We start from the raw sequence: 132,945 nt of genomic DNA, 5'->3' as shown, positions 1-132,945 counted from the left end.
ATTGGGAAACAGAAAGATAGTAAATGATGAAGATAAAACTAACAATGCAAATGCAAGCATCAACACTGAAAAAAGACACTGACATTAACAACTAACAACCAATAAGATGTTAAAAAAAAAACAACTATCATCTAAAATCTCTACGTGAATTTACGGGTGGAAACAGGCGGGCGGCCTATTCAGGGACTTATGGCTGACCTTTATTTGGTCTAGCCTAGCTCAGGCCTGTTTAACTTAACAGGCCAAGCTTAGACTCTCTAAAAGACCTATTAAGCCTATTAGGCCAACCTGGGCTGTTAGAAATTTATAATTATAGTATAATAAAAAATTAGTTAATGGTATTGTTAATGTGCTCTTTTAATTTATTTTTTAATTTAATTTATAGTTAATAGCTTAGTTCTTCCTTAGATTTTGAAGTTTAGTTAACAAGTGAAGATAAAATATAATTTAAAATAAAATATCAAGAAATAATATGATCTTTAAATCTTAAAAATATAAATAAAATAGGAAAGAAAAATTATGTTCCAAGAATGATATATTAATTAACTTATGTATTATGTTAATTAAATTATGATACTCTCTTATTTATTGTAAAATTATAGTTTTTCTCTTTATTTATTTGTTTTTTTTTTGTACTTAAAACAAGTCTTGTCCCAAATTTCAACATACAACTAAATTAGTTTTCAATAATTCCTTGTAAATTGTAATTAGATTAAAATAGTACTTATGATGCTAAAAGTTAAATAAAAGACAAGACTAAAAAATTAATTATTATGCACACTTCCTTTAATTTTCGCCTTTTTCTAAAAAATATCATTGTAATCTGAATTTTTTTTAAAATACAGGTTTTAACAGGTTTCAAGTCAAGTCAGGCCTTTATAAGACTAGGCTCAAGCTGAAGGATAAGCCTGTAACAGGCCATAGGTCAGGTGCAGGCCTATAGGTTACAAAACAAGCCTCGCCTGTTAAGAGTAAGACCAGGCCTGTTTCCACCTTTTTACGTGAACTAATCACTAGACCGCTATAAGGTTTAAAGAATATATAGATATATGATCATTCTTCAATTTTGTTAATTATTTTCAAAATCTCCTTTTAATACTCTATACTTTTTCATATTGTAAGAATGGATTGAAAAATATTTTAATTTTTTCTGAATAATTAAATTTATAACTTTATAATGTAAGTTTTATTATCTTCATCTCTAATTGAAAAAAGTATTTAAATAATAAGGGAGAAAGACATTTTAAGATCTACCAAATATGATAATTTCGAAATGATTTTTGTTAATGACTTATTTCATTGAAGTTTTTAGAGAATATCTAGAATTAATATTTTTGTGAATAATCTAATTATTCTTTGTGAAATTAGTTATTATTATGGGAAAATGACAAGAAAATGACTGTTGAATTCTAAATGACAAAATGGGCATGTAAATTACTGAAATGACAAAATGGGCATGGGGTATCAATCTGGAATTTGGATAATTCGCCAAAAAGACTGAAATGCCCTCAATTTTTTCGGGAATCAAGGGCGGGATATTGTGCAACGGAACTGGAGTTTGGTTGGCGGTTCTCCACTCGGCGAAACTGCATAGACCATAGGGTTCTCCGAACTCTCACATTGCACTCGGCGAAACTGCATATGGTTGTCGCAAGTCTCACATTGCCATGGTTGAGGAACTGTGAACGAGGAATGTGAATAGCGTCCGGCTTCTTCGTCTTTTGTGGGTCGTAGTGAGAAGCAATAAACCAGTGACAAGCTTCAATCTTCAGAAGGGAGAGGGGGTGGCTAGAGAGAGAGATTCTGAGGGAGAGCACCTGTAAGGTCGTCACCGGTTGAGGAAGAAGTCGATATTCGTTCCGACCCCGGTAAGCCACCTAAATCTCTCCGTCTTGTGCTTGTCTGATTGGAGTGTTTTGATTTGGGGAAAACGGTGAATGTTGGTTGTAAAGTGGGGGAAGCAATGGTAAAGGCTTAAAATGGAATGTAAAGGTAGATTAGATTAAAAGTCGGTGCTTCTGTGTGTGACGGAATTACAGAAGTTGTTTGCTTGCTCTGATTCATATAACTCGGTCCATGTTTGACGAGATATCTCTCTGATTGTTGTTGTCTGATTGCTGTGTTGCTGTAATGTTGGAAGGCATAATATACGTGTGTGTTTATGATTGCTACACTACTTTTTAGAAGCCCATAAATTGAGACCACTGTCGCACATGAGCCAGTGGATGCTTCCTGTTTCCGCCCCCTTGTTTGGTCTGTTCGTGTAATGGACATTGCACATTTTTAGCATTGTGTATGGGACTAAAATGAGTTCAACTATATCCCCATATTGGTTATGCAAATTTAACATTGTAAAATAAATTGAAAGGGGTGACTCTTCATGGGTAAGAACTCTGTTTTGAAGATATAGCTACCTAATGGGCATAACCTCAGTCATTTAGCGGTGCAATTTACCTGGGGATGAACATGCATATTCATTTAGTATGTACCAAGTGAGAATAACCTTTGTGGCCTTCTTATGTATTGCTATTATTACTTGGTCATCTGTGGCACTGTGTAGTAGTAATTTCCATAATATAAGTTACTTGAAGATGCAAATTTTGTAACATTTCATCGAGAGAAAGAATCACTTTTGATGCATATTCATTTATTTTTTAATCTGTTGGTCTAAGGATTGAAGAGGTAGAGATTAATCTGCTGGTTTGAGGATTGAAGAGGTAGAGGTCGCTGAAGTGCTGAGAAGCATCAATCGCATTGCTGTCATGGAGGAGGTTGGCGAAGTAACTGTGACTGTGACAAACGGTAATATGCAGTTGTAATAGGAATTGAGTGGTTGAGTTATATAGGTTTGGTAAGATTAGATTGTTTTTAGTTTGTTGTTAAAGTATTATGTTGTTAGTCTCTATTTTCTGCTCTGTTATGTGAAGTGAGAAAGAAGCAATAACATTCATTACGTGATCAGCAAATTTAGTTATCTGAGTAGTAAATAGTCGAGGTTCATTTTGTGGCTAAATAACAACACCTATAATGTGAATGACTACACTGGAAATGGTAATGACAACTTTTTTGAAATGCAAAGAAAGTTGAGCTGTTCAACTGACCAGATTTAGTTATTTATGCTTGTTGTAAAGGAGGGCCAAGTGAAGAAGTGAAGAATGGCTACATGTTGTTTAGACGAGAATTTCTTAAGGGTGGGGAGAAGTTTAAGAATATGTCTGAACAAGTGAAAAAGGCATCAAAGGCATGGAAGCAGTTGACACCAGAGGAGCAGAAGAAATACAGTGATAGGGTGAAGCAATCAAGAAAGGAAGGGATGAAGAAGAAGAGGAAGAAAAAAGTGGCTTTTAGCACTCGTTGCTCGGTTCGGCAATTTAAGTCATTAGTGGACTTCATAAAAGATGATGAAGATTTGAAAGTGAGGGTACAAAATTTAGGCTTTGGCCATTTACTTGACATTGGATGTGAGAGACTCCCTCGTGACCTCATAGTATGTGTTCTCTGAGCATATGATCCGCCTACCCATCAATTTCTAATAAGAGGGATAATAAAGAAAATAGAAGCAAATGATGTTGCAAACTTGTTGGGTGTACCCCACACAGGGGAAGAAGTAAAAATGGACGTATGTGATGATGATGAGACATACCAGAGGTTGAAAGAGGAATTTGGTAAAGTCCCTTATACGAAGATACTCAATGACATTAAATCTGGGCAGAAGAAAGATGAGTTTGAGTTCTTGTTTATGCTGTACACACTTGGGAGTTTTTTAACTCCTACTTCACAAACAACTGTGAGCGACAAGCTAATAAGAGTCATGTGCTGTACCATGAAGGGATTTCACCAATTTGATTGGGCCACGTACATTGTGAAGCACTTGTGGAAAGAGATGAGAGATTATGTGAAAGTGTACATAAAAGCAAAGAAAGACGAAGATGGAGATGAAGGAAGCTGCAATGTGGGAGGATGCATCTACCTCCTGTTGGTATGTATTTCTGACTTATGCTTCTAAGTTATTTTTTTCTTTATTTGTGGAATTAATTGGCAAGTTAATGATTTACTGTTGTAGTTATATTTTGCTGAGCACTTCCCACTATCCAAAACTGTTGAGAGAGGGTCCCTAAATGCCATTCAATTTTGGACTGATGAGAGGATAAGGAAGCTGGAAAAGAAGGAGAGGGAAAGCAAGAGGGGTTTACTGTATAAGGGCAAGGGAAGTATGGATAGAAGTGGGAAGGATGAAGGAAAACGCAGAAGTGTGGGTCATTTACACCTGATATGTGCTTTCGTTACTAATTTTCATTCTCATTAGCAAATAATCTCATGAAAAAAGTGTTTACTCATTTTAAATTGTTTGCTGTAGGAGTTATAGAAGTTGCACGGACGATTGATGGCTCAGATTGAATTAAGCACTAGGAGGCTTATAAGTGCAATGGAAGATGAGCTGGATAAAGTGCAGATAAGGATAGGGGAAAATAATGTGACCACAGATGATGAGGACCCTATTGACGTCCCAGATGATGATAAGGGAGATGATGATGCATTTGGCGATGAGGACCCCCATGATCATGATGGACATGAGTCTGATCACGAAGGTGATGATAGAGATGAGTTCCACGGGGGAGATGATCAGGGAGACGATGATGTAACTGGCTCAGATAGGGGTGATGACATCGGTGTTGCAGCAAAAGGTGCAGACAAAGAAATTATGGAGTCTCCCCTGCCCTTTTCCCCCATGGACAAGGGATGTCAACTCCGGAGGTCGCAAAGGGAGATGAAATCCGCTATCAATTCTCCATGGATTTTGACAAAGCCAATTAAGAGGTGAAAGAGGCCCATGGATGATAAGGACCGGTTTTATGACATAGTTTCCCGTATGTGTTCAAGTAAGGAGGGTGACATGTATGTACATATCCACTACCCACGTAATCATATTCATTACAGTTTTGTGCTAATTGATTACATGCATAATGATATTGACAACATATTTTTAGGCCTTTGGTGAAAATCTCTGATGAAGATATCACTCGGGATCAGCTAAGGACACTTGGTGGAATTGAGAAAATAGGTAACCGGGTAAGTAGAATATTTGTGAAGTCATTTAATTGTTTAGTAGATGTTGTGTTTTGGGTTCATCAAAACAATCATCTCTTTGCGTGCAGTTGATGTCAACTGTGTGCAAGATCTAATGGCTGATATGGAGAAGGAAGGGCAGGTGAAGCGGCACATTTTTTATGCTGACTTTATGGTAAGCTTGCTAAGATGTTAGTTTTTTGTCGATTGATGTTGATAAATGACTAAAATGTTCATGTTTTAGGCAATAATGGCAGCTAACCCAAAGCTGTGGGGTGCTACAAAACGGAAGAAACAATTTTTACCTGAAAATCTAGGCTACAACATAGGAGAATGTGATTTGATCTTTGGACCCACACTTGTTGGCACTCACTGGTTCTGTGTTGTGCTTGAGCCTAGCACAATGAATTTCTATGTGCTGGACTCAATGAAGCCAAATTTAGAGGGTAAGAAGAAGAGCAAGAAGAAGGGTGTAATTATTGATGACATGACGACCGTGGTCACTGAATGTGTAAGGATAATGCAACTCATCTTTTATGATTAACATTTCATTTACCTTTTATTTACAATTGCGTAATGATATTGTGCAGAGAAATAGATTTTATGATATTATTGAGATAGTTAAGCCTAATGCCACTGGGAAGAAGAAAATGAGTGATATCATTTGGGCTCCTATTCCGCAACAAAACAATCTGTGAGTGGTTTATGTTGTTGATATTATTACATCTCAAAGCAGCCCAATGTGTTATTTTCATTCTTTTACATCGTTGAGATGTTTTCATGTGCAGGCGAGACTGCGGCGTTCATGTATTAATATGGTTGAGTAAATGGAAGCCCGGTGAGATACTTCACTATACAGATGAACAAGTGGTTGAATTCCGACGAAACCTCATGTGGTGGCTAGTGAATCATGAGCTTAATTCAAGACGTGATGAAGCATTAAGCTTGCTTTCATCAACCCAAGCCACCATACTGACCAAAAGACGGCATTTGTGATAGGAGGAGACATTATGTAGGTTAGGCATATAGTACTTATAAAAGCAGTGCTAATTTGAAGTCTTAATATTTGACTTATGGTTGGAGGAACTAAGTGGCTGCCAGTTGTTGGCCTCATTGCAATCCTTTTTGGGATAATTTGAGTAAAAAAGTTATGGTATTTACAACATGCCATGTGACTTCCGTGATAATAATCACAAGTTGATTATTTGTGCCCCAAATTACATCTACTTGGACCCAGGTTCACTACACAAGTAATAGGATTAACAACTTTCGGATTGAGAATTGCAACCTCTGTAATGATAGTTACCACATCGCTGTTGCCATTTGCATCTAAAGTCTTTCAAGCCCAAATCACGTTTTTTGAATCCATTTTTGCTACCCAGTAATAATAATGACAATGTTATACTGATAATTGCAACCTATGTAATGATAGTTACAATCTTCCTATTGCCTTTTTCAACTCTGCATGTTCATACCCAAGTAACACTTTTTTTAACGGAAATCCACTACCCCGGTAATGATAATCACAACATTCATAATGAACATTGCAACTTTTTTAATGATTGTTACCACCTCGCTATTGCTTTTTGCAACTGTATTTTCGTCCCCACGTATAAATTGTTATAGAATTTCACAACCTGGGCAATGAAAATCACAACATTGTTAAGAGAAATTGCAACTATAGTAATGAGATCTACCACTATGGTTTCCCCATTTGCATCCCCATGTTCAGGAAATTGTCCCATTTCCGGTTCCTTTAAGTCAAACCCACGCATCAAATTGTTCAGGAAATTTTACTACCCCCGTAATGATAATGACAACATTAGAAACGTTAATTGCAACTTCAGTAACGAGATTTACCAGTCTGCTTTTCCCATTTCCGGTTCCCTTAACTCGAACCTACGCATCAAATTGTTCAGGGAATATCACTACCCACGTAATCATAATGACAACATTTGAAGTCTTAATTGCAACTTCACTAATGCGATTTACCAATATGCTTTTCCCATTTCCGGTTCCTTTAACTCAAACCCACGCATCAAATTGTTCAGGAAATTTTACTACCCCCGTAATGATAATGACAACATTGGTAATGTTAATTGCAACTTCAGTAATGAGATTACCAGTATGCTTTTCCCATTTCCGGTTCCCTTAACTCAAACCCACGCATCAAATTGTTCAGGAAATTTTACTACCCCTGTAATGATAATGACAACATTGGAAATGTTAATTGCAACTTCAGTAACGAGATTTACTAGTCTGCTTTTCCCATTTCCGGTTCCCTTAACTCAAACCTACGCATCAAATTGTTTAGGGAATATCACTACCCACGTAATTATAATGACAACATTTGAAGTCTTAATTGCAACTTCACTAATGCGATTTACCAGTCTGCTTTTTCCATTTCCGGTTCCTTTGATTCAAACCCACACATCAAATTGTTCACGAAATTTCACTACCCCCGTAATGATAATGACAACATTGAAAATCTTAAACGCAACTTTAGTGATGATATTTACCACTCTGCTTTTTCCATTTCTACTTCCTTTATTTCAAAGTCAAGTAACATATTTTCAGGGAGTTTCACTAGCCCGGAAATGATAATAACAACATTAGTAATGTGAACAACAACATCGTTGATGACATTAACCACTCCAGTCATACCCATTGGCAACTTCCACCATCTCCCTCGAGGGCATTAAACAAAAGGTCATCTGTGTTGACAAAATAGCATAGAAGTACACCTGAAGAGCATCATAGGATGTCTACATTAATATTCAGACTTTACTACATGTGTAATGGAATTGACCACTGAAGTGACAATATTTACCAAAAACCAGTAGGCCCATCACAGAAGCTACATAACTTATATTCAAATGACAAGTTAACAGTAAGATTAACCCACCACCTAATGTTTCCTCGTCATTCACATTACAAAACATATCCTACCCAGTGAATATCATTTACAAAAAGGATAGCCTACCCATCATACGATTTTTACATTAACATTCAGACTTTACTATATCTATAAAGGAATTGACCACTGAAGTGATAATATTTACCAAAAACCAGTAGGCCCATCACAGAAGCTACATAACTGATATCCAAATGACAAGTTAGCATTAGGATTAACCCACCACCTAATGTTTTCTTGTCATTCAGATTACAGAACATCTCCTACCCAGTTAACATCATTAACAAAAAAGATAACCTACCTATCAACCCTTCTCCCAAAAAAATTAAAAAGGGTTCAAGAGTCATTCCATTCCTGTAAAAAAAAAATACCCCTGTTGGTATTGACATGAAACCTTAAGTTGGGTTTGGATTCTTGCATGTTCTTCTTGTGTGGCCAACTTGCTGGCATGCACTATAATGGTACACCTTCTTGTTTTGAAACTGCGACTCTTACCTATTTATCCTAGGCCTTCTAGGCGGTCGACTAGTCAAAGGTGGTGCCAAAAACACTTGACCTGCTATATCTTGCAGTCGATAGTTATTAGGATTTGGCATGTCGATTGTCACTACTGGAGTCATCGTCCTACCATAAATCTTTTGTTGGGACGTAATCTTGTAGCATTCTTCAACAAAATCATACACATTGCAATTTAAGGCCTTGATAGCTGCACATACATTTGGGCATGGGATGCCTGACATTTGCCAAGCTGCACAGCTACGTTCACCTTTTTCAAGATCAACATTAATGGCTCCTTTTGCTGTATGGACACACACCCTACCCCTTCCGTAAGGAACACTTAACATTTGTGCAGATCTTGCCACATTTTCCATCAATGTTGCATTTGTATTTGGGCCTACACCATTCTTCCATTTGCTCATTGCCATGCTTGCTGCATACATCTTCTTGGCTACTTTTTCACGATGCTCATGTATAAGTTGGGCAACATTATATCTTCTCTCCTTCAGCATCCACGCATTGAATGACTCTGTAAGGTTTGTTGTTATGTTGTCCCATCATTTAAAAGGGAACTTGCTTAAGGCCCACTTATGAATATCACCATGATTGACAAGCCATTCAAATAATTGGGAATTGAAGTGTCTCATGTTATCCATTGCTTGATCAAACTCTGTGTCAAGCCTTGCATATGCAATGACATCTAGGAAATGCAGTCCATCCTCCCTTGTGTTACCACTTGTCTTCCTTTTCCTCTATTTAACTTGATCATTTGTGTACTGAAATTCTCCTTAATATGTCTGTAACAGTACGCATGTCGCTCACCTCCGAATATTGCTTGCACAGCACCTATAATTGCATCGTGTCGGTCTGAAATGATTGTTAATTGCATTGACCCAATTATCTCCTTAATCATATGTAAGAATCATGTCCAATCCTCAAGCGTCTCTCCCTTCACAATCGCAATGGCAAAAGGTAATAATTCGTTATCCACATCATAAGCCGACGCTGAAAGTAGTGTCCCCTTATACGGTCCACTTAAATGACTTCCATCAATATACACTACATGTCTAGCACCAGCAATAAAACCCTCTATGTAACAACGAAACTACTACACTTATAAATTAATCAATATTGAAAAGTTAACCATGATAGAAAAGAAACTTTGTAAAAATGTTTAGAAATACTATCATGGTTATATAAACATCCTAAATCATATGAGATTAACCATGTTAGAAAAAGAGTTAAACCAATCCATAAATATGTCTATCATGGTTAAAAGAACTTTTCTAAATTAACTGTGTGCAAAAAGATATTCATAATGGATAGGGCTTTGGGTATTATAAATCTAGAATATCATTTTCAACCATAAGCCCATAACACGATTTTACTAAATAGTACTTTTCATAACTTTCAACAAAATCAAAAGTCATTTGATGTCAAAGATCACTGTGGATTCACCACTCATATCAAACAAAAGAAATCACATGCAAATGCCTAAAGACCTCCGGCCTTCTACCAGCATACAATCCAGTAACAATTCTCAAAAGTACACTGTCAAAATAATCAATCTCAAACATATCAGAGTATGTGGAATGGGCCATATCATGGCAATATACATCTATCCAACACAATCAAAAAAGTGGAAGCGCTATAATTTTGCAATAGCAGCTCAAGCTTCCGGAGCCTTCCTTGACTGACCCGAACGGGAACTATCACCTGGAAAAGTGTTAAATCAACGGGGTGAGACAAAAGTCTCAGTAACCAGCAATCCTACCTATCAAGCATTCAAGTAAGTGCTCGTGACGTGTCAAGTGAGACAATTGCAAATTCATAGTATTCCAACAAATTTCATATTGTCAAAGCATATAAAAAGTACAATCAATAATCTTTTCACCTCCTTTATATCCACCCACCTTATATCCTCTGACTAAACCCATGGGCTAAATCCTCATCCATGTGACTGGTAATTAGACAAGCTCACCGATCAAGTGATATGGACCGGCCAAAATCCACAGAGCACAAGACCGGACCATGGGTTCCCCCTCTAGTCTACTAGTGGGGTGTCAATGCCCTATAATGAATAATTGGGCCAAAAGACCAATTAGTGTACACCTGATGGCCCTACCACCTTATATCCTCAAATGTACATAATTCACCCCCTTATATCCTCTTTGTTACAATACCCATCATCAACATCCGCCACCCCTCATATATCAACACTCAAAATATTGCATTCATAAAAAAAATCATCATGTAAAAGTCAATTGGGATTTTCCATTTTTCAATTAACTCATAATACCTGAGATCATCATAATAGTAAACATATATCTTTTGCAACAAAAGTCTCACAAGACAATTTCAATAACAACATACTTTCATAGCTCACATCATAATTCAATAATATTTCATAAATTCCTTATAATTCAAAATTAATCACAAACAACCTACGAGCATGAATAATAAGTGGAAAGTGGTTACCTCTTGTCTAGAACAAGTATTACCACAAGTTTAACCCCATGCTCATACCAATAGCCCAATAATTTAATCTACACAACCAATACATTTACATATCAATACACAAGCTATTTAATTAATTACTTAAACTAAAACGTATATATATAAGTTAAAATTTCTAATTCTATGCTAAACCCAAACCTCTCATAACCCATAATTAAGTCTTTTAGCACAAAATTTATATATCCTCACAATCCAAAATTTTCATTTAAACCTTTCAAAGTATTTACTTTAATACAGATTTTTCTCAAATTTTTAAATCTGAAATTATCATATTAAAATTCAAAAATCCTTTTTTAACTTTAAATCTCAAAAACCAACCATTAGAAATTCAATATACATCAAATGCATCTAAGTAAATAATTTAATCAACAATTTCATGGTATAAATATCATATTTTTCATAAATAAATATCTGTTTAACTAAAATAATTCATTTAAAAATATCAGGTCAGTCAATAAATAAAACTAAACTGATAGAAATGATCTACTAAAATAGCTCTACAATACTATGCTTACCTATCATCAAAACTCAACACTTGCTTCAAACCCTAAACCCAAAAATTATCTCTAAACAGTATAAAACTACCATCATTAGATAGATTTAGATGAGTGGAAAAACTTTCATGAAGAGAGTTTAATGAAAAGAAGTCATTTGGCTTACCAAAATGATCTGCAAAGTTGAAACCCTACTGGAAAAATGAGAGAAGGCGCCGGAGAAGTTGAAAAAGAAAGACGTTGAAATGTTTCTCTCCCTGGCCCCCCAAACGGTTAAAATAATATTTTGGCATAAATTCCAGTTAAAGACCCCATATTAAAATGGGACAAAATTATAGTTTGGTACCCCTTTTTTCCCTTTTTTTTAATCCGTTTTATTATTATTATTATTCAGTAGTATACATATTTTATAAATCTAATTTTCAATCATTCTCTTTTCTTAAATAAATAGAGAATAAAACTCATTTATCAAGCATTAAACTCCTTCTAAACTTAACTAAACACTAGGAATAATAATAATAATAATAATAATAAAAATTGGGATGTTACACTCTATACAACACCCATAGGCTATGAACACACGCTCAAATCTGTTGTTCCTTGCAACCACCCATTTTGCTACTGTTTTGTCATCGGTTTCCTTCAACCGGTCACATATCCATGGAATAAGCATGTAAGTTTGATCAGGTTTGCCATGTATGTCCTCCAACGCTTTTTCCTTGGCCCTGTATGCTTGCTTGTATGTTAACTTCACACCATAATCTCTTTCCAACCTCTTTTTTATATCATTTGGATGCATGTCTATATGATCCCTAACCTCTTCAATTATAATTGATGATGTCAAGCTAGCTGATCCACCATGTGTCACGTGAAGATTGTCTTGGGCATTATGAACATGCTCATTTTTAAATGTCATTATACGTAAAAATGCTGGAGTACTCTTTCCAGCTGCTCTTGCACTGATCCTTCATGGACAACCTTCAACATTGCATTTGACATACATATGGGCATTAGAATTGTTCACATATTTATACTCAAATTTGTTTGCAATGCTGAATTTGTGTAGTTTCTTCTTGAAATCATCCGCATCTGGAAAAGTTTGCCTCAATCCTAACAATACTGTCTTCCATTTCAGGGAATTCATTCCTGGTAAAGGAGTTGGTGCACTTTCTACTGCACATGGCAGGCTAAGAACATTTTCAGCTGCTATGTAATTCACACATTCGACAGCATCCTCAATCATTGGCTCATCATTTTGCTGTGACAGTCCCGACAATTTTGACATACTGCATGTATAATCACAACATTTGTTATGATATTAACAACAACATTATCGCAAGTAACAACTTCCATAATCAGAAACTTGTGACTTACCTATTTCGATCAGCCACTTCTTCCTCCGTATTCTCATTACCTTTAGCTGCTACGTAAACATGTGCATTACTATCATTATCCTCAAATAGGTTGTCAACTTCATCATCATCAATAAGATCTATTAATATCCAATCATTCAAGCCCAATGTGTATTTAATGTCGCAACCATTACTATCTACACCAAACCATTCTCCTATCATAACCCTTAAATCTTCAAGCCTTATACCCTCCTTGATCACTCTTACCCTGACAGTTCCACCATAGTACTTAACTTCACCATCACCATTTTCTGCAAACTTCCCACCCACATGAAAGTAACAAGCAAGACGCTTTAAAGATGTTGACCCAATGTTAGATGTCATCAAAGCTACCTAACCTACACCAGAGAAGCATAAATCAATATTTTAGTTCCCTAATAATCAATTTCATTTATCAGGATTTCAAAACTTTTCTTACAATTTCACAAAAAATGCAACACCCAAAAAACGCGCGCACACACTTGCTGCATTGACAACTTAAATATGGGATTTTACAATTCCAATAATGAATTTGACAACATTGACCAACTCATGCTTGCTGTTAGCCCTCAAACTTCATGCCCACGTTATCAGTTCTCACCATTTTTCCATTTCCGATGTATCACTCTCTCATCCTGGTCAGATTCTTCATTTAAACCATATACACTCATAAACTCATCCCCATTAGACCATGTACCAATAAACCGACTTGAAAACCCAAACCCATCATTAAGCTCCACTTTCTTATGTAATACCCAAGTTCAACCCCTTCTCACTACAAACCAAGTTACCCACAAAGCAATTCCACCGTAATAAATCATATTTGTAGAATGGTGAAAGTTGGAGGAGTAGATAAGAGCATTTTAGGAGAAATTTTCCTTACCTTTTTCGTCTTCTCAGCGTTCGACTCTGCTCCACCTCCGTTTTCAGCTTCTGAGCTCTCCCTCTTGTTATGTGTCATGTCTTTATTCTTCATGTGTTCAGACTGATTCAGGGGCATTTCAGTCTTTGGCGAATTATCTAAATTCCAGATTGATACCCCATGCCCATTTTGTCATTTCAGTGATTTACATGCCCATTTTGTCATTTCAGAATTCAACAGTCATTTTCTTGTCATTTTCCCATTATTATTCTAGTTGTTGTCATTTTATAAGGTATAGTTATTATTTGTTAAACTATTTTTGTCGTTAATATGTAATAAAAAATTATAATAAAATTCGTTATAACACTACAAAAAAATATGTTAATTCTAGCGGTTAGAGTATTACATTTCTAGCGGTTTTAACCGCAACAAATCAAATTTGTAGCGGTTAAGGAAATCGCTAGAAAAACAGGTGCAAGAAAAAATTTCTAGCGGTTATCGCAACCGCTACACATCATGGTCAAAACGATAGAAAATTTCTAGCCGTTTCTAACCGCTAGAAAATATCTGAAGGAGAAACATTCCTAGCGGTTATAAAACCGCTAGAAAAGTTCCCGGAAAAAAATTTCTAGCGGTTTTATAACCGCTAGAAACCTGCAAAACGAAATCCATTTTACCGGGAATTAAATAATTTCAGTAGCCCGCGAAAATTACTAGCGGTTACAGAACCGCTAGAAATGTTTGGAATAACCGCTAGAAATGTTTGGGAAATTAAATTTTCCCGCCAATTGAATTTTAGGAATGGCGGGGAAAAATTTTCTAGCGGTTTGAACCGCTAGAAATTTTGGCGCAAAATTTAAATTTGACGAAATATTTCTAGCGGTTCGGAACTGCTAGAAATGTTTACCGTGCCAGAAAAAAAAATTTATGGTTTTTCATATTATAATTTTAAAAACCATTAAATAAATTATGTTGAAGAATTTTTGTTAATTTGTATAATTAGTTATATGTTACATTTTATATATTCAAATTTTGTAATAAAAAATATGTAATTAAATGATGAATGTGTCAAAAGAAGTGAATTTAATTTAATAAGATAATTTAATTGAATATTTAATAAGATAGTTGAATTGAAGATGATATATTTTGTAATATTGAACCTATAGTATTAGGTTGATGAGTATTTGAATCAGTTGAGGAGGGCATGACAAGTGTGGAGAAGAAAAATCTGAAAGGAAAGGAGAAATAAATATGTTAGTAAATTTTAAATAAAAACAAATAAAAGATACAATGAATTATAAAATAAAATTCACTTACCATAGAGTAAAGAGAAAAAAACCACCATATGAGATAGTAAGAAAAAAAGAGAGAATTATGAAGAAGAATAGGAGAGGAAGGAAAAGAGATGGAGTAAATGAATGTAGAGAAGATATGGTATTTATAAAGATCAGCAACACATTTGTAGCGGTGTTTTTGTAGCGTTTTATTGCATTTTGTAGCTGTTATTCATTTTCTAGCGTATATATAAGCGCTAGTATTTCGTAGTGGTTATATATGTAGCGGTTATTAACCGCTAGAAATTTAGTATTTTTTATTTTTTAAAATCTGAACGAATTTTAATTTACAGATATGTATTTTGTAGCGGTTAATAACCGCTACAAATTACAATTCCGTAAAGTTTTCGTGATAATACATTTGTAGCGGTTATTAACCGCTACAAATGCAATTCCGTGAAAATACATTTGTAGCGGTTGGTAACCACTACAAATTACAATTTCGTGAAAAAAATTTGTAGCGGTTGTGTAACCGCTACAAATGAAAATTTTTTTATTTTTAAAAAAACTGTACGAATTTTAATTTATACATATGTATTTATGGACGAAAATTTTTTTAAATAATTTATTTTGGATGCTGCTATTCTCCATCATCATCCGGCCTGAAAGGACACATTTTAAAAAAATTTGTTAAATTTATATTGTATTTGGAAAAAATTAGTAATTAGTAGTTAATTATTTAAATAATTTAAGAAAAGACGTGTACCTGATAAATGGCAAATTATCATCTCCTTGAGGAAAGAAGTCTTCAAAATTCGAGGGTTGGAAGGGTTCACTGTCGTAAATAATGTCACCATCACCCATATCGTAAAGATCCCGTGGCTTGAGGTGAACGACCATATTCCAGTCTTTATGTTTCTCGTCCTCGACATAGTAAATTTGGTGTGCCTCAGAAGCAAGGATATATGGCTCATCATCTTCAGATGCCCCCGTATGAATAAGTCTAGAGAAATTGACTGAGGTGATGCCCAAATGGTCAGTAGCGAGTCCCCGTGAAGTTGTCGTATTTGCCCAGGAGCATTTGAACAGTGTCACGGTGAAAAGCTGGTAACTCAACTCAATAATGTCAATTAGCTTTCCATAGTAAGTGACGCCTCCAAAGCGCATATCGCCATCACTACTGCTAGCATAACATCTCGTTCCGAATGTCCCGCAAACTCCAGAGTTTTGTGTGAGCAATCCCTGATCACGTCCAACCGTACAGAACTTGAAGCCGTTGACATTGTACGCGGTAAACCTTCGTGCATGGTCTAACGGACCGAGAGAAAGAGCTTTGAATTCATCTGTGTATGGGCTGTTGTCATTACGTATTCGACGTGTAAACCAACTGGGAAACTCTTTGTGGACTCTTTTATCAATGTCAGCAGAACGCGCACGGCCCCGTAGCTGACGCCTGAGATAACTCCTAAACTCACTATAGTAAAGTGTAATTTGTTAGAAGAGTCAGTAAGAAACAAATATAAAGTGTAAAAGCTAGTGAGCTTATATGATATATATACTTACTGCATGAAGGGTTCAACTTGGCTGCAATTTATCAAAACGTGTCTGTGTGCCTGGAGTTTCTCTGTAGGAGTGAGTCTGAAGAATTCATATCCTCCAACTGGTTTCCCAACAGGAGGAAATAAAGTTGACGTGGAAGGACCAGGAGGAGAATCATCTACGCGACGCGGGCGGTTAAAAGATGTCTCCATGTCATCAAAGTACCTCGAACAGAAAGTTAGGACCTCATCTCCGGAATAACCTTCTGCTATTGACCCCTCAGGCCATGCCTTATTCCTAACATATGATTTTAATTTTCCCAAGTACCTGTAAGTTAAAATTGCATTAATAATTACGAGTAAATGAAAGAACAATGTGAAATTTAAAGAGGCGGGAATAAAAGATAATCTAGTACCTCTCTATAGGGTACATCCATCGATAGTGAACTGGGCCAGCAACCTTTGCTTCTCGAACAAGGTGGACAGTCAAGTGAACCATAACAGTAAAGAATGATGGAGGAAATATCATCTCCAAGTGACAAAGTGTAAGAATAATTTTATTTTGCAGCTGATCAAGCTCTTCCGCTACCAAGACCTTCGCACACAACTTCTTGAAAAATGAACATAATTCTACCAAAACCACCGATACATCAGAAGGAAGTGTGTTTTTCAAGGCCAATGGAAGTAACTGTTGCATAAGAACATGAGAGTCATGACTTTTCAACCCAGTAACCTTTCGAGCCTGCAGATCGATACACCTTGAGATGTTGCTAGAATATCCATCTGGTACTTTTATGTTCTTCAACGTCGAGAGGAAGATATCCTTGTTCTGCTTTGTCAAGGTGAATTTAGCTGGCTGAAACTTGTCGTTTTCATCAGGCCAAGCCTCTTCACGAATTCCCCAGGCCCGTAAATCTTTTCTAGCTGCGAGATGGTCTTTGGACTTTCCAGCTTCATTGAGCAACGTATATAGCACATTATCGCACACATTTTTTTCAATATGCATAACATCCAAACTGTGTCGTAGCAAATTAGATTCCCAATAAGGAAGAGTGAAAAATATGCTTCTCTTCCGCCATTGCATAGGTTGCGTATCAGATGTCCCACGAGATCGTCGTCCCAATCGTTCGGGATCCACACTCTTACCAAACTCGACATGAACATCTTCTAACTGCCGCAAAATATCCATACCAGACAAAGTAACAGGAGGATCTCTCTTCTCCTGTTTCCCATCGAAGCGAATCCGTTGCAATCTAAGTCTGTGCTTGGAATCAAGGAACCGTCGATGTCCTATGAAGCACCACTTGCGACTGTGTGGAAGGCGACATGGCACAGAATCAAAATTGCACTCAGGACAGGCCAACCCAGTATGCACATTCCAGCCAGACAAAGTTCCCAAACCGGGAAAATCACTTATTGTCCACATCAAGGCTGCACGGAGATTGAATAGTTGCTTGTCATGTGAGTCATATGCCTCAACACCATTCGTCCATAGGTCGATCAATTCGTGTATCAACGGTTGCAGGTATACGTCAATATCATTTCCTGGTGCTTTCTTGCCAGGAATGATCATGGAAAGCAAAAAGGAGCTCTGCTTCATGCACATCCAAGGTGGTAGATTGTATGGAATTAACACCACCGGCCAGATACTGTAACTTGTGCTCATGTTTCCGAAGGGATTAAAACCATCGGTTGCCAATGCAAGACGTACATTTCTAGGATCATTGGCAAAGTCTGGAAATTTCGCATCAAACGCTTTCCACGCCTCCGAGTCTCGTGGGTGCCTTAACCTACCATCTAGGTTTTCCTCAGTCGCGTGCCACCTCATGTGCTGAGCCATTTTTGATGACATATACATTCTTTGCAACCGTGGTTTCAAAGGAAAGTATCTAAGAAAATAATATATTAAAAATTTAAAATACCGAATATTTAAATACTAAATATTGACTCAATTTAAGAAAATTGATGACATAATCAATTGTTTTAAGAATTTCAAATATCGAATATTTTTAGAGACGGAACAAGTAACACGCTGTAATAATTTGTACCTGAGAATTTTGGCCGGTTTCTTCTTTTGCTTCTTGCCCTTCCGTACCGACTTATAGCGTGACGTCTTGCATCTCGTACAAATCTCTTTGTTGGCATCATCTCCCCAGTATAGCATACAGTCATTTGGGCATGCATCTATCTTCTTATAGTTCAAGCCAAGCTTGTTAATAATCTTTTTTGCTTCGTAAAAAGATGGAGGGAATTCAGCTTGGGGGAAAGCATCTCCTAGTAATTCCAGCAACATAGACATCGCCTTGTCAGTCATACCGCACAAGCATTTGATGTGATACAGCCTCACCAAGAATGACAACTTCGAATACTTTGTACACCCAGAATAAAGAGGCTTGTCAGCTTCGGTCATGAGGTCAAAAAATTCCCGAGCAGTTTCGTTTCTTAGAAACTTCGGTTGAGGTCCCTCTACTTCATCTTCGTTGGGATTCGAGCTTTCGTGAACACCAAAAGCATCACGCACAGCATCATTCACGGCATCGGCTTCATCCACTCGAACTCCCATCCGTGAAACTACTGGCACTGACTCAGCACCCATATCTAGCCGTTCCCCATGTAGTTGCCAAAATACGTACTCTCGCGGAAAAGGCTTAAAGATTAAATGTTCCCTAACAATATCTTTGGGATGCCACTTTTTGAAATTACATTTAGGACAGGGACACTGAATCTTACCATTTACGGCAGCATTGGCGAAAGCAAAATCCAAGAAATAGTTTAGACCAGCCAAGTATTGCGGAGTCGACCGGTGCAAGTTGATCCACGACCTATCCATCACTAATAATGCTCAAATTTCGTGAAAATATGACACAGAGCTCAAAGAGAAGTTAAAATGGAATTCAGTTGGAGTGCTTCAGCTTATAAAGGAGGCTGGTGGAACGGTCATTTTTTTGTAGCGGTTACAATACCGCTACAAATTTGTAGCGGTTTTAACGGAAATTTTCATTTTCCAGCGGTTATTAACCGCTAGAAATTCTAAATATCGGTTACAAACCGATAGAAATTTCTAGCGGTTTAACGGGAATTTTGTGAGAATTTTCTAGCGGTTATAAAACCGCTAGAAATTTAGGCCAAGAACTGCTAGAAAATTAGAAAAATTTTCTAGCGGTTTACACGAACCGCTAGAAAGTTTCACGATGCTTAAAATCCAGTTGAATTTTCTAACGGTTTTTCAACCGCTACAAACGACATTATTTTTAAATATTAAATAGAAATACCGCACAATAAATTAATAACATTACAAAAATAAATATTTAGTAAATTAATAAATGATTATAGAATTATTTTGATTAATTAACATGTTTAACGTGTTTAATAAATTGTAATGTTGATGTTGTAATAAATAAATAAATATTTCAATATTAATTAGTACTTGACATAAATAAAATTATAGAAATAAATCAATAAAGTAAACAAATAAATATAAAATTTAAATAAATATCTAAATAGTATATAAAACCGTAAAATCAAGATTCTAATAAAATCCGATACAATGAAAGCAAATCATGGGTGGGGGGCAGAAGCAGCATCATCGTGATCATCCTCTGCTGAATCCTCCGGCTGGGGGTGGGCAGGCCGCTCAACCTGCCGGGACTGGACTGGCGGATGGGGGGTAGGGGCGGGACTGGTGGCATGTGTAGGTCGGGGATGTCAGGAACCGAGATGTTTGGAGCTATACTGACCACCACATGACGCAGAGCCGTAGCAGCTGCCAAGAGCTGGTCAAGCTGCGTCTGGAGCTGACGATCACGCTCCTGGAACTGACGATCACGCTCCACGATCCTGGCCTCGAACTCTTGTCTGAGCTCCTCTCGCAATTCCTCTGAGGATGAGGAACCCGGCCGCTTCGCACTCGCATGAGAGCTCCCAGCAGTATATGAAGGGCCAGCGCCACTTGAGCGGGGCAACCTAGTCGGTGTAGGTCCAAGTCCAAGCCCGCTAACTCGACCAGGGTGCTGCGGCCGGCCACGACCCGCTAAAAGTGAGGCGGTGGGATCCAAGGCAGACCCCTGAGACTCACGCAACTCGGAATCGACCTGAGTCATCCGTGCCTACCAAAATTAATATAAAGAAGTTAATTATAATATAATGATATCTACACTGTGATATTATATTAATATTTAATTTATTACTTACCGCTATCTCCTCAACCTCATCCGACGCACGCCCGTCTCGGGGTCTATACACCATCGGCCACATCTCGCCATAAGTGGGCGTGTATCCCCGCTCCTGCTGCGTCTTTTCCCTCTGTAAATGAAATCAAAGAAATAATTAGTTACAAATTAAATACATATACATATTTAATAAATTTATTTCAAGTACTCACAATCTCGTCATAAGTGATCGCAAAGCTCCTGGATCCAGCCCTATGACGTATCGTCTGATGCCTGACGCTCCCAGCATTTCTCCTAGAAAGAGCCTGAAGCAAAATGTAAAAAAATTAAATTAAATGAGTCAAGTCGGATAAAAAATAAAGAAATTATAATTAATACAATATTATCATACCATCTGGTCAGCCGTCATCCTAAAATAGACGTAACTGGACCAGTCTTGGTCCGGGACTCCACAGGTACATCTGCCAGTATCTCCTGGAGGGGCCTCGTCCCGTCACCTTTCTTCTCCCTCCACAGGTCGGCCCTCCTGTTCTTCCATGCCATCCCGAGCCTCTTGATCGTGTCAGCCCTCAACTCCTCCCCCATAATAAATTTACTCTATGATTAAAATAATAAATTAACTAAATAACAAATTTTAAACAAATAATTAAGCAATTTCAATAATAAAAAACAAATAATTAGTTTTTAACTAATTTAAGAATATTATAAACAAAATATAAATTAATCAAAAACAAATAATAATTAAACAATTAAGTCATTTAAATGAAAAATATTTTTACTCAACTAAATTTAAAATTATTATAAGTAATAAATTAATGAAATCAATAACAAATTATTTTCATTTAACTACTTTTAAATAATTTAAATAAAAAATATATATATTCATTTAACTACTTTTAAAAATATTATAAATAACAAACAAATTAAATAAATAAAAAATTATAATCAAACAATTAAATTATTTGAAAAAAAATATATAATCATTTATTTAAATTAAAAAAAATTGTAAATAACAATTTTATATTACCTTCATTATTTCCCAGCCTTGCTGCTTCTTGTCTGAGGTGATCTTCTTCCAGTCCTGCACGTAGATGGGGAACAGCGTCCACTGCTGACCAAGGAGGCGCACGTACTTGTTGTACAACTGGCCACCTTTCTTCGTCGGTTGGCCCAACTCATTGAGCGGCACAACCACTCGTCCGCTCGTCATCATAGACAGCTCTCTGGCTGTCAGCCTCCGATAGGACCTGTTCCCCTCAGTGTCTGCAAAATTTAATTAAGAAATAAATTATATATCAATAAATTAATACAATTTCTATATAAATTAAATACTGATCAAAACTTTAAAAAGTTAAATAAATACTTACCGACAAATTCCACCTCATAACCAGCTTGACGTCTCGGAGCAGGACGCTGCGCAGCCTGGGGATACTCATTCCCCTGATCCTGCTCCTCCTCCTCCTCCTCGTCAGCAGCATCAGCATCAGCATGGGGTTGCTCATCCCCAGTAAAATGAGCTTCCTCAGTCCGCTCAATATCATCCTGCTCCATAAAACTAAGGATATCCTCCTCGCTAAGATCGTAGTCATGAATGCTGGGGAATGGCTCACCAGCATCATGATGAACCTCAGTGGGTCCAGCTCTCTCAGGATCAACTGGGTCTTTCCCGTGTCGACGAGTCATCCTAATAACAATAAATAGTAATTATTTATAAATGAAATAAAAAGAAAAATTATTTATAAGCTACAACATAATAAAATAAATAAAATAAAACATAAAATAAAAAGTATTTATAATAAATTACTATTTTTACCTGAAAATAAGGATCTGCAACTGAATCAGAACTCGAATATGTTTGTGGAAAAAATTCAGCAGAGCTTCGCTTCCAGAACGATTGAAGAAGTGAGAGTGTGGGGGGGTATATATAGACCGAGAAATCCTAGCGGTTCGGTCCAAACCGCTAGAAATTTCTAGCGGTTTTGGGCCGAACCGCTAGGAATTCCCAACGGTCACATGTGCCTCGGGAATTGGCTAGCGGTTCGGTCCAGAACCGCCAGAATTTCTCTCGGTTCGGGCCAGAACCGCCAGAATTTCTGGCGGTTCGGTCCAGAACCGTTAGAAATTTCTGGCGGTTCTGGCCCAAACCGCTAGAAATTTGTAAACTCCTCGGGGAATGAAAAATATTTCTACCGGTTCATGCATCAACCGCTAGAATTTTTAGGTTTCTAGCGGTTTATTGGCCTGAACCGCTAGAAAGTAAACGTTACAAATTTGGCGCCAAGTTCCCGCCAAAGCCCGGGGAATTTTCTAGCTCTAATTTTCTAGCGATTAGGTCGTAACCGCTAGAAATGTGCGGGCAATGGTCAAACCGTCTGTATTTTGCAGCGCTTTTTAGAGAAACCGCTAGAAATATTTGGAATTTCTAGCGGTTTAGTTGAACCGCTAGAAATGTTCCGCTGCTACTTCAACATTTTCTTGTAGTGTAACTACTTTAGCTATTGTCATTTATTCTTTTTAAACTAAAAGTATTTAAATAATTTCATAACAAGTTAATCTCACATTAGTTTATAGAGACTCATCGTTTAAATTTGTTGACTTTAGTTTTGAATTTAGCATATGAAAATTATTAAATTGTAAATCAGATTTTTTGTCACACTCTAATAAGTTTTTGCTACAGTGAACTTATAAATAGTAATGGAAAATCTGGTTTTTTTTTTTTTTTAAAAAGGGATGCAAAGGGAAGAAGGTGCGGACTGGCTCCTGAGGACTGTAGGGCGTCATTTAGGTCATCTATGGCGCCGCTCACTAAGGCGCTGAAGTGTTCCTCGTTGCAGGCGGTTCTTCTACACTAACACTAACGGCGTTCGACGAGCACGACGTTGCAGTTGTATCCCTGACACTCTGCTTCTCATGGCTTTCGTCTCCAGCTACAAGCTTCTGCGATGCAGACCCAGTGTTCAACTCGTTATCCCCAAAGTTTCAGTCTCTTCCACCCTTGATCTCGTCCGCTTCTTCAGTTCCGCTGAGGATTCTTCCTTTGATGGAAGCGCCGCCCATGATGATGAGCCAGTTGCATCCAGTCCACAGCAGGAACCCAGATTCCAGAGGGCTGCAGATCAAGAACCGAATATGTTTCAGAGACGCCCAAGAGGTAAGCATCAAACCCCTGAAAAATTAGAGGATGTTATCTGCAGAATGATGGCGAACCGTGCTTGGACTACCCGGTTGCAGAATTCAATCCGGAACTTGGTTCCGGAATTCGACCATTCCCTTGTTTATAATGTGTTGCATGGCGCTAAGAAAACAGAGCATGCGTTACAGTTTTACAGGTGGGTTGAGCGTGCTGGACTTTTTAACCATGACCGAGACACCACTTTGAAAATGATTCAGATTTTAGGTCGCTCTTCGAAGCTAAACCATGCTCGGTGCATTCTGTTTGATATGCCCAAGAATGGTGTTGAGTGGGACGAGGATTTATTTGTTGTATTGATTGATAGTTATGGTAAAGCTGGAATAGTTCAGGAGGCTGTTAAAATCTTCCAGAAAATGAAAGAATTGGGTGTAGAAAGAACCATTAAATCTTATGATGCTTTATTTAAAGTGATTCTTAGGAGGGGACGGTATATGATGGCGAAAAGGTATTTTAATGCAATGTTGAGGGAGGGAATAGAGCCCACTCGTCATACATATAATATCATGCTCTGGGGTATGTTCCTGTCTTTGAAGCTGGAGACTGCTCTGCGTTTCTTTGAAGACATGAAAGGCAGAGGCATTTCGCCAGACGTGGTAACTTATAACACTATGATCAATGGGTATTATCGATTTAAGCAGGTGGAGGAGGCGGAGAAATTATTTACTGAGATGAAGGGAAGGAACCTTGTGCCTAATGTGATAACTTATACTACGATGTTAAAAGGGTATGTTGCAACAGGGCAAATTGACAATGCGCTTGCGACCTTTGAAGAGATGAAGTCATCTGGTATCAAGCCAAATGCTGTCACGTTCACTACCTTGCTTCCTGGGCTTTGTGAAGCAGACAAATTTGTTGAAGCTCAAAATGCTTTGACGGAGATGGTGAATAGATATATTACTCCTAAGGATAATTCCATCTTCCAGAAATTGCTGACTTGCCAGTGTAAGTCTGGTGACTTGGATGCAGCTGCAGATGTACTAAAGGCAATGATTCGACTGAGCATTCCTACGGAAGCTGGTCATTATGGAATTTTAATTGAGAATTTTTGCAAGGCTAATGCATATGATAGGGCAGTAAAATTATTAGACAAGTTAGTTGAGAAGGACATCATTTTGAGGCCACAGAGTTCTTTAGAAATGGAACCTGGTGCTTATAACCCGGTGATCGAGTATCTGTGCAATAATGGTCAGACTTCTAAAGCAGAAACATTTTTTCGGCAGCTAATGAAAAAGGGTGTCCAGGATTCAGTTGCTTTTAATAATTTGATCTGTGGGCACTCAAAAGAAGGCAACCCTGAATCAGCTTTTGAAATTATTAAGATCATGGATAGGAGAGGAGTTCATAGAGAAGCAGATTCTTACCGGCTGCTTATTGAGAGCTGTTTGAGGAAAGGTGAACCAGCTGATGCTAAAACAGCTTTGGATAGCATGCTTGAAAGTGGAAACCTGCCAGATTCATCGCTTTATAGGTCAGTTATGGAGAGTTTGTTTGGTGATGGTAGGGTTCAAACTGCAAGCAGAGTAATGAAAAGTATGGTAGAAAAAGGGGTGACGGAGAACATGGACTTGGTTGGTAAGATCTTGGAAGCCCTTCTAATGAGAGGTCATGTTGAGGAAGCCCTGGGCCGAATAGATTTGCTCATGCTTAACGGGCATACACCTGATTTTGATAGCCTTTTATCTATTCTTTGTGAGAAAGGAAAGACAACTGCTGCTTTGAAGCTGTTAGATTTTGGTCTTGAGAGAGATTGTATTATAGACTTCTCAAGTTATGATAAAGTTTTGGATTCCCTCCTAGCAGAAGGAAAGACCCTCAATGCATATTACATTTTATGTAAAATTCTGGAAAAAGGAACTACATCAGATTGGAGTAGCTGTGAGGAATTGATCAATAGCCTTAATAAGGAGGGTTACACAAAGCAAGCAGATGTTTTATCTAGAATGATCAAGGGACCTGAGAGAAGCCCGCTGAAGAAAAAAGGCAAGAAGCAAGCTAGCATGGCTACCTAATGTATTCCGTCTTCATCATTTCTGTTTTAGAGGTTAGCAGTATGATGAGCTATTATTTCAGAGCAATAATTTGTCACAAATGGATCCAAAGTTGTAATTCCCTTCGACTGATTGTGATGTTCTTCATGCTGGATCCCAATCATCTAGGCTTAAAATTGCTTATTTTTATGGTTCACATCCACCTAGTGATATCCAAGTTATCCAATTTTTTTTTTTACATGACATGTTTTGTTGGAATATTGTAATTGAAAACTGAATGCCGGTTTTCTATTTAATGTTTAGAAAATTCTCCTGAAATGTGAATTGGATAGAAGTTGATTGCTTTTTGTACTGCCGTTTCATACCTGAGTTTCCCAAAAATAAAAAGCAACCTTGCAATTGAAATGTTCGTAAAGGTGAACTTTGGTTTCAGAACTTCGTATCATCTAGTTTGAAACTGGTACAATGATACCAACTTGGGAGTTTATTTTTTTCTTCTTCTTTATGTGACTGTTATTTGTTCTGCACTAGAAGATCTGCAAAGTATGAAAGGTTTGCATGTCAGACTCCATCTACTACTACTTTTACTAATTGAAATGTTACAAAGTTAAATAATACATCATTCAAAATGTGAAACGACAGTTGATTTTGAAACATAACCAAAAGAAAAAGATTTTGAAATGGGGAGCATGAATACTTCTCTTAATGAAAAAGGATGAATGTAACTGCGCATGAATGGATTCAATGATATAAAAATCTTGCTGCAGATATAACAGGCAATTGACAACCTTACATTTTAGTGGGTGTTTACCATAATGGCTGTAAGCTCGTTAACCAGTCATTGAAGGATGGCTCTCTCTCCATGCCTATTCTACCTAGCCAAAGTGCTTCTAAACGTTCATAGTTCAGAAATTGTTTAAATTGAGTGTGGTTGACCGTTGAAAAATACAGGTATTTGATAACTGATAGCGCCTTCCTCTTGGATGATTAAATACTCTGGTGAGATATATCCCTCAACTTCATATCAGTTCCCCTCCTCTTTCAATTTTTGAAGTGATTGAGGTTGAAGGGTACTATATAATCTTTGTGCAGTGCGGCCAATTTTACTTAAACAAATTTCTCAGCCTGTTGGCAGAATTTTACTCTGACATGAAAAGGGAATTTCATTTGCTGAATATGAAAATTCTGCATGCATGTACAGTTGTCTGAGTTCACCTGTTTAGTTGTGGAAAACCTCAGTTTATCGTTTTTTTTACATATATTGTTGAAATATTTGAAAATTCATGTATAGAGTAATAAAATAAAGTATTATCTGTTACAGCATCTTGTCCTAACTCTCCTGATTGAGGTTTGTTAATGGAATGGGTTTAAACTAAAAGTAAGTAAAGCTTCCCTGGAGGATATGGTCCATATCTGCTGGTTGGGTCAAATGATTTTGGAAGGAAATAAGAATAATATTGGAATTACGGATGAAAGAGGTAGTGAAGCTTGTCAATTTGTATTGAAGGACTAAAACAAAATTTTAATTAATGACAGATCCTTGTTTTTGCTCAAAGCCTACCGCAATCTCTTAAATTTGAAAAGAGGCAAGTTGAGCAAGATATGAGTGTAGTGCAACCAGTAGTTTTTAGTATAGGTTGTGATAGAACAGGTTATGGATGTTGATAGTTAAACATCATGGGCATGGAAGAACAAATAAGGCTATTTGGCAGTCTCGTTTGGTTGGTTCCTTGCTGCTATGCTTGGACTCCATGTGAGCCCCCGCTCTCTCTCTATTTTTTGTTTCTTCATTTGTTTAAGTTTCAACCTTCATTTACCCCGTTCAGTTCCTGCGTTTTACATTTAATCTTTTCTTCACCTTTTTATGGCTAATATTCCAGTAGCTCTAGTTTTAATATGTTGCCGGATCCATACCCTGCATTATGTAGTAATCGTGTGTTACTTCCAACTATTGTTTTCTTTTCAACTTTTTTCTCTTTCAAGGTACCTTGCAAACTGCTTCTTCAGTTTTGTTAACTTCCTTTCATTTGTAAGGAATAAATAGTATATTGGGGTTGATGCTAAGACAAATGACTGTGGAAGTCAACTTCCTTTTGCTTTTGCTTCTTCAGCATTAAATGACTTTACGACAGCCAAAGTAGCAGTACAACACAATTTGATACCTTACATCAGAATGCTATGCAGCTTAATATTTTTGTTGTTCGGATGTGTTCATGCCCATTTTTGTGCCTTTTTCATTTTATAAGTTTTTATCAAGGCAGGAATATGTAAGAAGGTGTGAAGTTGATGCTGCGGATTGTAAGAGAATATATCTTTCTGAGTATGTGTCAGTTTCATTTTTTGTAGTCGTTCTTAGTGTTCTTATTGTCAAATTTCAAATTAATTCCTTATCTAAACGTGTTCTAATATGTCAGAGAAATGGATTCATTTGGTTGAATATATAAATGGGCATGAAAAAAAGATTCAATTTCCCTGCCATGGATCTATGGGCTGTTGATCTTATATCATATTTACATTATTCAAATAATTCTATGATGAACTATTCACTTGTTACTTTGCGTCATATCTGACACTTATTATATCAGAATGACTAACTTTTCCTTTGATGGATTAAATTTCGTCCTCATTTTTGACTTACTGGGAACAAGTGATCTATAATGGATTCTCAGACTGCTATAAGCAGGGTGGAATGGGGGTGAGTCTTCTCATCACTTTCATCTCAGGCTGTTATTTGATGGGTGGAAAAGACTGAAATTTCCAACATCCTGACCACGCATCCGAATTTTTTTGACTGAGGAATGTGAAACCTTTTGGCTTGATAAATGATTTATTTACCTTATTCCAAATGTATGAGCATCATATTTGGAATAACGTTAGTACATAACAGTCTCTTTTGGCAAACATTTTAGAAAAACCATTTCTTCCATTTTCATGCATTTAATCACGAGCAAATTCTTGCATCCGATTAAAATAAGAGCTGAGTCTTTCTCGTTATTCTTGTATTTTATTTGTTATTGCAAAACACGATGAACACATCACATCGCATCAAGAGCTAATTTGCAAAGGTCAACTTTTTTTTCGAAGTAGTATACTTCTCATCCTGCTCTCTTAGATCTTTTATTCCAAAACAAGATTTCTTTTTTTACCTACATGCTTTACACTTCAGATGGTTTCAAAGAATCAATAAAAATAATTAAAACAAAGTCTGGGGTTTAATTTGATAATTTTTTCCTGGTATCTTATTGTAATCTTAAATTCAGGGGGAAATTAAAAAAATTATTTATTCTCCACTTATTCATTTGCCCCGCGAAAAGAATCTGCATGAAAAGGAAAAATACTATTCTTCCGGTCTTAAATATAATATTCTTTTTTAGTAAAAAGGAATATTATATTTAGGATCGAAGGAGTATTGTCTAATATAGTTTGAATAAGTTGTTCAACATGACATAACTGTGCAAGTGCCATGCATTATGTGAAATCCGAAGAAATTAGTTGCATTGTTAATGGCTTTTGAATAATATAGCTTGTTCGGTGTGTGTTTGTATATGTCTATGGATACAAAATAATAGTTCTGAGCCGTCATCTAACCAATACATAATGCATGTTATATGATCATATAATAAAGTATAATTCTAAATTTTCATACTAAACTAAATTTTTTCATTATGGTGTGGGATAATCCACTTCTAAGTGATAGGAAACATACTATACGCAACATCAATGTTGCACTTTGATAAATAAGATCTACTTATTATGAATCTTGAAGAGCTGCTTAGTTAGTTTTACTCACATTCTAACCATTAAAGGCATCAGGAAAATTCTTAAAAAAAAAATTGCAATGACTATATTATATTTTTGGAGTATTAGTAAATTTATAGTATCATACTTTATTATAATTATTACTATTTTTTTTAAATAGCCTCAAGTCACCCTTGCAGCCAGAGGCGATTGGTGCTGGAGTTTAGGTGGAGCTCTCGCGATAAGCAAGCTTTGTAGCCTCCGACTTTTTTTTGAAAACATTCGTAACCTAATTGGCAACCATATTCTTAATTTTATTAATCACGTGTTTTTCAGGTTTTTAAATTGAGATTTTTTTTAACATTTGTGATTATTCATAACTTTATTAATATCATTAACTACATGACTTTAGGTTTTTAAATTGATATTTTTTTTAACGTTTGTGATTATTCAGAACTTTATTAATGTCATTAACTACATGACTTTAGGTTTTTAAATTGATATTTTTTTTTAACATTTGTGATTATTCATAACTTTATTAATGTCATTAACTACATGACTTTTAGGTTTTTAAATTGAGATTTTTTTTCAACATTTGTACTATGAGTGATAACTTTTATAAAGATATTCACGATTTTATTAATGTCATTAATCGCATAATATGATAAGCTTTTAGACTTGGAGAAATTAGGAAAATAGGAACCACGATAAAATCTAACATATTTAATATGCATTTATTTTATTAAATTAAAACATGTATTAAATTAATAATATTAATTTGAAAATCTATCATATAAAGTGGTTAATGACATTACTGAAATCGTGAATATTATTATAAGAATTGTCAATCATGCTATAAATATTAAAAAAAATCCTAGTCTAAAATATAGTTAATGACATAGTGGAATTGTAAATATTATTATAAAAGTTGTTAATTATATTGTGAATGCTAAAATAATCTCATTTTAAAAATCTGAAAAATATGTGGTCAATAATATTAACAAAATCGTGAATATCGTTATAAGAATTGTTAATCATGTTACAAATATCCAAAAAAAATCAAAAGAATAATTGTCGGTCGTCGAGCCTTGATAACCAAGACAAGCGACCCAGCTGAACCCCAGCGATGGTCAACGACAATTCGCTCGCCAGTGAAGGTAACTTGGGGCCCTTTTTTTTTATAAAAAAAAACCAAAAGTAATATTATAAATTTCCTCACATTTTAAAATTTCAATATAGTCACTATGTCTGATTTGAAATTTCAAAAAGTGGCCTGAATTTGAATTCAAGTGATCTTTTCAGATATTTGAAATTCTACTAAATTTTTTTTGAATTTTTTCTAAAACATTATCTAATTTTGGCGAGATCAAGAGCTAAGACTGTCGAGAAGCTAGATTTCATTTATCCTCCATCATTTCTAGGCTTCCGATATGGATGAAACTACGAGAGAGTGATGTCCTTTAAAACAGATGGGGAGGACTATTATGCACCCATTTGGATTGATTTATTTAAATATTTATAAGCATATTTTCGTATACTGAAACAAAAATTCTCTTACATATTTATCTCGTGTTTTATAAATAATGATTAAAAAGCTATTAATAAACAATTCCAAACAAGCCTTATGTTATGCCATAGCACATCACATTCAATATTGAGACACATAGGAAGCGAATGATCATGCCCACAGCTCAAGAAACAAATACTACCTCAAATCCTTAATATAAGACATTGTTTGACTTTTATTTTGGTCCTAAATATAAGACCTCAATCTACTTTGTCTTTCATATTTATGTACTCTTTCGGTCCTTAATATAAAATCCATTTAACTAATTTGATCAGATTAAGAAAATTAGGTAAGTTAGTTAATTATAAAAAATGTGACACGTTTTTCCTAAAACATCATAATCATCTTTCTTAATACCTCCTCTCCCTCTTCTACTTGATTATGGTTGAGGGAGTATCCATAAGGGTAATTTAGAGAAAACTGATAAATATGAGAAATGAGTCTTATATTTAGGACCAAAACTAACTCAATAATTGGGTCCTATATTAAGAATAGGAGGAGTATTTTTTCTAAGACAATTTTTCTAATAATGACAGTTCTACCTAACACACTTGATTAGCAAGGATATTTTAGGAAAGACAACACCTATTTATTACTGATAACTAACTTAACTTCTTTTCTTAATTTTCTTAAATTAGTCAACCAACTCTTATAATTAGGACCACAAATAGTGCTCAGAAAGAATGCAATCCTAATTCACGCTTCGATGAAGCCGTGCATAAAATGCTTAATCAACAAACCCCATTTTGGCTTGTACCATTAAAGAGAAAATGACATAGAAAGTGGTGTGACAAAATGAAGCAGAATATTGTTTGACATGATTCATATATGTACAAAGTAGGTTGCACAAAGCATTAGTGTCTTGTGAGAAGGGTAATTAAAATAATTTAAAGTCTTAGGAAAAAAGGTAAAAGAAAACAAAAGAGAATGCTCAATAAAATCATGAAATTTGATTTTTTTTTGGTTGACAATATATTCAAAAATTTAGTTATTAATAAAATGCAACAAGGTTGTGCAATCCATATGTTGGACCTCTTCTACTGGGATAAGTAATATTTTTGAGATATTACTTGCTTCAAAGTTACACATGAGTATTTTTTTTATATATATCTTAATTAAATTATATTATCTTAATTATGGTGGGATTGATGACCAATTCAATTTAACAACTGGTTTAGTTTTCATCATGGTGTGAAATCCCAACTCAATTTGAATGACTGGTCAGACAAGTGAATAATTTTCTGGCCAGTCTAGACAATAATTTTGATCTAGGGTGTGTTTTTTTGCTTGAGCATAAAACGAAGCCGTTTGAAGCTTTAAAAAAGATAAAAGAAATCACAACGTATCCATCATCTTTGTGCGTTATTAACTTATGTTGGTTGAGTTATATGTAATTCATTCATGAATATTCTAACTCATTTTGGTTGAATATGTAATAAAAAAATGCCTCAATTTTACTTGATTTTCAATATTTTTAGTTTTATATAAAGTACAAGTCATAATTTTAATATTATAATTATTTCCCCTTTATGTTTTCGGTTGAAAAGTCATTGTTAGTACTTGGTTGACTTTGTGATTAACAACGAAGTCTTGGCTTAATTTCTTAGCCATCTTAATCACCTAATGCATGTTTCGGGTGGGTTGTTGAAGCATGACAATTAAAAATTAGATTAATATAATTTTTTATTCTTTAAATTTATTCTTATTTTAATTCTAATTTTTTAAGTTTTTAAATTTGATTTTATTTAAAATATTGATCTTGTAATCTAATAAAACTTAGACTATTTTATTTTTTAGGAAATTAAAATTTATAATTTGAAATTTAATGACACAAAACTAAAATGAAAATATACTGAAAGGCAAAGGTTATATTAAAAATTCAAATACTGAAGGAACCTGAAAAGAGTCAAAAGACACACGCGCTTATACGGCTCCTCGATGCCGCCTGCATTAAATATGTCAAATTGTCAACAGTATCATAGTGTATTTGAAATTGATCAACTTTGAACGATCATCTGGGTTGAAATCTTCGACCAAAGACCAGAAGCAGAGAGGGAGATTTTAGACTAACCAAGCAAGTTATCTTGATAAAAATCATGGATTTAAAGCATCCTCAATCTCCATTATCATGCTTTAGGGTCTTTTTCTGCCTTTTCAATTCCAGAACATGGGAGGTTTTCTTGGCTACCTCCATGTTAACTTCTTCTCGAGCTGTGCTGTTATCCTCTCTTTATTTTCTGGAATTTCATTCTCTAGCGATACCTTAAATTCAACCCAATCACTGGGGATTAACCAAACCCTTGTATCTTCCAATCAAGTGTTTGAATTGGGGTTCTTCAATTCAACTTCTTCTTCCAGATGGTACTTGGGAATCTGGTACAAGAACATTCCTGAGAGAACAATCGTCTGGGTTGCAAACAGAGACACCCCACTTGAAAATTCCAATGCAACTCTGAAAATCGGAGACAGAGCAAACCTTGTTCTTCTCGATCCAGCAGGAAATTCCTTATGGTCCTCGAATCAATCAGAATCTGCACCTTCAAATCCTGTGCTCAAGCTTCTGGATTCTGGGAATCTGGTAATTAAAGAAGCAAGTGAAACTGATGACTCTGACAACTTTCCCTGGCAAAGCTTTGGTTTTCCCACAGACACTTTGTTACCAGGTATGAAGCTGGGATGGGACTTTGGTAAAGGCATTGAATGGCGTATAACATCATGGAAAAGCCAAAACGACCCTTCAAGTGGAGATTATTCTTTCAGAATGGAACGCCAAGGAATCCCAGAAGCTTTTTTGTATGATAAAGGGGACAAAACATTTAGAACAGGACCATGGAATGGTATAAGATTCGGTGGATTACCAGTACTCACATCAGAAGCTGTTGTTCAAGATACTTTGGTTCAAAATTCAGACGAGGTGTACTACACACCCTCTTCGGTTTTAACCGGTAACCAATCTGTTCTTACAAGGCTTGTTATAAATTGGACTGGTGATCTTCAAAGATTTGTAAGAACACAAGGAAGCCAAAGTTGGAACATGATATGGTCTGCACCTCAAGACCGATGCGATAAGTACTTTCAATGTGGTCCATATGGTATATGTGATTCCAATTCTTTTCCTGTATGTAAATGCTTTCAAAGTTTCAGCCCAAAAAATCAGAATGAATGGAATTTGAGAGTTTTTACCAATGGCTGTGCGAGGAGCACAGGTTTGGATTGTCCGACAGACAAGTTCTTGCAGCTGCAGCATGTGGAGTTACCTGAATCAGTGAATGCGTTTGTGAACAATAGCATGTCCCTTTCAGAATGTGAGGACATGTGCAGGAAAAATTGTTCTTGTAGTGCTTATGCTAATGTGAACGTCACTAATGGAGGAACAGGTTGTGTTATATGGACTGAGGACCCGAAAGACATGAGGCAGTTTTCTGAAGGTGGCCAAGATGTCTTTGTCAGAGTTGCTGCTTCTGTTGTTAGTAAGCTTCTTTCTTTGCTTCGTCCTTTTACTTGTTTGTTTCTTTGCTGCTATAAGGTAATATTTCTAGATTCACAGATTAACCCACCTATTTTAGGCCAAATCCAAGGAAACATGACTGTGCTGAGAGTTTTATTTATTTCTCAGCTGACCCAGGATCTGCAAGTGGCAAGAAGAAAAATACAGGCATGATTATAGGCATTACAATGGGAGCAATTATCATAGTTTTGGGTTTGATCATGTTTCTTTTGTGGAAGAGAAAGTCAAATATACTAAAACGAAGAGCAGAGCAGATAGGTAATACAGAAGTAGTATGTACAGTTTATAGTGGCTTAGGTGAGGAATTACTTCTGCTGGATATAATGTTTTCCTGTCTCTCTTCATATTAGGTGGTTTTGGGACAAGTCAAGATATACTTTTAGTCTCAAGAAATACAGAAAATTCAGGTGATTCGAACATGGATGATCTAGAGTTGCCATTGTTCGATTTTAATACCATAACAATGGCTACAGACAACTTCTCAGGGGCAAATAAACTTGGAGAAGGAGGCTTTGGTAGTGTTTACAGGGTAATTTAATATTTGTACTTGTGTATCTAACTGTCATTGTAGATTTTTAAATTCTTAACCTATTGGTCGGAGTGATATATTGTGATAATCACAGGGTAGGTTGTTTGAAGGGCATGATATTGCTGTGAAGAGGTTATCAAAAAGCTCGGGGCAAGGGATCGAAGAATTCAAGAATGAAGTCAAGTTGATTGTGAAGCTTCAACATCGAAACCTTGTACGAATGTTTGGTTGCTGCATTGAGAACGAGGAAAAGATGTTAGTTTATGAATATATGGAAAATAAAAGCCTTGATTTTTTCTTGTTTGGTAAGTTTGTTTTCACATTGATTATCACCAAACTTTGAATGTTGCTTTATAAGAATATCTGATTCTAGACTATATTTTTTATTTGAACACTTGATGCTTATGATAACTGATAAGAAACTGTCCACAGACACAGAAAAATGTTCCTTATTGGACTGGCAATTACGCTTCGACATTATATGTGGAATAGCAAGAGGACTTCTTTATCTTCACCAAGACTCTAGACTTAGAATTATTCATAGGGATCTCAAGGCAAGTAACATTCTACTTGACAAGGAGATGAATCCAAAGATATCAGATTTTGGGATGGCTAGAATCTTTGGTAATGATCAAACAGTAGCGAAAACAATAAGAGTTGTTGGAACATAGTAAGTACAACTCATACTACTTGAAAACTCACAAGTATCTTATGGGACTTGAAATCTCATGTCCTATTTAATATTTACCCGACATGATATTTATTTTTGAATTCTTAAAACAGTTTTTATTAGAAAAGTTATACTACATCCTAATGATTCTTGAAGATTCAATTTGCAGTGGCTATATGTCTCCAGAATATGCATTGGATGGACTTTTTTCTATAAAATCCGATGTTTTTAGCTTTGGAGTTCTTGTGTTAGAAATAATAAGTGGCAAGAAGAACAGAGGATTTTATTACTCAGACGAGTTAAACCTCCTTGGACATGTAAGAACAAACCCATATTTTCTAAAACTGAAGTACTTTATTATTCATAAATATCTCCTACTAACAGAACGTTACTTCTTTTTCTTGTGTTAGTCATGGAAGCTATGGAATGAAGGGCGCGCACTGGAACTGGTGGATCCATCATTTGGTAATTCATATTCATCATCTGAAGCATTAAGATGCATAAAGGTTGGTTTAATCTGTGTTCAAGAAAGACCAGAAGATCGACCAACAATGTCTTCTGTAGTATTAATGTTAAGTAGTGAAAATGCATCAATACCACAGCCTAAGAACCCAGGTTTTGTTGCAAGGACTCATACTGATACTAGTTCTTCAACCCAACAAGAAGAATCATACTCTGTGAATCAAGTTACAGTCACAGTAGTTGATGCCAGGTAGAAAATTAGAGGTTTCAAAGAACTGCCAACCAATTGTATTATCTGTAGTTCTTTTTCCCAAAAAAAGTTCTTGTATTATTTGAGCTTATCGTTCTATGTTAAATTATAAGCTTCCTTTTTTTGAAGTGCTGTCCATTTTGTAACTCTGTAATTTCGTACAATTATCGTATATTTTGTGAATTGAAGGATTAAGGTTTAATTTTGATTTGAAAGTTTTCACATAGGAGCTGTAGGTATTTAGAAGTCTTTTTTAAGATTAATGTTATCTTAGAAATGTTAAAAAAAGAGAAAAGGGAAAATCCCAAAAAAAAAAAAAGATTGTTGAATTTGAAAATTCCAAATCAGAAATTACTATGAAAATGTGTTATCATTTGTTTTTCGAGTGTAGTTAATTTTTTTATGAGTGGAGTAACCAATACTGATTGACAATTTTGAAATTCAACAATCATTTTTTTTTTTGGATTTTCCCAAGAGAAAATCTGTCCTAACTATTAAAAAACTAAAGGTTACTGTTAAAAAACTAATCTTAATTAAAAACACTAAAATTAATTGCTAGTACTTTTAATATTTAGTGGAGATATTGCTCATTTTAATATATTTTCGGAATGATATTGATCCTTAAAAAACTTCTAAATACCAACAGTTACTACTAAGAAACTTCCAAAACTTTCAAGACAAAACTAGACCTTAACCTTAAATTGAATTATATGCTTCACTCTTGCTCCCAAACTTAGTGATAAGCCTTAATTTATATATATATATATATATTCTATTTTACGTTTATCTATAATTTCAATGATAATTTCAAACTTAATTGAGTATTTCAGACTTTTTTGAATTATTTATTATTTTTTAAAATTATAAATATTGAAAATTTTGAGTCAAATTACAGATATTTTAAATTTCCTAATTCTTATGTGATTAATGATTTTCAATTTTTCTTATACAAGATTAAATGTTATCTATTAATTTTATGATTGCTTTAGAAAATGTCAATCGTACGCCCATTAAGGAGGATTTTTCAAGGTAACAGATTACGATTTTCATTTCCCCCATCGCCACTTGAAATTATGCGACACGTGCTTTTTCTATACATCTTGTATTTTTAAATTTGAGCCTAACGTTTTATACGTGTTATGAAATTCGGGGAGTGATTGAGTAAAAACAAAACTATAGTTTCAGAAGTGCTTTTACGGTATACGAAATAAATATGTGAATGAGTTTGTTTCGATTTACGGAAAAGTACTTTTGAAAAGTTATTCTGGGGTTACCCAAACACCCCTCTAATGTCATACTCAACATATTTTACCGGGTATATTTTATTATTTTAAGTTTTGGAGAAAATTAAAAGGCATTTTTTATACATCTTGTATCTGCAACATCTAGAGTTTCCTGATACAATGAATGTGTCAAGAGAAAATTGGATTTTTAATATTTGTTACTCCTCCGATCTTTAATATAAGACCCATTTAACTAATTTGATTAGATTAAAAAAGTTAGGTAAGTTAGTTAATTATAAAAAATATGACATGTTTTTTCTAAAATACTATAATTATCTTTCTTAATACCCCCTCTTCCTCTTCTACTTAATTATGGTTGAGGAAGTATCCATAGGGGTAATTTAGAGAAAAGTGATAAATATGAGAAATGGATTTTATATTTAAGATCAAAATCAACTCAATAATTAGGTCCTATATTAAGGACTGGAGAAATATTTCACAGTGTTCCCACCCCCGGGTCATGCCACAACTTCCAAAATTCTGATCAGAAAGTCAACCAACTACTAACAAATTTTAAAATGTAACGTAACTTTTTATAAACTTTTAAGAAAGGAATGATGAAAACTGATTTCTTTTTAAGAAAGAAGACGGCCCTACCACTTGCTCACCTTACATTTCATAAATTATCATTAAAAAGCTACTTATGTACTATTTCAAACAAATCCTACGGGATTTAAGTACAAAACAATCCATCAGCAATATCATCTACAACATCAAAATTATCACTTACTTTTAACTCCAACTTTGATTCTTTGTAACTAGCTCTTTTCTAAACCCTAGGCTTCAATTTTCTTTCAAAGAGAGGATTTAGAATCCAAAGATAGGGGTGAGCAAAATTAAACCAAAACTGAAAACCAAACCGAATTCGGTTTTTTCGGTTCGGTTAATTTAGTTTTTAGTTTTTTTTGTTTTTATTTCAGAAAATATCGGTTTTCGGTATTCAGTTTGATTAGAATAAAAAAAATCAGTTTTAACCAAAAAACCAAATTATAAAATAAAATTGACCTATTATTATCTATTGAGTCTAAGTCCAAATATCTAATCATCCCATCTTATGAAAAAAATGAAGCCCACCTTTGAAGAAAAGCCTCAAGCCCATAAAGAGAAAAACCTTACACTCCACTAGCATTTCTCTTGTGTTGCCATCATCACATCCCATCCCCCAAAGCATCTTGCATCAATCTCTTAACTGCTCTCGAACTCCAGCTTCAGCTTTCACCCCCATAACTTCATACTCGATGTCTCCCACTCCATCCTTACTCTGCAGCCTTCGATCACCGACCCAGACCCAGTTTTTGTGCCGTTGCTTGTTCTCACCATGGTCACTCTCTCACCGAATTAATCGATTTGATCTACCCTTTCTTCCTCCTTATTGCCTTGTAGTATCTACTTGTAGGCTTTCCGTTATTAGATTTATAACTTGTATTTTGATTGCTCTTAGCTTTTGCCTCTCCATATTTTCTAGTTTGTCCATCTTGTTGTCTCTGTTTGTTGCTCTCTGTTCATTAGATTTATAGCTTGGACTCTAATCACTCTTAGCCTCTCTAAACCATCATTGTTTTGCATTTTTTCTAAGTAACCGAACAACCCTTCTAACCAAACCAATTTACTTTGATTAATTTGGTTCAGTTAGTTAGTAGTGTCTAGTCTCAGTTCAGCATTGGAAATATGAACTATTCAGTTATTATTAATAATCGAGCTGAATAATCAAATGCTCATCTTATCCAAAGATGATCTTGAACAAAAGAACTAAAGGAGGTGATGGATTTACAACACAATTTTACCTTAAAAAGCTTAATCTCCCAACTTCTTCTTCCTTTTCAATTCCCTCAACCTTCCCTTCTTTCTCTCCCTCTACTGCAAAAAAGTATGCAGTAAGCGACAGATTAGTGATGGAATCGTATTGGCAATCGAATATGTTTCGTCACTAATTGGATTAACGATGAATTAACGACAAAATTTTTTTGTTGCTAATTACTGAAGAAAAAATTTCATGGCTAATTTGATTTTTAAAAAAATTAAAATGTTATGTGGGGCCTCCACCAACCATTAATTTAATAAGAGAGAAAATAAGAGAGAAAAATACTAATTATAAGATAAATAATGAAAAAGATGTAATGAGAAAAAGATGGGCAGAAAGAATAAAAAATTAATTATGAGCAAAATTGATAAAAACATATTACCCCCAGTCCTTAATATAAGAGCTTCTTTAATTTTTATTTTGATCTTAAATATAAGATTCTAATATATTTTGTCTATTATATTTATTCATTTTTGTCCAATGTAGTCTTTATAATAATAATAGTTCTAGCCAATACACTTGATTAATAAGGTATTTTAGGAAAGACAATACTTATCTATTACAAATAACTAATTTAAATATTACTTTAAATTAAATTTAATTATTTTTTTAAATCACAAAATTCTAAAAGGATCTTATAAAAAAAAAATCAAGGGAGTGTATAAATAAAAACGATTTTTTAAATATAACAGTAAAACTTTATTATACTTGCAATGGTCAGCTTGAATATATAATTTCTAACTTGGATGATTTTGACTTGAATATAATTGAGAAAATTAGATTTAAAAAAAATAACTTATTATGTAAAGTTATTCAATCATATGTGGCGATGTATTCTATTTTTAAATTATTACTCCTCTGATCCTTAATATAAGATCTATTTAACTAATTTGATTAGATTAAGGAAGTTAGGTAAGTTAGTTAATTATAAGAAATATGACATGTTTTTCCTAAAACACCATAATCATCTTTCTTAATATTGTCTCTCTCTCTTCTACTTGATTATGGTTGAGATCCATAAGGGTGAAAAAATTGATAAATATGAAAAAGAGATCTTATATTTAAGACTAAAATCAACACAATAATTAGGTCCTATATTAAGGACCGGAGGAGTAATATTTAATAGTATTTAATTAAAATTTTATATTAAAAAATAAAATACATGGCCATTTGAGTAAATGAGTTAATGACTATACTAGGAAAAACTGTAAGAATCTAATAAAAGATAGAAAACCCTCATTAAAAATTGGGTGAAATTATAACAAATGACGAAATTAACTATTTCTAAGATTTAATTATTTTTAATTGTAAAAAATAATTAATTTGATTATTATAAAATGGGTTAAAAATAATTTATGAATAATAAATATAAAATAAATAGATTGCAATGAAAAACTAAATTTGTTGTTGACAACAACAATAATATATGTCAGACGGAAAAAAACACAACAATAATATATTTAATTATTTATTATATTGTTGAGTCCCAACGGATGCGAGTGTCAGACCATCACGTCTCATTGCCCTTTCTCCACCCAGCTAACCGGCATTGCGTTGAAGGCAGAGAACAGGAAGGCAGCGTGGAGAAGCTGCTTCCCGCAATGTTACCTTAAGGTGCATATAATTTTATTTGGCACTTGACTAATCTTTAATTTCGTGTTTAGCCTCTGGTAAAAAAAAAAAAAATTTCGTGTTTAGCCTTTACTCATAAAGGTCGAATGTTACAATCATTCTATCCTTTCAAAGCGTTCATGGGACTTCTACTCATCTAGGCTTAGGAACTTATTTCAAGGTTTATTCTTAAACTTATAACCTCAAAATATGGGATATGACAAATTATGTGTGTAATTTATTTTTGAGGTTAAAATATATCCAGCGTCTTAAAATATTTTTTTAGATACATCTAGCACCCTAAAGTATTTTGTGATACATTCAGTATTTTGAAATATTTTCTTAAATGCGTCTAGTATCGTGAAGTATTTTTTGATATATCAAACACCTCAAAATATATTTTAAAGGTGTGTCTAGCATCTAAAAATATTTTTTGGTACATCCAGCACCAAAGCGAAAAAAATACTCCAAGACCCTTGACATACCTAAAAATATTTTGAGATGTTGAATGCATCACAAAATACTTCAAAGTCTTGGAGGTATAAAAAAAATACTTCAATGGTTAGATGGACCTTCACTTTGGATCCACACACATCAACCCTTGTTATATTATGAAACAATTCAGGAAATTTGTAGAGTGATGGCCACGTGTTTGAGTGTGGATTCTGTAGTGGGCTTGTGGGTTGCGTGATCCATCCTCTCTTCCGTTGTTGGGTCTAAAATTGTTGTATATAGCCCATGCATCATGACAAAAGCTTTTATAACCACCAACAAAAGTTATGTTTAGCATAATGGGTTAATTCTTTATAATGTGATGAAATAAAATTTAAATTCTTATTAAAAGAAATATTTACATTTAGTATCTAACAGCATTTTAAATATGATTACTTCTAAAAAGAGAAGATCTATGGGTAGCCAAAAAAAAAAAGGCTTTCATAACCACAGTACAATATTGTTGCCTCGAGTATCTCTCCCTTAACCATAGTTAGTTTTGTAATCAAGGACACTGAAGGATTTTGTAATTTATATAGGTTTAATCTTTTTCTAATCATGATAGTGTTTGTTATTGTGTCTTGAATTCTTTTTTTATCATAATTAGCTTTTGTTTAGTGATTCTATTTTTTTTTTTTGGTGAAAGTGATTTCATCTTTTGTAACTATGACAGTGTTTTCTAAATTTTAAGTTTTCCTTTTCCAACATGATTAATGTTTCAAAGGAATATTTTTTTTAAAACTACGATTGACTTTCAAATGAGTTTAGCACTCTTCTATCATAGCAAGCTAATGCCTTTTCGGTAGTGAAAAGTGACTACTTAAAAGTTTTAGCCATGATTTTTGGACTTTTGACAATTACTTTTTGGCGCTATCAAAAGTCCTTTTTTTTTTTATAACTGTAACGTAATAATCACCCATCAAGCTTTTAATACTATCATCGTAAAATACTAATCTAACTAAAGCATCATTCTTAATAAAGACAAGCTATGTGTTAAATTTTTTTTTTCTTTTTAACATAGGTTTTTTTTGGCATCTTCTTTTTAACATAGGTTAGCTTTGAGTAAAAACACGAGATACGCTTGTAAGCGGGTCCTCCCATGTGGATCGCTTTGTTGAATTTACAATAGAATTAAAATATGGTTGCAAACTATTCTATAAATGAAGATGAATCACATCAAACAAAGCTGAAAATTTTCTCCTTCGTATTCTATTTCATAAATAATGTGGCTTTTATGAATTTTATATTACGTACTGATACATTGATGTTTCGAAGATGATGAGGTCAAGTTCACATAATAGACTTTAACTATATTTCATAACTTTGTTTTCATTTACATACATATATATATATATGTTATAGTTTGAACTCTATCTAGGTTATTGATAATTATTATTTGTAACGCCGATAGCACAAAAATTATGGATCGGAGATTATTTAACACAAAGCTCAAATAATTTAATAGTTGGTGATCAAGTATCATTAGGGCACAAAAATTATCCATCCTCATAAAAAGACATTTAAAAATATTAAGGGGTCTATAAGAACTCTTTGAACCTGGAAGCATGCCCTGACCCTGGTGAGTGGTGAGCCTCTAAGACCCAACTTATCTAAACTTTTTTTCTTACCAAAAAGAAAATGTTAAAGGGTCTTGGCATATAATTTTTCAAAACTACATGTTTGTTTGAAGATGGAAGCTTAAACAAGTTTGCGGTGGCTGTCTGCCTTCTTGTGTTTTTTTTTTAAGTATAAATCTTTATTATTTTTAACATTCTTTCTATCGAATCAGCAATGGTGGCATAGATTTGGATCGACAAAATTTTTTTGGTTCTTTGCGTTTTATGAAACTGAATTTGTACTTTTTGTTATGAATACACAAAGGAAATTGGCTGTAATTATGAACTAATTTATGTATCTTTTTGCTTTTTTGTATGGTGATGAAGGATGAGGGGGGAAAATTAAGTTTTTTAAAAAGAACAGTGTACAAGTTTTTCTTTAGTAGAAATGCTCCCACAACGGACTCCACATAGTATCATTTCTGATATAAAAGCCTTCCCATAGTTAGCATATGGTTACTTAAATATAATACTCCTTCGCTCCTTAATATAGGACTTAATTATTGAGTTGATTTTAGTCCTAAATATAAGACCTATTTATCATATTTATCAGTTTTTCCTAAATTACCCTTATAGATACTTTCTTAACTATAATAAAGCAGAAGAGGGAGAGAGGATATTAAGGAAGATGATTATGGTATTTTAGGAAAAACATATCATATTTTTTTATAATTAATTAACTTCCTTAACTTCCTTAATCTAATCAAATTAGTTAAATAGGTCTTATATTAAGGACCAGAGGAGTATTACTTTCCATGTTGGTCATAGATGATTCTTCTTGGTACAAATTATAGCTAGCACAATATTGTACTCCCTCTGTCCTTTTTTATGAGAAAAAATGTCTCCCATAATGATATTCCTAAATATACGAAAAAAATTCTGTCTAAAATTTTAAAGTCGCCTTTCCCCTTTTGCTTCCATCAAATATATGCGATTTATTCTATGCATAATTTTTCACTTATTATCTCTCATCTACTCCCTTAAGAAACAAGAGTATAATTGAAAAAAAAAATATATACATCTTACATATTTATTGCTTTTAACTAACATTTTGAATGACTTGATTTTGACAGCTGTTTTTCACAATAAGAGATGGAGTGGAGGGAGTGACAAATAAGGAGGAAATTAGGCCAAAATAGACAATTTCACTATGTGTCATCAATATCATAATGACGAGAATGGAACATTTCTAGACAATAACAAGGAAAACATAAAAGAGAGAATTGCCCAAATATTAATAACCTCTCTCTATTAGATATGACTAATGTGTATTGGTTCCTTTAGTTTTGTCTAAAGGATCAATGTGAGATGTTCCAAATTAAAACTAGTATTAAGAGAGACAGCAAAACCAATCAGGTTAGATCTAGTGAAAAAAAACCACATGGGCCTAAATAAACTGTCAGACATAAAAAATTAGAGCGCAATGCCTTGTTCCAAGTGGTGAAATTGAAACATTTGACAACCTAATTAAATCAAATCATGAATATCCTCAATTGAAACCAAAATGAAAAATTATAACTTCTCTTGTCCTTAATATAGTATCTAATTGTTGAATTGATTTTGATCCTAAATATAAGACTTATTTCTCATATTTATCAATTTTTCCTAAATTACTTCTATTAATACTCCCTCAAGCATAACCAAATAACAGGGAAATGAAGGATATTAAGAAAAATGATTATGGTATTTTAGAAAATCATATTTCTTATAATTAACTAACTTACCTAACTTTCTTAATCTAATCAAATTAGTTAATAGATCTTATATTGAGGATAGAAAGAGTATATTTGAACCCATGTGGATACGCTCTCGTTCAGGAATGCTGGCATGGGACGGATACCTTGGCAAGCATATTGAGGAATTTTACGCTCTCCTTCAGCATTTTATAGGAAAACAACATTCACAAACTCCAACGTATGCCTATCAACTACTAATAAATTACTCCCTTTAATTTGTTCCTTTTTAATTATAAGAGACAATTAACCGATTCTCTTTACTATAAATTATATCTAGCACAATATATAATTTTTGGTCCTTAATGTAAGATTTAGTTAACTAATTTGGAAAGATTAAGTAAGTTACTAAATTGCTTAAGTATGACGTATATCGCATGATCTTTGTAAAATATTTATGTGTCATTAAATTATATATCAATTTACAAGTGAGTCAAATTAGTCTTAAAAAAAGATAAATATAAATACTTTAAAGTAATTTAGTAATTTTCTTAATCTCCCAAATTAGTTAACTAGAATTTTTATATTAAAAGCCGGAGGTAGTATTAATAATAAATAAGGGAGAAAGTAGGCCAAAATAGAAAATTTTATTACATATCATCAATGTTACAATGAGGAGAATGGCACATGTCTATAGCCATATAATCATCCTTAATGGGTTTAATGGGTTCATCATCAGGAGGAGACTGCTCATTCGTGGACAATGACAACATGAAGCTTGGAATTGGGAGGCTTGTAAGAATCAGCAAAGCTAGAAGGAATGAGAAACAGCCTTTCAAAAACGAAGACTAGAAAGTGTTAATTTAGACTGCATTATCAAACTCGTGTCATCAATGGTGCTAATCACAGAATATGGGCTCCAATATTTATAGTACAGCTAGGGACGGCCGCTGGTGTGGTGATATTATTCATCCAATATATTATATTATCAAAATACATGTAATAAATAAAAGAATGATAAAAAATAAAGTCCAGGCCGGTAGTTAGGTGTTAACTCGATCGCTTCATCAACACATTCCTTTTTTTTTTCCTTTGCTAAAAGATAAAATATTATATTTACAAAAAGTATTACAAGTTTATAAATAATTAAGTAGTCAAATGAGAGAAAAGATGCTGATGAAAAAACAAGGAAAACAAAGAAAAAGAAAATCCTCACTATCCTGTCCTGGAAAAACCTTCGATCATTGAAGCAATATATCCTCAGAGACTACTCGAGGTAAATAAACTTGGCCTTTGTGCAATAGATACCAATAGATAATTGCCTCTCGTGCAAGCTGGAGCGTAATATCCGTAGCAAACCAGCCCTAACACATAAAGAGGGGGGAAAAAGTTGAGGGCTTAGAATATATTCTTCCTGATCCATATTAACACGTACTCATGTTCTGAAATATTTAAAATCCCTCGTATTTTCTTCAATTTCTTTATAATGCCAATTTTCTTTTTCCTTTTTTTTTTTTTACTTTTCTCGTACTCTTTTAATTTGCAGGGCTTAATCATTGACGTAGATATTTAATAATAACAATTGCTACAAAGACGACAATATTAGGATTAGAGGATGGAAAAAATATTTTTTTTTTAAAAAAAAGAAATCAAACTAAAATCTTATACAAAGTTAAAAGAAATCGGAGTTATATGTTTTCCATATGTGTGTGTGTGTGTGTATGCAAGTGTATCAAATTATTGAATAACGAACTTATTTTAGTGCAGAAATACATTTCTTACTTTTTGTGTAGACATCGGTGCATATAGGCGTGTGCTGAATGTGATTCTGTTGGTCCCCCAGGGAAAAAAAAACATCTGAATAGCTAGATTTATTTTCCAGTGATTAAAGCATAAATTTTAAATATAATGTAATATTTTATATAATATACGTCATTTCCTTCCAACATATATATTAACAAATGCAACACTCTCTTCTGACTTGTTTACACACGCACACTGTCACGACTCGTGAAGAGTTTATTCACTTTATTTTTCTTAATTACTGTTGCAATTTAAAGGAATATCTCTTCAGCTAATTAAACATGAATGTTAATCTTTGGTAATGTATAAAAGGCAATATAATAATACTTAGAAAGAGTTAATTTTCATCGGCTTTCAGTGAGGAGATTTGGTTTAATTCGTCATGATGTGATCAATATCAAACAGATTATACATTATTTTCCTTTCTTAATATAATACTACCTCTGGCTCCTATATTTAGGAGCCAGACAAGAAGTTTATTTTGACTTTTGGTATATCTAAGTGAACTAGAGTTGAATACTCAAAAATAAAAGAGATAGACTCAGATAAAGAATGAGGTCTTTTTTACTTAGTTCAGCTTTTGAGCTTATGCGAGCAGATACTCGGCATTAGCAAAAACATTTAAAACTTGCAGACCAATAAATAGTCTTTGAATAATTATAATGAGAAAAACACTTTGATGTTATATTGTACAAATTTATCAAGTTTCCTTTGCAAAACAAATTCTTCTCTAATTTTGTTATTATCAAAATTTTGGATCTAACAACTTTTTTGTTCCAAAAGGAGAAAGTGGTGAATGATGGCATGGGTGGCAAGTTTCATGATGTTAGGGCACAGTCTTTTGCACAGTTCTTTTTGGCATTTGAAAGCTTGGGAGTGATGGGAAGAAGCCTTTGTACCCGAGGTATGTAAAGATGATAACACAATGTTGACAAATGTGTTGAAGTTGATAAACTTGAAGGCAAGAAATAGTTAAATTGATATTAGTTTCATGGAATTGCTCAAATTATTAAGCGATATGCTTTAAGAGAAAATTCACGTGCAAAACATATGTACAAGGCAAAGAAAATTGTATCTGATAGATTTGGAGTATAGGAAAATACATGCGTGCCCTAAGAATGAATAAGTATCCTGATTAGTGTGGCACTTCAAGATACAAAGTGACAAAAGACAATGGTGATGATTATGATAAGATGACTAAAGGTCATCCTTTGAAAATGTTATGATATCTTCCATTAATACCATGATTTTTAAGCATTAATTTGTTTGCAAATGTCACAAAAACATAGTTAGCACATTGATATATACTTAAATATCTCTTCAACACCCAGCTGACACAGAAACCTTCTCATAGTTAGCACACAGATACTTATATATTACTTGCCATGTTGATCATAGATGATTCTTTTTGCCACAAGTTATAGCTGGAACACTAATAAATAAGAGGGAAAGCAGGCCAAGATGGACAATTTTATTATATATCTCATCAATATCACAAATAAGGAGAATGGAAATAGCCGTACAACCATACATATTAATTAGACGACAAGGATAACGTAAAATAGAATTAGCCAAATACTAATAAATGCTTTGATGATAAAGTACCAAGAAGTCATATACTCTCTTACTTTTATGTATTAAAGTATACTTAAAATCATAGGATACTCAATTTGTGTTTGATAAACGAGGCTAGTGACCATAAGGTTGGGGCATATAACTTGGTGGTTTCTCCACAGGTGTTTCCTCAACAGAAGGGTTGTAAACACGTGGTTTTTCAACTTGAAGCTTGTAAAGTGGTGGCCCATTGTGAATGAGACCATCAAGAATAGGGTAACCATTTATCGGTTCCTCAAAGGGGTCCTCCTCAATGGGTTCGTCGTTGATGGGTTTGTCGTTAATGGGTTCGTCCTCAGGAGGAAATTGCTCATTCTTAGACAGTGGTTTTTCAACGTGAAGCTTGTAAGTGGGAGGCTTGTAATAATGAGCAAAGCCAGAAGTAATGAGAAACATCAATCCAAAAAGGAGAACTAGAAAATGTTTAGAGGACGTTGTTGAACTTTTGTTGATGCAAACCACATACCATGAGCTCCAATATTTATAGTACAACTAGAGAGGGCAGTTGGTGTGGAGATATTGTTCATCCAATATACTCCTCCGGTTGTTAATATAAGATCTAATTTATAAGTTGGTATTAGTCCTATATAAAAGACATATTTTACATATTTATCCTTTTTTTTTCAAATTAACCATATTGATATTTTCTTAATAATAATCGAGTAGGACAGGGAATGAGGGAATTAAGGAAGATGCTTCAGATATTTTAAAAAATATCATATTGATTAATTTAACCAACATTCTTAATATACTTAAATTAATTATATCTTGCATTAAGGAGGAGTATTATATAATTAAAATACGTGTAATAAATAAAAGCAATGATTAAAAAATAAAGTCCAGGCTGGTAGTGAAGTGTAAACTCGATGGCTTTAGCAACACACATTCTTTTTTTATAACAAGATAAAGTATTATATTTCAATAAAAAAGTATTACAAGTTTACAAATAAGAAGGCAAGAATTGAAAAAAAAAGCCGCCACCCCGGGGGGCCCACACGAGCCTATCTTAAGATGACCTTTGATCATCGAAGTAATATCGTCACAAACGATATTTGGGTGCGTCATCTTAGCACAAATGAGGGAAAGAAACTTGACCTTTGTTCAATCACTACACAAAAAAATTAACTTTCAGTGGTGACAAAAAGTCACCGTTAAAACTTTTCAGTGGCGACTTGTCGTCTTTGAAAGTCATTGCCATAGCAACCGTGACTGAAAACTTTCAATAACGACAAAAAAAAGTTACCGCTGAAAGAAACTTTCGGTGGTGACATTTGTCCCCACTGAGAGATACTTTCAACAGCGACTTTCTTGTCGCTGCCAAAAGTACTTTGTCGTTGCCAAAAGTGACTTTAAAGTCACTACTGAAAGTGATGCCCAAGAAAAATTAGCTTTAAAGATGCCACGTCATCACTGCCAGCTATCACGTTTCCACTGGCCACCTCCACCTTATCGCTACTAGCACTACTACAAAAAAAACATTTAACGGTGGTTAAAATGAGCTTTTTAAGATGGTTGAGAGCAACGTCTATGCCATTAACATAAAATGTAGAGGATTTCATAGTAGTTTAAGAACCATTGTAGTATGTGACTTTTCACGGCGGTTATAAGCAGTTATATAAATAACCGCTATGAACATTTTTTTTTTTTAGTTTATGTTTCACCCTATTGATCATGATGGAACGAGAGAACAAAGCCTCAAAGAAAGGAGTCTGAAAATCAATTAACCAATAATCTCTTACCATTTAAAAGCATTCTGATGGAGCAAACGTAGATTCTTTCCTGTCATAATAGCGCCACTTAGCTTCACCTTCAACTACCATATCGAAGCCACTAAGATTTAATAAAAATAAAATCAAAGACTCAGTTTTGATAAAAATCAGATATCTTTAAACTCAGATTAAACATCATATTTTTAACTAAAGAAAATAATCATATCAAACCACAAAAACTATGAAATCCACAAAAAGAGTGGAGGTGAAAAACTCACAAATAAGAATGAAGAGTATGAGACGATGGCGACGGCAACGGCAACAGCAACAGCAACAACAACAGTGATGGAAGAATATGACGGAGATGATAGAAGCAAAGGATAAACGCCGACAAAGGTAGGAGGAGGGAGAAAATCGAGTGAGGATGGTAACAGGGGACTATGAGCTCTGACTCTAAAAAATGAAAACTATCACGTTATGGATTTTAAAATTCTGATAGACGTTTTTATAGCAGTTATTTAAAAAACGGCAGTTTAAAGTATTTTTTACGGTGGTTTTTAAGAAAACCGCTGTTAAAAGAACTCTTTACGGCGGTTTTTTAAATAACCGCCTTTAAAAGTATGCCTATAATTATAGAAATGCCACTGTCATTTTTTTACAGTGTTTTTTTTATAACCGCCGTAAATTAGCGTCGTGACAGCTCTTTTTTGTAATAGTGCGGTCACCACGTCGTCACTAACCGAGCACACGTCATCACTAGCTAGCTCCATGTCATCGTCGGCCACCTCCACGTCGTTAACACATCACTCCTCCCCGCTACATCACTGCCCAAATATTTTCACTTTAAATGTATCTTTTATCTTTTTCAAGGTTCAAACTCATGACTACCTCCTTTCGTGTCCAATCTTTTTGCCATTGAGCTGGATTGAATTTGTTTATTACTATTGTAAAATAAAATATATATTATTATATTTTTAGCGGTGACATTAAAAAGTCACTGCTGAAAGTCAAACCTTCAACAATGACTTTCTAAAGTTGCCGCTAAAAGTCTACTTTTAGCGGCAACACTAATAGTCGCCACTAAAAGTTAACTTTCAGTGACGACATTGGAATGTCGCCATTGAAAGTCTACTTTAGAGTCTTACTTTTAGTAGTGACTTTTTAGTGTCATTGCTGAAAGCAAACTTTCAGCTACCACTTTTTTCACTACAAAAAAATTGACTTTCAGCGGTGACAAAAAGTCACCCTTGAAAGTATAAAAAATTGCTGCTAAAAGGTTTTAGTGGCAACCTTTTTTGTCGCAGCTAAAAAGTCGTTGCCGTAGTGACTGTGATTGAAACTTTCAATGGCAACTTTTAGAAACTTCAGTAGCAATATTTGTCACCACTAAAAGTGACTTTCAACGACGACTTTTTTGTCGCTGCTGAAAGAACTTTTAGAAACGACAGTTTGTCGCCGCCAAAAGTGACTTTTAGCAGTGACTTTTTTGTCACCGCAGAAGGTGATGCCTAAGAAAAATTAGCTTTACTGATGCCATGTCATCGCCACTGGCACCACGTCAACGTTGTAGTCCCCACATCATCACCAACCAGACGCCACGTCATTATCGGCCACCTTCATGTTATCGCCACATCAGCACTCTCATGCCACATCACCCTCTCGCGGCCACGTCACTGCCCAAATATTTTCATCTTAAATGTGTCTTCTTCAAGGTTTGAACTCGTGAGCACCTCCTTACATGTCCAATCTTCTTACCATTGAGCTGAATTGAACTTGTTTATTATTATTGTAAAATAAAATATATATTATTAGATTATACTTCAATAGCGACATTAGAAAGTTACCGCTGAAAGTCAGACCTCTAGCGGTGACATTAGAAAGTCAATGCTGAAAGTCAGACCTTCAGCAATGACACTAATAGTCGCTATTGAAAGTCTACTATCAGCGGCGGCCCTAAAAAGTCGCCGCTAAAAGTGAACCTGATAACATCACCATTGAAGGTCATATATTCAGCGGTGACAAAAAAAGTTGCTACAGTGCACTCACACTAATTTAACTATAATCATCTCTCCCTCATAAACTTAACCATGCTATCTCTTTCAATTATAATGCATTCCTCTCACACACACACCATCTCATTTCACTTATATTTTAATTACATATTACATCTCTCTCTCTCACACTCTATCTCTCACTACCTTCCCATCTTTCTTTATCTCTCAAACATACATCTCTCTCTCAAATATGCTTTCACCCCGTACGTCACACACATTCTTAATTCTATCTTATGTATATAATTATAACATCTCTTTCTCATACACACCCCACCCATTTTACCTCCTCCTTTCTCTCTCACTAACTACATTATCTCTCTCTAACTCTCCCCCCTAACACAATAATACATCAAAAAAGCTTTGGTTATTTAGAGTTAATTATATCAATAAAAATAATTACAATATAAATATAATAACCTTTAATAAAAATAATAAAAGAAATTTGAAAAATACTTTCAGCGGCAACTAAAATGTCACCGCTAAAACATACTTTCAGTGGCAACTATCTTGTGTCATCACTGAAGGTATTTTCTACGGCGACATCTGAAAGTACTTTTAACAGCGACAAAAAATGTCGCCACTGAAAGTCAACTTTCAACAGTGACATTATTTGTTGCCACCAAATGTTGTACCTTTTAGCGGTGATCACATGCAGTCGCCACAGAAAGTCCTACATTTGGCGGTGACTTTGATGTCACCACTAAAAAGTCCCACTTTTGGTGGCGATAATAAAAATTGCTACTGAAAGTCATACTTTTAGTGACGACTTTTTTTGTCACCACCGAAAGTCGTTGCTGAAAGTAAATTTTTTGTTGGTAGTGTTTGTCGCCATCGAAAGTCATCGCCTAAAGTATTTTTTTTCTGGTAGTGAATAGATCCCAATAGATAATTGCCTTTGGTATGTGCAGGCTAGAGCGTAAGATCCATAGCAAACCAGCCCTAACACATAAAGGGAAAAAATAGGTTTTTTTTTTACCAGGATAAAGGGAAAAAAATAGTGAAGGCTCAGAATTCTTCGTGATCCATATTAACACGCATTTTCATTTATGTTCGAGGAAAAATTTAAAATCCCTCTTCTTTTCAATTTCTTTATAATGCCAATTTTTTTTTAGTTTTTTTTTCCTAAACTCTTTTACAAGGTTTAATCATCGATGTAGATATTTAATAACAACGATTGCTACAAAAATGACAATATTAAGATTCGATGACTGGAGATATTTTTTTTTTAAAAAAATTAAGAAATCAAACTAAAGCTTTATGTAAAGTGAAAAACCTAAGTTATACATTTGCCATAGATATACATGCAGATATGTGAGCATGGAAGCGTATCAGATTATTAAATAACGATCCTATTTTAGTGAGGAGATACATTTCCTACTTTTTACACCGATATAAGTGTATATATATTTGTGCTGAAAGTGACTCTTTTGGTCCCCAGAAAAAACAAAAACGTTAGAATAGCTAGACTTATTTTTTATAGGTTAATATACACGCACCACCTCTGGCTGTAAATATAAAAGTTATTTGATGGTCTCAAATATAAGACACCAATTCACTGTCTCACAAATTTTTAATGTGTTATAAAAATATTCCCATTGATTGTAAGGTATTTCTACCAAAGTGCAATTTCATTGTACATAATTAAATAAGGGTAATTTAGGAAATCAACACATATTTGTTATAAATAACTAACCTAACTAATTTTTTTAATCTCCCCAAATTAGTTATCTGGTTTTTATATTAGTGATAGAGGTAGTATTAATTAAAAAGAGATTAAATCATTAAAATTAAATACAGTGTAACATTTCAAAGGAATATCTCTTTCAGCTAATTAAACATGAATTTTAATCTTTGGTAACGTACAAAAGACAACATAATAATACTCAAAATAATTACCAGCGGCTTTCAGTGAGGAGATTTGGTTTGATTCATCGTGATGTGATAAATAGAGTATACTTTAGTTTGCTTTCTTAATATAATACTACCTCTTGTTTTAAATATAATACTTTAATCTACTTCACCTCTTAAATTTATAATTTTTTGCTCAAAATATCTTTATTGATTGTGCTTATTTAGGTGGTAACCAATCAAAGGATAGTTCCAATGGATATGATTAGAGAGTATAGTTTAGATAAATCATATAAATTTATAAAAAATAACTATCTTCACTTATTTTCTTAATATTTAAAAATTAATTATTTAGCTCTTATATTAAGAATTGGATAAAGTATGTGATAATATTATTTGGTTAAATTTGAGCATTGTCTAGTTCAAATAGAAATAAAACTCCAAAAATGTTTTTTCCTTTCATTCATACGTATTTGTACATAAACTGATTCGCGAATACAAGAGCTTGTATAATGAATTTGTGAATATTAAACAAATTAGTTAAATTAGTTATTTATAATAGATGAGTATTGTCTTTTTTAAAATATTCTTATTAATTATATGCATTAGAATGAAAACCAACGCATACATATGACTAATGTTTACCGGTGGCTTTAGTCTCGTTTGGAGGATTAATGTGAGATCTTGCAACTTAAAAAGAGTATTTTAGTTGGCGGATGAATTTGGAGGAAGAGACTTTAGAAACACAAATTATAAGAATTTGCGAAACAAAAAATTTGAGGACATTATCCCTGGCATTAATTTTTCCAACAAATTATCCCAAACCTATCCTCCAAAACTTCTACTATAATTGCTTTAATTATGCTTTCTATGTTTTTAATTAGCCAAACTATTATTGGTTTATATATTCACAAATTTCTTTTGTTTTAATCAATTCAATCATTTATTATTTGATGGGATTTCCTTTATATATTATATTATAAAAAGGATATTTTCAATAAAAAATTATGCATAATAAATTTAAATTACAGCAACCCAAACAAATACGTAAGAATTTTCAAATATAATTTAATATTTTATAAGTAAATATACACATACAACATGATGAAGAGTTCAATCGTTGGCATTTAGAATACTGAATGTTTTAATATGTTTTTTATTGGTAAAAACATGTGGAGATTTTCTGAAGCCGGCTTAAACAAGTTAATAGCTGGTCAAGTTTTTTTCACAAATTGTTGACAACAACGTATCTTTTTTTTTTTTTTTTTTTCCTTTTATAAGCACAAATATTATCCTTCTTTGTAAGAAGAGATATTTAGGCCTCATTTGGTTTCTTATTTTGAAAACAGTTTTTTGTTTTTAAAAACAAAAAAATTTAATTTGTTTGACAATCTATTTTAGTCTAGTGCATTTAAAAATAGAAATCTATTTTTTTAAAAAACTAAAAAACCAAAACAACTTTTTTTTTCTTTTGTGTTTGATTTTTTATTTTAAAAAATTGGAAACACCTTATTCTGTATTCAATGGTTATCTCTCCATTTGATGACTTAAATTATCGTCCAAGTTTCACTCTCCTATCTTAATATGTTTATTCTCAAATTTAATTTTTTAGAACAATTATCCCAACAGTTTCTTTTGTTTTTTGTTTCCAAAAATCGTCTTAGAAAACAATTTTATAAAAATATTCTGAAAATAAAAGAACAAAAAATAGAAAGAAACATGTCTTTAGTTGACAAATCAAATATGTGATAGATTTTGAAAGGAATAAATCTTTGCTTAAAATTTGCAAAACTATTTGAACAAACTAAATACTGCTGAATGCTTATGTTAGGCTTAAATTAAATTTATTGTAACGTAATTTATGTTCATCTTTTCAGAATTCAGTTTGATAAATTAACATTTATTTGAATATAATAGTAATTCACAAATAAGTTTCATATAACATAAAATTTTATTTCTTTAATAAATAAAATATATAAATGTATAATTAAATAAAATAAATTGAAATTCATCCAAAAAAAATAATAGCATCCGGTTTTGGATTCATAATATCATTTCAAGGAAGTTATTTCATATAGACACACATACACACACACTAAAAAATTTACAGCCACACAAATCCACTTGGGCAGATGATGGTGGATCTTGTTTATCTTAGGGCCAGTTTGGAATGACCTATAAATAGCTTTTCAATCATAATTTACAGAATACGAGAAAATATATGGAAAGACTTTTATCTTAGCAAATCTTATTTCATGATTATTCAAGGATTTGTCAGGAATGTTGTTTGTGAAAAATCCTTATACAACTTGATGATGTTAAAGTAAAGCCAGAAAGCCAAAATAGATTCGGTTGGACCACTTTTTGTCAATTCTGATTTTTTCAGATTAACCTTTGCATTAGCGAGCTAAATAGGCATACCGGCTCACCTTCCCATCATAATTTTAATATTTTAATTTATAAATGTTCCTTAAAATAAATTTCTATATTGAACCCAAATCCTTGGAACACTTAATATTGATTATTAAGGCATATTTGAGGTCTGAGGTTATCATTTAAAATTTAAATGTCTAGAAAATGAATTATGAACCAAAAAGCTTATTTCATCTGAGAATCTAAAAGAAAATATACTTAATAAACTTATTTAATGTCGGAAAATTTTTTAAAAAATTATGAAATATTATTTTGAGCGATGATTAAGCTCATTTTGGATGAAAAGGGCGGGTCACCATCAGAATTTTAGAGTAGAGAATTTTTAAACTTCTATAGAGCAAAAACTAAAAAGAAAATGCAGAGAATTAGTGGGTTTGTGTTGGCAACGACAGCCACACAAATATAAAATTATAAGGAAAAATTCTAGGAAATGATAGTTGAATTTCAAAAACCCAAAAATGTTCCCTAAAATTAAAAAAGTCCGATGACTAATTTAGAATTTTAAAATGTTGATGAATTTACAATGTTGTTGTTGTTATTATTATTATTATTTTAAGAAAACCTCAAGTTAACCTTGTCGACCCAGCGGGAGCTTGAGCTCTGCGCCAATGACCATTGGTGATCGGTGCCAAAACTATAGTAGCTAGGCTGCCCGCACCAAAACTCCAACGGCTGATCAACAATCAGTGTTGACAACTTGTTTTTATATTTTTTTTCAACATACGTAAAGTGATTAACAATTTTTATAATAATGTTTACGATTCCAATAACTTCATTTGTCAACATTCGTAGTTTGATTAGCATCTCTTGTAATGATAATCACAACTCTATTGGTGACATTAACTACTTTAATTTATATGATAAGTTTTTAAACTTCAAGAAATTAGTGAGTGCTTAGTCTTACAGGATTTTAAAAGAGTTGTCAATCACATTATGAATGTCAAAAAAATCTTATAAGGTTAGGCACTCATTAATTTCTTGAAGTTTAAACTTCAAGAAATTTCAACTGAATTTTAGAGCATCCATATACAATTTTTGATAATTCGTTGTGTATTTTCAAAATTAGATTAAAAAATCTGATAATGTCAAATGAATATTAATTCAATAATTGAAATGTGAATTTTAATTTATGGGTTGTAATTAACTATTCACCTAAATCATAACACTTCTAAACGGGTAATAAAAATGTTAAAATAATGGATGTGACACATCTTCTTCCACAGACCGTGTAGGCCAAAGAAGTAGGTTCCCAAGTGCAATCTGAGGAGGGGGAGGGGGGGGGGGGGGGGGGGAGATGACGTCGGTGGGTGTTTGCCCGTTTAAATTTAAATCTTTATTTTCTTATATTTTCTCTATTGAAATAGAAATGGTGGCATGGAATTGGACCAATGAAATGTTTTCCTTTTTTTGGTTCCTTGGGTTTTATTAAGCTGACTTGGCACTCCTTTTTTGTGAGCACACAAATAAAATTATCTGTAATGAATTTGATTTATATTTGCTTTTTTGTATGGTGAGGAAGGATGAGGGAAAATTTTAAGTTTTTTAAAAAGCACGGTATGGAGGTTTTTCTTTAATTAATAGCAATGCTCCCCCAAGGATTCCATATAGGAGCATTTTTTATTTCTCATCGGTAGCATATGGTTAATTAAATATTACCTACCATGTTGCCCATAGATTATTTCTTTTTGCTACAAATTATATGACTAGCACAATATACTAAAAAACAAGGGGTAAAGTAGGTCAAAATAGACAATTTTATCATATATCATCAATGTCACAATGAGGACATATAATTATACATTCTAGACAACAAGGAGAACGTAAAACAATTGGAAAAATATTAATACAGTACGAAGAGGTTATCCGCTACTTAAAATCATAGGATTCTCAGTTTTTAATTCACAAAGGAGGCTAGTGAAATGTTGGTGGCGTGGGTCTATATTTACCGGTTCGACAAAAGGGTAATCAGAGTCATCAGTGGGTGAATACTCAGGAGGTGGCTCAATCTGAAATAGTGATATTTCAACTTCAGCTTTATAAGGGGGAGGCTTGTAATAATCAGCAAAGCTAGAAGTAATGAGAAACACTAATCCTAAAAAACAGGAAACCAGAAAGTGTTTAAAGGACATTATTGTTGAACTTGTGTTGACGGTGCAAATAACAAACTATGGGATCCAATATAATTTCTAGTAAAAACTAGAAAGGGATGTTGGTGCGGAAATATTATATTATTTATCCAATATACTCCTCTAATCCTAAATATAAGATCTTTTTTGTAAAGTAAATTACACTATAAAAGTGGTCTTATATTTAGGACGGAGAAGTATTATATTATCAAAATATATGTCATAAATAAAATAATGATAACAACATTAGTGTACATATGTGTGTGCTTGTTTATTGGCGGATTTTTTTTTTGGGGAAAATTGGGGAAAAGTCCCATTTAAAAAATATATTGGTAAATAGGACCTGACAATTTGTCAACTTTTGAAGTCGTTTAGTGTAAATAGATATCACATTGAAAAGATCAAAATATCCTTAATTGCACATATTGGAAGTTTAATTGCACATAAGGAATATATATTACACATTGCTGAAGTTTGATTATTGCACATAACTTAAATTGCACATAATAAAAAATAAATTGCACATGAAGAAAATTTATTTCCACATAAGAAAGATATATTGCACATAAGAAAAAGTTAATTACACTTAAACTATAAGTTGCACATAATAGAAGATAAAATACATATATGGGAGTTTAATTGCACATAACAAAGATAAATTACAGGTAAGGCAAGTTAAATTGCACACAACATGCTTAGAACATAAGTGCAATATGTACAAATTATATGAGGTGCAACTAAACTTCCTTTACGTGCAATATAATTCCTTATGTGTAGCTAAACTCCTCATATGTGTAATTTGTCTTCTATTATGTGTACTTTAGGTTAATTAAGTGCAACTAAATTTTCTTTACGTGAAACTTAACTCTTAGCGTGTGCAATTTATCTTCTATTATGTGCAACTTAGGTTATGTGTAATTGAATTTCAATAATGTGCAATATATCTTTTATACGTGCAACTAAATTTTCAATCCATGCAATTTATTTTTGATTATGTGTAATTTAGGTTTGGTGCAATCAAACTTCAATAATGTGCAATATATCTTTTCTATGTGCAACTAAACTTCCTACATATACAATTTATCTTTCATTATATTTAAAACATATCCTGTGTAATCCAACTTCCCTTGCATATAATATATTTTATTATGTGCAACTAAACTTTCTTTGAATTTGTTCCGTCGCTAATTCCTTTGTTGCTAATTGGATTAGTGACAATTTTAATTCTATCATTAATTAGCCATGGATTAGCAACAGTCGCTAATTACTAATAGAAAATTTTTGTTGCTAATTATTGACAGAAATTTCCGTTGCAAATTAGCGACGGAATTTTTCTGTCACTAATTTGTCGCTAATTTGATTTTTGAAAAAAATAAAATAAAATGTCATGTGGCGCCTCTACCAGTCGCTATGTCATAACCAGTGACGACCACCAACCACCTCCACATGTTCTTGCCACCTCGGTGATCATCGCCACGTGTGCTGCCACCTCGCATGTCACCTTATGATACCACGTGTCGCCACTATATAATTCCTCCTTAAAGTGACTTCTTCATTGCTCGAACTCGGGACCTCATCTGTACATGTGTGCGACTTTACTAGTTAAGTTGTAATGAACTTGTTGACTTATTATGCAAAATTATACATATATAAAATATTCTTTTACACAAACAATGTTATATACATATATATTATTAAAAAATAAAAATAAACTATATGATATATTTGTTTTACTATTTATGTTATAATTTTTTTATTTTTTAAAAAATATTTTTAATATAATTTTAACTTCTAATGACACTAATTTTGAATTTTAAATCGTAAATAAATTTTTCATAAATATTTTTTGAAATTTAGTTTTTAATTAACATTGATAAGATGTCCAATTTAATTATATATATATATATATATTATATCACATTGTATTATATTATCTCTATGTGTTTTATATAGTTGATGAAAAACCATTTATAATTAGTAAAATTCTAGTTATTCAAAAAATAACTATTATAATAAAATCTAATGAGTTATTCTATTAAAAATTAAATGATTTGAATAAATTATGATAAACAATATTATTCTACTTGTATATGTATGTATCCTATGTAATTTATTTTCTTAAAATTCTTTATATATACTATTTGTTTTTGCATAGAAGACCAAAATCAATCTATATCATGAGTATTAATTATATCATGATTAAATTTTATTGTTTAATGGTTGAAATTCAAAATTAATTTGAATATTAGTTTGTGTTCATATAAATTTATTTTTTTGTTTTGAATTTCTACTATACATAATATCTTTCAATATATTGTATATACAATAAAATCATTTCTTTTTCTTATAAAAAAGAAAAAGTGATTTATACTAATATTGAATATTAGTTTGTATAAAAAAGTTATTAATATTCTTATTATATTTTTTAATTATTATTAATAATCAAGAGGAATTGATTTTAATGAAATATAAACAAGTTTTCGAAGAAATTATCTTCTTATTCTCAGTATATACCTAACAATGACATGAATTAGTGACAGAATTAGCGATGAAAATTTTTGATAGCAAAAATTTGGTTGCTAAATATTTACTGACAGATTAGCAATGGACAGAATTTAGTGATGGAATTTCCATTGGTAACTCATCGGAAATTAGTGACAGAATAATTTTCCGTCGTTAATTCTATCAGAAATGAGCTATTTTTTTTGTAATGCATGTAATATATCTTTCTTATGTGTAACTAAACTTGCCGTATGCATTTTATCTTTTATTATGTGCAACTTAGATTAGGTGCAATGCAATCAAACTCTAATAATGTGCAACATATATTCCTTATGTGCAAATAAACTCCCAGTATGTATAATTAAGGGTATTTTGATCTTTTCATTTTGAAATTTATTTATACTGAAGGACCCCAAAAGCTGACAAATTGTCAGGTCCTATTTACCAATATATTTTTCAAATGGGGACTTTTTCCCAATTTTCCCTTTTTTTCCAACCAATATTGCACTTTTCTCATACTATTTTACCGATAACATCGATATAAAGTGTATCAAATTATTAAATAACTAACTGAAAATGAATCTACTGGTCGTCCCAAATTTTTTTTTAGTAGCTAGATCTATTATTCATAATTCGTTAAAATATATTATATTTGATAGAGATTAAAGCATAAGTTTAAATATAATATAGTATTTCAAATAATATATAAACTGTTCCGACTCTTGAAGAGTTTTTTGTTCTTGATCACAATTAAATTTCAAAGGAATACATAAAGTGATTTCGCGATTAATAATACTACCAATTGTTTCTGGTACTACTGGATTGTGATCAAATCATCATTTGCAAATTTTGCTATATACATAGATGTCCTTTAAAATCTAGAGAGAATATAAATTAATTTTATCCTTTACATCAATTATCAAAAGAATTTGTTTCTTTGAATATTTCTTCGGTTAAACATGAACGTTAATATTTGGTAATGTATAAGAGACAATATAATAAAAATTAGAATTAACAATGGCTTTCATCAGTAAGGAGGTTTGGTTTGATCCATCACGATGTGACAAATAAAGCATACTTTGGTTTCATTTTTTTCAACATAATATCTGATATCCAGTATTACAATTTGGTCTGAAGGATTGTAAACAAGTGGTTTTTTTAGCTAGAAGCTTGTGAAATGTTGGTGGGTCAGGTGGAATTCTAATGGGTTTGACAAAAGGGTAATCGTTTATAATGGGGGAATCCTCAGGAGGTGGCTCAATCTCAAATTGTGATTTTTCAACTTCAACCTTATAAGTGGGAGGCTTGTGATAATCAGCAAAGCTGAAGCTTACATGCCTTAAACACTTAATGCATCACTTTCTTCTTTATTTCTTCTTGTACTTTTTAGAGAATCATTCCCACCATCAGAAGTAATGAGAAATACCAATCCAAAAAGGGAAATTAGAAAGTAAGAAGGGAAGATGTCGATGAAAAACCAAGGGGAAAAAAAAACAAAAAAAAACAAAAGAAAGAAAAACCCACACAATCCTATCCAGGACCTTTGATCATCGAAGTAATATCCTCACAAACTATACTTGAGTGTGTCGTCTTACCATAAGCTTGGCCTTTGTTCAATATATCTATAGAATCCCAATAGATAATTGCCTCTCGTACGTGCAAGCTAGAGCGTAAGATCCATAGCAACTCAACCGTAACACATAAAGGGAAAAAGCAGAGAAGGCTCAGAATTCTTCCTGATCCTTATCAACACGCATTTTAAATCCCTTGTATTTTCAATTTTTTTTTTTCACTTTTCTTGTACTCTGTTGCAAGGTTTAATCATCGACATTGATGTTTAATAACAGCGATTGCTGCAAAAATGACAATATCAAGATTAGATGACTGGAAATTGTTTTTTTTAAAAATTAAGAAATCAAACTAAAACCTTATAGAAAGTTAAAACATCAAAGTTATACATTTGACTTATATAAATGTACGTAAGTATGCAAGCGTATCAAATTATTAAATAAGGAACTTATTTTAATGAAGAAATACATTTCTCACCTTTTATACAGATATATGTTTATGCTGAAAGTGACTCTATTGGTCCCCAGAAAAACAAAGGCGTTTGAATAGCTAGATTTATTTTTCATGGGTCATTAATGTATATATGAATTAATTAAAAACAGATTAAATCATTAAATTTAAACATTTCAAATATTTAGCATATAAAACATGGTGAAGAATTGAGTGGTTCGCATTTAGGATACTAAATGTTTTAATATGTTTTTTTTATTGGTAAAAACATATGGAGATTTTCTGAAGCCGGCTTAAACAAGTTAATAGTTGATCTTTTTTTTTTTTCACAAATAGTCGATAAATTATCATTAGGAGACAAATATTGTGCTTTTTTTTTTTTTTTTTTTATAAGCACAAATATTATGTTTCTTTATAAGAAGAGATATTTTAGTTGATAAATCAAATATGTCATAGATTTGGAAAGGAATAAATCTTTGCTTAAAATTTGCAAAACTACATTTGAATAAACTAAATACTGCTGAAAGCTTATGTTATGCTTAAATTAATTTTTTTTAATACACATGCTTAAATTAGATTTATTGTAACGTAATTTATGTTTATTTTTTTAGAATTCAGTTTTATAAATTAAAATTTATTTGAACAATAGTAATTAACAAATTAAGTTTCATGCAACATAAAATTTGACTTCTTTGATAAATAAAAAATATAAATGTATAATTAAGTAAAATAAATTAAAAGTGACTAATGATAGCATCCAGTTTGGATTCATAATATCATTTCATTTCAAGGAAGTAATTTTATATATACTAAAAAAAGTTTACAGGCCACATATTCCACCTGGGCAGACGATGGTGGATCTTATTTTGATGATTTATGATAGCTAAATATTCTATTTTAAGAAAAAAAAAGATAAACGCAACTTGTCTAAGTTTTAAAGGCAGTAAAAAAAAGCAAGTTAGTTAATTCAATTCTTCCTTTGTTAGGGTAACTAGGTTCAATATCTATGTCCTAGTTAACAAAGGTCTCTGGTGGGAAAGAGAGGAAAATTTTTGATGAGTTTGATTTAAAAATATTTGAGAAGTATGATTATAAAATTTGTATAAAGAGAAGATACATAATAAAAGAATAGATAAATAAATAAAAAACTTTGATGCACAAAATAATTAAAAAAATAAAAAAGCAATTTCTCTTTGTGTCTGTTGTGAGAAAATGCATAAGAAAAGTTTTCTTTTCATGAATATTCAAGGATTTGTCAGGAATTTTGTTTGCAAAAAATGCTTATATAATTTGATGATGTTAAAGTATAGCTGGAAAAAAAGGGGTCAAATGAGCCAAAATAGGTTGGATTGGACCACTTTTTGTCAATTATGATTTTTTTTTTCCAGCTTAACCTCTAATGACAGGCTAGTGAGCTAAATGGACATAGAAGCTCACCTTCCAATCATAACTTTAATATTTTAATTTACAAGTGCTCCTTAAAATAAATTTTTATATTGAACCCCAAATCCTTAAAACACGTAATAATTTGATTTAGAAATATAATAAAATACAATTACAAGCTCAAATGGTTTGTTAACGTAACATCCTAAAATTTTGAATACTGATTACATAAGTTGAGTTGGTCAAAAAGTTGAAAGTATGAGGAGTTTATGAGTTATGACCGAAAAGTACAATTATAAAAACAAATGTCCAGAAATTTGAGAAAACATGAAAAGTAGAAAGGAAATTTTTAAGGCATATTTGAGGCATAGGGATATTATTTGAAATCTAAATACCTCGAAAATGAATTGTTGGCCAAAGAGCTTATTTCAGGTGAGAATTTAAGGGAAAAATAATTAATAAACTTATTTAATGCCCAAGAAAATTTGAGAAAACATTATGGAATATTATTTTGGGAATTGAAAAAAGTTAATGAAGAGGTTTATTTATTTTTTCCAAAAATGGTTTAAATGATTTTAAACATGATTTCTGGAGATAAGGGTCTATTTTCTTAAGAACTGAAAGAAAAAGAGCTAGAGATTAATTTTGGAATCAACTTTTTTGGGATAACTATTTTTGTAATGTAAAGCAGCTAATTAAGGAAGAAAATCCTTAAAAAGTATTGAAGATTAACTTTTAGGATTTATCGGGGAATTTGGGCATCAATAGAGAGGAGTAAACTTGTAAATTTCCCATCCTAACTCCAGAATTTTAATTGGACCATGGCTAAGTTCATTTTGGATGAGAAAGGGCGGGCCACCGTCAGAATTTTACGGTGGAGAATTGTTGAGTTTCTAGGGCCCAAAACTTAAAAAGAAAATGGAGAGAATTAGTGGGTTTGAGTTGGCAACCACTTCCCCACAAATATAATATAACAAGGGAAAATTCTAGAAAATGATATTTGAATTGCAAAAACTCAGAAAAGTCTCCTGAAATTGAAAAAGTCTAATGACTACACTACTAGAAAAAAGACTTTTAACGTCACAAACTAACGGCGGTTCAGCAGAAAAACGACGTGGAAAAAAACGCGGTGGCATTTTTGTAAATAATTTGAAGAGGGTATGACTTTCCACGGCGGTTTTCTTAAAAACTGCCGTGGAAAGTGTGTCTCTTTACCTTTCTCCGCTTCGACTTCGGTCACTTTCTTTCTCTTCATTTCTTCAGTGCGCCGTGGTCCCCCTCTGCCCCACCACCGTAAAACTGCCATTACCGTCCATTTCCGTCCATTCCCGCCACTATCCCACCGTTTAAACTCCTCCATTGAGCTCTTGGAGCCTTGCCGCCGTGCGCCGCAGTCCGTCGTGGTCGACCGCCTCCCATTTCCGTCCGTTCTTGTTCAGCCGTGGTCCACCACCAAAAACCGGTCCTACCCCCCACTATCTAACCGAAAACCGTGCGTTGCCGCCGTCCGCCGCCGCCTCACTTCGCGTTTGAAGCTTCTCTGCTTTGTGAGTATCCTCTTCTTTCATTCTTTTCAATTTTTCTTGGTTTGTTGAATGTTTTAGCCATGAAAATCTGTTATATAAAATGGGGTTGTTAGTTTTACATTGTGGTTGGCTTGTATTTTTCATTTTGCATTTTTTATGTGGTTGAACCGTTGATTGGTGTTAATTGGTAGGCATTAGATTTGAGAAAACCTTAATTCCTTTTTATATACTGTATTAGAAATATGTTTAAATGTTTGGAGTTGATTAGTTGTGAAGTTTTTAAATTTTTTTATAATTTTTTGATATTTATTTCGAATTTTTGATAATTTTTTTGTAATAAATATAAGAATTTAGTGATAAATAATCTGTTAGTTATTTTGTGTTTTTTTCCTTCGTTATGAATTTTGATTGATAGTAAAGTATTGTTTAAATAATCTGTAGAACAATGGATCGTAGTTGGATGAAAGCTAAGAGAATTAGCAAGGAATATGAGGATGGGGTTGAAAAGTTTCTTGAGTTTGCTCAGAGAAATGCCCCTAGTAAAGGAGATGGATTGTACTATTGTCCTTGTGTCAAATGTTTAAACAATAGTCGACGGAGTATTTCTGAGATAAAAGAGCATCTTATCTGTGATGGGATAAATTTGAGGTATACAAATTGGATATGGCATGGAGAAATTAGAAAGACTACATTGTCTGCAAATGAGAAGGTTGTGAATGAAGACTTTGGTGATAGAATTTCGGATATGTTTCGTGATATAAGATCTGAATCCTCTACACAGTTTTCTTCCACCTTTGAAACTTTGTGTAGTGATGCAGAGACACCTTTATACCCGGGGTGCAAAGATGATTACACAAGATTGACAACCGTATTGAAACTGATGAATTTGAAGGCAAGAAATGGTTGGACCGATGCTAGTTTTACGGAATTGCTTGAATTGCTGAGTGATATTCTTCCCAAAGGGAATTCACTTCCGAAACGAATGTATGAGGCAAAAAAGATTTTGTGTCCGATGGGTTTGGAATATGAGAAGATACATGCGTGTCCTAATGTCTGCATATTATTCAGAAATGATTATGAAGGGTTGAATAAGTGCCCTAAATGTGGGACTTCAAGATACAAAATGAAGAAAGATGATGGTGATTCTAATGAGATGACCAAAGGTTCTCCTTCAAAGGTTCTGTGGTATCTTCCCATAATACCACGATTTAAGCGTCTATTTGCTAATGCCACAGATGCAAAGAACTTGAGATGGCATTTCGATGAGAAAATATGTGATGGAAAGCTTCGTCACCCAGCAGATTCTCCTTAATGGAAAACAATAGATCAAAAATTTCCTCAATTTGGTGGCGAGCCAAGAAACCTTCGGTTAGGGCTTTGTACGGATGGAATTAACCTGTATGGTAATCTTAGTAGCACACACAGTGCTTGGCCAGTGCTCCTCGTAATTTACAATTTGCCTCCTTGGTTATGTATGAAAAGAAAGTATATCATGCTATCTTTGATGATTCGGGGCCAAAACAACCGGGAAACGATATCGATGTGTATTTGGCACCTTTGATTGATGATCTGAAGAAATTATGGGAGGAAGGTGTTGATGTGTTTAATGCATATAAACAAGAGACCTTCAATTTACGTGCCATGATCTTCACTACGATAAATGACTTTCCAGCATATGGAAATTTGTCAGGATACAGTGTTAAGGGGCATAAAGCATGCCCGATATGCAAAGAAGGCACCCACTATATGCAACTTAAACATGGCAGGAAGACAGTATACCTTGGTCACAGAAGGTTTCTTAGTCGGTATCACCCTTACCGTAGATTGAAAAAGGCATTTAATGGCTCCAAGACCATTAACTGGAGAAGAAGTTTATCAGTGGGTGGAGGGAATTAATGTGGTCTTCGGTAAGAAGAAGAAGAAGAAGACTGCCGGTGAGAGAAATATATGGAAAAAAAGATCTGTCTCTTTTGATCTTCCATATTAGCAAAGTCTTGATGTGATGCATGTGAAGAAGAATGTATGTGAGAGCCTTGTTGGTACACTTTTGCATATAAGTGGAAAGACTAAAGATGGAATCAATACAAGACGAGACTTAGTCGAAATTGGAATAAGAAATGTCCTTCACCCACAAGAAAGAGATGGTAAGAGGGCTTATTTACATCCAGCTGCGCACATATTATCAAAAGAAGAGAAAAGAAGTTTCTGTGGTTTTGTCAATAGTATTAAGGTGCCACAAGGTTATTCTGCTAATTTAAGCAAACTTGTTTCAATGCAAGATTTGAAGATAACGGGAATGAAGTCTCATGATTGTCATGTGTTGATGCAACAATTACTTCCACTTGCTATTCGAGGCATTATGAAAACCGATGTGAGAAATACTATTACAAGACTTTGTATGTTTTTTAGTGCCATTTGCAGCAAAGTCATTGATCCTGCTGAGTTGGATGAATTAGAAAATGAAGGTTATGTGATCCTCTCTCAATTGGAAATGCATTTTCCTCCATCATTTTTTGATATTATGGTCCACTTGATAGCTCATCTTGTACGAGAGATAAGACTTTGTGGCCCTGTGTGTTTAAGATGGATGTACCCTTTTGAGAGATACATGAAAATCCTAAAAAGGTACTCTAAGAATCCTTATCGGCCTGAGGCATCAATTGTTGAGAGATATGTAGCTGAGGAGGCAGTTGAGTTTTGTAACGCATATCTTGATAGGGTAAAGGCAGTTGGTCTTCCTCAATCTCGACATGATCAGGGGAGAAGAAGCAAGGGAACACGGGGTGTCATAGTGAGGTCTATGTCAAGAGAAGTTGTAATGCAGGCACATCTATACATTTTAAACAACACGGATGAAGTTTTGCCTTACTTAAATGCTCACAAGAATATGCTGAGGAACTTGAATCCAAGAAAGAGTGATGTGCAACTAGCTAATGAACATAATAAGTCATTTACAGAGTGGTTCAAGCGAGAAGTGTTAAAAGATGGCAATCCTTCTAAGACAATACAGAGGCTAGCTGCAGGGCCTTCCTTTGAGGTTTTGTGTTGGGGTGGATATGATATAAATGGTTATTCTTTTTACACAAAAACCCAAGACAATAAGAGTACTATGCAGAATAGTGGGGTGATGGTAGTAGCGGAAGCCATGCATTTTGCTAGTTCTAAAGACAGAAACCCAATGTTGGCGGCAATGTCCTATTATGGAATAATAGAAGAGATATGGGAGGTTAGTTATACCAAGTTTAAAGTTCCCGTCTTCAAATGTAAGTGGGTTAATAGTAATGCTGTGCAAGTGGATGAAGAATTTGGATTTGTTTCGGTCGATCTTGAGAGGTTTGGATACGGAGACGAGCCATTTATTTTGGCAAGTCAAGCAAAACAAGTGTTCTTCGTTCCCGATCTAGCAAAAAAGAAATTGTCTATCGTGCTTCAAGGTAAAAGGCAAGGAGTTGGTGGAGATGATGGTGACTTAGAGCTTAATCTTGATGAAACCCTGCCTTTCACAGCTACTCGACCTAAAGCAGTTGAATTAGATTTGGTAGATGATGACTATGCTGTTAGAGATGATCATTGTGAAGGAATTTAGGAGGATAATCGTTGTAAGCCTCAAATGAATTTTTTGATAATTTTTTTTGCTAAATATACTTAATAATATAATGTTTTATATTAACTTGATATTTTTTATTCTTACATTTATTAATTCATTGTTCTTTAAACAGGAAATGGACGGATCCGGTCAACAGGGTTCTGGTGAGGACAACTCTTTTACTAGCCGGAGAAAGGGTAGAGGGCCAACCCATATGAGGCATTTAGCTTTACGTGATGAGAGCACACAGCCTATGAGGATTACAGTAGAGTTTGATGATGATCTGAAGCCTATAGGAAAGGATGGGGCTCAATTTACTAGTTATGTGGGTTATCTCGCACGTAGTAAGATTAGCATTGACATTCCTAACTGGAAGAAGGTGGACAAAGATTTGAAGAAAAACCTTTAGGAGGATATATTGGTATATTGTGCATTGTTTTCTCTACTTGTTTCAATTATAGTTGCTTATTTACTTTATAACTCTATGCTATTATTGTATTGCATGCAGCTGACATTTGATATTCCTGCCACTAAACAAATGAGAGACCGTCTGTTGAAGCAAATTGCTGAACGGTGGAGGGATTTTAAGTCCATGCTTACAACAAATTATATTAATGGAAAAAGAAAGGGTGAGCATCTTAAGGAACGATATTCATTTATTAGTGAAGAGGCATGGGAGAATTTTGTGAAGCAACGTGAAGACCCTGCATTTCAGGTTTGGTTTCTTCAAACTTAATTTTTAATCAAGTCATATTTTATTTAACTAAACTAATTTTGTCGATTTGGTTTCATTGTCATAGGCATTGAGTTAGAAGAACAAACAAATATCTGAGCAAAATGTATACCCACATACCATGTCTCGTGCAGGGTATGGTGGGTTGGAAAGAAGTATGATGGAGAAACGACTAAAGAATGCATAGATGGCTGCTGCTTCAGATCCTACTGGCTACATGCCATCTATTGAGCGTCCTTCTCGCCAAGAAAAATGGAAGGCGGCGAGGATTAAAAAGGGTCAATACATTACTCCACAGTCTGCTGCTGTTGCTGAGAGGATTGTAAGTAATATTTAAGAATTATGCTTCATTAATTGTTTTTTTCAATTATCTTAAATTGAATTTGTTGTTTTAATGATATAGGATACACTTGAGGAGCAATTATCTCAAGGTACATTCATCCCTCAAGGACGGATGGATATCTTGGCCACTGCTATTGGAAAGGCTGACCATCCCGGAAGAGTCCGAGGGACCCCTAAAGGGATTGGTATTAAAGAATTTTTTGGCTCTGTTTCACGAAGAAGCACTAGATCATTCTCTGCTAACATGGTATCTAAAGAGGAGCTCGACCAACGACTACAGGAAGAAACAGAGAGAGTTCGAGCTGAACTAAGTCAACAACACATGGTAGAGATGCAAAAGATACGTGACGAATTCGATGCCAAGTTTCAACAGACTCTGATGATGATGGGTATGAGTGGATTCCAGATGCCCCGAGTATCTGAACCTTCCCAGGTAATAATCACACATCTTTTTAAATCTTCTAAAGATTCATTTGATCCATTTAAACTTATTTAATGTTTCTTAACTAATTTCATATTATGTTTCAGGGTTCACCTGTGATAAAAAGCGAGAAGGGCAGTAATAATCAGACACAGCCACTGACATTGTCTGACCCTGACCCTAGCCCTGACCCTGTCGAAGACAATGGGATGCTGTGTTCTCTCTATGTGGATTATGAAAATTCATCTGTTCATGTTGCTAGTGGTCGAGCATTCATGGGCACAACGATTCACGGCAACAAAATTCCGAGCAATCAAGCAAAGGTGACAGTGGAGAGGATTGTTCATGGTCAGGGGGGTACACCAATGCCCAATCCTACTGATGAGGTTCGACTCTTGGCCCAAGCTAAAGGACATTTCATTTTGTGGCTAAAGAGACTTATTGCAAAGCCAATGGTGAAGAAGGTGGCAGCAAAGAAGGCCACAACGAGCGCATCATCTGATCTTGTACTCTTGCCTCTTCCTAGTGATGTTGCGCTTATGTATTCCAGTTTGGAGGTTCTTCATTCCATGGTGCCAAACATGGATAAGCCTGTGACTTTCAAGATGCCGTTGGGGTTGTGGGTTCAGATATAACATACGACTTCACCATTGACAAGAGGGACCTCGTTCAGTTCCTCAACTTTGAGGAGCTTGATATAGCTTTCATGCAGCTCGCTATTTTGTAAGTTACAATATCATTTTTTTATTACATATTATACTTCATGCATGTCCTAATGTTTTTTACTTGAACAACAGGCACTTTAATCAAATTTGTCGAAACGGAGGACTTGAAGGAACATATGGCTTTATGTGTCCTCAAAGGGTGCAGAAAGAATTTAATACTGTGGAAGCAAGGTCAATCTACATTATGACCACAATGACTCAGACCAGAAAGCTAATATATTTTGCACCTTACGTGGAAGGGTAAGTGTATTATTGTATTTGAGATATACAAGCTGTATGTGTCGGGTTATAATTAACATGGTTTGCCTTTTGCAATTATCATTGGACTCTAATTATTTGTGCCCCTTTTGACAACAAAGTTTACTCGTTCGATTCACTCTGTGGAAGTCCATCAGAAGAAACCAAAGATGTCATCGACACGTTAGTTTTTATTTATATATTTATTACTTGTGAAGTTTCTACAAGCATGCTCTAATATCATTTTCTCTTATAATGTTGATAGGGCTTTTCATACTTTTAATGTTGTGGCGATTAAACAAAATAGACAAGCACCAAAATGGATTCTTCCAAAGGTATATGTTGTTTTGAACTAACTTTTAAACATTTTTGGATGAATTAAAGTTAATGTTTATAATCAATAATGTCTAATATTTAAATTTTATATCTTATTTTTTTAGTACCGTTGTCAACAAGGACATGTTGAGTGTGGATATTATGTCATTCGCTACATGAATGACATAATTGAGACAGGAACGACTGAGAAATTAGACGAGGTAAAGATGAGTTACGTTGCATGACGTTCTTCAATTCATTTCATATTTTTGACTAAGTTTACTATGTTATTTTTTATTAACAGATATTTCAAAATACTACGCCATATCTCATGGATGACATCAACTTGATGAGGGACACTTTGTCAACAACATTGGTAGAAAAAATTGAAATTTAGCTTTCAAATAGATAGGTTATTTCTCAAAAAATTCATTGTTAGATGTTTTCTCTCAGTTCCCTCTTATATGTACATGTTCATGATTTCCATTGTACAGAGAAGTAGTTACTTCTATTTCAGAATTGTTGGACCTAACCAATACGTGTTCCTTGGTCTTAATTAACCACCTAGTTCTATTATATTGGCTGGTTCCCTATTTTCAAATTGTGTAAAAGAAATTTCAATGCTATATATATATCAACTAGCTAAATTGATCTTGTTCTGCGTGATCTGCACTACCTACATTTATTTGGAACTGTAAACTGTAGGGTGGTAAAAATGAAAATCAAGTAGAATTTTTTTAAAAAAATTATTTTTTAATGGCGGTTATATATATAACCGCCGTTCAAAGAATATTCCACGGCGGTTTTCTGTATAACCGCTGTGTTTTCTTTACCTTTCAACATCGTCTTTATCAACTTCGCCTTCAAAACCACCATGAAAAGCCACTTTTAACCGTCGTGAAAAGCCTTTTTTCTGGTAGTGCTAATTTAGAAATTTAAAATGTGGATGAATTTACAATGTTGCTATTTATTTATTATTATTTTCTTAAATTCTCAAGTCACCCTTATCAACCCACCGGCCGCTTGAGCTGAACGCTGACAACCATTGGCAATTGGCACCAAAGCTTTGATAGGCCGCCGGCATCGGAGCTCCCATGGCTGGCTAACAATCAGTGGCAACAACTTTTTTTTTTTTTTTAAAGATCTTTTTCAACATACATAAAGTGATTAACAATTCTTGTAAGAGCCACAACTCCAATAAGGCATCACGTGCTTTTTACGTTTTTAAATTGGGATTTTTTTAACGTTTGCAGTGTGAATAACATCTATTATAATGATAATTGCAACTCTATTAATGGCATTAATCATTTTATATGATAAGTTTTTAAACTTAAAGAAATAAATAAGCGCTTAACCTTATGGGTTTTTAAAAGAGTTACCAATTACGTTGCGAATGTTGAAAAAAATGTTATAAGGTTAGGCACTCACTAATTTCTTTAAGTTCAAAAGACTTCAAGGAATTTCAATAGAATTTTAGAGCATCCACATACAGTTTTAAAGTTGACAAAAAATATGATAATGTCAAGTGAATGGTAACTTAAGGATTAAAATGAAAATTTTCACTTTTGAATTTTAGTTAATAATTTATCCGAATTATAGCACTTTTAAATACGTAATAAAGTGTTAAAATGATGGATGTCACACATCTTCTTCCACTGTTTGTTTGTAGGCAAAAAGAAGTAGATCCCCGAGTATGATCGGAAAGGAAAAAAAAAAAAGGATGGCGTTGCGGTGGGTGTTTGCCTTTTTAAATTGAAAACTTTATTATTTTTATATTTTTTTCTATTGCATTAGAAATGTTGGCATAGATTTGGATCAATAAAATGTACTTCCTCCGTCCCTTATTATAAGATCTAATTTTTTGAATAAGTTTGTCCTTTTTTATAAGATCATTTTTGAGTTTGTCTGAACATTTAATACATTATTACTTATTTTACCCCTGGTTTAATGCATTTAATACATTCATCTCACTATTACTCTTTCACGTCTACCCATTCATATATAAGGGTATATTTGAAAAAAAAATTATATTTGCTACCTATTAATTGCTTTTAACTAATTTTAACTGTTTTATTAAACTGTACAATTTAGTTAAAATGATTTTATAATAAGAGACGGAGTAGTAAAATTTTTTTGGGTTCTTTGTGTTTTATTAAGCTGAATTTGTACTCTTTTATGAACACACAATTGAAACTGGCTGTAATGAATTGATTTATTATATATCATCAATGTCTCAGACGAGGAGAATGGAACATGCCTATATATAGCCATACAACTAAACACATTAATTAGACACAAAGGTAAAACAGGACTAGTCAAATATTAATAAATGCACTGATTATAAACTACGAAAAACTCATGCACTCTCTTACTTTTATGTATTAAGGTATACTTAAAATCATAGGATACTCAATTTGTGTTTGATAAACGAGGCCAGTGACCATAAGGTTGGGGCATAAAACTCGGTGGTTTCTCCAGAGGTGATTCCTCAACTGAAGGCTTGTAAACAAGTGGTTTTTCAACTTGAAGCTTGTGCAATGGTGGCCCATTGTGAATGAGACCATCAAGAATAGGACAACCATTTATCGGTTCGTCCTCGGGGTCGTCCTCAAAGGGGTCATCCTCAATGGGTAGGTCCCTAATGGATTCGTCCTTAATGGGTTCGGTCTCAGGAGGAAAGTGCTCATTCTTTGACAGTAATTTTTCAACATGAAGCTTACAAGTGGGAGGCTTGCAATAATGAGCAAAGCTAGAAGTAATGAGAAACATCAATCCAAAAAGGAGAACTAGAAAGTGTTTAGAGGACATTGTTGAACTTTTGTTGATGCAAACCACATACTATGAGCTCCAATATTTATAGTACAACTAGGGAGGGTCGTTTGGTGTGGAGATATTGTTCATCCAATATATTATATAATTAAAATATGTTAAATAAATAAAAATAATGATAAAAAATAAAGTCAAGGCCGATAATTATTAGGTGTGAACTCGATGGCTTTTTTCTTTTTGGTTGAGCCTAGGATATCTACCGCTAGTAATAATAATTGATCTCCTCATACTGTAGACTTTTTGAAGAGGTTTTAATATTCGTCATGACACCTTTATGAACTTGATGGCTTTATCAACACACATTCTTTTTTTAAAATAAAAGATAAAATATTATATTTTAAAAAAAGTATTAAAAGTTTACAAATAAGAAGGCCAGACGTTGCCGAAAAAACAAGGACAACAAAGAAAAAGAAAAACCCACACAATCCTATCCTGGAATAACCTTTGATCATCGAATATCCTCACAAACTGTATTTGGGTGTGGTCTTAGCACAAATGAGGGTAAGAAACTTGACCTTTGCTCAATAGATCCCAGTAGGTAATTGCCTCTCGTATGTGCAAGCTAGAGCGTAATATCCATAGCAAACGAGCCCTAACACAAAAGGGACAAAACAGTGAAGGCTCAGAATTCTCTCTGATCCATATCAGCAAGCATTTTCCTTCATGTTCGAGGAAATATTTAAAATCCCTCGTCTTTTATTCAATTTCTTTATAATGCCAATTTTTTTACTTCTCTTGTACTGTTTTGCAAGGTTTAATCATCGACGTAGAGATTTAATAACAACGATTGCTATAAAAATGACAATATTGAGATTAGATGACTGAAAATATTTTTTTAATTTAAGAAATCAAAATAAAACCTTATATAAAGTTAAAAATGAATGTTATACATTTTCCTTATATATATATATATATATATATGTACGTACGTATGTAAGTGTATCAAATTATTAAATAACGAACTTATTTTAATAAAGAAATACATTTCTTACTTTTTATACAGATACAAGTGGATATATGTTTGTGCTGAAAGTGACTCTGTTGGTTGTAACAATCACACAAATGATCCCCAGATAATATAACTCAAATCAATAATAATGAACCGTTTATAATAGAAATTCTAAGCTCAATACATTTGACAGAGTTAACAATATTAAAGGAAAATAACATAACTCTGATTCAATGGAGATTAAGAAATATAGAATGAGAGTAGCAGGAGAGAATAGAAGATCCAGTCACTGAGATAGTGCAGCTGGCCAGGGAGAAGAGAGACTCAAGGAGGCGGGAAGACTACACATAATTCATTTCACACCCTCCCCTGATGACATCTTGTCTTTTTATATGGCATCTCAACACCTTTTTGCTGCCTCTTCCTCTTAGCATTGGTTCTTCCTTCCTGGGCTCCTCATTGGGCTTCCTATCCTGGCCCAATTCTTCTGTGACCATGACATTGGTCCCCAGAAAAAAAAGGTTAGAATAGCTAGATTTATTTTTCATAGGTGATTAATATATGCGTGTGCGTGTGTGTGTGTCAATTAAAAAGGGATTAAATCATTAAGTTTAAATATAATGTATCATTTCAAATAATATACGTCATTTCCTTCCAACATATCAACATATATATACAACACTCGATTTTGACTTGTTTATATATATATATATATATATATAAACTGTTCCGACTCGTGAAGAGTTTATTGTTCTTTATTAGTATTGCATTTCAAAGGAATATCTCTTCAGCTAATTAAACATGAATGTTAATCGTTGGTAATGTGCAAAAGACAATATAACAATACTCACAATTAATTATGTTAAAGTCTAGGACTAAATAGTAATTATATATAGTTGTGCACAGCAGTGTAGCTCTATACGTGGCCATTTATTATTTATTCTTTCATTTATAAATATTCTAGAATACTGTACAAGCTATTATAAAATGAGGAAGCCGGCCCTGTCATTCATTAGGGTTGTAGAATATTTTATTCACCTTCTACTTTTCTTATAGAGGAGATTTGGTTTGATTCATCATGATGTGATACATACAGTATACTTTATTTTTCTTTTTTTAATATAATACTACTTCCGATCCTAAATATAGGAGCAAGACAAGGGATTCACTTTGGTCTTTAATATAATACCTCGCTCTACGTTACTGATTTGGGGTGTCAGTTGTCCCATTTGGCCATCTCTACTACCATTGCACCCCAATTTTCCCTACTTCCCAAATATTTTTTTCTTATTTCTTTTACTATTATATTTTATATAAAATAAGTGAAATTTTGATATCTCATGGGCAAAAAATGGTGCTGTTTTCAATTTTTATGACTTTTCAAAGAATTTGTATCTAAATTAAAAAGAAACTAATCAATGAATTGGTATTATTAAATTTGGGAATAAAAATTTTTAATTTTTCAAGTATTATTAAAATATATTTATCATGAATTTGAATCTAAGTTTATAAATTTTTGGCCAAAGTATATCTATATTGCACATTTTAAGGGATAACAAATTAAAAGATAGCTCTAATGGATATGATTAAACAGGGTAGTTTAAGAAAACTAGTACAAATTTGTTATAAATAACCATCTTAATTTATTTTTTTAATATCTGCAAACTATTTAAGTATTTATCTTGCTTTTATATCAAGAACGGGATGAAGTATCTAATAATATTATTGGGTTAAATTTTAGCGTTGTCTAGTTCAAATAGGAATAAAAACCCAAAAATGTTCTTGTTTCATTGACGCGTATTTGGACATACACTTTCATCTTTGAGCAGTCATAACATATATAATTATAATAAATGGGTATTGTTTTTTTAAAAATATCCTTATTAATTATGTGCATTAGAATAGAAGCTTTTTAATATATATAATTACCATGGGACTACTTTAAAAAAAAACAAATAAATATTGAAGACAAATTTGATTGGAATCTTATAATTACTACCAAATTAATACTAGTATTAGATAGGAGTTGGACTGCTTCACTGTCGTTTGAAGGATCAATGTGAGATCTTAATTGCAACTTAAAACGAGTATTTTGGTTTGATTTTAAACACTCTGAACGAAAGAGGGTCAGCAAATGAGAAGATAATGCAGTGACGAGGCATAAGGGGTAGAAGGCTGGTGGTCGGAGCGAAAATTAAAATTAGCATCCCCAACAAATATTTAAAGAATAATTTAATATTTTACGTGTAAATATACATATACAACATGATGAAGAGTTCAACAGTTGGCATTTAGAGCACCAAAGGGTTAAGGATTTTTTTTTTTGGCTTAGGAGGGAGATGAACTGAAATCGATCGAGGAGTTGGAGAGAGCCGGTGGTTTTTTTTTTAATTGGGAGTATTTGGGCATTTTTATTACAAATATTGTGGGTTCCATTGTCAAAAGTGCCTTTAAATTCTCTCAAAGAATTGAACATAAACGTTAAAAAAAAAAAAATTTCAAGTTGACTGTTAAATTCAATAACATGGACTGATAGATAAACACACTACTTCATATACTATTGATACAAACAACTTCAAAAAATACCTATAATATCTACTCAACAAAATAGGAATCAAAGGTATAAACAACTTATCATTGAAGACCAATTTAATTCAAGCTAAAACTTTTCACGCAAGTTATTTTAATTATAAAAATTTATTATAATTAATAATCTCTAGCACATTTTAATACAATGGTCCTTTGGGATTGGGGATATTTTGGCGCTTTTATTAAAAGGTATATAGTATTTGGCAAGCTTTTGATATAACTTCAAGGGTATTTTTGACATTTAACCATTTTTCTTCTAATAGGGATTATTTAGATACTTTCGTTAAAAATTATCGTGGGTCTCACTACTAAAAGTGACAAACGTTAGGGAATTTTAATAGTGATATTATTTTGAATTTGCATAGGTAGATTTATACCCAACAAAAGTATATGGTGCTTGGTAAATTTTAGGCATAAGTTAATAAGTATTTTTGAGCTTTAATCCAATACTAATTGTTTCAATATGTTTTCATTGGTTTAAAACATATGTAGATTTTCTGAAGCCAGCTTAAACAAGTTAGCGCATGTTTGGATTCACATTTTCAATAGAAGACGTGCATTGAAATGAGGTGAACGCATATATTGTTGGCAATTGGAGACTCGAACAAATGTTTGGCTTGGCGTTTTTTCAGATGAGCTTTTGGGTGTAAAGCCACGCTAACACGGAAGCTAAGTTGAGGAGTTTTTTTGCCATCATGAGAGAAAAGATGGCGATTGAAAAAAGACAAAATTACTCCTAACAAACCTAGTAATTTGATATTACATATTCTTAATATAAGAGTTAGATAACTAATTTGAGGATATTAAGAAAATTAATTAAGTTAGTTATTTATAATAAATTGATGTTATCTTGTCTAAAATATTCTTGTTAATTATATGAATTAAAAATAACCATTAATAAAAACTATTTAGTATGTATAATCACCAAAGGGATTACTTGGGAGCATAACAGATAAATATTAGAGACAAAATGACTTTAGATTTCATATTTAGGGCCCGTTTGGTTCAATCCCATTGCACACATGCAATGATAATTCTTATTGCATTACCACATATGACTTGTTTGGTTGGACTTATTGACGGTAAAAGAGATTACATTGGTAAAAATGATTGCACATATTTTGGTAATATTCATTCCTAGGAGAACCCCTATGAATCCTCATTGCAAATATGTAATCTTTTATGAAATATCAATTTTGTCCTAAACAACATAATGAAAAGACAAAATTTGCCCTCATAAGCAAATTGCCTAATTAGATCAGTCATGAGCAAATCTCACAAATCGTACAAGCAAATTGTTCATCAGCAAAATCTCATGCGATCATATTGTTCTTCGGCAAAATCTCACAAATTATGCAATCACGTCATTAATCAAGAAAATCCCACAAATAATGCAATCCACTTATTCATCAGCAACAGCCCTAGCATATATCTCCAAAAATACAAACAAGGGTGCGACACTAAAGAACAAGGTGGGTTTGTGGCAAACGGAAGGAGAGATGTCATTACTTGCACTAATGAGGTAAGAGTTGGTTTTTTGTCCTCTTTCAGTGTTGTTTCTTCTACTGTTACCATTCATTTTTTTTATTGTTTTCCATTGAGTTCTGATTGAAGTTGCTATCTTGTGCGTCAGTGAAGGGAGAGGGGCTAAGAAAAATAGTTGAAGAATTTGTCGACCATGATTTTTGGTTTCTAGTTTCAAAAAACCCAAACAAAAAACACTAGCAGCTCTATCCTATGTGTGCCACTAGTTCATATATTTTTTATATACTGATATTGGTGAAATATGAACAAATGGGATTTGAAATATTGAAAGGACAAGACAATAATACTTTTATATACTTTAAAAAAGAAATTAATCTTTTTTGGATAGTTTGGAGGTGGAGGAGTGCCGGGTTTAGTATTGAATTCTTATGTCTTACCCTCAAGAACAAGACAACATTGATAAAATTAATTTGTATGTTATATTTTCTTGGAAGTGATATTCATAATTTATTTGAATATGATTTTATTTTTTAAGTGACATGAATTGTTGCTCTATATGAATTTTTTAAATGAAGTATGATTTCTTTAAGCGATATGTTCCTCTACTATTATTGTTTCTATATTTTCTTTAATTGGTGCTCTGTATCCTTGTGCTAAATGGTTGACGGCTCCGTTGCTTTCTTTTTTTTTTAAGTTAAACATATATATGAATGTTTAACTGAAACAGACAATATGGACCAAGAGAGTGACGAAGCAGATCTCCATCTAATGCTTGGATAGTTAATGGTTTCCATGCTTTTCAAAGAATATTGATGAATATGATGTGTGCTATAACTATTTTAAGCAAAAGGAGCATACAAGATTGTTCTTACTCTCTTGATTTTCATACTAAGAGAAGGCATCTTAGGGAGTTGGTTTATGGTAGTGACAATACTTGTTACAATCAAATTAGGATGTATAGATCTACATTTGATAAACTTTGTGGTATGCTAGATACAATAGGTGGCCTCAAACCATCTAGACACATGTTAGTAGATGAGCAAGTAGCTATGTTCTTGCATATACTTGCTCATCATATGAAAAATAGGGTAATCCAATTTGAGTTTGGGAGGTCTGGGGAGACCCTTAGTAGGTATTTCACCATAGTGCTAAGAGCCATGATGTGCATCCAAGGAGAACTTTTCAAAACTCCTGAGCCAATTCCTGAAGATTCAAATGATAAGAGCCATGATGACTTGCATAACTCGTGAATGTTTGAATGATTACAGACCACACCAAAGTTTGTTGACATCATCTAAGCTTGAAATGGTTGTCCATGGTTCACCTCCTACGGTTTCTATCTTCTGTATATTTGGACAAGTAAAATAATAAGAGACGCACATTCAATCAGAATTTGTTTTTAACAACAACACAAAATCAGACTTAAAATTAGAATTATGTGATACAGCTAACTATACCAGGGAATAAGAATTGAATTTTCGCACTAACCATGTCTGTGTCAACATGGCCGAAGTCCAATCGCCAACCCAATTTCTTAATCAAATCTTGTGAGAAATGAGTATTAGAACCACGCTGTGCATTAACCTTTGACCTTAATTGAGCGAGACAATCACAAATACGAAGGGAGAGATCAGACATAGACCTGTATGAAAAAAAACCACCATGCTAGTCTGCCGTGCTCGCATTCTGCTGTGCGCGTCCTCCGCCACAAGAATGGGTACAGCTGATGAACATAAGAAGATGTGAAAGAAGGGGTCGAGGGAATTATCTGTGGGGTAAAATGGTCTTTTTATTGTATTTTAATTTTATATGATCATTAAAAAAATACTTCATTGCACTCTCATTTAAAAACATACCAAACACTAATAACGTAATTACTATTACATTGTATCCCCATTACATTGCACTGCATTGCAGTGCGAAGTGTAATGGAATTGAACCAAACGAGCCCTTAGTATTTTCAACTTTTTTGAATGATATATTAAATATTTTTATAATTTTAACTTTAATATTTATCTTAAAATTATCATCTTATATGCATAATTATTTAATAAAATTTAAGTCTTTTTTCAGTTATTTTATATCTAAACTTACTTTTATACTCTCCATTCATACAAGTTTCATGTTGTAAAACTGACTTTTCTACAAATGCCAATCCAAATATAAAACATGTTACATCAGCTAACTTTTACACTAACTTATGTTTATAAGTTAGATGAAGCAAAAGTCAGTTTTGTTACCGCAAATCCAAACATACCCTTAACAATTGATCATTTTTTTTTCCACAAATAGTTGATAAAGTATATGATATAAAACAGGAAGAGGGAAGAAGAAGGAAAGAGATGAGAAAGAGCAAAGAAGGGGAAATAGAGAATGGAGAAGAGGAAATGGGCCAAGATAAAATGATAATGAAAACCTTAGATCTAAGTATACTAAAACAACAACAACAACAATAATAACAGCAACAGCAACAACTAGTCCTAATGATAAAAATACTAAAATACTAATAAATCTAAATAAGTCCTAATATAATAATAAATCCAAATAACTTAGATATCTTAGAAACATAATAAAATCATAAATATTTCTTTTCATATCCTATCATTTCTCCCCCACTTGAAGAGCTAAGCTCTGGACGAGTAGCTAGGGAGGGAAGGCCAAGATAAGACTCTGACATGATGCTTCAATTTGGACATCCCTTCCAACAGGTGAAGTACTAGAAAAGAAAACCTTGGCAGAAGCGAGTAGCTAGATCTTGGAGAACATCTAGAAAACCTTTCCAATAGACAAGATATTGTTGGAAAACTTCGTTTAGCAATGGGACAACCTTGGGAGGTGCAACTTTCAAATAAGGTGTTATTGTAGAATGATTAAGCTGATTCTTGCTCACCACAACTTGAGAATAATCTACTTGGACTTGTGCGACTTGAACAACATAATCAATGTTTGAAGAAATTTTACTATAAAAAATAACAAGATCAGGGGTCTCACTCAATTGAGTCACAAACATGTCCAGTGACACTTGTTGAGTACTATGAATGGGCTCTACATGAGTTGTGGGCACCACTTCAATTTTCTTTATTGCCTTTACAATATCTTCTTTTGTGTTTAATAAATGAGCTTTGACCTCTATCGGTTTGTTTACTTGGAGGACTTCTTCCATTTGATTCTCTGAATTATTGAGAAATTTCATAAGCTTATCAATTCCCTCATTAATTCGTTTTTCAAACTTATCCATTGCATAGTCACATGACTGCCTCTAGTAGTCAAGTTTTGCTTCAAATTGTTTTATTTGCACCTTTCAATCAAGTTACCGTTGCATGACATAATCATAACGGTGATGATATTTAGTATGAACATAATAGTGGGCAATGTAATGATCACAATTAGTATGTTCATAACACACCCGGTTAGCATACCGATAACGATAAGTAGCATATCTAGTATAGTCATAATCAATATCCTTATATAGGCTGTCCTATGCATGGCAACGCTTCCTATAAGGGCATTATCTATAACTCATATTTAGAGTTAAGTAGCATGACAATTTTTTTTCTCTTGTTCTTCGTCTTTTTTTCCCTCTCAAAATTCTAAAGAAATTAAAATATTTCAGGTCAATAAAGAAAGCTGAAAAATCTGAAAATTTACCCCAAGGGTTCTCTTACTGGAAAGGCTATCTTGGAAAATGGTGAAATCCGGGCTAAAAAGTGTAATTTTCTCCAGAATTTGGGTAAATTTCTCCAAATTCTGTGTCCAAAGTGTAATTTTCTCTATAAACCAGGTCTAGAGGGTAATTTTGTTCAATTCTGGGTCCAAAGTGTCACTTTTGCATAAATTTGTCTGGTGTTGTACAGTGTCGGCGGTGCGTGAAATCATTCGCAGAGACTTCTATCGGCATGTGGAGGTATGTCCGGCAATCGTTGATAGCAAAATTTGATGTACAGATTGCGTTTGTCAAGTGGCACACATAGAAAGTGGTTTCGCTTTGATCAAACTTCTAGATCGCCGAGAATGAACTTTGAAAGTGACAATGGCACAGGAACTGAATAGTGGGAGCATTGATGGCGTGTGGAGGAGCGTGTGAGGTCCGATAGATGTGAAATTTTTGGATCTAACAGTGTTCTAGCTGGTGATAATGATGGTGGCGGCGGTGTAGTGAAACGGCGTCAAAAAATGGCAAAAGGATGGTGAATGGCAGTGGTTATGGAAGATTTTGAAAGAAGGGCATGTTTGGACTTCAGAACAAATGGATTAAACACGCAGGGAAAGCACTAAGCAGGCTCTAATATCAAATTGATGTAAAACTGGAAGAAGGAAGAGGTAGGAAAGAGATTAGAAAGAGCAAAGAAGAGAACATAAAGAATGAAAAAGAGGAAACAAATTGAGAGAAAATAATAACTGCAATATCATTTAATAATCAAGTCTGCTGTAAAATAAAAACCTAGATATAATTATATTAAAACAACAACAACAATAAATAGCTCTAATAATAAAAATATTAAAATACTAATAAATCCAAATAAATTTTAAAATGATAATAAATCCAAATAACTTAGACATCCCAAAAACACAATAAAAGTATAAATATTTTTTCCATATCCCATCGGTATTATTAGGAGACAAATATTATCCTTTTTTTTTTTTTTGGAATAAGCACAAATATTATCCTTCTTTGTAAGAAGTGGTATTTTGGTTGACAAATCATATATGCCATAGATCTGGAAAGGAATAAATCTTTGCTTAAAATTTGCAAAGCTATATTTGAACAAGTTAAATACTGTTAAAGGCCTATGACCATATATCATTATATTATGCTTAAATTAAATTTATTTGTGACGTAATTTTTGTTTTTTCAGAATTCGGTTTGATAAATTAGAATTTATTTGGATAGTAGTAATTAAGAAAGTGAGTTTCATGTAATATAAAATTTGATTTCTCTAATAAATAAAATATATAAATATATAATAAAATAAAAAAATTAAAATTGACAAATAATGTCATCCAGTTTTGAGTCATAATATCATTTCATTTCATGGAAGTTGTTTTATATATACTAACAAAAATTTACAGGCCAAACGAATCGACTTGGACGGGTGGTGGTGGATCTTATCATATCTTAGGTTCATCTTGTTGCACATTTTTTTTTTTTTGATTTTATGATAGTTAAATATTAAGTAAAATACATTAGCACCCTTCTATTTTACTTAAATTACAGAAATTTGTGCTTAGTTTGAAAATATATATAAACCTCTATTGAAAGTAAAATGTCTGTTACACAAATCTCTTTTACATATTTGAGATTCTATTCTCATCCAACCGTTAGTTGAAAGTTAAATTTGATTTTTAAATTTTTGTTTTGACTAAAACACTCCTCCTTAACATAAAAGTTCTTCAAACATTTATATTTGTCAAAAAAATCATTGATACAGCAAAAAATAATTTTAATACATGTATTTTCAAACTTTTTAATATATAATATAATTAATTAATTTTGATTATATTATGAAATTTTATAATTTTAATTTTTTGTCACAAATATTGAAACTTATTTATTTAGTTCTCTTTTAAATGGCTACATAATATATTAAATACATATTTTTCCATCATATAATATAAATTATCTAAGTTTGAGAGATTATAGAAATTATCTAAATTCATAATTTAAAATTTTTAAATAAAAATTTTGTTAGAAACATTTATAACTTATTTATTCAATCATATATTTATTTTAAAAATTAATTAAAATTCTATTCAAGTTTTTTATGTCTACATTAACTAAATTATTTAATTTCTATCCCATATGATATAAACAGTTATTTGTAAAAATAAAAAGAATTAAGGAAAAGGAAAAAATTTAAATTCTTCAAAACTTTTTAATCAACATTTAGGGATTTGGTATTATGAAGGATAAATTAGTGAATAAAAAGAATTTTACTATAAACTTTAATTAAAAAAAGTATCTTTTAGAATAGTTTTAACAAAGTTAATAGTTTGGACTTAAGTGTATATTTTCAAAATAGAGAAAAGGTCTGTGTGATTAGGGCAAAATTCAAGAAAAGTCAGAGTATGTATTTTATTTTAAGAAAAACAGACCTTGGCTAAGCTTTTAAGGTAGTGAAAAGGGCAAGTTAGTTAATTCAATTCTTCCTTTGTTAGAGTAATGAGCACTTCTATTAAAAAAAAAACAGAGAGAGTATATTTTCATCCCTATTTTTGTATGTTTTGAAAACTAGAGAAAAAAGAGCTTTAATACTCATATGCTACGATATAACAAATGATGATCGGTGCTGGCAGCTTTTTCTTTAGATTCTTTTCAATATATGTAAAGTGGTTAAGAATTTTTATAATGACATTCATGACCACAATATTTTCATTTACCGTTTTCCAGCTTTTTAATTTGAGATTTTTTTTTTCAATATCTGCAGTTGCAATTAACATCTCTTATAATGATAATCATAATTCCATTAATGACATTAACCACTTTATATGATAAGTTTTTAAACTTGAAGAAATTAGTAAGTGCCTAACATTACAGGTTTTTAAAAGAGCTGTTAATCACATTATGAATATTAAAAAAATCTCATGAGATTAGGCACGCATTAATTTGTTGAAGTTTGAAAGACTTCAGGGAATTTCAACTGAATTTTAGAGCAACCACATGATTTTTTGATAATTTGTTATATATTTTTAAAATTGGACAATAAATATGGTAATGTCAGTGAATAGTAACTCAAATTAAAATCTGAATTTTAATTTATTGGTTTTAATTAACGATTCACCTTAATCATAGCACTTCTAAATGCATAATAAAAGCGTTATGTGCTCATCTTCTTCCACCGACCGTTTGTAGACCAAAAGAAGTAGATCCCCGAGTGTAATATGAAAGAAGAACAAAAAAATGGCGTTGCGGTCGGTGTTTTCCCTTTTAAATTAAAATTTTATTTTTTAAAATATTTTTTCCATTGAATTAGAAATGATGGCATAGAATTGGATCAATAAAATGTTTTCATTTTTGGTTTCTTGTGTTTTATTAAGCTGAAATTGTACTGTCTTTTTTTTTTTTTTAATGAATACACAGCTGAAATTGGCTATAAAGATTTTGTATGATGAGGAAGGATAAGGGGGAAAAAAACTAAGTTTTTGAAAAAAGCACGGTATGAAAATTTATAGAAATGCTACCACAAGGATTCCATATAGGAGCATTTCTGATTTAGAAACATTCTCATAGGTAGCATGTAACATCCTAAATTTTTATACCTAGAATTTAAGTAAAGTTATAAATAAGTATTTTTTAGCAAAAGGTTAATGAAATTTAAAATATAGGCAAACTTAATTAAACATGGCTATGTGTGTGTGAATATGTGTGTAACATTATAAAAATAAAAAGCATAATATGGTATAGAAGTTCCACATCAATTAAATACTAAAATGAGTGAGCTCAGTGAGCCTATATATAGGAGATGGTAGATAGAGTTAAGAATAAGCCAAACAATTTTCACATACATTTGAGGCCGTCTTAGAAAAGTGCAAATTTTGAGTTTGTAAACCATTGAATCAGGCCAAAATTTTGTCTGCCTATTTGTGACATCCAACTCGTCAATTTCAAAGGTTGGATTGTCGATCCAATCTCTAGTATGCAAGTTATTCAATATAAACCATATTGTCGTGTTTTTGAGTTTGGGCCTTAGTTGTATTTGACTTTTAGTTAGGAAATCAGGTAACTAAATTTCTATCTGTTACATGCTTTGGTATGAAGTTGATGAGTGGTTTCATAACCAATTTTTGTATATGTATATTATGTTTTGTATGAACTGTCTTGTGTGATGTTATTTTGAAAAAGGTTGAAATCGTTTGTGTCACTAGAAATTAATGATTATAACCATGAGATATTATTCTGAAATTCATTTGATTATGCATATTAATGTATTATTGTGAACCCTGTACATCTAGTTTGGTTATGGGAGGAGATGATTAAAGTTATTGAGATCCATATACTTGCCACGTGGTATTGGTCTCCATCTGGAGCTCTATGGTTAGCTGCTATTATTATCCCACTAGTTTTTTAAGGGACTACAACACCCCACTAGTTTTTCGTGGTGGTCCAATAGTCTACTGAGTACTCTATAGTCTTTAGCCAGTCTACATCACTCGTGTGATAAGTTTGTTAGAGTAACCAATCAAATGGAAAGAACTTAACCTATGGGTCTAGTCAGTAGAAATAAGAAGGATATAAGGGTGGATTTGGGTTCAGGCATTGAATATGACATGAAACCCTTATTGATATTTATGTTTCAAATTAATGAAAAGTATGTTATCTCTTATGATATTATCAACTGCATGAGGCTGGAGAAAATATCTGACTTATATGGTTGTGAAAACCCAATTCCGTTTGGGCCCCACAAGAAATGTTAAATGAAAATAAAAGAGTAATATCCTCCTTGATTCTTTCTTGGAAGCTAAGTTTGAGAAATTCACCATGTGGCAAATCAAAAAAAGAAAATTAAATAAGAATATCCCTTCTACAACAAATGATAATAAAATAAAAGATAAGAATTAAAAACCAATTGACCTCCAAATTAGGAAATAGGGGATGAAGTCTTTAAAAAGAAGAAAATAAGAAAATTGAAAAATAAAAAAATAAGAATTTCTCATTTAAGATGATTGACTCTTCAATTTAGAAATATCTTTTACGGTCATAATTGTGAAAATTTTGAAAAACAAAAATTAAAATAAAAAATAAAAATTTGGTGACAATTTGTTATTTAAATAAGAAGTTATATTATGATTCATAATTAAGGGAAGTTAAAAAACAAAAATTAAAAAAAATTGAAAAACCCTAAGTGGAACCTATAAATAGGAAAGTAAGGGTTGGAGGAAGACACTCAGAATTTTCTGGGTGAAAAAGAAGGCAAGGTAGAGAGTTTTTTTTTTAACCATTTTATTTCATGACAATGAGTTGGGTTATGGAAAGAGAGAGGAGGCCTAACTAGAGAAAAATCCATTATTCATCTTCTTCTTTTTTCTACCTAAGGAAAGCCTATGCTCCTATGATTATTATTATATTTGCGAGCTTAAACATTGTTGGCTAGTGATAACCTCTCGAAATTTCTACTAATTCAGCCTGTTTTAGCATTCTTTTATGGGTTTTGCAAGTTATTGGTATAGGATTTTCCTCTTCAAGTTAGAAAACATGATTTTCAAAGTGAATTTTGATTTATTCTAACCATTTGGGGGATTATTGGTGCAAAACATGCATGATTCTTTGTGCAGGTAAGTGCAAGAACTGAAAGATGATTACAAGGAGAAAGATTCAACTAAGTCTGGGCAATCAAGGATGGCCAAAGGCCCGGAGCAAGCAAAGAAGAGAGACCAGAAGTAGAGAAGCTCAAAAAGGGACCAACTGCCATGGTGCATGGAGAAAACTGCCACGATGGCTTTAACAGAGAAAGAAGGATGCCATTCTGTGTGAGGCACCATGGTGCTTGACCATATTCGCCGCGGTGCCCAAGCTATCTCAAGAACTTGCTGTTCGGTGTAATCTGTTGTGGCCTCTGCTCACATGCACTGTGGTGCCAAGATTGCTCCCAGGAAGCCTATTCTATGTCATCCACCATGGCCTATGGCCATATCCACTGTAGTGTTTGTCTCCTCATAGCTGTGCATTTTGTGATGTAACTTAAAAATTAGGGCATATATGTGGGGAGACTGGTGGTTTTTGGATATACTTTGACTTTGGGGCTCATTTAGAGGCTTGCTCTACCAGGGTTTGGAGGTTTTGAAGCTTGGGAACATTGAGCTCGAAGTTATAAGAGATTGAAAGCTTCTTCCTCATTTTTTTCTTGGTTTTCTTCTTTTCCTCTCCTTGTTTCTATAATGGCTAGGAACTATTCTTATAGTTGTGGCTCTTTACTAAACATGTGTCGCCAAAATAGTCATCCTAGGGTTATTTTGATCTACTGTATAGATTAAGACTTGGTTTAACTCTCTCTTTAGTGTTAATGATAATATTTTGTTGGTTTTACCTTGAGCTTAATGCTTCCTTGTGACTAGCCATCATTTGGATTGGTTGAAACTTGAGAAAGTTAAATTAATCTATTAACCTTGGTAAAAACGTGCTAGTCCAGAAATTTATCTTATTAGATGGAAGGTTTGTTGATAGAATATACATATATCTATTGACCTAGCATAGCCTAAAAAGGGTTTTGGTTTTCAAAGTGCAACCTTTTCAAACAAATGCAAGAGATTGCTATGTTTTATTGAGATTGCAAAAATTTGGTTTTGACTTGAGAAAGCTTAATCAATTTTGTGAACCCTGGCTAACTGAACTTATTGTTAACTACTATTTGAGATGTGATTAATCTAGTTTTATGAAGTACATTAGTGAAAAATAACCCTAGACCCTTATTCGTCTCAAAGTCAAGTTGATTTTATTTCGATTTAAATCTTTGTTTTTCTGATCTTATTTCACAAACTCTTTTACAACTTTTGCTTCACTTAACCTAATCAGGAACACAATTATGATTTTTAACTTATCTAGCCTTAGTCTGTGAGGGAACAATACTTTTTATATTACTTGTGACCCGTCCGCTTGCTATTAAGCTATTCACCAAACAAGTTTTTGGTGTTGTTGCCGAGGACTAATAGCAAGATTATTTGTGATTGATTTCCTTATTGTGTGATTGGTTACGCTTCTTTTTAGCAATTGTAGTGATAGTTATAGGTAGAATAATAGTATTTATTTTGTTCATTTCACTTGATAAGTTTGATACTCTTGTTTTTTATTTGACTTCGCAAGTACCTCTTGACGCATGCAAGGCAATCTAGAAGTTCTTTTAAGAAGGATCTAGTTCAAGAGAAACTGAGAACACACCGGAGATTCAGCAATGACCTCGGCTACTTCTACTGCCACTACTTGAACCAGAACCACAGGATAACATGGCAGAACAGAATGAAAATGATTTGTATAATCCAGATGACTATTTGGATAAGGAAGGGCAAACTTTCCATTCAAGTATTTGGCTACCAGACATTCAAGCCCGAAACTTTGAAATCAAGCCAGTCATGATTCAATTACTATGGATGATTGGTACTTTTGAAGGAAATTTCAATGATGATCCTAATGAGCACTTGACCAAGTTTGTAGTGGTATGTGAGAACTTCAAGCAAAATGGGGTTTCTAAAGATGCTTTGAGGTTGAGGTTGTTCCTTATGTCCTTATCTTACAAGGTAAAAGCATGGTTGAATTCCTTGCCGAAGCACTCAATTAAGACTTGGGATAAGCTTGTGGCAAAGTTCAAGGCTAGATTTATTCCAAGAGGTAAACGAGCTACACTAAGGGGTGAACTACTTTCCTTTTAGTAGCATGCGGATGAGTTATTCTACGAGGCTTGGGAGAGATTCAGGGATATGTGGAGCAATTGTCCAAATCATAAGTAGAAAAAATATGTTCTAATGGAAGCTTTCTAGAATGGGTTGAATGAGCAAACAGTGACTATGCTCAACACTGCTTCAAATGGCAGAATTGGAAAGAGGTGGCGTCTAGCACTATGCAACAATATAACAAGAGGAGGCAAAGTTCTGGGAGATATAAAGAGCCTAGTTCTTCATCATCTAGAGATATTGCATCACAACTTGAAGCAATCTCCAAGAGGTTTGACAATTTGGAACTGTAAATCAAGAAGGGCAATGTTGCGGGAGTTCATGCACTTAGGCCTCGGGGTATACTTATGACCATTGTAATAAGGAACATCCTTCTAATTAGTGCCCTTGCACTTTGGAGATAGTTAATTATACGAATAATGTGCAGTGAAGGCCACAAGGAAGTCCTTATTCTCAAACCTACAATCCAAACTTGAGAAATCACCTAAATTTCTCATTGCAGAATAGGCCGAATCTACCACAAATATTATCATCCGGCGCTAAACAAATGGGGCCTCTTGGTTTTCATGGCCAACCATAGCACCAACCATAACAGCAGCATCTACAGAAAGGAAGAATCCAAAATCAAGAAAATGTTTGCTCAGTTGTTGGCAAACCAAGAATCAGTAAAGGCTGAGAATAATGCAACCTTCACACTCCATGAAACTGCCATCAAGAATCTTGGGGTTCAAACGGGTCAACTGGCTTCACAAATGAATGTACTCACAGGAAATAGCTTTCCAAGTGACACCCTTCCCAATCCAAAAAGGGACGGTAACAAAGAATGTAAAGCTGTCACTCTGAGAAGTGGAAAGAAACTACTCGATAGTTTGAAGTCTAGTAGAATCAACAAAGATATCACTAATAGTGTGGTGACTGACCTTGATAAAAATGAGCTTTCAGAAGAAGGTGCTGTACCACAAGAGGAAGAGAGCAAGAAAAGAAAATAAACAGAAAAAATCTCAATAATGTGGTTAGAGGGAAGAATGTAGAGGGTGAAATGATTGATGATAAAAAACGGAAGACAACTCTTCCTCCTTCCACACAAATGCCACCACTTCCCTTTCCTCAAAGGTTTAGGAAGAAGGATGAAGATTTCCAGTTCAAGAAATTTGTGGACGTGTTCAAGCAATTGCACATCAACATCCCATTTACTAAAGCATTAGAGTAGATGCCTAAGTATGTTAAGCTTCTTAAGGATGTCTTGTCCAAGAAGAAGAGATTTGGTGAATTTGAAACAGTAGCCCTTACAGAAGATTGTAGTGCCATCCTTCAGAGAAAACTTCCACCCAAATCGAGAGATTCGGGCAATTTCTACATCCCATGGAACCTAGGCAAATATTTTAATGGAAAGGCTTTATGCTATTTGGGATCAAGTGTCAATCTGATGCCTCTTATTGTCTTCAATCAATTAAACTTGGGTGAAGCAAGGCCAACCACTATTACATTGCTCTTTGCTGACAAAAGTATCTCATACCCCAAAGGGCTTATAGAAGATGTCATAGTGAAGGTAGTCAAATTCATATTTCTAGCTGACTTCATTGTGTTGGATTGTGAAGTAGATTGGAACATTCCCATCATCTTAGGAAGGCCATTCTTAGCTACTGTAAGAACTCTCATTGATGTGGAAAAGGGTGAAATCACCATGCGAGTAAATGATGAGAAGGTGATATTCAACATGAATAAGGCCTTGAAATTTCCAGATGATTCTCTTCAATGTAATTATGTTGATGTGATTGAATCTGCAGTATAAGAGGAATTGATTAACTCTCTAACCAAAGATCCCTTGGAAGCATTGTTGGTTGGAGAAACAATTAGTATAGATGGCAAGGTTGAAGAATATGCAGAAATGATGAGTATTGAAGCATTTCCTTATTGAAGGGCTAAGACTTTTGAGCCTCTTGATGTGATTAGTGTTTTAAGCTCTCTACTAAAGCCTTCCGTTGATGAACCTCTAGCGTTGGAGATAAAGACTTTACCTCCTCATCTCAAGTATGTCTACTTGGGTAGTTCTGCTATATTACCTGTGATTGTCTTTTCTCAGTTGTCCACGTTACAAGGGGAGAAATTGTTAAGGGTGTTGAGGAACCACAAGAAAGCTATTGGGTAATCCATAGCTGACACCAAAGGGATCAGCCCTTCTTTATGCATGCACAAGATTTTATTAGAAGTTGATCACAAGCCATCTATTGAGCATCAAAAAAGATTGAACCCGGTTATGAAAGAGGTGGTCAAGAAAGAGATCTTTAAATGGCTTTCTGCTGGCATAATATACCCTATTTCTGATAGCTCATGGGTAAGTCCAGTTCAATGCATCCCTAAAAAGGGCAGTATAACTATAGTAGCTAATACCCGAAATGAGCTGGTTCCAACTCACACTGTGGCTGGTTGGAGAATTTGTATGGAATATTGAAAGTTAAATGCTGCAACTAAAATAGACCATTTCCCGTTGCCATTTATTGACTAGATGTCAGATAAGGTTGCTGGGCAGGAATTCTTTTGTTTCTTGCATGGATACTCTGCATACAATCAAATTGTGATAGCCCTTGATGATCAAGAGAAAACAACATTTACTTGCCAGTATGGCACGTTTGCTTTCAAAAGGATGCCATTTGGTCTTTACAATGCCCCAGCAACATTCCAAAGGTGTATGATGGCCATTTTTGCTGACATGATCGAGAAGACAATTGAAGTATTTATGGATGATTTCTCCATTTTTGGAGATTCTTTTGATTGTTGATAGACTCTGTCGTAGGAGCTTATCAAAATTTCTAGTTTGTAGAAAATATGTAGTAATTGTGCAAGTCCTAGGTCGATCTCTTGAGGAGCTAAGATTCCTTGAAAATCAGTTAACAGAGTGTTCAACAAATTAAGTTGAAGAAAAATTATCCTATGCAAATTGTTGGTTCAGAAATTCTTTTAAAGAGTAGAATAAGAAGGAAAATGATTAGAAGCAGAGTATCAAAAGAACAGAATTGAAATTAACAAATTAGAAGAATTCCTTCGGAGAGTCACCTAGCCTTCACTGCCTATCAAGATTTAGTTTGGTTAGATTAGAAGAAAAATATGAATATGCCTTCAAAGATTAAGAAGATGAAATGCATTCAGAGCTCCTAGATGAATACTAAACAGCATCCATTAAATTTTAATCAACCCAGTCACGAATCCTATTTGAACAAATAAAAAATCACCACTGAATCTACTCTGAAACAAAGAGCATTAGACACCTAAACACATAGCAAATTCGAAATCCTGATTAAACAATCATAAAGAATGCACAAACTCAGCTAATAAGAGTAGGAATCACAAATTCTAAACAGAGACAAGAGTTTCTAACTCCAGAAAAATAATCTGAGCAAACTCCCTTTCAAGCTCTATGACTCAGGCTTCGGTAGAATCTCCAAAGGAAGAAGAAGATTCAGCTCCTCATGGCCGCAGGTGTGGCTTGGATAGATCTTTGGATTTGCTTTGCCATTGCTGAACTGATACGAACGGGAGGTGTGGCGGAGAAGGCGAGAGAATCCAAAATCGAGAGAGAGAAAAAGGTGCAAAGTGAAAAAATGTGTCCTCCCCCCGTGTGTCCCCCCTTTCTTTAATAATATGTATATTCTATTCCTAGATCATTCGGTCCCCACTTCATTCTTTAACTTCAATTCTTGGTCAAAGAACTACCTACGTGTCCCTCAATGCAAGTTGAATTTGTATACAGCTGGCTGGCACAATTGCTTTCAGACTTTCTTCAAAAACTTCACATTTTGCTATTTTGAAGTTGGCTCTGTATTTTCCCAATTTGCCCCTAAAAAAATTGCAAATCTAAAACAATATTAAGGCTCTCAAAATATCATTTTTTCCCTATCATTTCCAGTTAAAATTTTTCTAAACTCCCATTTATTTTATACAAGCAAAATGTAATTAAGGTGTTTCATCAATTGTTGTTTAGATAATTCAGTGGTTGTTTTGCAAAGATGTGAAGAAACCTGATTGGTTCTAAATTAGGAAAAATGCCACTTCATGGTGCAGGAGGGCATTGTACTTAGTCATCGGCATCCAAACAGGGCCTGGAAGTTGACAAGGCAAAGGTGTATGTTATTGAGCAATTGCCTCCACCAACTAGTGTAAAAGGTATTGGAAGTTTCTTGGGTCATGCAGGATTCTACTGTTACTTTATTAAAGATTTCTATAAAATCACTAAGCCTTTGCACAATCTTCTAGAGAAAGATAGAGAGTTTAAATTTGATGAAGCTTGTATGAATTCTTTTGAGGAGTTAAAGAAGAGACTCACATTAGCACCAATTCTAGTAGCACCTAATTGGGAGATACCCTTCATCATTATGGCTGATGCTAGTGATTTTGCCGTCAGAGCAGTGCTGGGACAAAAAGCAGAAAAAATCTTCCATCCCATATATTACGCAAATAAGACCCTGGATGATACCCAACTTAACAATACCACTACAGGAAAAGAACTGCTGGCAGTAGTGTTTGCTTGTAAGAAATTCTGTTCTTATATTGTAGGCACTAAAGTAACTGTTTACACAGACCAGTCTGTACTAAAGTCTCTGTTTACCAAGAAAGATTCTAAAGCACGCTTGATTCGCTGGGTCCTCTTGCTTCAAGAATTTGACTTGGAGATTGTTGATCGGAAGGGAACTGAAAACCAAGTGGCAGATCATCTGTCTCAGTTAAGTGATAAACATGATCATTGCTAGGAGATTAATACGGCTTTCCCCGATGAATGCTTGTTTTTTGTGGATGATTCGACTACTTTACGGTATGCAGATCTGGTTAATTATCTGGTTTGTGGAACTTTGCCACCAAACCTTAATTTCCACCAAAAGAGGAAATTCCTTCATGATGCAAAGATGAGCTTCTGGGAAGAGCCCTATATATTCAAAAGATGTGCTGATCAGATGATAAGAAGATGTGTTCCAGAAATTGAGTAGCAAGACATTTTAGAGTATTGTCATTCTTCTACCTACGGAGGACACTTTGGTGGAGAGAAAACTGCTACTAAAGTCCTTCAAAGTGGTTTCTATTGGCCTTCATTGTTTAAAAATGCATACGCCTTTGTGATCTGATGCGATCGGTGTCAACAAGTTGGAAACATATCAAGAAGGAATGAAATGCCTTTAAATAACATTATGGAGGTTGAACTTTTTGATGTATGAGAGATTGATTTCATGGGCCCTTTTCCAAAGTCTCTTAATCATTAGTACATTTTGGTCACTGTGGACTATGTCTCGAAATGGGTAGAAGCTATGGCATGTGTATCCAATGATGCTAAGACTGTGATCAAATTCCTAAAGAAGAACATCTTCACTAGACTTGGAGTACCTAGGGCTATCATCAATAACGATGGCTCTCATTTTTGTAATCATCAATTTCAAGCTCTGATAAAGAGATATGGTGTGAAGCATAGGGTAACTTTGGCATATCATCCTTAGTCTAATGGCCAAGTTGAAATATCCAACTGAGAGATTAAAAGCATTCTTGAGAAGGCAGTAGGTGCAACAAGAAAAGATTGGTCATTGAAATTGGATGACCCTTTTTAGGCCTACAGAATAGCTTATAAAACCTTAATTAGGATGTCTCCATATCGGTTGGTGCTCGGAAAAGCATGCCATTTGCTTGTGGAATTGGAGTATGGAGATTACTGGGCCATAAAAAAAAGCTCAACCTTGACTTTCAAAGCTGCTGGTGCAAAAAGGCTTCTTCAACTGAATGAACTGGAGGAATTTCGCCTTAATGCCTATAAAAGTGCAAGGTTCTATAAGGAGAAGACCAAGAAGTATCATGATCAGAAAATCCTACCTATGGTCTTTGTAGCTGGGTAAAAAATGTTACTTTACAACTCAAAACTGAGACTATTAATGGGAAAACTCAAATCACACTGGTCAGGGCCATTCACTATGGTACAAGCTGCCAATCATGGTGTAGTGGAGCTAGAAAACGACAAGGGTGAGAGGTTTCATGCAAATGGCCATTTGTTGAAGCATTACTGGTTTGGAAAGGTGGATCATCAAGTTTTCACCATCTACTTCTCTCAGTCATCATGAAGAGTTGAAGAGTTAGGCTGAAGACTATAAACCAAGCACTACTTGGGAGGCAACCCAAGCTCTGAACTTTTCTTTTGTGTTGTTTATTTCTTTTTTATTTTATTTTTAGTAGTTTTATGTTTGATCTTTGTTTTTGTAGGCCTGAAGGTTTATTCATCAAACTTTGGATCCTTACAAGAAGGAGCGGTTGAATTCTAACTAGCGCAACCAGGGAAGTACACCTAACCCTAATCTCAAGCATTAGCCTTGCCCTTGTTGTTATATCTAGAATATCAGGTACCCCTGGTTTAAAATTAATTGATATTGTAGTTCTTGTGATTTCTTTGATTATTCTGGAGCTCATGTTAATTTGAGGCTTGGTTTGTGTGTTGTTTTTAAGCTCTTGTTTGTGTTTTGTCATTTCCTTTGTTTGTGCTTTTGTATGGTCATGCTTTCTTGCATTTTACATGTTTGGGAGTTGTGGGTCCAGTTCATTGTTTGATGGTTGTTTAGGTTAGGTCAGGACTGTATGAAGCGCTGGGGTGTGTGTGTTCATGCGTCGCAGTAATTGTTCTTTTTGGTGTATTGCTCGTCTCTATAAGAGGTGCTGCGATGGGTGTGTTTATGCGTCGCGATGTCCATCCTTTTGCCAAAGTGCCTATTCTGCTTAAAGATCCGCGGTACTAGTGCTTAGGCACCGCGGCGTCTATTCGTATTCTGATATTGCAATTTTTCGAATTACCTAAGTAAGCCTCTATTATTTTTGGTATTACCCACCTTAACCCTGTGTATTTGGATAGTTTTTTTTAGTTTAATTCGCTTTTCTTGATTATAAAGACCTAATCCTTTAGTAATTTCACTCTCCCACCCAATTTCAAATCATTCTTCTTTCCTTTCAAGTCATTCTAGTATTCGGTCCTGGCCACCTTTCTTCTTCATTTCAATCTCTCCTTCCATCTCCTCGATCCCTCCCTCCTTCATTGATCTCTCCCCAACCTCTCACTCTCTATCTGTCAACTCTCTCTCTTCTCCCTATTCTGACTAGGTTTGTTGTCGTCTCGTCTCCTATTACTTCTCTTTTCGTAGAGCTCCTCTGGTCTTTCTCTAAGGTATGTTCTTTCCTTCTTCTGTTCTGTTTGTTTCTTTTTATCTTTGAAAGTTGGGAAGGGTGCTGCTAGGGTTTTGCATTATGGTTGGGAGTGATGCTTGAACTGTAGATAGGGGGAGTTTGATTCTTTGAGGTTCACTGTGGTTAAAATTAGGGCTAATGTTGAAAAGGTTTTCAAAAGCATATTTCTATAACATATCATTGATTCTTTTTGACAGAGAAAGCATACCACATTTATTTGTGAAAAAGTTTGTCATTTGAAATCCATGGGGTACTTAAGAAAATTTTCAAATGATACATTGCCCAAGTGGTCAAAATTTCCAAATAGTACTTGTGAATTCTATGTAATTCAATTTGCATTGATGTTCTTCCTGAGAAAATGAATTGCTTGATATGATAAATTCTTGTTTCTCAATGTGACTCCATGGGCAGCATCTTTTGAAATCAGTCTAAATAGGTATTTACTGATAGATGCCTATCTTTGAAACCCTTTTGTAAAAACCTTTGTGAACTCTATTTGGATTAAGGGTCCTTGTGAATTGAGGTTAGGAAGGACTTAGGTAAGGGCGAGAGTGTGCTCTTGGGATTGCTTAAGGTTTACTTAACTTTGATTTTTGATCTGAATCTCTAATCTAAGTTTGGGGGAGAGCCTTTTTAGGATAGCTTTGTGTTTCTTTCTTTGTTGTTTTATGTTTGTGGTGTGTTATTTGCTTAGTTTGTGTGTGGCCCCCAAGAAGAAAGCTCACGCTACCTCCCTTGATCCCCCTATCAAGAAGTTGATTGAAAGGAGAGGGTTACATCAAGAAAGAGAATTTCCATGCACAAACAAGTTTGGGTTTTACAAAAAAGCGAGGAAGACAAAGCTCTTGGATCTGATTGGACCCAAAACTATAGGGAATGAGAAGCTGGTTCAGAAGTTTTACATTAGGGTAGCTACAAATTTGAGTAATGAGATGTTTATCTGGTACCAACGTGTCCTCATCACTCTAGAGCGGATAAGAGATTACTACCAACTTCCCACAGTTGAAAAAATCCAATATCAATGGTATCTAAGCAACCAAAAGGAAATTCCTCTCAGTGCAATCTCATCGACCCTCATTGATTCAGAAGAGGATAAGTGGACGAGACTTAAGAAGGGCCAGGCTTATATTCTGTGCAAAGACATGACGTATTCAAGAATTGGTCTTTTTGAATACATATTCAAGAAGTTTTCTATGTTTTGTTTGAATAGTTTTTTTGAATACATATTTAAGAAAGCTATCTCTTCAAGAATATCTCCAGTATTTTCTGATATTTTTAATGATGAATTTATTTGATTTTATTTTACTTCTCACTTATAATTGTTATATAAATATCTCTCACAGATATATAAGCAAAGAAGTTTCAACAAACGATTGAAGGTTAAGAGCTCCAACAGAAAAATGATGTTGAAAAAGCAAAGGTGTCAAACACCATTAAATGCTAACTCAAGCTACCAACATCTCTAACAATGGTAGCTTTGTCTCAAGTCTAACGGATAGTTGATGAGGCTCAACTATAAAGAGATGAAGCATACAATGGAGTAGGGAGAGAAGAAAATGAGCAACTACGCAAAAAATCTTTTAATTTTTGTGCTTTGTTTTCATTAAATTTATCTATCAAACTTCAGTGTTTATTTAATACTCTTTGTGAGAGACATATTTAAACTTGTATTACTCATCTGTGAGTTGCTCAAAATTGTGGGAATCTTGAGTGGGTTGTAACCTTATGAGAAGTAACGGGAAGCGATTGAGAGTGATCAATTATTGTACTAGGGCGCCAAGAGCCCATTACAAATCTTGGAGAATATTGGAACTTTCAGAGATATTCTGAGGATTGAACGTAGGTCAAGTGATAAAGATTGAACTAGTATAAATATGCTATATGCTTCTTTCTTCGTTTTCTCCTTCGGTGATATTTTTCTAACTCAAGCTTCTTTCATTTTCTTAATTGATTTTGAGTTTAAAGCTTTTAAGAACACCCAATTTACCCCCCTCTTGGGTGTGCTTCCATACTAACAGGGCTAAATGGACATACCAGCTCACCTTCCAATCATAATTTTAATATTTTAATTATAAATGTTCCTTAAAATAAATTTCTATATGGTACACCAGATCCTTAAAACATGTAATAATTTAATTTAGAAAATATGACAAAATACAATTACAAGCTCAAATGATTTGTTAGCGTAACATCCTAAAATTTTGAGTACTGAGTAAATAAGTTGGTCAAAAAGTTGAAAGTACGAAGAGTTTGAGTCATACCAAAAAGTATAATTATACAAATAAATGTCCAGAAATTTGAGGGGGGCAAAAAAAAAAAGTAGTAAGGAAATTTTTAAGGCATATTTGAGGCCTGAGGATATTATTTGAAATTTAAATGCTAGAAAACGACTTATTGGTCTAAGAGCTTATTTCGGGTGAGAATGTGAGAGAAAAATAGTTAAAAAATTCATCTAATACTTAAGAAAATTTGAGAAAAAATTATCGAGAATTGAAACAGTTTATGAAGAGATTTATTTCCCCAAAAATAACTTAAATAATTTTAAAACTGATTTATGAAAATAAGGGTCTATTTTCGTAAAAATTGGAGAAAAAATAGTTAGATATTAATTTTTCAGTTAAATTTTTTAGGATAACTTTTTTAGCTAAATTTTTTAGGATAATTATTTTGTAAGGTAAAGCAGCTAATTAGGGAAGAAAACCTTAAAAAGTATTGAAGATGAACTTTTAGGATTTATTGGGGAATTTTGGCATCAATAGAGAGGAGTAAAATTGTAAATTCTCTATTCTAATTCCATAATTTTATTTGGCCCATGATTAAGTTCATTTTGGATGAGAAAGGGCGGGCCACCATCAGAATTTCAGAGTGGAGAATTGTTGAATTTCTATGACCCAAAAACCGAAAAGAAAATGCAGAGAATTAGTGGGTTTGAGTTGGCAGCCGCCACCCTACAAATATCGTATAATAAGGGAAAATTCTAGAAAATGATAATTGAATTTTAAAAATGTTAAAAAGTCTCCTGAAATGAATTTAAAATGTTAGTGAATTTATAATATTGCCATTTACTTTTTCTCAAAATAATTTCAAGTCACCTTCATTGGCCCATTGGCCTATTGAGCTTCGCATTGACCGACCATTGGCAACCGGCACCAAAGCTTCAGTAGGCCACCGGCACCAGAGCTCCAATGCTGGTCAGCGTTAGATGCCTACAACTTTGTTTCTTCAGATTTTTCCAACATACATAATGATTAACAATTTTTATAATGATATTCATGACTCCTATAACATGATTTATCATGTGTTTTTTAGGTTTCTAAATTAGGATTTCTTTTTTCAACATTTGTAATGCGATTTACATTTCTTATAATAATAATCACAACTCTATTAATGTCATTAACCACTTGATATGGTAAGTTTTCTTTAAACTTGAAGCAATTAATGAGTACCCAACCTTGTAAGTTTTTAAAAGAGTTATCAACCATGTTATGAATGTTGAAAAATTCTCATAAGATTAGGTACTCACTATCATAAAGTTTAAAAGACTTCAAAGAATTTCAATAGAATTTTAGAGCATCCATATAAGATTTTTTTGATAATTTGTTATGTATTTTTAAGTTAACAAAAATATGATAATGTCAAGTGAATCAAAACTCAAGGATTGAAATGGGAAATTTAATTTATAAATTTTGATTAACGATTTACCCGAATTATGGCATTTCTAAATACGTAATAAAAATGTTAAAATGATAGATGTGACACATCTTGTTCCACCGTCTGTTTGTAGGCAAAAAGAAGTAGATCACAAGTGTGATCCCCGCTCCCCCCCCGGGGGGGAGGGAGGGGAGGATCGTGTTGCGGTGGGTGTCTGTCCTTTTAAATTTAAATCTTTATTTTTTATATTTTTCTGTTGAATTAGAAATGCTGACATAAATTTGTTTGGATCAACAAAATGTAATTTTTGTTGGTTCTTTGTGTTTTATTAAGCTGAACTTTTACTCTTCTATGAAAAAAACAATTGAAATTGGCTGTAATGAATTTGATTTATATATGCATTTTCCACTTTTATGATTAGGAAGGATGAGGGAAAAAAATTAGGATTTCTAAAAAGCGCGGAATGAAAGTCTTTCTTTAATTGAAATGCTCCCCAAGGTTACTTAAATATTACTTACCATGATGATCATAGATGATTCTTTTTGCTACAAATTATAGCTAGCACATTATTTTAGTCTCTCCATCTCTTTTTATAAGAAACAACTACTATATCTATCATATTTCTATTTATAAGAAACATTTGGAAGATGTCTCAAATTTTCTTGGTTAATTTTTTATTTTGACTTCATTAATTACTTATTTTAATGCATAATATATTTATTATCTCATTTTTTGAATCATGATTCCCTTTATTTTAATAATTTTTTTTAATTTTCTCCCTTATGCTTTCTACCCCACAAATAATGGTATTTTTGAGAAAAATTATAATTTTTGTATATTTATTGTCTTTACTCAATTTTAACTAACTTTTTTATCTACGTAGTTTGACCAAATGTTGCTTATAAAAATGAAAGAGGGGAGTAAAAGATATGGGAAAAGTTGGCCAAAATAGACAATTTTATTATATAAATGTCAAAATGAAGAGAATGGAACATGTTCATATATAGCCATACAACCATACACATTAATTAGGCAACAGGGATAACGTAAAACAGAACCAGCCAAATACTAATAAATACACCGATGATAAAGTACGAAGAAGTCATGTACTCACTTACTTTTATACATTAATTAAAGTATACTTAAAATCATAGGATACTCAATTTGCGTTTGATAAACAAGGCTAGCGACGGTGAGGTGAGGGCAGACAGATTGGTGGTTTCTTCTTAAATGAAGGCTTGTAAGTAAGTGGGTTTTTAACTATAATCTTGTGAAATGTTGGTGGTTTGGGTGGATTTTCAATGGGTTTGACAAAGGGGTAATCATTTATAAAGGCTTTGTCATCAGTAGGTGAATCCTCTGAAGGAGATTGCTCATTCCTAGACAATGATTTTTCAACACGAAGCTTATAAGGGGAGGCTTGTAATAATGAGCAAAGCTAGGAGTAATGAGAAACACCAATACAAAAAGGAAAACTAGCAAGTGTTTAGAGGACATTATTGTTGAACTCGTGTTGATGCTGCCAATAACAAACTATTGGATCCAATATAATTTATAGTACAAGTAGGGACGGCTGTTGGTGTCAAAATATTATTCGTCAACTATATTATGCTATAAAAAATCAAGGTTATACATTTGCCATTTATATATTTACATAAGTGTATCAAATTATTAAATAACGAACTTATTTTAATGAAGAAATATATTTCTTACTTTTTATGCAAACATAATTGTATATATGTATGTGTTGAAATTAACTCTGTTGGTCCCCATAAAAAAACGTTTGAATAACGAGATTTTTTTTTCTTACGTCATTGATGTACATATTAAAAAGAGATTAAAGCATAAATTTTAAATATAATGTAATATTTCAAATACTATACGTCTTTTCCTTTCAACATATTAATGTGTACACCATTCGATTTTGACTTGTTTATATACTACTCCGGTTTTAAATATAAGACTCATTTTGTATTGTAAATTATACTATAAAATAAGTCTTATATTGATGACAGGAGGAGTGTGTTTGTATATATATATAGATATAAATCGTTCCGACTCATGAAGAGTTTGTTGTTCTTAATTATCATTGCATTTCAAAGGAATATCTCTTCAGCTAAACTTGAATGTTAACCTTTGGTAATGTATAAAAGACAATATAATAATACTTACAATTAATTTCCAACGGCTTTCAGTGAGGATATTCGGTTTGATTCATCGTGATGCCACAAATAGAGTACACTTTAGTTTCTCCTTTTTAACATAATATCCGATAATATTATTGGGTTAGAAATTTGACGATTCTTTATTTCAAATATGAATAACTCCCCCAACAATATTTTTGTTTCACATTCATACGTATTTGAACATAAAATTTCATGCCTAAGCAGTTATAGCCTTTTTATTAGATAGGACTAATGTATGCTGGTTGTTTAGTTTTGTTTGAAGGATCGATGTGAGCTGTGCAACTTAAAACTAGCGTTTTTTTTTCTTTTTGTTTTTTGTTTTCAAAATATTGTAATTGAAAGTGATATAATCCAGCAAGCTGACTCTTCAACTTCAGATGATCCTTTGCGAATTCCAAGTCGACCAATCACAAAAGCTAAAGCCAAGAGAATTAAGAAAACATTAAATGGGTTAGTCTAAGATACTTTGACAAAGCAAATGCAATTGGATAAACAAATCTGAATAAAAATGTCGAGGACATTACTAATTTTATTTGGGCTGAAAATGGTGGTGCAAGACCTATTTTAGGATTAGAGATTTCAATTTGAAAGGTTTGGACCAAGTATTATACATGGAAAGACTCATTTGGACCTAAATAATCACATTTGGGGCTTAATATGCTAATTATATTTTGTTAATAGTATTTGCGCAAAAATTAAAAATTAATTGACAGATTTGACTTTTGAGTTTCTAAGTGAATTGTATTAAGTCTTTGTAATTTCTTTTAAGTTAGGATTTAATATTTTGATTAGTCTCTAAATTGCATTAAATACTTTTTAGGCTAGATTGAGTGCATCTCTTTAAAATACTTTGAACCCCCTCATTTTTCTCATAACTCTTTTCATTCTTCTTTTCACTAAATTCAACATTCTCATTGTTTCTCTGTTTATTTTGAAAACACTCAATGCTCTCAAATCTCTTTTTCTCCTTCAAACTCAATTTTTCTCTCTAGACGAATTTCACCGGAGTCACTCTCACACATTCCTTACTTTGCTTTTCATGATTGAGGAGACTTTCTTCAACCACAAGATTGGCACATGAAATATAGAGATCTTTTTCTACACATTTGTGAGCACAGTTTTCAATATTAAATTTGTCTTCCTCTTTGGTAGGCTATACCTCTTGCTCATTATTAGAGACAAGAACATCTATGGCCTCAATTAGATTTAATTTAGGTTGTAGCTACTTTTTAAGTGCCTCTTTTGCTTGATTTTGTGCTCATGTTCAGCAACTAATGGAACTAATTCTTCAATATACATGAAACTGCATATCTTTGTAACACAAGCTAATTTTGGATTAAGGCCACATATAAAGTAATCCACAGTAGCCTTTTGAGTTTGCTTCTCACCGGTTCTCATCAAAGCTAACTACATCTCATGATAATATTCCACAACACTCATGAAGCCTTGTTTTAACTCCTACAATTTTCTATAGAATTCCCTTTTCAACTTGGAGTTTTGTCTAGTCATCCATTGATCATGTTCAACACTTAGCTTGTCAACTCCTCTTTGAAGGAATTGGTGATCCTTGTCAAATTCTTTATCACCATACATATTAATACCTCAAAACTTAGAAGCAGAGAAAATGGACCTCACTACTCTACTCACATGTTTCATCCAAACAATTTTCAATATCATTTATGTCTCACTCAAATTTTAGACTTTTACACAATAATGTTCTCACACACTCTTCAGATCTCTCTCCAAGTTCTTTAAAGAAGTAGGTAGTTTAATCAAAGCTGTCACAATTTATATAGCATAACACTTCAGGAATTTAGAGATTTCAAAGTGGGTATTGAAAATGAAGTTTTAAGGATAAGAAGAGTTCAAACAAATATTGTAGAGATTCAAACAAATTCTGGGTATGAAGATGGATATGAAGCTCAACACAATTTCAAAACAACAACAATTGGTACATTCTCCTTTTATTTTTCTTGCCCCATTTTTTCTCTTTTTATCAGTATGCCTTTTTTTTCTTTTTTCACCGAAGCACAAAGGAAATAATGAATATACCAAAAACACAACAAAATAAGCAAACTGAACCTAAAGATTCCCCAAAAAAAAAAAGCACATCTTTTTTCAAATAGGTATAACTCCCCGTAGAAACCTCTAATTGAGATGATTTCAAAACGGGCACAAAGATGGGATCTTGAACTATGCAAAAGACTTATTAAACAGCAAAAAACACAAAGGAAAATGGGTCAACCAAGGATTGAAAAAATTAGAGATGGACAGAAATTAAAAAAATGAACAGATACAAGAAAAAAAAAATGCTGAACAAAAACAAAAACAAGGAATAGAAGAATATGACTTGACTTCATAACTAAAACTTTGATAACAAGATGGTACAAACCCACAAGAGAAAGATTCCATAAACTAACAATCAATTTGAAATATACTCACTTCAAAAAAGCTAAACAAAGATCTAATGATCTATATGAACCTTTGAGTAGGGAAGAACAAAGACCAGAAGTGTTGGAAGATGCCACAAGGTTGATTAAGGCTTCATAAGTCTATTATTTCAATGAAGAACCCTAGAGAGAATTCACTCTCAAGTGTGGAAGTGTAGAAGTACAACTTTTTATTTCTCAAAATCAAGTCTGATTACAAAAATGAGGGGTTCAAAGTGTTTTAAAGAGATACATTCAATCTAGCCTAAAAAGCATCTAATGCAACCTAGAGACTCTAACTTAAAAGAAATTGGAAAGACTTAACACAATTCACTTGGGAACAAAAGCCGAATATGCCAACTAATTTCTAATTTTTGCACAAATACATAAAACAAAATGTAATCAATATATTAAGCCCAAAATATGATTATTGAGGCCCAAATAAGTCTTATCATGGTCCAAGCCTTTTAAACTGAAGTTTCTAGTCCCAAAATAGGCTGAGCAGCACTATTTTTTAGCCTAAATAAAAGAGAGAATTACAATAAGGTATCAAGAAAAAAAAATAATTACAAAACAAGTTCTAAAAGTTGTTATTTTCTATTTTGAAACTTTTTATCATAAGCTGCTTATGTTGTTATTAGAACCTTTTTAGTAATTATTTTTCTTTTTTGAAACCTCATTGTAATTTTTCCCAAATAAAATTAGTGACATCTCGGCGTCTTTATTCAGATTCGTTGATCCAATTGCCATTTTCTTTGTCAAAATCTCTGGGACTAGCCCATTTAATATTTTCTTAATTTTCTAGGCTCTAGCTCTTGTGATTAGTTGACTTGGAATTTGCAAAGAATCATTTGAGTTGAAGAGTCAGCTTGCTCGATCACATCATTCAGATTGTGCGCCTCAATGTTCATTATGTGAATTGCTTGTGGGAGAAGCACATGGTGGAGAATTAATGGGTCATTTTGGTGTGAAAAAAGACTTTGGATATTTTACATGAACATGCTATGTAGCACTTCCACAATATATATATATATATATATATATATTTCTGTAATGCTTCCTCAATGGAGTGTTACAACATATTATTGAATTTTTTTTTTTTAAAAAAATGTGCATGATGTAGCGCTTCATAAAACGGTACAGGTTGCTTTTTGTAGCAATAACAGTACAGGCTGCATTTTTCTATAGTAATGAAGCTGAATATTGAAAGCTTATATTATGCTTATATTAAATTTACCGTAACATGATTCACATTTGGATTGCTATAGCAGTATGTTGGAATTTGAAATTCAAGCAAAGAGATATAGATGCCCCCTATTTATGTTTTTCACCTCTCGCTAGAGAAACCTGCTGACAATCACTAGTGCCACAACTCTCTGTCCACACAAGGAATGTTCTAATAGCAGGAGGAATACTTTGAGACAAGTGGTGGAGGTGAGATTTGATCCCGTAACTATTTGCATCCTAAAATTAATGATGACTATTTGCCACCAAATTTGATTAACATTATTATGCAAATATATATTTATATATATAAGTTAACCTCTCATCTTTGACTACATGTTATTCATAACTTTTATATAGATATTTGGCTATACTTCATCAACTATTAAGAATTTTCTGTTTAGTACCAACAGGGATTGGTTCAAGTGGTAAGCAGCTTGGTATCGCTTAAGCGAGGTCTTGAGTTCGAGCCTCAACTTATGCAAAAATCCCCGTACGTGCAGTCAGATCCAGATGTAGTCGGAGTACAGCTCCGATGAATTGGGTGGGCAACCCAAAAAAAAGAAAAGAATATCTGTTTAGTAACTAATAAGGCTACTCTTTCGGGTCACCACAATTTTTATATAGATATTGACTATATTTAATTAGCTATTAATTACTTTTATTTAACACTGTAACAATCACGTCTTTTAAATTTCAAACTTTTCAAAATGAATAAATAAGGGCTTTTGATTACAAAAGTTGTCAATAGCCCATAAAATATAATCAATATCTATACAAAAATTATAAATAATAACCTAAAAGACTGTCCTTATTACTTGATAAATAAAAGCGATTAATAGTCAACGAAGTATAGTCAATACTATATAAAAGCTATAAATGTCCTTGAAGAGTAGCCTTATTATTTGTTAAACAAAAGTTGTTAATAGCTCATGAAATATAATCAGTACTTCTACAAAAGTTATGAATGACCTAAAAAAGTGACATTCTCTCAATTTTTAAACTTCAGAAGGTAATAACAAGTTTTGCATATATTTTACCAATTTCAGAATATATAGAAATTAACAAGTTACGATTTTAACTTAAAATCTTGAGGAAATGAGGAAAAAAATAATGTCTTTAAGACATGCCCAATTCCTAAACTTTAGTTAGTAATAACAAGTTTTCAATTTATTTTACAAATTTTGAAATAGAAATTATAAATGTGGGTGTTTTTGTCTTTTTACATGAATTTCCAAATTCCATTTTAGAATTTTGTGCTTTTTTAGGATTATGTCAATTTAGATACCTTTTGAGGATTTCACATTTTCTAAGTATTTTTATTAATTATTTTCCCAAAGTTTTATCCCACTTCTCTAATTTAACGCAGGATGACGGAATGTAGTTCCAAAGCATTCCGAAGTGTAGAAGAAATGGTTAAAAAAAAAAAAAAAAAACAGAGTGAGTGACAATGTATCTCTCATTATCTTTCTTATATGCAAAATGATTTTAAAAAAAAGCAATTTCTCTTTGTGTTTGTTGTGAGAAAACACATATGAAAGAGTTTTCTTGTGAATATTCACGAATTTGTCAGGAATTTTGTTGGTAAAAATATCCTTAATTTGACGATGTCAAGGTAGAGCCAGAGAAGTGGGTCAGATGAGGCAAAATAGGTTTGATGGGGCTCCTTTCTATCAATTAGGATTTTTCTTCAACTTAACCTATTAATTTTCGAAGTTGTCACTGAAAATTAAATTCTTAGGAGCCACTTTAATTGTAGCGGTTGAAAGTTATGCCTGAAAGTCTCTCTCTCTCTCTCTGTGTGGCAGTGATTTGAGTCAAATTCTTTTGTCTTGCGTGTTAAATTTTAGAATGAGCTAAGATGTAAATTTACTTTAATGCTCTGCTTGGATAAGAAGAAAAGTTGAGAGGAAAGAAAATAGGAGGAGAGAAAATAAAGAGAAGGAAAAAGTGGAGGGAAGTTATGATCATCCCTTTTGCTTGGATGGATGAGAGAAAATAGAGAGGAAAGAAAATTAGCATATATCTAAATGACTAAAATGTCCTTATCAAAATATATCATATTTACAATTAAATTAAATTAAATATTACAATAGAAAAATTATTCTAACATTAGCATCATCAAATAATTTAAAATCAAGTTATTTGGTTTGTATATATTTTCAGATTATTATATTTTAAAACCAAATTATTTAATAAAAATATTGTTTTAAGATAAAAAAAAAGTGAATAACTTTTTAGATATAATAAAAGAAAATAAATATAGAGAGGAAGAGAGAGGAGGGGTAGTAATGGAAGTCTTGTTTTCCTTCCCAAATCTCTCCATATATGGAAAGAAAATTTGGAGAGAAAATAAGGCATGGAACCCACCTTATTTTCTCCTCCACTTTTTCTTCCCTTCACATTTTCTCTCCTATCCAAGCAAAAGAAAACTTGTTTCTCCTCATGTTTTCCCCTCTAGTTTTCTCTCCTTCCTAATTTTCTCTCAATCCAAGCAAGGGGTAAAACTTTTCACTTAGGAGTATCGAGTACTTAAAAGTTTTTTTAGGAGCAAATTTGTCCCATAAGTTTAAAATCATAATAATATTGCTCCCTGCTATTAAACAACTAATATTGACTATTAAAATAGTGACATTAACTGTTAATATTTTTAACAACAGAGGGTAATATTGCTATGATTTTAAATTTTTAGGGCATATTTGCTCCCAATAAAACTTTCGAATACCTAGTGTTTTTGAGTAAAAACTTTCGGGACAAATACCTTCACCCTTTTAAAATTAAAGTTTCAAATTTCATGTATAAGTATAACAAGTTATTCTCAACATTCTATGTTAACAATTAGAAGATTAATGTCAATTTTTTGTATGTCTAGTGAAAAATTTTGAGATGATAATATCATAATTTTTAGATTATTTTGTCTTTTATTGAAATTTTATTTTTCTATGTAAATCTAAAAAAATGCACGATTTTATGACGGCACGGTACTAAATGTCTCTCACTTTATCTATAAGTAGTTATAACTGGAGCTTTGGCAACAAGTAATGGTGGTGGAGGAATTTTTATATGCATGAGTGCAATTAGGTCATTAATTGCATCACAAAAACAAAAACTTAATTTCAAAATAAAATAGTCTCTAAAAATTTTATGTCTTTTTGTATTTTAGGAATCTATATGTTAGGGGCCAAAAAGAAAATTTCAACGCTGGACCCAACAAACAGTCTTCTGAAAAAGGGGAAAACTGAAACAGTGGGTGACTGGTCGGGGTGATGACCAAGATTTTTTACCAATTTCTTTTATAAAAGAATTTTGTTATCATTATCATGTTCGATTTAATCATTTACCCTCTAGTTCGTTTAAGCAAAGCATGCAAATTTGGTGAGATCCAAGATCTTTTAAATTTTAAATTTTCACTACGTATGTGGAAAATCCCAGCAGTTTATAATTATCCCAACATTATTAAGGCATTAAATTAAGAAAGAAGCTAAGGTATAGAGGAAGGCAAACACACCAAGGCCTGATAATATAAGCACCTTGCTTTAATAAGATTATAATTCCAAATCATTATAACCAAATGCTATTCAAATAGGTAACAACAAAAAAAACCGGAACATGATCAAGTCCCTCCCAAACTAGCAAAACAAGGTTTGAATCATTGCTAGAAATGGTGTCGATAATTAATGCTTAACCATATCTCCAGTGAAATTTCCTCTAATAAGAGAATACACTACTACATATTTTTAAATATATGATGCTTCGTACTTGATGGTTAAAAAGAAAGACCATCAATAACCGTGAGATGAAGATTGCGGACCAAATACTTGCAGAGAAATAAATTTAAGTTTTCGGGAAACAACGCTTGATGGTTACAAGGTACAACTATCAAATGAAACACTTCTACATTTTTCACTTCCTACTATGATCACTATCCCACTCCTATCCCCAGGAGTGACTATTCATTTCCAACTTTCAATGTGTAATGATGGATTTGAACTGTCATTTCTACTCTATTTAAACCTCTCAGCCCTTCATTCCTTTCTTCCAACAAAAACTTCTCCATCTCAATCACAACAATGTGATGTCAGAGAGCTTTGACCATACGTTCTACCTATTTTGTAGCCTTCACTACCTCCTCTCCTCCTCTGCCACTAGACGACATCCTTCACCAAGTTGCATGCATGGACCGTGCTATGCATAGGCTTATCACATACTGCTATAATCTCAACCAAAAATTTAAGGGAAAATTTCGTTTAAAGACCACAATACAGAATTAATTTCAAAGAATTCTCAAAACTTTTTGAAACTTCACTACAGGATCAAGGAGACAAACTAATATTAATTCCACAAAAAAAAAATGATACTATTGCCCCTCATAATAAAAGTAGGACTAGACAATTTGCAATATACATACATATATTTACAGCTGGAATTAGTCTATTTACATATCACCTCCTCTGCCTAAAGAAGGTGTCCATGAGTCAACAAATGTGGGAGAGCCCATTTGGAAGTAAAACTAGACAATTTGCAACATACATACGTATATTTACAACTGGAATTAGTCTCTTTACATGTCACCTCTTTCACCTGAAAAAGGTGTTCGTAAGTGAACAAGTATGAGAGAATCCATTTGTAAGTGGGACTAGACAATTTGCAACATACATACCTTTATTTACAATTGGAATTAGTCCATTTGCATCTCACTCCGCAATAAGTATTATGAGAGGCAATAGTGTCATTTTCTTTGTGGAATTAATATCAGTTTACTCCCTTGTAGAGGTGGGAATCAGGGCTGCCCGGCTCTTCAGAGCTGGCGGGCTTAAAAGGGCCAGCCCTCTAAGGCTGAAATTTTAAAAATATCCCAATTTGCTAGGCCTGGCTCTTAAGTTATACGGCTCAGGGCCGGCCTGTGGGCTTTTGGCCCATTTAAGGGAAAAAAAACTATTTTTTATATTTATCATATTTTTTATAAAAAATAAAAGTAAACCAATGAAATTATTAACAAAAGACATAAATATGAATAAAATTAAGTCACAAATATAAAATATCATTATATATAAATATCCATCAACATCCAAGAACATCTAAAACATTCATTAGCAAGATAACAACATCCAAAAGTTTTATCTATAGTGCAATTGTGTAATAAATAAACACTATCATTAATCTTTTGAAACTTAATTATCACTATAATTAATTACTCTTTTTTATAAGTATGCTTTTCTTTTGCAACCAAAATATTAAGTTTTTCTTCTTTACAAGAATTTTACTTTTAAATTTTGCAATCTAGCTATTATTTTACTTTAATGTGAGAAATATTGTTGTTGAAACTCATGAATTTCTAATTCAAATTATAGAGTCACATGTTATATAAGTATAAAAATACTCTATTATCAAATATATAATATATAGTTTAAAAATATCAACGCATATAATATAAATCAAATCATTATTAAAGTCCAAAATTAACCTATTTTTTAAAAATTTAATTGGATAAATTATTGTCTAAAACTAAATTTAATTTTAAAATGATAATAATAACTAAATATTTGAAATATTATTAACAATGTAAAAAATTAATAACATTAGATTTATATAAAAAAATTTAAAAATAAAAAAAATTATAAAAGGGCTTAAACGGGTCGGCCCTTTTAAGCCCTCGGCCCTCAAGAGCCAGCCCTCCAGGGCTTATTTTTTATTTAAAGGGAAAAATATCAAGCCCGGTCCTCATAATTTCAGGGCCTAAACGGGCAGGCTCGGCGGGCTCAGCCCGTTTTCCCGGCTCTTCTCCCTTGGTCCTGCAGTGAAGTTTTAGAAAATTTTTTAGGCTTTTTAAAATTAATTTTGTATTGCGGTCCTCAAACAAAATTTTCCCAAAATTCAATCTCGTTCTACACTAGAACAATGTTACTTAATATAATATGGCTTCTAATACTTCTTCTCCTACGTCCAGCAATGATGATGATGTAGACAAGGAGGAGAGGAAGATTAATAAGTTTTCTCAAAATTTCGTTTTGTGTTTTTTCTTTTTAATTTACATATCTAGTCTTTTGTTTATTTTTTATTTTTTTAAAATATATTAATGTATAGGGACATTAACCCCATTAAAGAAAAAGGAAAATACGTTACTAATCATTTAGAGAAAACCGTCATGTAAGTTATCACATTGCATATGAATATATAAGCAAAAATACATGTCAGTTATTTAAAGAAGATTGTCACATAAAGTTGTTACATTTTATACAAATGCATAAACAAATTACACGTTGGGCCTTCAAAGAAGAGCATCATGTAAAGTTGTTGTATTTTGTATGAACATATCAATAAAATACTTGCCGAGTCTTTAAATAAGAGCATACATAAACATTATAACTAAAATACATGTCACTTTTTTCATAAATGTTAAGTGCACTCTTTTTAAAACCTGTTTTGTTCCCTTCAACCACTACATTTTCAAAATTAGGATTAATTACCTTGGGATGGGGTGAATATTTCATTCATTTTTTGGTTGCTCATTTAAATGACCCCACTAAGATTATTTGCTCTTGTGTGTAACGTGGCAATCATTCATAAGTTTGTGAGTCCCACTTAGTGATGCATGGAACCAATCAGAGTTATAAATATTAGACAGAGCATGGGGAGACAAGAGTTGTGAGTAAGAGTGGCTGGGGCCAAAGCAAAAGGCTAGTATCACCTAATTTTGACACAAACACATATGAGGTCAATGGTCTAGATGATTGGCTAATGTGATTGTAGAAGAACTCGAGGATTGTATATGAATGTTTGAAAGGTTGAAGTGAAGAGTGATGTAGAGAAGCCTTCATATGATGATTGTATTAACTTCACTCTGTTACTTGCAATCTTGAAAATGTACAACTTGAAAGCATATAAGACATGGGTGGAGTGACTCGAGTTTCACTAAATTGTTCTCACTTTTGAAGGCAAAGCTACCAAAAAAAAAAGAGCTTCTAAGCAAGACATATAATGCAAAACAAATGTTATATTCCATCAACTTAAGTTAGGAGAAGATTCATGCTTGCCCTAATAATTGTGTTTTACTTAGGAACGAACAAAAATTATTAACTTGGTGTCCTATTTATAAGGCTCCATGTTACCAGGTGAATGGAAAGAGTTAGAAGAAGGTGTTATGGTATTTTTTCATTGTACTTATATTTAAACGCTTAAATAGCAATGTAAAAGATGCAATTTGTGAAACATTACATACATTACATAGCCAGTGACTTTGTTTATATATAGCCTTTCTCCATGGCTCCACATAAAGAAGGTATATAGCTAAGGCTGAAACATAATATGAAGAATTCATATATGGGGCATCACAAATGCTTGTGTTTAGATCATCCTTATTAGCATTTAAGAAAATATAATGAGAACTCAAAAGAAGGTAAGACATTACCAACATTGACGATGATGAGGTTTTTCAAAAAGTAAAAGATTTTGATTGTGAGTTTGAAAAATGTTTTGTAAGGTATGCTAGGTCAACTAGTAGAAGAAGAGGCTTTTTTTTTTTTTTTTAAATTGCCATATTAGAGGATCTTAGACATGAGACATTTTCTTGACATTATATATATTGAGAAAAATCTATGAAAGTATTATTGGTGTGTTACTTCATATTTAGGGAAGACAAAAGATGGCATAAATATGAGGCTATATGTGTTTGAAATAGGAATAAGGAAGGAATTGGGAATATAGGATAATAGAACTCATATGTTTCTTTGCTTACGACTCACAAAAATTAGTTTTTGTGACCTTTTTGTTGTTGTCAAAGTGTCAAAGGGTTAGTTTTTAAATGTTAGCAACTTTGTGTCAATGGAGGACTTGAAGCCCAAAAGGTTAGAAATCTCATGATTCCTATATGTTGATGGACAACTTTGTTTTGATGGATATACATACTATTTTACCTAATGAGGTGTGAGCTATAATTACCAAGTTATGCTTCTTCTTCAAGTTGATTTGTAGTAAAATGTTTAGCCTCAAGAAATAGCTAAGGTCACAAACCTCATTTCTATCTTTTGTTAGTTTGAGGTGTATTTTTCTCCAAGATTTTTTGATATCATTGTCCACCTAATGATTCTCTTGATTAGAGAGGTATAACTACGCGGCTTGACCTATTTAAGATGATTTTACCTCATCGAGCATTACCTGAAGATAATGAAAGAGTATGTGAAAAATTAGAGTAAGCCAGAGGGTTGCATTATTGAATAATATACATGCGAAGATGTTGCTAAATTTTCTACTAAGTACTTGAAAAATGCTAGTAATGTTAGGCTTCCAATGTCTCAACATGAAGTTAGAAAAGATAGAGAAGGGATGATAGGAAAGAAAGTTGTTACTATCTTAGATCAACAATCAGAGTAAGTGCAACTATATGTGTTGTACAACTCTAAAGAGGTAAACACTATGTAGACAAGCATATAGAGTTTAGAAGGGATAACCTTAATAAACTAGAAGGTTGGTATGCCAAAGCACATAATCAACATTTCACAACATGGTTGAAATTGCACATGCATGGAAAGTATCATGTTGATCTTCATTCAGTTTTTGAGATATTAAAGTTCTTAGCAAACAGTTAGTGCAAATAGGTACTCTCTTACACAAGCTACATTATCAATGAGTTCACCTTCTATGAATAACTAAATGATTGAGGCAAAATGCAAAATAGTATTATAACATCTGTCAGTAACACCATCCACATATTGAGTGCCAAATTCAAAATTCCTCTATATATAAATATGTCATGCTTTTGGGCGATTGAGCATATTTGGGAGTTGGATTAAATCAAATTTTAGGTTCCTATCTTTAGGTGCAATAGAGTTGGCAATAATAATGCCTTCAGAATTAATGATTTAGGATTGATACAATTGAATTAGAATAAGAAAAGGTATAAAGAAGAGCCGTTCATTTTGCCTTCTCAAGCTGGACAAGTTTTTTTATTGTTGGAATTAATGTTTTGATGATGACAAAGTTCAACAAATCTAAAGTACCTTTTATAATTAGTGTCTTCTGTGAAAAACTTCTTTTTAAAGAATTACTCAAGAAAGTAACTGAGCAGGAGTGATACTTGTATATATATCTTTTTACTCTACCACCAATTTGAGTAATTTTTAGTTATGTTCAACAAATCTAACTATTGTTTCATAAAGTAACTTCTACTTCATTAAACATTATACTTAAACACCTACTGGAGTAATATCAGCAAAGTTCACTTATTAGATTTTGATCCTGTTTCAATTTCATTAATTTTTTAGCAAGCTACTTCAGGCAAAAAGGTTTCTAACCTATGATTATATATTTTAAGCTGCTAATGATCTATATTAGACTATGATAAATGCAGGATTAAGTCATAAAAAAAATGACATTGCTAATAAACTTTTTTGTCTGGAAGCATTAAATGCTCTCAACAGACACAAACTACCTAATCTACTCTGATCCAACTCTAATGGAAATAAGCTTTTGTGTCTCAGGGATAGATTTGAAGAATAACTGTCAATAAGAGAAGCATTCAATGAAGTAAATAAGTATCCGAATTACCACTATGTCCAATTCATTACAAGCATTCATTGTTCATTCACTCTAAGTATTTTTGAACTTCAGTGATCATTTATTACATTCTTTAAGAGAGACTTATAATCATTTCTTACTAATTCTTGAAGTTACTCAAGATTATGTGAATCTTGAGTTGGGTGTAACCTGTAACATCCAAAGTTTTAGGCCTAGAAGTACCAGTAATAGCCTGAATTAGATAAGCTATCAGACCCCTGTGAGCAGAAGTCCCAAAGACGAGAAAGGAAGTTAAAGCAGTTTCAGGGACTATACTGCAAAGTAAAAGTTTTCAGGGGCTCGGGTATAATTAAGGTTAGAGACTCCAGTAAAGTCTCGAAGGCCCAAAAAGAGAAAAGAGGCTAGATACAGGCCAATGGGTAAGTTAGAAACCTCAAAGAGATGGTTCTATGAGGTTAGGCTTAAGCAGGGGTAAAACCGTAAATTCAAAAAGTTATAACCAGCAAGGGCAAAAATGGAAGAGTGTACAGAAAATTCCAAGAAAATCCCAAAAAATGGGAAATAATATTCTAAGACTCTTCTATGAAGAGAAAAGATGAAAATACCCCTGAGGCAGCTTAAATGGAATTTATGAGGTTGTGACCGGTAAAAAGTATACCGTTTGAGGTAATTATTTGAAATAGCAAGAGACCTCAAAAGTGTATACAAAAATGATGTTAAAGGGTTGAAAGGTTGTACTAATTTATAAAATTAGTCCCGCAACCAAAAGGCCAGTAGAGTGGCTTTAAGAAATTAAAGAGCCGGTTTTGCCGATAAAAGGGTATTTTAGTAAATGAATTTTATGCAAGGCTTAAAGGAAGTGTTATGGGCTAAGAAAATTCATAGATACTCTCTAAAATTAAAGAGAATTTATGGATCTGACAGAAAATAATTACAGAGGCCAGAGCATTGTAATTAGAGAAAAGAAGTTAAACCCGGAGTAAAAGTGCACCGATTAAGTATTAATCAGAGTCTTGCACTTTACTTGGGCCACAAGTCGCCACTTGTCAAGCCTTTAATGGATGGTAATTAAAGCTTTCCAAGTGTCAAGCTACCAATGGAGAGGATCTTGACTTTGAAATTTAATTACATTATGATTTAAGTTAATTAAGAGAGAGGATTAAGATTAAGTAGGCTAATGACACTTGGCATAACATTAATGATGGTTGGTGGGATATTTTGTACACATTAATGAGCTCATCTCTCCCCTAAATCAGATGGGAATTTCGTGCAAGGCATGAAGAGAGGGAAAAAGAGAGAGTTTTGAGGGAAAACCAAGAGAAAGGCATCAACTTTGGTCATACAATCAAGGTTCAAGGTGAGTTCTTGGCTCTAGATGTGTTCTTGCCTTGGTTTCTTTCTCTTTTATGGTTGAAAATATGTCTTCTCTCCCTTTTGATGGCTGGTCGAAATGGTTGATGAGTGGGGAAGGGAGTTTGGTTGTTAGATCTTGCTAGAACACCTCAAAGTATGGTAGATCCAAGTGGATCTATGTGAAAATTGGAAGAATTACGTGCTGATTTGATGGCTTTTTCGAATTAGTTACTGTTCATATCTGGTTCTGAAATTTGGCATGCTTAAAGTACACTCTGTGATCTTTAAATCCATGGGTAGAACACTTCATTTGGATATGTGTACGATTTATGGTGATTTTTCAAAATTAGGGTTTGAAATCTGGAAACAGTGTTAAGCTTTTGGAAGGGTGTCGATTTCCGTACAATTCTGGTACTGTTCGGCGTAGAATTGGTTCCTGAAACTATTTTTTCTTTAAATTTAACTTAATTATCTTTCATTGAGACTTGGAAGCACTCAATTTGGATTTTTCTAGATTTAATTATGAATTTTGAAAGTTGATCAAAAATTCTGGAGATTCTGCGTGAACAGTACCCGCGAACCAAAATTTCCAGATTTGATATTCTTGAATCTAAAGCCATCTAAAGTGGTCCTAATTGATAGGAAATAGATCATAAGGATGTAAAATGATAAGATTTATATTAGAAAAGTTAGAAAGAAAACCCTAAGACTAAGAGAAAGGGGTTGAGGTTCAAGAAAGCTAGTCTTGAACTTTATGTAATCTAATGGTCCTAATGGATTGTGTCATCATTATGTTTATGTTTAGGACCTTTGGAACATCTAAGAGGATGTTTAGTGATGTTGACCGAATACCCACATGGTTGGAAAGTCAAGGGAGTCAAAGGAAAAGTAAGAGGAAAGCTTGAGGTGCAAGGTAGTGAACTTACCCTTTATGTGCTTGACATGGTATGCTTATGTGTTGGTTTGTATTTGTTGTTTGAATGATGTTGTGACATGATGATTGTTGCTGGAAATGCTGTTTTTAATATGTTCCTATGGCCATGCATTTTTATACCAAGCATAAAGCATGATGGCATGTCACTAGTTAACTTAAATTTATGAAAAACTACATACCATACACTAGCATCCATCTTGTGCATGTATGTGGTAGTGTTTGCTACTGAGATTCTCCCGAATCTCACCCCCTTCCTAACCAACCATTTAGGTCAAATCAATGATGGGCACTAATGGCATGAGAAGCAAGGAGAAGAAGTGGAGAATTATTAGTGCAAATGATTGATATGAATATTCAATGTATAATTCTCCTATGTTGTAAATTATATTATGAATGCCATCAATTCAATGTATATGCTTAGGATGTTTATGGCATGAATGAAAGTATATGAGTATGAATGAGAAAGATTAAGCCCATGCTATGTATGTCAAAGAAATAAAAAGAATTAAAGTAAGGAGATATTAAAGGATAAAACGTAGGTCCTGAAGCAGTTAGTTTTGAGCTTCAGTTTGACCTATCATATGAATGAGTTAAGTTACGAAATTTGGTATACTTATAGCGCACATCCCAAGATTTAACATGAGTGGTAAATCACCTCATTTGGATGTGTATACGAAGAGATATGAATTTTCAAAGTTAAGGCGCAGAATCTGGAAAGTCCAGATTTTACCAAAAGAATAGTAATTTTAATCCAATAAACTGTACGTTTTCAGTGAGGATGAGTTCAGTTGAATATTTTTCCCTTAAAGAGCATTGAAAGAGCTTTCCGTAGAATTTTGGAACACCTCCATACGATATTTCTAGAATTAGTTATGATTTTTCAAAGTTGGACCTGTAATCTGAAAACTGGACAGTGAACAGTAATTTTCCGAAAATTAACGTCCAAATTGAAATTTTTAAGCTTAAGACCATCCAAAGTGGTCTGGAATGGTTCTAAATGAATGCTAAGGTATTATATAAGTAAGGTGTGACATAACCTTATGGGAGTAAGGGAGAGCAGGCAATAGTCTTCATTTACAGCATTGAGGCATCAAGACCTATTTGAATCTTAGGGAATATAGTGGAATCCTTAGAGGAGTTATGAGAATTGGGCGTAAATTAAGTGGTAGATTAAAATTATTAATCACTTGCGTTCTATTTCTTCTCTTACTTCTTTGTTGAAATCTCTTTAAATCATTTAATTGTTTTATTTTCTATTAAGTTTTAAAAATTTTATTAATCACCCAATTCACCCTTCTCTTGGGTAAGCCATCTTTCTAACATTTGGTGTCAGAGCAAGTCTCTTGAAACAGGACTTAACCATCATAAGAGTCAATTTAATGGCAGGTTTCAATGATACCATGTTACCTAAAGAAAGCTCGACAACCAAGCCGCCTAGTTTTAATAGAGAGAATTTCACATTTTGGAAGATGAGAATGAAAATTTTCATAAAACCCTTAGAATATGGTCTGTGAGATGCGATTGAGAAAGAAAACTATGTCCCAGCCAAGATTAAAAATGGGAAACATGTTTCACAGTCTCCAAGCGAGCATAGTGATGAAGATAAAAGGTTGATTCTGCTAAACGATAAAGCCATCAATATACACACATGCGCTATGAGTCAAAAGGAATACTTTGTAATATCTAACTAGGAAATGGTCAAAGAAATATAGGAAGCCTTGGAAATGGCCCACAAAGAAACAATTAGAGTAAAGTATAGCAAAATCAATACTATAATCATAGAGTTTGAATTATTTAGAATGAAGAATAGTGTGAAGGCATCAGAGACGTAGAAGGCATGTTGTCAAATCTCATCAACCATCTAAACACTATTGGTAAGAAATATAGTTAGAAAGACAACGTGAGGAAAACCCTTAATGGTCCCACTAAAGAATAGGAGCTAAAAATGACAATCATCGAGGAAACAAAAGTAGAATCCATCTAATCATTTACTAAAATATTCAAAACTTTGGTCAAATACGATAGTAAATAAAAGTACATGAAAATTTTGGTCAAAAAAAGTACACAAAAAAAATGAATGAAAATACTAAAATGGGTATGGTACTCAAAAATCAAGAGAACCAGAAAGAAAATGATGATGAGCTAGAGACGAAGAGATGGGTCTTGTCACACCTCTCTTTATAACCCATAACATGTCAACTAGAACCATTATAACGTGTTATGCAGCATTTCCGAATGAAAAATTTAAAATTCAGGATTTTACTATTCATCCTGTTTGTACACTGTTCATCCGAAAATATGCCAATTTTGAAAATTCATAACTAAATCTAGAAAAATCAAAACGATATGGTTCCAATTGTCATGAAAGCTTGCTAAGAGTTCTATGGAGAGAAAATAATCATTAGGTCCAATTCCATCCAAAATAATTGCAGGAAATTCGTCAAAGTATACTATTCATTTGGTAAATTTTCGAATTTTCAGTATTTTTGCCCAACTTTGGAAAGGCATAACTCTTAGCACACAACTCCAAATTTAATGAATTACTACTTGTTTTAAAGCTAAAAATAAGATCTATTTCCCTATAAAATTTCATGCCAAAATCCAACAATTGCCTATTATTTTATGTGCCACAAATTTGGCACTTTTTAGGGAGTTTTTATCCCCTAATGTCACTTTCTTTAATTTATCTCCCATTTTCCTCTTTCCTACACTCCTTTAACATTGCCTCATTCATAATTTTAGCATAAGGGCATGTCATACAAACATAATTTACATCACATATCATTCATGATCCATTGCATTTTCAACATAAAGTTCGTTGATACATTACACAACATAACATAATAGCATCACTTCCATAATGCTCCTCTATTCCAAAATCATTTCCTTGCCCTTACCATCGGATGAATCATTCCCTATTTGAGACATAATTTAACATAGAGGGAATGAGATTTCAAAGAAATCCTAGTAGCATATGAATTATAATGATCATGTAAATCAAGCAAGTTAAAATGTGACATGTTGTATAACTTCAAGACATCCTCAAGCCACATAAAATCATATCCAATATCATGCCAAGAGAGGAACCTCAACACTTCACATTAACAAAATTCAATGCATTTGGCCAAAGCATAAACCAATGTCATCCAATCCACAAGGATCACAACACAATTTCCTTAATTCATGCAACAAACGTAATCACATTAAACAAGCAAGATAAACAATCAAATTATAATTCAAAGCTACCTTTGTAAAGCTTGTCCAATTAATTCCACCAAGGAGCAATGCTTCTTCTTAATTCCTCCTCTCAATGCTTATTAAACCAAGCATAAACATAGGCCATATTAATCACCAAAACAACTTAATTCCAATACTTGAACATTAATTCAACAATTTCCCCCCTTTTTTCTTGATTTTTAACAACATGATTCCTCCTTTAGAATCAATCATCTCATGGCTCAATCCTAAACAATTTTTCATGAGGAATCCAATGGTGCAATCAGATTTTAAAAATTCATACTCCTTCCCTATGAAATTCACTTGGCCGAATAGGGGTTCTTAACTTCCAAAAATTCCATTTTTTATTCTAATGATTTTAAACACTTTCTAACAATATATCTCTACACAAAAACACAAAAACATGTTTTGAAGCCATTGGAATCATCAAATCAAGCAAAATCAAATTGCTTCTGCATGAACAGTGCTGACTGAATTGCTTCCCTTAAACCCTAACTTTGATTTCATCCAAAAATCAATCCATACACCACTTAATCTTCCTTATTCCACTTGATTATTAAGGTTTATATCCTTCTCTAAGCATCACACATCTCAACTGAATTTCTCAGAACTTTCTAGTATTTTTCTAGCATTTTCCCAAGCGAAAATCCTTATTTAATCAATGTAAAACTTAGAGATATTGATGCTTGGACATACCTTAGTGTTTTCTTGAAGTAAGTTGGATGATTTATTGCCTAAAACTCCTCAAGAATTTTGTCTGAGATAGCTGGATGAACAGTGGCAGAGTTTTCCCTTATTTTTCCCAATTTTCTAGCATTTTCTTTGTATTTTCAAGGGGTATTTATAGAAAAATTCAAGTCTGCCCCTCCCCTCTTCAATTGGACGAAATTGGACACCTAATAAGGTGTATGTGGCAGCCATCAAGTGTCTCAAACCTTCAGATCTCACCGCGTGGCATTTCTCTAGATTTTTCCACACAAATATCTCTTAATTTCACATTTTATTTAATACATATGGTGGGACTCGGGAGGTGCACGAAATTGGGCCTTTAATGGGTCTATTGTGGGCCCCACAAATGGTTTGGGTTGGCCTACAAACCAAATCATTATCTCAAACCAATCAGAAACTTTATCGATTACTATTCACTAGTAACATTCCATAATTTTTTCAGACCTCTAAAAATTCATTTATCTCCATGATAATTCACCTTTTAATATGCAAATGTGATCCAAAAATTTTCAGAATTTTTCATCACCTCTAGATATTTACTTTGAATTTTCTCTGATTAGGCCTTTATCAGTAAATCTGAGGGAAAATAAATTCCCTAAAATTAATTTCTGAGCTTCTAAGACCTAAAATTAATTTTAAAAATTCAAATAAACATTTATATGAATTATCCATCAATCTCCTAAATTTATTGAGGCCTCTAACTCATTAAAATAATTATTTTCCTTATTTTTTCCAATAATTTTCTGAAAAACCTACGCTTACGAGAAATTCCGTAATAATTCATTTTCATTGAAATTCTACCTTCTGGGCCTCAATCAAGCTTCCAACACCTATACTCTACACTTTTCCCATTTTTTTAGAATTTTTCTCAAATTTTTCCATTTTGCCCTTTCAAGACCGATAATTATGAAAATGCTAGTCCGGATCTTTTCGGGGTTTCATATCAAAAGTTGTTTCATCTCCCCATCTAGTTTCTACATTGACTCTCATCCCAATTGTTTATCCTTTATCGCTATATAAAAATTTTTGGGATGTGACAAGTCTCAGTGTCAAGAGGTTTAAGAAGTTCTATAGGACTCGGCTGGTAATAAGGTCTAATCAAAAGGGAACTTATATATCTCTTAGAGGGATAGCAATGACCAAATTATCTACTTCAAATGTAAGAAGCCTAGTAACATCAATATGGATTATTCTCTACTATCAAAGGGAAGAAATAAAGTGAAAAAAAAGGAGAAGTTCAGAAAGAAGAAGGTATTTGTCACATCTATATAGGGTGATAGTTTAATACCTTACCTTATAACCTCTTTGTACATCAAATAGGAGCAATTGGAACTATTTATTAAGTTAGAAAGATTCAAAATTTAAAATAAACTTCTTGGGTTACTATTCACATAAACCTAAAATTGGCCCAACTTTGAAAAATTAACAAAAATTAAACTCTAGCTCCAAGAACTAGGTTTGGCTGAATGGTACCCCTAGATTTCACAAATTCATATTCTTCCAAAAACAAGGTTCTAACACCGTTTTCCAACCATTCTCTACTCTTTAATTTATGTACAATCTTTAAATAATTCATATCATAACCTTAACCAATTTGAGTAGCATCTAAGCTTAGGGTTTTCATGCTCTAAACTCCATCAAAATCATATTTAAAGCCATCAAACCACAAGACATCATAAACTAGAAGGAAAGCCAAGCCCTTACCTTAATTTGGGACTTGATTTTGCCTAGCTTAAGGTTGATCTTTCTCTCCTCCTTCTTCTTCCTCCTTGGCCAAATACTCCTCTCACTCTTTGCTCTTCAAGCTAGCTGAAAATGGCCAAGAGAGAATAAGGGTAGCATATATAAAATGGTCTTAAAATCTACCACATAGTAACTTCCATTTACTACTTCCTTTTACCACTGAACACTTGGCTTAATCTTGCTTCTTCTCCCTTTATGATCTTGCCACATTAGCCCCCTTATGTATACTCTTAGTCAAATGCCAAAGGCCACCTTACATGCCACCTAGCAAGTATGTGGGAAAATGATAATGTTTTATTTCATAATTCATTCTTCCAAGCCTATCTCTCAACAATATTTGTTATTCCACTTAGGTCATTTTCTCCTCATTTTGGTGCCATTTTAACTAGAAAAATAGGAAAAAAATTTGGTCCCACCAGGCTTAGGCTTATTACATTATACAATCTGACAATATTGGTTGAATTTTCTTAGATCCTGTTAAATCCATTATTTTTGAAAATTCATTTCTTTATACTTATAACACCTTAATTTATCACCCAATTTTATGCAAAGTGAGAGCAATTAGAAACATTTAATAAGTCATTAAGTTGGAAAATTTTGAATTTTTAAATTTATTTTCTTGGGTTACTGTTCATTGTAATCATAATTTTTACCAAATTTTAAAAATCATAACTAATTCTGAAAAAATTGAGATGACATGGTTTCAAGTCCCACTTGAAGATTTTAATGAGATATTTAAAGGAAAAAAAACTTCCAGAATGTCATCTCAACTCATGTGTATTTAATTCTATTGTCAAAATATACTGTTCATTTGGTCACTATTTCAATTTTTCAGAATTTATATCTAACTTTGGAAAAGTATAACTTCTTGTAATAAACTTCAAATTCTATAAACTACCACTCATTTTAAAGATAAAAATAAGATCTATTAACCTACCAAATTTCATGACCAAACTATTTTATTTGCTCAAAATCTCATGTGGTCAAACTTTGCCTCCATTTAAGTTAACTTTGACCCTTTTTGTGTTCAACTTGCCATAACTCATCTTTAGCCGCTCAAACATGATTAAACCATAATTCAAAGCATATAATAAGTGTATTCACATAGATTACAAACCTCAATGGTCAACCAAACATCTCTTTATAAATATTACAACATTTAAGCATAAAGTTCATTATAATTTCATCAAAACATTCTTCATAATGTAACCACCTCCTTGCCTTTGCCAATACCACTTATAGCCCCTATTAGTGTTATTTGGACATAGAAAGGAATAAGATTTCATAGAAATCTTAGTAGAATTACAATCATAATGTTAATCAAGCAAGCTAAGTTACAAATAAGTTCACAAAGCATCCATTACCTTTCATGCCATATAAGATCATATTAAATCATTCCAAAATCAATACACTAGTGCATTTTTCCAAGGCATGCAATGCAACCAATTAAATACATTATCATCAAACAAGTTTAATCACAACATGGCACATTTTCAAGGAATTATACAAAGTAACAACCAAGTAAGATAATATTAAAATTACAAGTTTTATGTTAACTCTTGTGTGCTTGGATTACACGGCTTTTCCTCTTACTTTTTAAGCTTCCACTTGCTTAACAATATGACTTATCAAATAAAACAAATTGTATTCCAAATCAATAATACTATCCATTCTAAAACCCTGCCCTTTTAACCTTTAATTTAGGGTTTTAGCATTTTCTAAAATTTCCATTGGTTTTTCCTACATAATTTTCTATGTAGAATCCATATTTGAACTTAGATTCATCAAAATCCAATTCCTTCCCTCCATTTTCAAGTTGGCTGAATGGTCCCCTTAGAGTTTTAAAATTTTTATTTTCAATTTTAATGCTTCTAAACCCATGTTCTTCACATATCCCTACACAAAATCACCCTCTAAATGCATTGAAAGTGTCAAAACAAAAAAAAATCAAACCCTAGGACAACATTCTTCCCTTGGCCGAACAGTATCCCCCTTGTTTCCAACTTGATATCTTCCAAACAATAAGGTTTAATCACCATCAAACAATCATTTCCTATCCTTTAATCCATATAACATCTTAATATCAATCATAGATCATCAAGAGACCATTTGTATAGCATTAATTCTTGGAGTTTCTAACCATTAAACTCCATCAAAACCAAGTTTAAAACCATCAATCCTAAGAAAATCAAACACTAGATAGAATAACCAAGCTCTTATCTTGATTAGTGATTTGGAAACACTTGATTTCACCTTGATTTTTCTATCCTCCTTCTCTTCCCCCCTTAGCCAAAAACCTTCAGCTCCTTAAGCTCTCAATTTTGCCAGAAAAAGTGATTAGTGAGGAGAGAGAATGGTATATGTAATACTTGTTTCACACTTGCTATGTGGTAACCATTTTAACCACTAATTTTTACCATGGGACACTTGGCCTCTCCTCTTCTCCTCTTCCTCATCTAGGTGCCATTTGTCCTTCTTAGGTATCCCTCTTATTGAATGAAGGTGCCACCTCATGGGACACATAAGCTCTATGAACAAAAATCTACATATTTTATTCAAAATTCCAATCTTCTAACTCTATCCTCCAACAAATTATATTATTCCATCTAGACCCTCACCCTCCATATAGGGAGCCATTTAAGTCAAAAAAATGAAGGAAAATTTGGCCCCACCAAGCTCATGGCTATCACATTATGTAATTTCACATAATCAGTTAAATTTTTCTCAGATCCTATTAAATTCACCTTCTCTAAAAATTCATTTACTTGCACCAATATCTTCCTTTCTATGAGAAAAGGTTCTTCAAATTTTCTCATATTTTATTTTGACTTATAACTCTTCCAATTGAATTTTTCTCGAAATCAGCCTCTTATCAATATAATTTATAACTTCAAATAATTTAAAGCTAATATTTGCATCTCTAGAGGTTGGAAAAAATTTTAAAATTCATAACAACCCTTCAAAGAGTTTTTATATTTTTTTCATGAATTATTAAGGCCCCTATATATTTTAAATAATTCAATTTGGCTAATTTTTTTTTAAGTAGCTAAAATTCTAAGAAAATACAGAAAATTCTAAAATAAATTATTTGCATCTTATTTTTATCTTTCAGGCCTCAAATACTATTACGTACCCTTACTCTATTTTTTATGATTTTTGGAGAATTTTCTAGAATTTCATGTCTATATTCCCACCCTGTTCAATATTAATTGAATATTTTAGAAATGATAGTCTGGTTAGGATCTGGTTTTAGTTCAAAAGTTGTGCCGTCTATCTGTTGGCTACCCTGCTAAACCCATGGTCTATTTTATATTCCTCATTTTAAGGTTAACATTAACAGGATGTGACAATGCCAATAGCTTCTTTTTGAGGAGGATAGGTTCCTCTAATTTTTTTCAGATTTTATTTTGATCTATAACTCCTCTAATTAAATTTTTCCTAAAATCAATGTTTTACCAATATAATTCAGTTTTAAATATTTTAAAACTAACCTTTACACTTCCAAAGACTAGGAACAAATTTAAAATTTATAATAATCTTTCAAATAATTTTTTTCATTTTTTCATGAATTATTGAGGCTTCTATGTATTTTAAATAATTCAATTTGGCCAATTTTTTCTTATTTAGCCAAAATTTCATAAAATCATCAAAAATTCCAAAATAAATTATTTTCATATTATTTTTATCTTTCAAGCCTTAAACACTATCCTAGACCCTTTATTCTATTTTTTATGAATTTTTGGAGATTTTCAAGAATTTTAGGCATAATTTTCCATTTTGCCTTTCATTAATCGAAACTTTTTAAAATGACAGTCAAGTCCTTCCTTAGGTTTCACTTCAAAAGTTAGTCCATTTACACTTCTACTACACTATTCAGCCCTCAGTCAATCCTAGATTTCTTACCTTTTATGTTAAAATTTATAGGATATGACAGAGAGCTCATTTGAGGATTAAGAAAGTGAAGATAAAGAGATCACCAATATTCCCCTGGTAATGGAAGAGGAAGATGACTCAGAGATAGATAAGGTAAGTAATTATGATCCTACCTATCATGAATTACAATTTAAATATGATGCTTTAATTCTAAATTTGTAAAAATTGCTAAGGAGTTTGTAAGGCCCAAAAGAAAATCAAAGTTCTTGAAGAGCAACTAAAGCATAAAGAAAAAATTGCACCATCTTGTGTAAAATGGTTAAAACTTGAAAAGACGAATCAACAAGCTCACCAGAACATTGGAAAGATTCACTAAAGGAAGCAAAATACTCAAAGTGATTCTGGGAGATCAAAGATGTACTTCTGATAAGTCTAGGCTTGGATATGATCTAGTACTAGACATGAGGAAAGGAAAGAAGAAGAGTGGTGAAAAGTATTATCTAAATTTCTTTAGGCATTATGTTCATCCCTCTAATCCTTTTGCTCATTGTTTTTACTATAATAGTAAGTATTATCTAAATTTCTTTAGTAGCCAACCTTGTTTAGGAATGCTTATATGTATTGTAAGGTATGTGATTGTCGCTTGACTACCAAATAAAACTAAGTTAAATGCAATGTAGTTACACTAACCTAGGTCAAATTCTTGAGGAGTCTAAAAGTGTCCTAGTAATCCATATGCGAATATTAACTTAACCAAGTATAGTGTGTGATGTAATTATGCAAAGAGTGGTTTAACTAATAACTAAAGAAAACTATCCAATATTTGTATTTTCTGTACTCAGTGAGTAAAGTGAATGCAATGATATGAATGTTGTAACACCATCATTTTAGACCACAAGTGAAGTCAAAACATTTCCATTGGAACTACATTGGGTGGCCTTAAGCTTAGGAAATTCAACTTAGAAGAATTAGTTTCTTGAGTTACTATTCATTTAGTAACCCTAAAATTTTAACCTGATTTAAAAAATCATAAGTAATACTAAAAATATTAAAATGAAGTGGTTCTAATTTCTATTTGAAACTCTTTCAATTTTTTGTATAGAAAAAATGTAAATATAGACTTCGATCATCTCACTTCGTACAGTTAATTCACCAAAATTTACTGTTTATTTGGTCAAAACTATTCTTTCCAGATTTATGCTATAACTTCAAAAATTCATAACTTTTAGCTCACAACTCCAAATTCAATTATGTACCACTCTATTTTAAGCTTAAAATTTGAACTTTAGGCTTACCAAATTTCATGGCCAAATTCAAACAATTGGCAAAAAAGCCACATGGGCAAATTCATGATTTTTCAAGTATTTTTATCCCTTTTAGTGCTTTATTTTCATTTCCTTAAACTATGATCATGCAACTTTACCCTTTTTCTTATCATACCAACCCATAATCATACATGACATAACTTGTTAAGTGATGGGAGCATAGATTCTTACAAGAAATCTACTAAGTTATACAAACCACTAATATTAGCCAAAAGTCAATAATTACATCACATCATCAACAATATAATATAACAAATATCCCTTTATCATGTCATCTTATCTTCTCCTTTCTCCCTTGTTGATCTAGACCCTAAGGTTGCCATTATCTAAAGGAATAAGATTTCAAAGAAATCCTAATAGCATAGAACAAATAATAATAATGTGTCATGTTGCATGCACATCATTCTCATGCTTTCATTTATGCCATTATTATACCCTCATTATGCCATGGAAAAAGGGAGCTCATAATCATGCCATTCCATAACCCAATCATCCATAAGCCAAGGCATACAATGCAAGGAGTTAAACATTCTGTTACATAGCTAGCTCAACCACATCATGGCATGGATACACATAGCAAACAAACAATACAAGTTAACATTAAAATTGTAAGTTTATGCTACCTTAACCCAAGTCTTATCTTATGCCTTCCTTCCTTTGATCTTGGAATCTTCTTGACCTTAGAACAATGCCCATCAATCACAAAACAAAGGCATTCTAAGTCTCAACTCAAACAACATCAATGCCTTAACCTAATATAAATCCTAACCCTTATCTTTGGTTGTAGGGTTCTTGTTCCATCTTTCTTAATCTAACTTCCATATGCCTTTTCTACATGATTTTTTTTATGTAGAATTCATATTTGAACTTAGATTTATCAAAATTTAATCCCTTCCCCTAGTTCTTGATTTGGCTGAATGGTATGATCAATCATAGTAGTTTGGAATTCTTTCATAATTCATGCAATACCACATGTTTCCAACCATTTTCCATCTTCTAATCTTTAAGCCATTCTCTAATCATGCCCATCAAATCATATAACAATTAAGGTAACATAATTTCTTAGGGTTTTAGTCACCAAATTCCAATCAACCACTAATCAATGCAATTAAGTCCTCAATGAAAGCTTAAACATTCCTTGATTGCTTGTTTGAGCTTGGCTAATCTCCCTTGCTCTTTCTCTTCTTCCTTTTCTCTCTTTCTCTCTCTTAAAATTAAGATCAAAACATTCTCCCTTTAGATTCCTCTATTTGGCCGAATTTTATGCTGTAGAAGAGGGTATTTATAGAAAAAAAATTTCCCTTAGTTTGCCTTGTTTTGCTCTTAGGAAACTTGGAAATTCCAAAGCCACTTGTCCCTTGATCATGTCCTTTCTATTAAGATGAAGACAAGTTTCTAACCATATTATAAAAACCTAATTAAAAACTATAAACAAACTCTTCCCAAATAAGATCATGCCATGTGTCTTGCATACCCTAAGATCATTCCATGTGCCTTGTGATGTGTCTTCCTTCTAGAAGAACATGTGTTTAAGAATATATTATTTTATTACATGATTCACTCTTCCAAGCATGCCCTTCATAAATTTGGAAAATTCCAGCCATATCCTCTCTTCATAAAGTGGCACAAAAAATGGTAGAAAATTAGGGCAAAAATTCCTCAACCAAGCTTTAGGTCATTCCATTGAATAAGTACATCGAATTGGTTAAATGTTTCTTAAATCCTATCCAATCTAGTGGCTCTAAAAATTTATTTCTTCATACCAATAACTTCCTTTTAATGAGATGAAGTTTTCCAATTTTTCACAAATTAAAATTCAACCTATCACTCCCTCTA

The 132,945-nt window shown here is 33.1% G+C and overlaps 4 protein-coding genes across 5 annotated transcripts; 2 read left to right on the top strand and 2 right to left on the bottom strand.

The window, feature by feature from the left end:
• Positions 1 to 23,491: 23,491 nt before the first annotated feature.
• LOC114759410 (pentatricopeptide repeat-containing protein At2g37230-like) lies at positions 23,492 to 26,223 on the top strand. The gene has a single exon (XM_028948587.1). The coding sequence runs from the start codon at positions 23,635 to 23,637 to the stop codon at positions 25,924 to 25,926; it is 2,292 nt and encodes a 763-aa protein (XP_028804420.1). The 5' UTR covers positions 23,492 to 23,634; the 3' UTR covers positions 25,927 to 26,223.
• Positions 26,224 to 32,736: 6,513 nt separating this feature from the next.
• On the top strand, positions 32,737 to 36,635 carry LOC114759411 (receptor-like serine/threonine-protein kinase SD1-8). Of its 2 annotated transcripts, XM_028948589.1 has the most exons (8): positions 32,737 to 32,741; positions 34,015 to 34,680; positions 34,827 to 34,976; positions 35,069 to 35,247; positions 35,342 to 35,552; positions 35,680 to 35,917; positions 36,087 to 36,234; positions 36,328 to 36,635. In XM_028948589.1, the coding sequence occupies exons 2-8, from the start codon at positions 34,245 to 34,247 to the stop codon at positions 36,631 to 36,633; spliced, it is 1,668 nt and encodes a 555-aa protein (XP_028804422.1). In that variant the 5' UTR covers positions 32,737 to 32,741; positions 34,015 to 34,244; the 3' UTR covers positions 36,634 to 36,635. The 2 variants fall into 2 exon arrangements, with proteins under 2 accessions (XP_028804422.1, XP_028804421.1); XM_028948588.1 differs by lacking the exon at positions 32,737 to 32,741 and having other exon boundaries at positions 33,244 to 34,680.
• An 11,962-nt stretch (positions 36,636 to 48,597) lies between these two features.
• On the bottom strand, positions 48,598 to 60,188 carry LOC114759420 (repetitive proline-rich cell wall protein-like). The gene is made up of 3 exons (XM_028948594.1): positions 60,095 to 60,188; positions 58,513 to 58,658; positions 48,598 to 48,879 (listed from the first exon to the last, which is right to left on the bottom strand). The coding sequence occupies exons 1-3, from the start codon at positions 60,186 to 60,188 to the stop codon at positions 48,598 to 48,600; spliced, it is 522 nt and encodes a 173-aa protein (XP_028804427.1).
• A 14,702-nt stretch (positions 60,189 to 74,890) lies between these two features.
• Positions 74,891 to 75,289, bottom strand: LOC114759419 (repetitive proline-rich cell wall protein-like). Its single transcript, XM_028948593.1, has one exon. The coding sequence runs from the start codon at positions 75,287 to 75,289 to the stop codon at positions 74,891 to 74,893; it is 399 nt and encodes a 132-aa protein (XP_028804426.1).
• Positions 75,290 to 132,945: the final 57,656 nt, after the last annotated feature.

This window comes from Neltuma alba, unplaced genomic scaffold (assembly GCF_004799145.2).
Source record: "Neltuma alba isolate B1F8T4 unplaced genomic scaffold, ASM479914v2 tig00010842_pilon, whole genome shotgun sequence".
NCBI classification, from domain to species: Eukaryota; Viridiplantae; Streptophyta; class Magnoliopsida; order Fabales; family Fabaceae; genus Neltuma; species Neltuma alba.
This window is presented reverse-complemented; position numbering and strand designations above follow the sequence as displayed.

Excerpts from the sequence above, each read along its gene's own strand:
- LOC114759411 (XM_028948588.1), top strand. The coding sequence starts at position 33,378 with ATGGGAGGTTTTCTTGGCTACCTCCATGTTAACTTCTTCTCGAGCTGT. Across the intron at positions 34,681-34,826 it reads AGTTGCTGCTTCTGTTGTTA|CTGACCCAGGATCTGCAAGT; the intron begins GTAAGCTTCTTT and ends TTTATTTCTCAG. Across the intron at positions 34,977-35,068 it reads ACGAAGAGCAGAGCAGATAG|GTGGTTTTGGGACAAGTCAA; the intron begins GTAATACAGAAG and ends TCTTCATATTAG.
- LOC114759420 (XM_028948594.1), bottom strand. The coding sequence starts at position 60,188 with ATGCGAGGTGGCAGCACACGTGGCGATGATCACCGAGGTGGCAAGAAC. Across the intron at positions 58,659-60,094 it reads TGGTTATGACATAGCGACTG|GATTAGTGTTTCTCATTACT; the intron begins GTAGAGGCGCCA and ends CCTGTTTTTTAG. Across the intron at positions 48,880-58,512 it reads ATTACCCTTTTGTCGAACCG|CCTCCCACTTACAAGCTTCA; the intron begins GTAAATATAGAC and ends CATTATTACAAG.
- LOC114759419 (XM_028948593.1), bottom strand. The coding sequence starts at position 75,289 with ATGTCCTCTAAACACTTTCTAGTTCTCCTTTTTGGATTGATGTTTCTC.
- LOC114759410 (XM_028948587.1), top strand. The coding sequence starts at position 23,635 with ATGGCTTTCGTCTCCAGCTACAAGCTTCTGCGATGCAGACCCAGTGTT.